The sequence below is a fragment of the Lepisosteus platostomus genome, chromosome 15 (assembly GCF_059453375.1).
Source record: "Lepisosteus platostomus isolate fLepPlt1 chromosome 15, fLepPlt1.hap1, whole genome shotgun sequence".
NCBI lineage: Eukaryota > Metazoa > Chordata > Actinopteri > Semionotiformes > Lepisosteidae > Lepisosteus > Lepisosteus platostomus.
The window spans coordinates 25,267,813-25,404,948 of NC_142625.1; the positions used below are offsets into that span (position 1 = coordinate 25,267,813).

At 47.1% G+C, this 137,136-nt stretch overlaps 6 protein-coding genes and 4 long non-coding RNA genes across 15 annotated transcripts in view; 3 read left to right on the top strand and 7 right to left on the bottom strand.

The window, feature by feature from the left end:
• Positions 1-2,762: 2,762 nt before the first annotated feature.
• Positions 2,763-14,192, bottom strand: rem1 (RAS (RAD and GEM)-like GTP-binding 1). Of its 3 annotated transcripts, XM_088607725.1 has the most exons (7): positions 13,879-14,192; positions 12,839-12,914; positions 12,384-12,740; positions 7,269-7,351; positions 5,154-5,361; positions 4,768-5,006; positions 2,763-4,141 (listed from the first exon to the last, which is right to left on the bottom strand). In XM_088607725.1, the coding sequence occupies exons 3-7, from the start codon at positions 12,712-12,714 to the stop codon at positions 4,025-4,027; spliced, it is 978 nt and encodes a 325-aa protein (XP_088463851.1). In that variant the 5' UTR covers positions 12,715-12,740; positions 12,839-12,914; positions 13,879-14,192; the 3' UTR covers positions 2,763-4,024. The 3 variants fall into 3 exon arrangements, with proteins under 3 accessions (XP_088463851.1, XP_088463853.1, XP_088463852.1); XM_088607727.1 differs by having other exon boundaries at positions 2,763-5,006; positions 13,879-14,184; XM_088607726.1 differs by lacking the exons at positions 12,839-12,914; positions 13,879-14,192 and adding an exon at positions 12,979-13,851.
• Positions 14,193-17,130: 2,938 nt separating this feature from the next.
• Positions 17,131-27,136, bottom strand: c15h20orf96 (chromosome 15 C20orf96 homolog). The gene is made up of 11 exons (XM_088607976.1): positions 26,930-27,136; positions 26,384-26,451; positions 25,014-25,209; positions 24,314-24,447; positions 23,718-23,876; positions 22,839-22,938; positions 22,233-22,390; positions 21,437-21,538; positions 19,898-19,984; positions 19,611-19,729; positions 17,131-17,409 (listed from the first exon to the last, which is right to left on the bottom strand). Exons 2-11 carry the CDS (start codon positions 26,438-26,440, stop codon positions 17,349-17,351), a joined length of 1,173 nt encoding a protein of 390 aa, XP_088464102.1. The 5' UTR covers positions 26,441-26,451; positions 26,930-27,136; the 3' UTR covers positions 17,131-17,348.
• Positions 27,137-27,574: 438 nt separating this feature from the next.
• LOC148648359 (uncharacterized) lies at positions 27,575-32,033 on the bottom strand. The gene is made up of 2 exons (XM_088608090.1): positions 31,637-32,033; positions 27,575-29,030 (listed from the first exon to the last, which is right to left on the bottom strand). The coding sequence occupies exon 2, from the start codon at positions 28,870-28,872 to the stop codon at positions 28,453-28,455; it is 420 nt and encodes a 139-aa protein (XP_088464216.1). The 5' UTR covers positions 28,873-29,030; positions 31,637-32,033; the 3' UTR covers positions 27,575-28,452.
• Positions 32,034-32,408: 375 nt separating this feature from the next.
• On the bottom strand, positions 32,409-34,715 carry LOC148648360 (uncharacterized). The gene is made up of 2 exons (XR_015926778.1): positions 34,472-34,715; positions 32,409-33,922 (listed from the first exon to the last, which is right to left on the bottom strand). It is a non-coding gene; the product is annotated as an uncharacterized LOC148648360 (long non-coding RNA).
• A 2,194-nt stretch (positions 34,716-36,909) lies between these two features.
• pnp4a (purine nucleoside phosphorylase 4a) lies at positions 36,910-43,967 on the bottom strand. The gene is made up of 6 exons (XM_088608061.1): positions 43,016-43,967; positions 41,862-42,025; positions 41,512-41,615; positions 39,948-40,123; positions 37,951-38,141; positions 36,910-37,611 (listed from the first exon to the last, which is right to left on the bottom strand). Exons 1-6 carry the CDS (start codon positions 43,306-43,308, stop codon positions 37,391-37,393), a joined length of 1,149 nt encoding a protein of 382 aa, XP_088464187.1. The 5' UTR covers positions 43,309-43,967; the 3' UTR covers positions 36,910-37,390.
• Positions 43,968-62,883: 18,916 nt separating this feature from the next.
• Positions 62,884-105,528, bottom strand: LOC148648362 (uncharacterized). Its single transcript, XR_015926638.1, has 5 exons — positions 104,991-105,528; positions 103,644-103,889; positions 68,386-73,285; positions 65,920-66,622; positions 62,884-63,902 (listed from the first exon to the last, which is right to left on the bottom strand). It is a non-coding gene; the product is annotated as an uncharacterized LOC148648362 (long non-coding RNA).
• LOC148648363 (uncharacterized) lies at positions 79,904-87,272 on the bottom strand. The gene is made up of 2 exons (XR_015926642.1): positions 85,932-87,272; positions 79,904-81,178 (listed from the first exon to the last, which is right to left on the bottom strand). It is a non-coding gene; the product is annotated as an uncharacterized LOC148648363 (long non-coding RNA).
• LOC148648364 (uncharacterized) lies at positions 81,907-88,363 on the top strand. Of its 3 annotated transcripts, XR_015926640.1 has the most exons (3): positions 81,926-82,002; positions 82,704-82,861; positions 83,094-88,363. It is a non-coding gene; the product is annotated as an uncharacterized LOC148648364 (long non-coding RNA). The 3 variants fall into 3 exon arrangements; XR_015926641.1 differs by lacking the exon at positions 82,704-82,861 and having other exon boundaries at positions 81,907-82,002; XR_015926639.1 differs by having other exon boundaries at positions 82,704-88,363.
• A 963-nt stretch (positions 105,529-106,491) lies between the features above and the next one.
• On the top strand, positions 106,492-111,244 carry sox12 (SRY-box transcription factor 12). The gene is made up of 2 exons (XM_088608027.1): positions 106,492-106,874; positions 107,181-111,244. Exon 2 carries the CDS (start codon positions 107,307-107,309, stop codon positions 108,402-108,404), a length of 1,098 nt encoding a protein of 365 aa, XP_088464153.1. The 5' UTR covers positions 106,492-106,874; positions 107,181-107,306; the 3' UTR covers positions 108,405-111,244.
• Positions 111,245-135,508: 24,264 nt separating this feature from the next.
• The window catches only part of LOC148648366 (neurensin-1-like), a 3,978-nt gene continuing 2,350 nt past the window's right edge, over positions 135,509-137,136 (top strand). The window contains exon 1 of one of the 2 annotated variants that reach the window (XM_088608075.1): positions 135,509-136,137. The gene's annotated coding sequence lies outside the window, so the exon portion shown is untranslated. The remainder of the gene's footprint in view (positions 136,138-137,136) is intronic. The other variant, XM_088608074.1, reaches the window with a different exon arrangement.

Consider the following 137,136-nt stretch of genomic DNA (forward strand, 5'->3'; position numbering starts at 1 on the left):
CAAAGGTGCGTTTCAGTTCATTTTGCCTGAAAGAGGTGTTGTCTGCAAGCCTAGAACACATCTTTTCAGCAAGAAAAGTGGTACAAAGCTCTTTGGGTAAAGAAGGGAACAGAATCCCTCTACATCTGAAGTGCTGTACAGCAGAAGAGGTGGAGAATTTAGAAAACGCTCCACCAATTGAATAAGGAGGAATGTCAGGGAGACCAGAGCTGTACTTAGTCAGGACTCCCAGGTTAAAACCTCTCCTGTTATGAACAGTATCCTGGGATCTCTGAGGTCCAAGCAGTCAGAACCTCAGTTTCATGTCTGAACAGCACCTCTTCCACCTCCATGGTGTGACACAAGCTCTTGCTTTTTGCTAATTTCTTTCCGTTCATAAACGGGCCCAAAAAGAAAGAGCTAATAACTGTTTGAAAACAGGAAAAAACACGGAAATCAGTATCGGATTACAACACTAAAAACACACTTCGGCTTCAACAGAGCTGCAGTGCGTACCAGGCGGCCACAGCGGTATGACACAATTACACAACAAAATTGTTCAACTAGGCCAGATAACCTTATAAGAAGCCAGTATTGCTGTAAAGCAGCAGGGTGTTACAAAATGAGACTTGGGTTAAGGCATGTTATCATCAGGGCCAGCACCTCGGTCCAGACAGAAAGCCTTCGCTGGGTTTTGTTCAGCACAGCCAGAGTGATGAGAACCGGCGAAGAGGCCCAGCTGGACACGCCTGTGTTCAGCTCAGGCTAGGAGGAGTGCTCTGCGTTCTGTAAAGCTAGTTCGCCTGTTTAGTCTGGCATCTGTGCGAAGGCTTTCTCTGCACAACCTCCAAGCCATTAGCACTACCCTGTAAATCACCACCCCCTTTTCAAACAGCGCATAAAACCGAGATTTAATTTGCCCAGCAACGCTGGATTTGTATATAGCCCTGTTGAAACCCAGCTGAGAACATGGAAGCACAGAGTACACTGAAGAGTTACAACCAAGAGCATTTAAGAACTCCACCTTGTCTCATATCAATTTACACCACATCACAGAACAGTCTCGGCTCAAGTCTGGCGAAGCTTCTGCGCAGACCGGGTCTTTTAAACCTGGGTTTAGATCTGGGTGTGCACTGCTCCTACACCCAGTAAAAGCTCTGCTGTAGAAAAGGGTCTCCACTTTGACTAGGAGAATCGTTCTTAATTCTTCTTAATCCGCTCTTAATTCTTCTTAATCCGCTCTTAATTGATCAAGTTAAAACAAAACAAACTAAAACGAAATATGCAGAGGCACTCCAAACAAAAAGATTCAGTAATGTTGAGATATATATATATTCTTGCTGTTCATTCATATTTTCACCACTTCTTAGAATTCCGCACTGCTGGAGAGCCGGAGCCTGCCCCAGCAAGCAGCAGGAGGAAGGCAGGTGGAAGGCTCACCTGGGTAAAGAAAACGGGAGATGCACTGGAACACAGAAACAAAGGGAGAACACACCTTGTTTCAGGAAGCTAAAGCTTGGCCAGAAAGGCAGCAGAACTGGCTGTTGTCGCAAACTCATTCACTATCGAGCTCCGAGGTCCCCCAGCCCCTCTGGGCTCGTCCGGATCTCTGCGGAGAGAAGACTTCATGAACAGACTGGCTATGCTCGCCCACCATCATAAGCACACCTTGCTCAACTGAGTCTTAGTAACCCTTTGATTCCTGGATTTTAAGCTCTTCTGTCAGAATTCATATATATCTCAGAAAGACCCCAGCTCCAGGAATATCAGCAGGCTGGTGTGTTCCGGATACCACTGTGGGCCGAATTGAAGTGGTGCCTCCTGGACTCTTGCATTCCTCTGGTCCATCGTTCAGGATAACCATCAGTTCCTTTCAGGACCTGTGTACCTGAATCTAACCCTTGCAGGTCCTGTCTGTGCCTGACAGCTGGAGTTCTTATGTCTGGGTGGAGTTACAGGGGCCATGTATCAGGCCATGTTACAGGGGCAGATCGTGCTCATCGTGTGCTTAAATTTGCAACAGGCTGTTTACACACGTGCTTGGTGCCCTATGCACGCTTAAGATAAGCCCATGGGTGGAGGGTGTGTCCATCGGAGCACGTGACCCCCTGACCTCCTTCCTAATACAGGAAGTGCAGGCTCCCAGCACAGCGCCGTTCCCCTGTGGAATCTGGGAACTTGCCTGGTCTTTTAATCGGCAGGGACCTCAAAGGCAGGACTGCTATTATTGTCGCTGGGCCTGTCTGTAACCCTGCAGCCTCTACCTGCTCTGGTCTGATGCCGGATTTTGTTTAAGGAAACCCTTTACTTCAAAAGGGTATTAACCATCTAGCTGCATAAAACCTCTTCAGGTTTAAATATTTAAAAAATATAAATCTGGACATTTTTCTCCTTTACAAGGGTGTCTGTTTTGTGCCCGCAGGGGAATGTAAAGGGGAAATTTACCCTTCACATATCTGGGCACAGGCCTTGAGCACCAAAGTGCATTTGAAACTGAAGCAGGTGGACATTGCTCGTTTGAAGAGCTTTTAGTGCTCATCATTGAGATAAAAGACACGCAAACCTGCCATTGGGAAAGCAAAGACCAGTGTTTGTGCTAAATGTATAAAGCCTGAATGTCTCCCGTTTTATTTAGCTGTGTCTGCTAGGAAGGGCCTGTTTCCTGCAGCTCTGTCATTTTACCTTGTCTGTTGCACTGGGCAGCCATCCTACTGTATACATCGAAGATGTTCATTCTGAGAAATCATATTACAATACAATTACCAGAAAAAGTGACACTGACATATATTTAATATATATTTTATTTTATAATAATAAAAAAACTAAACTTTATTTACAAAATTGCATGGAGCCACAGATTAACTTTCCATTTGTACAAAAATGTTACTGCTCCTATTCCACAAGCCCAGAGGCTAGGAGCACTTTTCAGGCGTACCTACCCCCAGTCTTTTCAAGCGTCTCCTCATACGCAATGTTCAGGGAGAGGCCTTGCTGCTGCGGTCATTTAAGACCAACAGAACTCACAACCTCTCCGCACAGGCTGAACACAGGATGGGGGGGGGGATGGGGTCTCTGGAAGAAGCAACAACAGCACTAAACAAACAGGAAAACTCGAAAGGAAAAGCGACCGTTTGTGGTGCTGCCAGTGAAGCCAGCGGGTGAAGGGCCAGGTGGATCCGCTGGAACAGAGAGGAAGACACGGGCGTCCACAGACGGGCCACGAGCAGGGCTCTTGAGCCAGCTGCTCTCTACCCATTGCCACTGCTGCAGAGGCCTGGCACTCACACTGCCTGCCATGAGCTCCCCCTCTAGACTACAGCCTGTTCTTCCTGGGTTGCAAATGCAACCAAGCCCAAGTGAGACATGTTTCTCTGTTGGGAACCAGACAGCGCAGCCACGTCACGCAAACCCCAGCGCGTTCGGAAGGGCCGAGCACATTGCAATCGCCTTGAACAAGCACCTCAGGAGAGACGGGTCTGAAACTGAAACTGAATCTGACTCGAGGTCAGGGAAGGCAGTTGAGTATTAGTGGACGAACACCCGGACCCTGGACTTGTAACCGGAAGGTTCTGGGTTTGAATCCCAGGTGAGGCAGTGCTGTTGTTCCCTTGAGCAAGGTACTTCACTCAGACTGTTGCAGTAAAATACCCAGCTGTAATAATAATCAGTCACTTTGGATGAAAACATTAGACACATAAATGTAACACTGGTAATCTATGTAAGTGATCACTCTTAATAAGAAGGGAAGTGGTTTTAAGAAGTGGTTACTTTGCACAGCAAATATACACACCATATAGTTTACTGGAATTTTGTTTTCCAAATCAATCCAAACTGAGATCCCTTCCATACATGTATTGTAATACACTTCCCTTTCAAAGGAGATTTTCCTTCACACTGGCTCTGAACAGCTCTTTGTATCAGTAAAGACTGCAGGACTACTGTCTCAGCACTGCACGCTTCAGTACCCAGTCTGACGAAAACACCTGAAGCACTTTCCCATTGATCAAGTGGCGCAGGGGTTCACCACTATCAGGAAAGACGAGGGCTAAGTGGAGCAGCAGAAAAAGTTTGATACAGGAACTTGCTTTCTGTTTCCAGCAGAAGAACACGAACGCCAGGGAGCAGTTTCTTCTCTCTGTAAGTCATCTGGAGAGCTGGAACTCTGATTACAGGATGGAGAACAAAGAAGCCTAAATGTCTCTCTATAGGAGAGGTGGCAAGCCTAACAATCTATTTTACACCTGCTTAGCAGCTCAATGTCTTTGCAGTCGTGATAATAACATATCTTTATTAATTTCAATTGGTCCCTTGTCTCGTCAAGATCTTAAAGCACGTAACGTCCGTTTAACACTGCAGGCCTCCAGACTGCTCCGCTCTGGCTCAAGAGAGCCTCGCTCCCCGCAGACCACAGGAAAAACAAGAGATCCAGCCTTTCAACAGAAAGCCGGCTGGCAGCGCCTGGCCGGCCGAGGTCTTGGAGAGAGGTAATGAAATCTTTTTCCACGTCCAAAAGAAAAGGAAAGGAAAGGAATGGCAGAAATGTTCCTACCAGGGAAATACATCAAACAAACGAAGGGATTTTATGAAAAAAAAAAACAACGCCAGGGGGGGGCGGTCTCCGGCTGCAAGGCTCTTCGCACACAGAAACCCAGAGAGGGTGGGAAACAGGGGGCGTGCCGGGGGGCCGGAGAGGGCGGGATGGCCTCTCGGGTCTCAGGTGGGCGGGACCAGCGCCCGCCCCCGTCGCCATTAAAGCACGGAGAGGTCGTGGCAGGACTTGGAGCGCACCTTCAGGGCCATCTTCTTGTTGTTCTTGGCCACCAGCCGGTCCAGGAAGCGGCGCGCCTTCCTGGTCACGCTCTCCTTGCGCCTGTAGACCGAGCGCCGCCGCTCGTTGGTCTCCTTGCTGTCGCGGCGCAGGCGGATCTGCCGCACGATCCCCTCGAAGAGCTCCTGCACGTTGTGGTGCAGCGAGGCCGAGGTCTCGATGAACTTGCAGTCGAAGACCACGGCGCAGGCCCGGCCCTCTGCAGGGGGGGGGGAGAGAGAGGCGTCAGACAGCCCGGGGACAGGGGGCCTGGGGGGGGCCGCATGCGGCTCCCAGCTTCTCGTTCGGGCAGACGCGCATGGCGGCAAGAGGCCCGGTGCCCTCTGACCCCGGCGCTGCCACTCACCCTCCACGGCCACCTCGCGGCAGCGCACCAGGTCGCTCTTGTTCCCCACCAGGATGATGGGGATGTCCTCGGCCTGCCGGAGGCGCCGCAGCTGGATGCGCAGCTCGGAGGCGCTCTCGAAGCTGGCGCGATCCGTGATGGAGTACACGATGACGTAGGCGTTGCCCACCTGCATGCAGTAGTCCTGCACCCACCTCTCGTCCTCCTCCTGGCGGGGGGGGGGGCAGACACAGGACAGGGGCGATGGGCGCGGTGTCTTCACACGGCTCAGGCCCACGCCAGCAGAGCAGTGCTCAAGCGCCCCAGCTCTGTTCAAATAAACTCAATATTTGCGTAGTGGATGAATATAGAGTTGCTTCTTCCTTGCATACAAGTAGATGTTTTTCTGTTAGTTATCATGATCATTAACTGCATTTCTTCAACACTTTTCAAAAAGCGCTCGACATGCAGGAGGGGACCCAATTCACACACCACTGAAGTGCAGCCCCCACCTGGGAGACACCCAGCAGCCTTTCTGCCCCAGCAGCCCCCACCTGGGAGACACCCAGCAGCCTTTCTGCCCCAGCAGCCCCCACCTGGGAGACACCCAGCAGCCTTTCTGCCCCAGCAGCCCCCACCTGGGAGACACCCAGCAGCCTTTCTGCCCCAGCAGCCCCTCGACACAGCAGGTGAGGCCAATGACTGAGAAAGTGCTTCACCGGGTGAATTAAGGGGGAATTTAAGTGCGCAAGCCCAGAGTGGAATTTAACACTCCTGCCCTGATGAACAGCGTTTTGCAATCATCAATGACCATGCGGTCAAGACTTCAGTTTCATATCTCATTGCAGGGATGGGACCCTGATCACCTTACTAGGCGAACCGTGTGGAAATTCTGGTGCAGAGGGGAGAGTGCCACCTACTGGTCGACCTGTGCCACACACAGCAAAAGCCTCTTTTTCCTCACAGGTCTCCCACCCCACTGCCCAGCGGGCCCAGCGGGCCCAGCCTCTCTGAACCTCTGAGGTCTGACAAGTTAGAAGCCGAAGGTAGTGCTGCTGCTGCTGTATGGCACAGCAGAAAACGGAACACATTCTTGCACTGGAGCAAGAAGCTTTTGAACCCCCCCCACCCCCACCCCAACTCCCAGTCCTCTTAATTACTAGGTACGCATTAGCCTGCTGATTGGCCCACTTGTCCCATCCTGGCCTTATATCGCAAATACAATCACAAGCAGGAACAACAAATGCCCTGGCAAGAGCAGTGTGGGAGAACGGGAACAAACCAATGAAAAATCACAAGCTAATTGAGCAGGGCTGGCACCCTACTGGCCTTCCCAGTGCTGATCCACACCAGTGGAATTAGCCCCCACAGCCATCGGTATCGAGGATCTGAGCAGCCCTGTCAGAGCGTCCGCGCTCCGATTCCGGCTCTATGGATTATTGCTGGAGGCTGTGGACATTTTTTCCACAGCGCGGTCAAAGAAGGGGTGTGGGGTCAGCTGCCAGACCTTTTGTTTTTCCCCAAGGCCGTTTCTGTGTTCTGTTTTCCTGCGCTCCGCTGCACATCTGGTTTAATTTCCAGCTGCAGCGGGAGGAGGCTTTGGCAGCAGCGCCCCTCGCTCGCTGTTTTACCAGCCGCTGAGGAGCGCGGCGGTAAAGCGCTGGAGAGGAGGAAAAGATTTCCCGCGCACCTGGTCATAAACTGCACAGGGCCCTCTACCACCTTCGCAAACAACAGATCCATGCCAAAGCAAGTTTCCACAAGTTGTTGTTTTTTTTATATATATATTCAGGACAAATATTTCCATGAGGAGAAACCAGATTCTAATAATAGGTGGAGGACTGTGCCAAGTTTAGCAGGTTAACTGCTCATGAGGACCTGTTTACCAGAACGCAAAGCTCAAACAAATGTTGCAGTGAGTTTGAATAATTAGAATAATTCTTTCCCCCGATAGTGCGCATTCCAAACCTACATTCCTCACCGGAAGTGATGCCACTAGCCTGGGAATAGGACGCCTGCAGCGTTCGGGAACAACAACACTGCTGTCCCTCAGGCACGGGGGGGGGAGGGGGAAGCCTGCAGAAACAGAAGGAAGGGAGTGGGAAGACACGCGCCCCCTGCTGGGCGGGGACGTACCTGCTTCTCGGCCTCCCACGTGTCCATCACGATCAGAGTGGTCTCCTCCCCGTCGACAGTCAGGGTCCGCTCGTAGGTGTCCTCTGAAAGACAGGGCAAAGCCAGCTAGGATCAAGGGCACAGCACGGGGGCGCGCACCACGCTCTCTATCGCCTCCCGAGGGTCGGGTGTTGTCATGAACGGTCACGACCCAGACTCGGCGGGCTGGGCGTCTCCTCCTTCTCCCGAAACGGTCTTCTCGGCCGTAACCCGGACGCGTCTCGTTCCGGCAGAGGAACGGGAGGGGCTGGGGGGCCGAAACGGAAGAGCCCCGGCGAGGCGGCTGGCCGAAACCTCGCGCACACGAACCGCGACGTCTCTCGGCGACTCGCCATGCCGCCGCGTTTCAGGGGAGGCCTCGCGGGCGGGAATCGAGACCGGCTTCTGTGCCCAGAAACAGCGGCGCCAGCCTGGAGACAGAGATCCCAGCTGAGGGCCTTGCTGCTCGCATCCCTCCCCTTCCCGGGAAAAATACACTGGGGGAAGTGGGAGTTTTCCCAGACAGAGGAATGGCGCCGCACCGCAGCTCAGGCCCAACCCTGCTGCTGTTGTGTGTCCGCAGTCTAGCTCTGGACACTGCTACAGTTTCATACTAACTCCCCCACGTTGTGTGGCACTTGTTGTGTGGCACGTCACATGTGCTGCACTGTTGCAACGCGGGAAAGAGGTCTAAGCTATTCGGGAGTGCACCAGGGACACGTGCACAGGTGTGTCCCTGTCTCTCCGCTGGTGGCGCCAAGCTGCTCGAGAGAGGCCAATCCTGATTTGCGGGGAGGGAGTGTTCAAAATCACTGACGGCTGTTTAGGAACGTCTCTGGTACTCAGTCCTGCCGAAAATGGCTCCGCAGGCCTCCTGTTCAAGTATTGACCAGGGCCCGTGCACCCGAGGTCTGACAAGACCAGGTACACAGTACTAGCACTGCGGCCATAACTGGGTGCCTGACCCTGGAGAAAGAAGAAGCCAAGCTCCTTCCATTCCTGGCGGTCCTAGACGTCACGCTCCTCAAGGAAACTCCAGGCCTTGTGGGCCTTTGTCAGGATTATGGGCTTTGGTCTGTGCCTTGTACTCATGGGAAAGGACAGCCAAGACTACAGAGATCCCAAAACACTCCATCACAAAAGAAAAACGGCCCAACGTTCTCGTTTCCATTCTCCTCGTCTCCTCCCTGGAAGTAACACCGTCGGATGGAGGGAAGACAGGTCACAGCGACAAGAGGAGACCTTGTGGCCTGTGAAGGAAACACACAGGGGTTTTTAAATGGCACAATGTGTCCATTTCAGGCCTTCCTACAGACGAGCCAGACTGATGCGTTTGTAAGGCTGTCATTAATCTAATTTCCTCCACTCAGCCCAGAAGCTGTTGTTAATTTGCCATGGAAACATCTAGTGTGTGACTCAGCCTCCTCAAACAGACAACTCACTAGTGGACCACTTTCCCATAGTGCACCTCTCATCACGCCAACGGGAGCCTCAGGCCTCTGCGTTCGCAGCTCTTTTATCGATATTTTTCCTTCCAGTCTACAAAGAGCTAGAGTTTGAGCTAAAAAATACACGCAGAAGATCTTCTTCTGAAAACATCCAGGAGTTGAAACACAGCCTCGATGGAACAAATACCAATCAGCCCAGACAATATATCTTATTTTGTTTTCCATCTTCTGACACAATGCAGGGTGGTGCAAAGGGAAGCAAAGAGATTTCAGTGAGTTTCTTTTTTAGAACCTTTTTATTTCTGCAAAACCTTATTACATATAATTATTTGCCCTTTTGCAATCAGCTGTGTTTTGCTTCAGTGCCAAAGGAAAGCTGTGCATTCGCTCACCCCTTTCTCTGATCACGTTCGAGGGAGGTGCTGTGGTCTTTTGTGGTCACGAACCCCAAGAAAGACCCAACTCCCTGCAGCGCGTGAAAACACAAGTGAAAAAACAATTTCACTGAAACAGAAATGTGATTGCTTGCACACTTCACGTCCACAACTTCGTAGGTGGTGTGAGAGATATAATCCCAACTGAATTAAACAAGTCACTAAACCACTGGAAAATCCGACTCGCGTGAATCTCTAAGGGCCACACATCTTCCAGGCTCTCATCTCGAAAGAGCTGCGTCACCGTGTTCCCCTTAAATCTCTCCCCCACCCACCCGGTCCTCCGCCGTGTCTCCCTGAGGCGCCAGAGGTCAGGGCCGGAGAGTGACCGCTGCCCACAGGACGCGTCTGTGAACGGGAGCCCCGGGTCTCTCTTTCCCACACAGAGCCCGTGACGATGTCCCAGGAGCCTGAGGGAGGTGTGACACCGACCTGTGCTCTGTCTCCCGGACCGCTGTCCCACTGCCAGGACGCTGTTCACTTTTTCAGAGATAAATCCAGCTTTAGCAAGACACAAACAACCGACTAAAACCAACTGAATTTCAAAGGAACAAGTAATAGGTTTATTCCATCCTGAAAAAAAGAAGAAAGCGACTGCCCTGTCTCTCTCACACCTGAAGAAGGCTCCACGGCCGAAACGTTGTGTTCTCTTTCTTCTTTTTTTCACCATGGAATAAACCTATTACTTGTTCCTTTGCAGCCTAGGCATGCTGACGCAGCTCCCCACCTGAACTACTAACTGAATTTCTATGCAAGTCTTCCACGGCCATTGCTGTGGTCTTGTGGAAACTGCAGCTCTGCAGCCGTACCTACTGAATAGGTGTTCTGAATAGGTCTTGTGCTGTAGATAAAGGTTAAAGTTTTACACTTCCCCGATGATGCTACTGTGTGCAAATATTGCATTAAAACATTGTTACGTCATTACAGAACCAGTACCTCTGTTCTAGCAAAGAGCATAACCAAGGTCACAGGTCAGAGGTGGCCAGGCTGCTTTGCCCTTCTAACATAACCTGGGAGGTAGCAGCTACTTGACTGGATGTTCGGACCCAGCTATAAGCTTTGGTGAAGCTGTCTCCGAAAAGCACAAAGTGTCCAGTAGCAGATCTCTCCCCGCATGCGTGTTTGCTAAGCCTAAAGCATTTCAAGAGACAGCAGCCCAGCTGGACACCGAGTCTGAAGACAAACCAGTCCAACGTGTCAATCTTGCCAGCACTCACTGCTGTACAGGAGACTGTGAGCCTCTGGGACACTGGGGAAGGTCGGGGAGGGGCGAGGCCTCATGGCCTTGACATGTCAGGCAAAGCCATGAGGTTTGATATAAAAGCAGAAAGGCGAAACAGGTCACCAACACTTCTCTTTAAGTGTCGGTCATTGTCCAAACATCTGGTCTTTTTTTAAACCATGTCACTGCACTGCAGTCAAATGTGTAAATGCCCGCTTAGGCCGATTCATTCTGCACCAGTCCAGAGCCTGTGGTCACCTGCTGGCCTCGCAGATGATGGCCGCTTCCCTCCCTCAGTGCGGAGTCAGCTGTGCTTGGGTTCGAGCCTCTGCCCCGCAGGCAGGGCTGCCTCGCTGAGCTGCCAGTCAGCCCCGCGCACAGCAATGTGGAGGGCCTGCTGTCTGGGCCAGAGAGCTCCCGGGTGAATAAACAGGCTGTCTGTCAATACTTCCCAAGCCCCAGACACACACAGCTCACAGCTCCGTCAGAGCATTCTGGCCAGCGGCTCCTCGCTACAGGAGAACCGGTCCCTGATTATTCAGAGTTCCACTTCTTGGTGTGAGCTGCTCTCACAGTGCCCGGGGACACTGGGGTGTTGCACCCAGAGTGCCCAGTACGTGCGTGAGCGTGCCTAGGCGCAGAGCACGCACGTACAATAGATCATGCGCGGGCTAAACTGGGTGCTCACGCCTGGTCAATATTGCAACAGCCTATCTGAGAATGCTGAGGTGTCAGCACCCCAGTCCCCACGCCCTCTCAGTGCCAAAAACAGACGTCCTTGTGGGGCCCCTGGCGCTGGGGGGCCTCGTCTGCAAACAACTGACAGGTGAGCTGGCATCGCTTCGAAAACCCAGCGTTTCTCTTTCGCCCTCTCTTTCTCTCCAGAAACCCACACATCCCGCTTAACTACAGAGTCCAGCGCTGCCCCCGCGCTCAGCCCAGCCCAGCCCAGCCCGACTCATGGGTCAGAACAGCGAGAGAAACGAGCGTCACATTCCGACTTATTTAAACTTAAGACGCCTAAAAAAAAAGGAAAAATAGCACCTCCCGACAGTGTGTACAGTGTTTTTCTGGCAGATAACCGCCTCCAAACAAACGCGAACACTAAACGGATGGCTCTAGCCCCGGAGCCGCGCGTCAACGCGGTCATCAATAGCGCCTGACAATCGATCGGGGGTCTGACGGCCGATAGCGCCACGTGACTGCGCCTCTGCTGCCCGAAGCGGCGCCACACGGGCACGTGACGGCTGCGCACCCTGAGTGACGCAGCCGGGGTGCCCCAATACCAGGGGCATCGACAGAGAGGCAGTACAGCCCAGCGGTATCTGCCCCCCGAATTACTGCGGGGAAATTCAATGATTCAGTGAGAGGGTAGAACTGAATCACTGGATAAAACTGTGGGCAAAACTTGCTTAAAGTCTTGAACACGAACTCTTCGGCGATTATAAAGGGGCATCGATCCAACAGAATAACCGGCAAGCCTCCTAGGGTACCTAGCTGAAAACAAAACAAAAAACTTCAATCGCAACTGGATTGCACGACTAGGCGTTTAAAAACCCCATACCGCCGAGCCAGTCTGAAATAACCGTGACATCCCCTCAGTGACTTAACTCCTCGTCCACTCTCATTCTGATTTCACCAGCTAAGGCAAAGGAAGAAAAAAAATGTTCTTCTATCAAGCAAAAGCTTTTACACAAGCGAAAACGTCTTGATCCAGGACCAGTTCGGGCAGCTACCAACAGTCCACATCACGGCGGTACCGGCCTACAGTACAGCGCCACAACAAACTTTGACCAAATCCAACTTTGAAATCGGGCGCATTATTTAAGGCAGAGGATTGATACGAAAGAAGCAAAAAATAAAATAAATAATAATGTTGCCTTCTCAACCGTGAACCGCGCACAGCCAAGGAAGAACAGCTCGTGCTTAATTGAATTCAAGGCTTAATGAAGACGAAGCGAGTGTGAAAACCGACACTCCCGAGCTGTCGCACCTCCCGGGTGGTCGCTCAGATCTTTCTCCTGGATCCCCGCGAAGATGGTGGCCAGGCTCGACTTGCCCACTCCGTGGTCCCCGAGCAGCACGACGCGGTACAGGCACTCCGCCCCGGAGCTGTCGGAGTCCTCCGAGTCGGTGGACCAGCTGGCCCGGGAGTGGAGGGTCTTGTCCCCGGGGTGGTAGGAGGCAGAGTGGCCGAGGGCGGGATGGTGGGGGTCCGCCGCGGGCTCCCCGTCTTTCGCACCCGACTGGTGCGCGGACGGGATCGGCGTGCTCGCCCTCCGCCTCAGGGTCTCCTTGCTGTCTCTCTGCGTGTTCAGCGTCATCCTCTCGGGTCAGCGACGAACGCGCCCTGAAAGAAAAGTTCTGCCGTCTTAAATATCTCACAGCTTAGCCCACATGAGATTTAAAAACAACAGCAACAAAAAAACGAAAACAAAAAAGGCGAACCATAAGCGCGCGGTTTGGTCTGCTTCTCAGTCTTGGGACACAGTCATTCCCCTGGGGCGGCGGTGGGAAAGGTGAACTTTGTTTTAGGAAGAAAAAAGAAAACAGAAGCATCGTTACAAGTTTTGTTTAGAGAACCGTACCTCAGATGAAGATACTTCTCCGCGGACTGAGAGAGAGAGGGAGAGGGGTTCGCTGTGCGCGCAGCTGCCCCGTGTGTCTCCGAACCGGAGCGACTGGAGGACCGGCTGCCCGCAGAGGACGGTTCAAGTGCGTCGGTCAGCCGTGAGCTAATGTGCCACACTCTCTATCCCATCATATTTGTTGCACACACACACACAAAAAAGGTATTGGGTGTTTGAATTTGCTTTTGTTGCTGTTGTATAGAATTGCCGTGGGATCTCTGAAACGATACCCTCTCGGAGCCACGGCAACAGCGCTCTGCATTCCACGACCTTGTTAAAAATTTAAAAGCTTAATCCAGGACAGTGCCATTAGGCTCTCCCACACACTATACCGCACAACACAACGGCTTTGTGTTTTTTTTTTCCTTCTTCCTCTTTGATAGACATTAGATGCAGCAGCGCAGACACACACGACTGCGAAACCTCCAGACCGCTGGTTCTATCTGCAGGGTTTTCAGCGACAGACCGCTCAACGGAATTACGCGACGGTAACTGTCACTATGAAACGCGGGAGAAAAGTACATTCTTGTCGTAAATTCGTTCGCATTGTTGTCCAGGCGTGCAACGTCGTTTTCCGAAGACAAACCATATTACGCTTCTTCGAAACCGCGCTCTCTCTCTCTTTAAAAATGAAAACTGAGCTTTTTTTTATTATTGAAGTTCACTTCACCACATCTACGCGTTGTTGTTTTTTTTCCTTTCGGGGAAGCTCTAGGGTTACTTGTGGATGCGCCGCAGAACGGCTCCGCAATCAGTTAGAAAACAAAAAAAAAACTCCGTTTCGGCCCGCAGACAGTATTCGAACCCTGCTCTTGAAAAAGCCGAAATCGGCGCAGTAGTTTCGCAGGTGACACCTACCGGAGCCGGCGAGCTAGCCGCTGTGCGCGTCCCCCAGCCCTTGGCCGTGCTGAGCTGCGGGTCTCCGTGTGCGCGCTCCGCCTCTCCGATCCCTCATCCTCTCGCTCCGCGCTCCGGGCTGGCTCTGGCTCTGGCTCCGGCAAGGCAACTTCATCTTTTTTTTTTTACACACACACAACCAGTCCGGCCCCTGACGTAAGGGCGCAAGTCATTTCCTTTTGGAAAGGGCCGAGCTGTTCGTGTAGGGAAAAGTTTTGGAGGTTATAGGGAAAGTACGGAGTGGTGGCCTGGCTGCACTTTGGGGTGTTTTTACTTGTACCGTGGGTCTGTTTTTTTTATATATATATACACACACTCCTTTGTCACCAAAAATGTGACATATACAGTGCCTTGCGAAAGTATTCGGCCCCCTTGAACTTTTCAACCTTTTGCCACATTTCAGGCTTCAAACATAAAGATATAAATTTTTTATTTTATGTGAAGAATCACCAACAAGTGGGACACAATTGTGAAGTGGAACGAAACCTATTGGATTTTTGAAACTTTTTTAACTAATAAAAAAATGAAAAGTGGGGCGTGCAAAATTATTCGGCCCCTTTACTTTCAGTGCAGCAAACTCACTCCAGAAGTTCAGCGAGGATCTCTGAATGATCCAATGTTGTCCTAAATGACTGATGGTGATAAATAGAATCCACCTGTGTGTAATCAAGTCTCTGTATAAATGCACCTGCTCTGTGATAGTCTCAAGGTTCTGTTGAAAGCGCAGAGAGCATCATGAAGACCAAGGAACACACCAGGCAGGTCCGTAATACTGTTGTGGAGAAGTTTAAAGCCGGATATGGATACAAAAAGATTTCCCAAGCTTCAAACATCCCAAGGAGCACTGTGCAAGCGATCATCTTGAAATGGAAGGAGTATCAGACCACTGCAAATCTACCAAGACCTGGCCGTCCCTCTAAACTTTCAGCTCAGACAAGGAGAAGACTGATCAGAGATGCAGCCAAGAGGCCCATGATCACTCTGGATGAACTGCAGAGAACTACAGCTGAGGTGGGAGAGTCTGTCCATAGGACAACAATCAGTCTTACACTGCACAAATCTGGCCTTTATGGAAGAGTGGCAAGAAGAAAGCCATTTCTCAAAGATATCCATAAAAAGTCTCGTCTAAAGTTTGCCACAAGCCACCTGGGAGACACCCCAAACATGTGGAAGAAGGTGCTCTGGTCAGATGAAACCAAAATCGAACTTTTTGGCCACAATGCAAAACGATATGTTTGGCGTAAAAGCAACACAGCTCATCACCCTCAACACACCATCCCCACTGTCAAACATGGTGGTGGCAGCATCATGGTTTGGGCCTGCTTTTCTTCAGCAGGGACAGGGAAGATGGTTAAAATTGAGGGGAAGATGGATGCAGCCAAATACAGGACCATTCTGGATGAAAACCTGTTGGAGTCTGCAAAAGACCTGAAACTGGGACGGAGATTTATCTTCCAACAAGACAATGATCCCAAACATACAGCAAAATCTACAAAGGAATGGTTCACAAATAAACGTATCCAGGTGTTTGAATGGCCAAGTCAAAGTCCAGACCTGAATCCAATCGAGAATCTGTGGAAAGAGCTGAAAACTGCTGTTCACAAAGGCTCTCCATCCAACCTCACTGAGCTCGAGCTGTTTTGCAAGGAAGAATGGGCAAGAATTTCAGTCTCTCGATGTGCAAAACTGATAGAGACATACCCCAAGCGACTTGCAGCTGTAATCGCAGCAAAAGGTGGCTCTACAAAGTATTAACGCAAGGGGGCCGAATAATTTTGCACGCCCCACTTTTCATTTTTTTATTAGTTAAAAAAGTTTCAAAAATCCAATAGATTTCGTTCCACTTCACAATTGTGTCCCACTTGTTGGTGATTCTTCACATAAAATAAAAAAATTATATCTTTATGTTTGAAGCCTGAAATGTGGCAAAAGGTTGAAAAGTTCAAGGGGGCCGAATACTTTCACAAGGCACTGTATATAAGGGAATCATAGTGCCATAATTTAATGAGCTCATGTATTTGGAGAAAAATAGTTTTTATTGTAAGAGGATGAGTGCTTAACACTGAGTTAAAAAAGAAAGCAAAAGACCCCAGACCTGATTCTCTTTTGAAATTGTAGTAAATTGAAGTACTACAAAAAAGTCTGCAGTGCAGTAAATGAAAAGCAGTAATCCAGCACCTGGAAATAAATGACAAATTCCTCTAAATCTGAGGCTCTCGGTCACTGCTGAGGTCTTAATTCTAAAGGTGCCGACTCCAAATGCAAACCTTAACCGGACAGGAACATTTCTAACTGGAATGGTGACATCGCAATTCCTGCAATAGATCGAATCGGTACGTCTGTGCGTTTGTTTCACAATGGTGAATCAGTGAAACAGAAGAAAAGTCATGTACCTAGGCATAAGGAAAGTGAAAACCTCTTGTCACTGAGCAATGCACAGTAGGTTTATTGAAGGCTCTCCCTGGTGTTATGTAAAAAAATACGCATTTCACTTCAATTAAAAAAGCAGAACAATTATTGTTCTGTAATAAAAGGCCTTCTGGAGTCCCATACCAAGCCATAACATTTGTATCCCAGGACTGAGCAAAAAGCGCAGACTTTTCTGCAAGAAATCAGATTTTTCTGACTTGGCTGAATCTTTTCCAACTGCACACACATTCAATCTGTTATCCATGGGACGGTGTGCCGAAGAGCCTACCAATTTATAAACGCAACTGCTTTCCCACACTTCGGCACATTGTGGAGTCTTCTTTCAAACTATATTTCCTAACACGCCTCCAGCGGATACACACAGGGACTAGATATAGATTTCTCTGCTGACTACTGAATTTAAACCATGCCAGTTATAACTCCCAGAACAAAAACGGAACACTTTCTGTCCTGGAAATCTGTGCACAATCACCACCATGAGAAAGGAGGTTCTGAATGAAAATATAACTCGCTTTTAAGTCTCAAAGGATATAAAAGAAGAACACAAGTGCACAAAGTGCTTCATTTTGGTTTCACATAGTAACTCAACAGACAAAGTTAGGTTAAAAAATATTTGCATTAAAAACATTCTGTTCCTTGTTTGCCCACAAAATCCAACAGCAACAACTCTAAGGCCTATGACTGCAACAGGGTATAAGCCAAATCTCCTGTGAGAGACACTGAAATGATTTGCTTTCAGAGCTGCATCTAAAGAGTAAAATGAGTTCCACAAGTTCCAGCCTGTTGCAACTTAGAAGAGTAATCTTTATCTGTAAGAGTGGTACAAATACAGCCTGCTCTCGATGTACAATAACTGGCTGTTGAATCTGAACAACCTAGCAATTAAACATAATGTTACAAACACTGTATATACATTTTCTGATCTGGATTAAATCAATTCAAACGCATGAGCGCAGATATAGAGCGTTTCTGATAAGTCCCTCCTGCCATGATCAGTGTAGCTAAATAGGGAGCCACTCCTCTCTGGGAATGTTTAATGTCACGTCCATATCCGGAGCACATCTGAAACACAGACAATAAACAAATTAGTCTTACTGCTTGGATTATAATATACTCAAGCTGTACTTAAATCATTACTGAGCCTGAGAGAATACAACTTCGCACTGTGAAAATGACCTGTAGGCCTTCCCTTGTGTGCTCTGGGATTTTACATGATTTAGCAAAATGTTGACTTGGCACTGGATGTCCCGAGGTGTATTCTTCACCGTTAATGTAAAAAACATATTTCGATTCAATGAGAAATAAATATTTTAACTTTGCGAGGCTGTTAAATCAGAAATGAATTGAATCATGGGTCCAATGCAAAATGTTGGAAGACAGGTCCCTGAAATGAGCTGTTTAACTTTGTTTTGTGTCATATTTAATGCTAAATTTCAACAGCACGTGGGCTGGCAACTGAGCACGGGCCTGTTTCTGAGAAAGTTCATGCCATTTATTTATTTGGATATTTTTTCTTGTAAAATAGGGCACAGAATCCGATGGTGCCAACTAAAATCTTCTGACTAAACATTTATTAAAGGCAGCACATTGATGACACTCTGAGAAAGGACATAATATAAATCATTTATTTCTATTCCACAGAAATAAGAGTGCTTCACCTTATGTATGACTGAACCCCTGTTAATGGGGGAAACTACTGTTATCCTCAGAGCAGCTTCACACTTGTCATTCAGGAAAAAGATCTTCTTCATTGGCTGAAACATTGCGCACACTGAAATCAATCTTATCTCCGCTGGCAGAGATCTCTGTTCCCATGGACTTATTTCAACGGAAACATCCTTTGTTCTTCCATTGAAATAACATATTAAATAACTGCACTTTGGTACTTAGTTGTAATAAAAGAAGATGTAAAATAAATAAGAAAAGGATCGTATTTCAAAACCAAATCTACATTTGTTTCTTGGTTTGGAACAACTTGCCGGAAATTTGAGTCCCTTATGAACTTTTAATGACAGATTTGGACTCTGCGATTTCAAAGCTTGCTGTGACTCTTCGTGTATCTTTAAGATGTCTCGGAGAGATTTTCTAAAACTCTGTACTGTTATGTTGAGAGGTACAGTGCAGTGCTCTTCCCTTCAGCCAGCTGTTCTGCCCATATTGTGTGTGCCTGTGGTTTAGCATTGGAGAGCTTCAAGTCACAAGAAGCTCAGAAGAAAACGATTAACTATCATGGGAAACCCTATATGGTAAACAGTATGGAAAGCAAACCTCTTACAACAATTACATATAGAAAAAGGCATTATTTACTCATATATTTTTCCATTATGTTATTCATCCTCTTTAGTAACCTTATTCTTTATTGTCGTCAGAATCTAATTAAGTGCTTTTTTACGATTTTAGTAAACAACAGAAGGGGAGTGGAGAAGCCTGTGTATCAGTGCTGAAACAGATGTCTTTTATTTGGTGTTTTTTTTAGTGACCGGAGCTCCGATTTCCCTCATGTTAGTAACATGCAGTTGTTTGGGTAGCCTTCAGCTAAACACAGAGGATGCTGCTGGTCCAGGTCAGAGAGCCCCGTCACACACACACAGGCAGTGTTTTGCCCTGGCACGGTTTCCTGTCTCATATGGGCAGAGGGCCAGGGACAAGCGGTTCAGTCTGAGCAGGTTACATGAGAGGCATGGAACAAAAGTTACAGGAGACGTGGCTGCCATGATCAGGACCTGATGAGCATCCCCGACAAATTAGTATCTACGGGTGCACAGAACTACAAGAAACTAAAGACTCAGAAGAAGCACTGAAAAACCAGAAGTTATACCATGATTCATCTGCTATGCAAGCATGAGAAAAGCATGCCAGGCCAATTAATGCCTGTGCTTTGACACGACAGCAGGTTATTTTTCGAGGTGCGGAAAAAACAAACAAACGCAACACTGCCGACACACTCCGCTGCTTGACAAAACAAAAGAGCAAAAGGCAAACTTGGCCAAGGTGCTATTCAGCATTTTTTAGAATACACATTTTTTTTTAATGTTGAAAAACTGCAAGCCTGAAGACGGAAATCTTGCTCAGAGAGAAACCAGTAGGGGGGTTTCAGTTCAGGCACATACACGTATAGTGATTCTTATCAGCTCTGAGCTGTGTTTTTAATCGTGTGAATTATGTGTAGTGATCAGTTGGTCTCATTGGTGAACACGAGATATCTTGTGGTGCAAGTCAGTGATGATTACACAGCACATTACTCTATAACCAGATAAACATACTTATCTCTTCTGGGGAAAACATCGCAGAATATCTCTTTCCTGATGTCCGCTCTAGATTGCTGGAGCTGTTGGACGGTTTTCTCCAACGCCTGGGTCTTCTCCTCGAGCTCGCTGATCATCTGCAGGGAGAAATGGAAAAGAAACTGAAGAAGACACGTAATGACATTTAAGAAGAAACGGACAATCCAGGCTTCTGATACCGGAAATTTTAGTCAGTTTCCTTTCACGGTGTTAGAAGTCTCATTGTTTATTTACAAACCTGAATACAGTTAAGGTTTTCAACTCACTTTTTGGTGAAGTTCAATTTCCTTCTTCATTACTGAATTATGGAACAGCATGTGCTCCACTCCAGGAGGAATATAGGTCATCTTTTCCTAGACAGTTTAAATAAACACCAGAATTATTATTTTTTTTACATCGTACAACCTGGAACCTGGAGACACGGACCAGAGGCAGGTTTGGAGTCTACGGATACTCTACGATGAGGAAAGAGTGGAGTTGGTGTCACGATCTCCCACTAGCAATAATGACATCTTCTAGGCCAGTGGTTTCTGTCCTGGTCCTGGTGAAACCCACACAGCTGCTGGTTTTCAATCCAGCCCAGCTTCATGACAGAACGAAGGCCTAACTCAATCGAAGACTTGGCTTCAACTGAATATTTGCATTTTGTTTCTTGTCACACGTCTGGGATTTTATTTCACTTACAATATATATGATGGTTAAAGCCCCAAAATGTGTAAGAGCTGGGAACACACAGGTCAGGTCAGTCTTATTATTAAGTCAATGAAGGGTTTGACTGTGTAATTGAGGGCCCGGCTGGAACACAAACCAGCAGGACCAGGACTGGGGACCACCAGGGGAAAGGACAGTCAGTGGAAAATGACAGGAGTCATGAGTCCCTGGCTGTCAAGAAAGGAAATATGGAATCTGGTTTTTTTTTTTTTTTTTTTTTTACATTGACAGGAAGGGGACAGCTCTCAATTTCCAATTTCTGTTTGGCCAGTTGACCTTGGGGGTTCTCATTTACTGCCCCGAAAAAGACTACAGAGCAAGTGTGGTCCTCCTGGACTGTGGTTTCCAGAACTCCCTCCCTCGAGGAGGGAGAAAACGCCCCCGACATGTCAACGACCCGGTACACGTACATAGCAATGATCAACACTGTACATTCAAGATGGGCGAAACTGAGCTTGAAGAAGGGGCTCTCCAAACAGGGCCTGTGTGTGTACGTGGACTCCGTGTCCAAGCAGAACATGTGGTGAAGCTATGAAAAAGGCCACATATTAGGAAAAAGTGTGAAAAGTGAAGAATCTGGGTCAATGGAATGGCATTGGTAAGGTCTAATTTATTTTACTCTTTCCTTAATACATTGGTTAGTCCATAGTTCGTTCTTGACATCATTGCTCAACAGTGCAACCTCAGGACCCGAGTGGAAATGAAGACGTGTGCTTAGTATTGAAATCAGAAATCGCTCCCATAAATTAAGGGTTGTGATCTGCCCAGTCATGCTGTTAATTCCCTGGAATCTTTCATGAAATGGCTGGATTAGATCATTCGATCAATAAGCTGCTAGAAACCAAATAAGCAAAATAACCGCATACTGTAGGTTACAAACAAAAGGAAATAAGGATTTTTTTTTGTTCTAATCGATTCGCTAAGACAGTTAGCTAATCATGGCTTATGAAGCAGTCAGGAACTACGAGAGAGTGTCAACAGTTACTTCTTAACTGGACAAATGGGCAATATGGGAGCTCATCCCAGCCTCTTGGCAGGAAGTGATGTCACTAGGCTGGCTTGAGCTGTGCAGGACACGAGCAGGTCTTCATTACCTCAGCGACTGCGGCCAGCATCTCATCCTCCGTCCTCCTGAAGGACTTCTCCAGCTTCCCCATCTCGGACTGGGCAAGCAGATGGATATCCTCTCGCTCATCCTGGCCGAAACAAAACGCAAGCCATCTTTGAAAAAAAAAAAGCTCAGCTCTGCTTTATAGCTATGCACTGCAGTTTTTAACAGCATTTCCCACTCTCTCGAGATAAGCTGGCTGGGTTTTAGACCGGCCTGTGGAGGGATGTTCATAGATGCTGTTATAGACAAAGCTGCTGTCTATGAAAAAGGTTTACGAGAATTGCGCTTGGCTGCATGCTTTTGCTGTAGCCTGGGCCTCTGTGGTGCTCAAAATATGTTCTCACATCCCCCGATCAAAAACACTGAAGCAGGCCAATTCTTTATATCTAAGACCTATCTAACTATGGAGTGAAAGAGAATGATTTATTTATTGTATTTTACTTTAGTAGTAAAATTAAGAATACATGAAAAATTACACACATCGTGATCTGAAGAATCAAAGTAATTGTCAATTATGTGCATGTGGTTAATTTATGGTTTTTTTTCATGATTTACCTTCTAAACAAATCAGGCAAATTTCGCACTCCCAGGTTAAGACCATTTCTCTAAAGGAAATTTAAGCAGCTAAGTCTTAATTATCTTGGTAAACATCTCCTGTTTTCAAGAGGGGATGTTTGTCTGCTCAGTGGTCTGCTCTGTCCATGTCTATGTGCACCGACAGCTTATCTTGCGAGTGTGGAACATGGGGTCAGGTGAGCCTGGCCAGTATGATTGGCTACCTGATGCGTCTCCTGCAGTTTTACGATCTCTCTCTGCATCTCTGCGATCCTCAGAGCTTTCACAGGGTACTGCTTGTCTTTGTATGTCTTCAGCGTGTGGAGCTCTGTTTGGGCTTCACAAACCTCTGTCTTCAGCTTATTTAGCTGTTCTTCCAGCCCTACGAGAGGCCCACAAACGCAGTGTGCATTAAGCTTTTTCTCTACTACGTTATGCCTGCTGCACAATTCATCACCAAGCCTGCCTAAATCCTTAAAAGAGCAGTGCAATGACCTGTGTGTAATAATGACTCAAAGAAAGAAATGGAAGGTACCTTGCGGTCAGTCGCAGATTGAAGACAAAACTTCAAACAACTGTGTTTAATAAAATCACAAATCAAGTACTTGATGGTGAAGTTCCGAGAGCCAGACACAAGAAAGGTAAGTCTTAAGAGAAAGCTGACATTATGAACTACGCATGAAGATACAATTGGATTCGGGCCACAGTGTAAAAACACAGGTTTTCTTTAAACTTGATGGCTATATCGTAGCCCAAGAAAGCAGGGAAAGTGTTTCTTTGTGTGATGCAAGCAGAAGGAAGCAGATATTGCCTGTTTTTTTTTCACTGACCCTGTAGGCCTTTCTTCAGAGTGCTTTCTGTCTCCTCAAGGTCAGCTTTGGCCTTTCCAATCTGGCTGTGACTCCAGCCATCAAAACCTCCAATTGAGTCCTTTGAAGACAACGAGACAGGGGAAAAAACATAATTCTCAAGAATTACCAGTGGAACAGTGCTCTGCCTTCACGCAGTTTCGTGTTGAAAACACAAAGGCAAGTTGGGACAACGGGGCACAAAAGTAACTTCTCAAGCCCAAATCCTTGCAGGTTCAGGATGCAATCTGCAGTTAGTCATTCATTAAAGTCTACAGCAGATGTGTGGCAAGTTACAGCATTTGAATCTGACACAATCGATCCGTTAAGCTGTAAAAAAACAGAGAAACAATATTCCTCAAATTAGGAAATGCTGCCAGCTGGGACTGGGGTCCCATCACTTAATTTTCAGCTAGAGTTTACAATCGCTTAAACAAAACACCCTAACCTCTTCAGTCCTAACACTAATGTTAAAGATGTGTGGATTACCATAAAGGAATTTCTTATGACAACACAAAATGAACGGAGCTTTGCACAACAGGAGTTCAGGGGGAAGGGTAGATCCCAATCTGCCACACTTGCTCTCGCCTATGTACAGTATATAAGTCTTGTGCCCAGGACTTCCCTACACGCATCTCTCTCTCTCGCAAACCTTTCACCCCCTTCCCCCCATCTACACTCCTGCAGAAGCTCCCTGGCTCATTCCTCGCAATAGTGAGGGGGGTGTTGGGCAGATCATTCTCTCAGCCAGGCGAGTCTCCTTTCACCCCTCTGTCACATTCACTGGGATCTAACAGGACTACTGAAATAAAACGCTGGGCCGTGTGGCGATGCGTGACCACATCCGACGCAGTCCCTCACCCCCAGTTTCTCATGCTGATTCAGGAATTCCCTGGCACGGACGGCAGAAATCCGGTCTTCTTCCCTGATCTCCTGGGCCAGGCGCAGGTTGGTCTCCTGAAGTGCTGCGTAGTGCTTCTCAAACTCCGCAATTGCCTGCTTCCTAGACCTTATCAGAAACTAAACACACGTGCATGCGAACTTATTGCCTTGCAATGGACAAACGCACGTCCCTCTTACCTGGGGGACAGAGATCCTTACACTCCTGTCTTGTTGCTGAGACAATTCTCTTTAACACAAAATCCAGTAAGTAGAAGCCATCTTAAATGTGATAATCATTTAAAAGCGCATTAAACTACATATAGATGGTTTCAAACCCACTGAGGCCTATTGATTTAGCTACTACTGTTCATAAAATGTTATTTCCTGGGGGAAAAAATGTTTTCTTTCGTCTAAGCTGCGCCAAAAACAGATATCACCCTGTCCCAGCATGAACTCTGATCTCATCCCCAACCACCCAAATTCACCCCTGTACTCAGCCCTAGACCCAATCACAGCTCCTGACTGCACTGAAATCAGAAGCGTCAGCCCCTCCTCATCTTGAAAAGAGTCAGTACCTTCAACACTCTGATGTTGTCCCTTTTCTGAAGGACCTTCGGGTCAGACTCTACAGCCTTCTTCCGCCACAGGTGCCTGCAGGCTGACGAGGCAGGCGATTCCAGGACACGAGCTGTGCTTGACTGAGATCCCACTAGGAAATAAAAACGGCCACAAAGTCCTCGCTTAAGTCATTTGTTGTTGTTTTTTTTTTATTAGTGGACTTCAGTTCTTTCACAACTAAATATATCCAAGGCTCGTCGTTTGTGACTCAATTCATCAGACGCGATTCTCAGTCACGCAAGTTATTGCCTGCACTAGCCCTCAGCCGGCTGAGGTTGATTTGATTGTCCTCATTCTGTTACTTGTTAACGAGAAGCTCATTTTCCATTAAAAAATAATCTTCTATAACCACCGATTCTTGCACTTAAAGTTGTTATCTTCATAAAGCAGATTAGAAAACAGTCATGCGCAATCAGAGTAAAAGCCTGTTTTGTCGTGTTGGTTTTTTTACTGCATAATAACTGATGATTTCTTCGATAATAGGGTTCAACTTCATTTAAATACCTGAACTTTCTCCATGAGTTGTCCTTAAGTGTAACGGTGATGCCTGAGTCAGCTATGCACGTATAATACAATACCCACTGACTTTATATGATCTAATGCTGAATGGGTTTTATTGAGAGGACTCCGGGGCTCTGCTCTGGAGTAAAATCTCACCGGATGTGTGGGTGTGCTGCTGGGGATCAGCAGGGGGCGACAGTGGGCGGTTCACTTCCTGGCGTGACATGGTGGTTCTGGGATGGCAGCCGGCCGGGCTGGGAATGGGTGGCAGGGAGGATCGCGGCGCAGGACGAGTCCCTTGACCTCCGGGTCGGCTTCTTCCCCTGTCCTGCCGCGCCCATCTGCTGTAGTCCTTGGCGGTTCAGCCCAACCCACATGCCCACACATGAGCTGGTACGACCTTCTCATACTCACCCCACTACCCCCACTACCCCCCAGAGGACATCCTTGCCAAGCTCTTAATTTCCACACTTGTTGACATGTCTCCTAGTGTACCTGTCTGTTTTGAACAATCTACAATGGGGACGAACAGCTTCAGACCAACGTATCAGCTTCAATCACATGGCCGGTTAGCTTGTTCCAAACCCCCACAACCTTTTCCTGAAATGCCCTTCCACTCAGTTTCCCCTCAGAAGCCCTCCGGCTTGTGCTTCACTGTTGTTCTGAATGATTCGGCAGGGCCCATGCCCCCAGCGCCCCTGCTGCAGGACGCGCTGGTTTATAACATAAGAAGAACAGACTGAGCCAAGAAGAGAGCTGCGTCTCTGAAGGGACTGCCCTGTTTGAACTCTCTCTCATTTCCAGTGTTCCCGGTTCCCGCCGTGCCTTCCTGGTGTTCTCCAGCTCTGGAGGACACAAGAAGAAACTGAGGGGAAGCACTTTTAAGATTAAGCACGGGAAGACCTTTTCTTTAAAAAAAAAAAAGACTTTGCCTGAAGTCTAGAGCAAGCTAACCTACCGTGTTGTTGAAACCGACACCCTGGCTTCTTTCAAGATATGTCTGGACAAGATCCTAAGATTAATTAGCTACTACTACCGACCAAACAAGCCAAATGGGTCATATGGCCTCCTCCTATTTCTAACCTTCCTTTCCTCATATTTCGTCTGTTTGCGAGCACATTGGACGATTGTTTCTAATTGGTCTTCAACAAAAAGATCAATAAAAAACTTTTCCAGTACTTAACTCCTGTTAATGGCTGCAGTAATGAAAAGCAGAGAAGCACCTTTCCTCCCTGGGTGATGTCAGGCCAGGGCAGGGGCATAATGGCTAATACAGTACATTTCTTTAAAAATGTGTTTGTTGTTTTTTTTTTAAAATGAGTATCATACATGAACTATTATTAATCCCTTTATTTTACCAGTTAATGGCAAATTTCCATGTACAATGACGACCTAGAACACCGTTTATACAGCGGTGTGTGAAGTGAGGAGCCGGTGAAATGAAGCACATCGATCAACAACACCACCCTAACCGGAAACGAAACCCCCAGCCTTCCGGTCCAGCGTCCTGCCTCATGAATACTCACCGCATTCCTGAACTCCTCCTGTAGGGACTTCACAAGACAGCTCGTTGGTGAAGCCATAACTTATCACCCTCCAAAGGCAAATAAAGAAACTTGTCATTACGTTAAAACTGTTGATTAAAAATCAGTGTATTGGCTACTAAAAACAAGAACACCTTCCTCCCGCTGTTCACCAAAACAATGTGGTAAAAAAGCCTAAATATACAGTACATGCTTTCAGAATAAACCCTGGGGAATCTTTGGGTTACTTTAAAGGCACGGTCGTCCAAAAATAAATTACATGGATGTGTAAAAGATTTTCTATCCAAAATTAAAACGACAGTCAAAAGACTGACGACAGGCTAAGACTGTTGCAACTCTGAAATCACGCCGGAGTCCTGTATGTTTTCCTGGACCAAGGCAGTGTCTTTGCAGAAATCAACAGTTCACCAAGAACAGCGGACAGCCAACAAAACCCCGTGAGAATGTATTAAGTGCAATTGTAAATTATGAATTACAATTATAAAGTGAAATGAATGGCAGTAAAACAACATGGAACACAGTACTCACTCTTGTAAGCCTACATTTGTTATCTGCAGTAGTTGATCTATAAAACCCGTTACGACACGCACAAAAAAAAAAAAACACGACTCTGGAAGTTTTTAAATCGTCCTTCTGATTCAAGTTTCAGCTCCTTCATGTCTCCGACCTCTGCTTGTTTACCATAGCAACCAGCCCTCGGCTCATCAGCCCGCGACTGCCGCCTGCTGGCCAGTTTGCAGAAAGCCCGAGGCGGCGCTCCGCTCCTGCAGCCCGTGGTCAAGAGTCCTGGGGAGACTAATTACTGTGCAGCCACAGTTTCCAAGAGGCAGCTGCGTTGCTACCGATAATTATTCAATTAATGACAGTATTTGTCACCTAAAAGTCCAGAACCGGAGGCGATGAGCGTCTCCTAGGGCGAACCTAAAGTGTTCATTAACACCATCAGATCGCGCACAAAAACCGAGCACTCCTGAACACTGATAAATTAGACATTAGATCACGGGGTGAAGCGTAACGATGTATTTCCGACCCAGGCCGGCTCAAATGAAACATTCCTGTTTTTGTTTTGTTTTGTTTTTTTTTTACACATGGAGTTTGGCGAAAACGCCCTATTCCTCGATTGAAAGGTATATGAATGCAGTGAACGCAGAGGAACCAGAGCAAAGTCTCCAACATAATCAAAAGGTGAAAGTCTTTATTGCATACAATGGTGGAATTTAATTCACAGTAATATTGACAATTGTAAATGAAGAAAAGAATGTGCTGTACTAAATAACAGTGAAATACATTTATTTAACACTCATAAACATTTGAATCTAAAATACAAGGTATGGACCAGTGTACAAAATAAGCAGTTTTTCCATAATACTCTGCCTTATTGTGTTAAAAGGCTCTGCAGGAACTCTTACAATGATGTACATATCCATGAGGATTCAACATAATATCCCAGATCTTAATCATATCAAAACCTTAAATTCCAAGTGAGAATAGGGCTTTTTAAGACCCCAATAGGATGAGTTGGTAAGATTTTTCTCAACTGAAAGAGTGAATGTACAAATGTTTAGCAAAGTACAGGATCAAAACATTAACAGTGCTTGATACATTTTCTAAAAATGTCCGGCAGTAAAGTTTTCATTTCAAAATCATTTCAGTTGTGCCTCAAACCCACAACAAAACAATCTCAATCTGTGATCCATGTCTGGAAAATAATCTATACTTTGCAACAGGTATGTATTTGGCCCACCACACCTTCAACAGCAAATAAAGTATAATTACATAGAAAACATTAATTAATTAGAAATTGGTATCTTGGTTTCTAGAAATCTAAAAAGAATTGCAAGCATTAGTCAAAACACACCTCCCCCCCCACTCCCCAAAACGATTCGCTAAAAAGCCTGACTACACTCCAGATACTTCTGGATTAAAACCTGGGGAATCTCTTATTTTACAGACATGATGTACAGACATTCCAGCAATGAGTAACATTTCTGCCACCCAAAATTAAACACACCTTCAAAGGCTGAAGAAAACAGCAAAGTAAAAAAAAAAACTTAGCGAAGTCCTACAGCAAATTTCAGGGCCATGGTCCTCCACTCCAGCACAGTCTGCTTAGGTCCTACTGGGTGGTCAGTCACCCCCACAGTCTCCCCCTCCACAGTCTCCCCCACCCCAGTCTCCCCCTCCACAGTCACCCCCACTCCAGCCTCCCCCTCCAAAGTCATCTCCCCCTCCACAGTGTCCTCCTCCATCATCTCCCCCTCCACAGTGTCCTCCTCCATCGTCTCCCCCCCAGTGTCCCCCTCCATCGTCTCCCCCACCACAGTGTCCTCCTCCATCGTCTCCCCCCCAGTGTCCCCCTCCATCGTCTCCCCCCCAGTGTCCCCCTCCATCGTCTCCCCCACCACAGTGTCCTCCTCCATCGTCTCCCCCCCAGTGTCCTCCTCCATCGTCTCCCCCACTCCAGTCTCCATCTCCACTGACTATGTCCTTCACCCCCCGGCTGGTGAAGAGGTCATGTCCATGGTAGGGTTTGTGCTGCCCCTTCTTCTTCCTCTCCTGCTGTCTCTTCTTCTTCGAGGACTGACCCCCCATCTCTCCCCTGGCACCAGTCAGGACTCGGCTGCACGAGCTGCAACAGCAACGACAACGAGGATAACAACACCGGAACGTCTCGGGATCTCCCCAACAAGAGCACGCTGAGCCAGGCAGGCTTGACCTCACCGCTCGTGAAGGGCTCTGTCTGATCTGCCGGGACCGTCGCGTCTGCTCGGCTCTGTGCACTCAGCTGTAGCTCACAAACTCAATCTGTTCACGTTGCCAGGGTTGCCAAACAAGTCTAACCTGGTCGTTTCCTTTCTTTCATTTCCTGGAGTTGGGGGGCAGGGGGTGAGTGCCCTGCCTGCATATTTACATTTTTCATTGTGTATCTGAGACACTCCCAGGTGACATCAGCGTGCATTCGAATTGGAGCTGTGGATCTATGCTTGTGGAGCAGGACAGCAGGATGCACAAAGGCAAAGAGTCTGCGGAACGGGGCGACGGGAGATTGTGATCCCCAGATAACAGAGAAACCAAAAGATGAGATCTCCCAGCTCTCAGCTGTGCTCTTATGAAAGCTATGGACAAGTTAATGGAGTAATTGATCAAATTTGAAAATGCACATTGATTTATATCCCAGCTGAAGGTGAGCATTAAATCAAGTGTCAATCCAGCCAAGAGATTGTGGGACAATTTGTTATGGACAATTATCAATATGAGACACAACTACAACACAGCGCTGCCACTTCTCAATCAGCCACCGTGACACAGTGCTTAACAGACCATTATTTAATGTATAGTTCACAACATCAACAGAGACAGTTTTATATGTATAACATCTAGTTTCGGGGATCCCTGTTGAAAGGGCCTGGAAATCTGGCCCCCCAGCCAGACGGGTCCTTACAAAAGAAGCTCACCATATCCTATGAGCATCTATGTATGGTCACTTGCTTTGTTAAGCACCTTGGGGCAACCTTGTTATGAAAGACACTATATAAAAATGAACTGACTTGAACTGAATTGAACATAGGCACAGCATCAGCCTAGCACTCTGTTGAAACACCATAAAGCCAAGCATATGGTCTGTATCCACGAAGATCTACAATTTAACTGCACCAATCTGGTGACATTTTTGTTCGGTTGGGGACAGGGCATTCCTGACATGTCTCTGCGTTTCTCAGCAGTGACGTGACAATGGTTCTCAGACCTGCGAGCAGGGAAAGCAGGTTGGCAGGTTTTGGCCTCGCTGTGCAAGAATTCAGGGCTCTCAGCTAAAGTGGCTGAAGGGACTCTGTGTCTCCTGGATCTCCAGCGGCTCCGGCACTTTCCCACTGGGCAGGATGCCAGTTCAACCAGAGAGTTTCTTTCTTTGCTCTGGGCTATTAATTTTTTCAGAGGCACGTTACCGTGTGAAGACAACATTAAAATCAAATGCTGCTGCCAAGCACTTTTATAGTTCCAACACCAACATTGGAGCTCTGGCTCCGATCACTGGGGTCCACAAATGTGCAGACTTTCATTGTCTGATGTTATAAACAGCTCCTCCCCTGGGTGACGCATGGGGTTAGACCAGTTTAGGGTTAAATGGAGCCTTTGATCCCTCCACAGCCCAAAGCTGTTGATGACTGAAGAGACAGAGAAAATCTGCTGGATTCTGGACACAGAGCTCCTGATGTGGGAGCCCAAGATCAGAGCCATTTTTACTCTGTGGGCCTCACAGTGCCTACAACACAATGAGCTTCAATTGAAAATGGAGATCAGAAGGCACATCTTTACACAAAGGGTTGCGGGAGTGTGGAACAACCCACCCAGTCTGTGAACATGTCATCAGTTGTTCTGGCTTCAGGGAAATAATGGATGAAATCCTTTTTTCAACCAGAGAATTTCATTCTGCTTCCTGTCACGTGGGGTTTAGTTTGATTAACGTTTCCTGTTTCAAACTCTTATGTTCGGGTTGGAACAATAAAAATGCTCTGAAAAAATTAATAGCCCAGCGCAAAGAAAGAAACTCTCTGGCTGAAAGGCCTCCTCTTATCTGTAACCTTTGGTGCGGCCCCATAATTCAATACATTAGTAACTCAATTGAATTGATAAAGGAGACCTCAGGCTCTCCCGGTGACAACACTGAAGGTGCAGATACACCGGAAAAGCCATAGGGAGCGCTGTTGCACTGCATTTCAATAGCAAATCTTCAATTTGCCTTGGAGATGTATAGAGGAATAAATGAGTTCTTCTCAGACTCAGTATTCATAATGATTTGTTTCCACTTAGATAAGTGCAGGAACTGCTTATTCTCACCATCGTGTAAGAATCATATGGACTTATAACATATATAAGACTTTTCACTGACCCCACCTCCCCCCAAAATTAGAAGTAAAATTTAAAGTAGAAGATGAAGTTGTTAGCTTGGTCTTAAGGGATAACCTTTAAATATTTAAGAATTATTTTCACTTTGTTTAATTTCACCGTGCAAACGACCACAGTCAGAAAATCATGAATACATTGTGTTGCTTCAAGAACCTCATTTAAAATATCAAAGTAAAACCGTAATTTCCGCTCTTCACATTCTCCATTTTTAAACACTGGAAAAACAAAGTTCTAAATAATCTATGCATCGTGCCGACTCTCTGTGGTGTAATCTCGTCACTAAAATTTAACCGGCTAGAGAACGATACTGATATTTCAACAATTACTGACCCGTTGAAGTAGAAGAACTAAGACGTACGTTGCAGCTGGCTATGGCGTCTGATTGTCCGTTTAACTCCGAGAAAAAACTTTACCACGACCGCAGTCATTGCCCTGTGAATCCAACTCCATCTTCCGACAGACTTCAGTATCGCAGTTTGCAGGTTCCTTCGAATACAAGGGTCGGTTTTTACTGCCTTCCATAACTGCGTGCGTCTGAAACAAACATGTTGTGGGAAAGTCTTCAGGTTTAGGTTAGTCTTTAGGAAAGTGTTAAGGTCTTACCCTAATGTGTTATAGTTTTCAAACGCCAGACTGCTGGTGGCTTTTAAGAACGTAAAAAGAGCTCATCTAGCTCGTTTGGCGTTTGACTGTTTGACTGTTTCCTGAAAGAAGTCAGGTTTTATTGCTTCATCAGCATGGCTGGGTAGCTCGGTCTACACCCCCACTAACCTTTGGACTGTGGGAGGAAAGTTGCATAAACATGGGGAGAACATACAAACTCCACACAGACAGCACCCCATGGAAACCAGCGCCCCAGAGCTGAAAGGCAGCAGTGCGAACCACTGCTCCACAAAGCCACCCTCTCTTGTTGGGTAAGATGCACAGCTGGACGACATTTTTCTAGTGTAAAAACACAACTAATAGTCGGGTGATTTTCTTGTTACACCTGTTTCATTTGCCACTTTGCTCCTTGCAGGTGCTGTTGAAGTTTGGAACACTAAAATGTGATCAAACAGCTACATATTGTGACATTACATGGTGATAAAAAAAACAATTGCAATTTTCATGCATAGTCAATCCAGTTTTATTTTTATTGGGTAAATCCTTACAGTAAACAGCACCAGAAGGCACTTTACAAGTCGGATTACAATAGATTACAGTAACTTTGCTTTCTGTTGTGCGTGCATTCATGAAACATAAAAGAGATAGGCACAAAATGAAGATAGTGGAGATACAGGATGTGATCCAGAGAGCCTTCCATTTCTAGTGTTTACCACACTTTTAAATACATAAGAAAGAGAACCATTCTAAGAAAATTCTTCATGTATCTCAAATCTAGTGCAGCACCAGAAATATTAAATAGATTTGGTCAAAGTTTACAGATTTTCTAAATGGTTTTGTTCTTATTTAGTGTAGGAGCATTTTGAATTCATCATGCTCTTAATTCTTTCATTTCCTTCATATACATAGGGGTGTAACACCAGTGTCCTGACCAAATTTCCTATTTCCCATTGGCCCTTACCAATCACGGCCTTCTAATTATCCCCATCTAGAACTTCATTTCTCTGCTCCCCTCCCCACTGAGAGCTGGTGTGTGGGGAGCGGACTGGCGCACTATGGCTGCTATCGCATCATCCAGGTGGGGCTGCACACTGGTGGGGGTGGAGGGGAGTCCCTATTATCTGTAAAAAGCTTTGAGTGGAGTGTTCAGAAAAGTGCTATATTAGTCTAAGCTATTATTATATATCAAACAAGAAAAGGTATAATATCTCCAGACCTATCGATCCTCTAATTATCCTGAGAAGAATAATATTTTTTGAAAATGAAAAACACACAGCATGCCCATTATCCAGAATTATTCAGTACAATGTCTGTCAACTGCACATTTATCTGACTTTCTTTAAAACCCGCCGAAATCAAGACATCCACCAAGATCTCCACCAAACCCACCAAGGTCTCCACCGAACCCACCCATATCTCCACCGAATCCACCAACACCTCCAAGAAACCCACCCATATCTCCACCGAACCCACCCATATCTCCACCGAACCCACCAACACCTCCATCAAACCCACCCATATCTCCACCGAACCCACCCATATCTCCACCGAACCCACCAACACCTCCATCAAACCCACCAAGATCTCCACCGAATCCACTAACGCCTCCGGCAACAGCACTGGCATCAGGCCCCCCCCCACCATGATTTCCATAATTCGTTGACCCTGTCATCTTGAGGCAGTTCTTGAGAACTTTAGTACAGACTTTGACACCTGTGTTTCCAGGGTTCTTCTTCTTGTAGGCAGGGAGTTTGTTGCCCTTCATCACTGGCTTCTGGGCACCTCGCATCATTTGGGGGTTATGAGCTGGCATGCACCATGGGTTATGAGCTGGCATGCACCATGGGTTATGAGCTGGCATGCACCATGGGTTATGAACTGCATTGTAAAGTGGGCTGTGGTAAAGGAAGGGCGAAGGATGGACTCCTGGCATTAACGCAAACATCTGGGCTTGTCTCTTCCTTTCCAGCATCTCCATCCTTTGTCTCCAGAACTGATACTGCGCCATCTTCTCTGGAGGAATAAAGAGCACAAGACATTACTGCTGGTTGAGTGTGGGAGAGCTGGTTCTCTTAAACTGTTTTTTTTTTTTTCTTTCTGGTTTTGTTTTACTTCCAGGTAAACTCCCAATTAAATTTCAGTACAATACTTTCAATAAATCCTATGGAAATTAGGAAACATATCTGCAGAAACAACCTGAATCAGCTCATTATTGTCTTAATTAGACCAGTTAGGTAGGTTCTCCCAGCTCTTCGGGAGCTGCTGCTTTAAAGAGACCTGGAGAATCTGCAGACACACCAGCCCTCCAGATCTGGAACAACGCCAGTGCCCAGAGCTGCCCCTGACATCAGCCAAAAAGGTGTTTTTCAAAGCTTTAATGCAGAACTTCTTCCCGGTTTCCTGTAGGCTAAAGTATGAATTGAAATGTGAGTACTTTACAAGATACCATTGAGGTAATATTAATTGGATAACTTGTCTAGCTGCATTAATACTTAAAGTAGAGGCTCTGGAAATCAATGATTTATGAAAGAGAATAACAACATCACATTTTCCACAACTTACAATTGTTTCAACAGCCCTGAGAGCAATGTCCGAGAAGGAGTAATTAAGGAAAGCTGAGAATGTACATGGATGAGCTGTAGATCCCAGGACAGACGATGTTCTGATCAGGTGCGGCGGGACGCTCAGAGAGGCTCTTCAGAACAGCAGCAAGCAAGCAGCTCAAAACAAACAGGTATGTCCTTTAAATAAAGTCTCAAACTAGCTAAACTGGATTTGTGGATCTTCCAGAAAGGTAGTAAGGATGGTAACAGAAAGGCAGCGGCAAACATATTTTTGTGCTGAGTTTTCAGTGCTCGGGGGGGTGGGGTGGTGGATGCCTGGATTGTGAGCATACCTTTTTGTGTTTAAGGCTTAAGGTTAACAGGAAGACAACACTTCAGTTCTGTGTAATGATGTCTGGAAGTGTCTGCAGCTATAATAGATCAATAACTAATAACTCACAACTATAAATAACAATAAAAACTAATCCAGCCCTTGGAACACTACAGTGCTAGATAGATCTCACATTATTGGTCTTCATTTCTTGTGTGCATGCAAATGGCAAAAGGTGGTATAATTTGTGTGGACTATTTGAAAAGAAGTTTGCTTCTGTTTTGGTTAAAGGATGAAAAGAATATAATGTTAAATCAAGTGGATGAAGGATATTTCAATTCCTGCAAGGTGTCGGAGGAGCTGTAACATAACTGATGTACACGATCCATGGTGCAATTTGTTGGAACAGTTTTGCAATTATGTGAAGTGTTCCGGTATTTGTGTTAGCCAAATACTTCAGAAAAAAATTTAAAAAATGTGCATCAGATCCATTTAAAATAATATCTGTTTCTGGGTGTGTTTGTCTGCTACCTGACATTATAGTCATCGCTTTTACAGCCTTCTGCAAGGACAGCCAGCTCATACTTATTAAATGTTAAATTCACTGTTTATTAAATTAAATGTTTATTGTTATATGTTATGTTATCAAAAATCATGAATTACAAAATGTCTAAAGGTAGATTAATTCTAAGATCAGATAAAATATAGAACTATAAGAACTATATTCCTTTATTTAATCTGGATTAATTGCTGACCCTTGTGTAGTCTAACTATTATTTCTGTGCAGCATTTCGGTATTTACTCCTGTTCAAAGTGTATTCTCAAAACAACAAAAGAGCCTTGATTGTACTGTGTTTTTAAAATTTTGCAAACAAAGAGCAAGGCTTTTATTTCCAATACTCATTTCCTAGTTGCCTTATCTTCATTGCAAGTGGCCCCCTGACCTATCTGTTGGCCATATTGAAGTGAAACTGGTCTTCCTGGAAGTACAGGAAGGCCTGGGTGAGAACACCCAGCTTGTTCCTGTAAGCTTCACCCAGATGCCCTGCCGTGGGAGTGGGTGATGAGGCTCAAGTCCCGTCCGCACCTCTTGGCTGGCTTCTCTCGGCCTCCCAGCTGTGCCCCGGAGAGCAAAGGAGAAAACAATCTCGGACCGCGGTGAGAAGACATCTTTGTGACTGTGACCTTGACCACGTCAGCCAACAAAGAGTTTCATACGGTCTTCGAAAGAGTGTCTGCACCAGGACAGGAGTAGCACTGGTCTAACCTGTTCCTAGTTTTATTGGACACCAATGGCTTCAGTGAACTTGTAGAATAGATTTGCACATTCCCTTCTGAGCACCATTAGTGTAACAGTCTTGAAAAGACAAAGAACATTTGAACTATTCCCATAAGAACATGAATGCGGTAATGACTGTTTTCAAACTCAAAAGGGAAAGACAAGCAGAGCTGTGAGATTATTATTAAGATGGGTCGAACGGCCTTCTCTTGTTTGAAATCTTTTTCTTTTTTATTAAAAACACAGCAGTGCCTAAGATCATTTTCCATGACCTCATGCACAAGCTGTGCTGATCCACCAGAAGGTATTTTACAGTGAATATATTTTACTCTGGTAGCTTTTAGTCATAAATGGATTTTAAAACAAAAGTTCGGGAGGAGGTCGAGTCCTAACCTCACCCACTGCCGCCTGCTGTCATAGAAAAATCCTGCTTCTCGCTCACTCGTTTTTATTTTATGATTTCAACACTTTCACCCTTAACTCATTAAAGGTGTGTGCATCTTATCTGTACTTAGACATGCTTGTCCAGGGTAGAAATCATCGGTGTCTATGGTGGTAGATAAGATACGGGCAAAACAGACAATATTTTATGAGACAGCCAGTTGCTGGTAGAAATGACATTTAAAGAATCTGGTTATCTCCCTGCATTTTGTTTACCTGAAAGAAAAGAATCTTCCCTGAAGGTAAAACCATTCACAGGTGGGATGCTTTGTCTTTGGCAGGACCTGTTTTTTTCCCCAAAAAAATGTCTCCTGAGCCTCAGTCTAAAGAGTGACATTTGTCTTCATGCTGGTACTTTAGAAACAAATTTGATCTGCTCCAACTGCATGGCATTGTCAGACAAAGACATTTTCACATACTTTATTATTTTCCAAAAAAAGTAACACCACTGGCATCACACCACTTAAAAAACACTGCCTCGTTGGCGGTCAGCTGTAGGCAACAGTGTTCAACAGCAATTTCGTTTGTGGAGTGCTCAAATGTACATTAGTGTTCTAGTACAATAAATAATACACATGTGGGCGTTCGGATGCAATTCACAACCAAGCAACAAACTGCTGGAAGCGTACAGGAATGACAGCGGTGGATTGCAGAAAATATAGACAAGCGACACAAGGGCTGATTGTGGACTGTGTGTAAACAGTGTATCCAAGCTAACTCTGAATACTCAGCGTGCTTCCCCAGATTTTACTGTCAAATGAAAACTGAGGGCACTGGAATTAAAAACTGAAAAGAGTAAAAGAAACAGGAAGATCTGCACTACGAGGATCTGACAGCAAGCGCTCCTCCGCCCTTCAGCCTGTGCTGTGTTGCCCTCCTCTTCCTCGTCACTCCGCGGTGGTGCCGTTGATGTCCAGTCGGGCGACCAGCTCCGACACCAGGCCCTGCAGGGTCTCCGACCTCATTCTGCTCACTCCCAGCACTTTGCCATGGTCCACACTCTCCGTGTCCTCGTAGTCCTTCGTCACCCTGTTGGTGATCAGGGAGAGCCCGAGCACCTTCAGTCCGCAGTGGCTGGCGCTCACCACTTCCGGCGCTGTGCTCATGCCTGCTCGGGGGAGACAGGGCCCTGGTTACACGTCTGTCATCTGTACCTGCAGACCCCTGCCTGCTCCCAGAGAGAGACAGCCAGGCAATTGTTACTCAGAGTAAGCCGTGCGTCTTCCTGGAGACAACCTTGTGTACAGAAAGCTCGGGCGGTGAGTCTCGTAGTCTACCCTTCTACTCAACAGCGGGTTCCTGAATCGCCACAGGCATCCTCTCGACTTTCGGGAGATCTCTCTTGACGCTATGGCAGTCGGGGCCAAACATATAATCAGCACCCTCTCGTAACCACTGTAACTATACCGGGAGCGGCGCCGGTCCCCAGGAAGAGCCCGCCTCTTACCCACGGCGTCTGCCCCCAGCTTGTGCAGTAGGCGCGCCTCGGCTATGGTCTCGAAGTTGGGGCCCCCCACCATGCAGTACACCCCTTCCTGCACGAACTGCGAGTAGCCCCGGCTCTTGCAGATGTCCAGAGCCATCCTGCGCAGGGCCTTGTCGTAGGCCCCCGACATGGGGGGAAACCTTGGGCCAAACCTGGACACGGGGGGGAATTTGGAAATGGCAGAGTTTCAGAGACTGAGATAGTCAAGGTGAAACACCACGAGGAAATGGAAAGGAACAGAGGGGGCCTAGCTCATTAGCTCACGACATGCAAAATAAAAGCATTCCTGGTGTTTTCCGACTGGGTCTAAAAATTGAGGGGGCCGCTTTTGACAGACATTGACATCTTCGCCTTTGATCTGCTTGTATCTTTATGCCACTGCCACTCTTTGTCCTGTTCTGCAATAAATGCATCAGTTAGGTTTTGTCTGCAGTTCACACTCCAGTGCAATACAGAAAGGGTTTTCACTCTGAAGAGTCACATCTCTAAACCCCACAGGACTGCACAGCTTTCCTTGGTTAGACACCTCCCTGCGTAACTGCCTGTGCACACAGAGGTTCTGACGTAAATGACTGAAGATAACGTAATTGATGTTCATTGTATTTTCCAAAATAAAAACAAAGTAATTTCCTGTTCATTTGCTTTAATGGAAATTAAAGCTAATGTGTATTGTCACATACAACAATATTGTAAGATGTAGGCGTGCTCACACTCAGTAGTGTAAGCTCCTCACTAGCTGAAAAATGCTTATGAAACCTCTGATGTAAATTCTTCTTATTTAAAAATCAATAACCTCACTGCCAGGCTCGAAAAACAAAACCATTTTTCCGTCTTTATTAATCTTATGGAATATTTAATTCCATAATATTAAATATGGAATTGCAGGTTCCCCTCCGTTTTCACAGCTCCATATGGAATCGGCTCGCGTTTTACCAGCGGACAGGAGAAAACGAGAATCTGCAGACATGCTCCTCTGCCAGAGCCAGTCTTCCAACAGACTGGAGAAGACCCCCAGCCCCCGCGGGGAACGTTGGCACCAGCTGGAGGAGTGATGCTGGACTTGGCGCAAGCCGGCAGCGCACTGCAGCGCCAACATAAAAGTGAAGGCAGTGAGCCCCCGGCACCCTGAAGATGCCCACCCTGTCCTAACTGCTTTCTGCCATTTATCCAACAGTGTAATTAACAGAGGTTCGAGGGGGGGGGGGAGGCCAGATTCTCGTCCCACACCTCCTCTCCCCTTCAGGTAAATACTCCCTGCCTGCCCACAGCTCCATTCACATCTTGTCTAACTCTCCAGCTGCACCCTGGCTGCTGACTCCCTGGCTCATTCCTTGTAATTTGTCATCTACAGCAAGCCCTGTGATTTGTCAACTAAAACCTTTAAAAACCAGATTTTTCAGCCACCGATATTTGAAAGTTTCCTCATATTAACTGGGAAACTGCAGCCCATCGGGATCGTCCTAATTTGCACTGAAACTGCCGATCAACCACTGACAGTGAGGAGCTGCTCTCTGTCTGATCGTCGGCAGGAGCCGAGAGACAACGGATCTGTGCTGATGTGACTGAAACAGTGAAGGTAATATTAGTAATTAACAAAACTTAAAATTGAATATGACAAATAGCAACCATGTTTGTTCCTAATGACTGTTTTGAAGGCAGATGCCTTGGTGAGGGTAAGAAAAGCAGTTTTACTAAACTTTTTATTTCCAGGATGTCTGATTTTCCTGGAGCCTGCTAGCCACATGTCTTAACATTTGATGCTGTTTTCCTGGGCAAACACATGTATCCAGCACAGCTTTCGTTTAGACCGCAAGGTCTTTTCCTGGAGCGACCCGGGTGACGTACAACAGCTATGGCTCACCTGGGATCTGAATCCACAACCTCTCAGTTATGACTCCAAAACCCTGAACTGCTGCCCGGGTCTTACATCACAAACCAAGGAGCGAAAGAGTACTGACTTCTCATCGTTGGGTCCGATGAGCGGGTTCAGCCCGGCGAGGCCAGGCACGTTGATGTGGTCTTTGATGATCATGATGTCGCCCGTCTTGTAGCTGTTAGCCAGGGAGCCCGCGGCGTTGGTGACGATCAGGGTCTCCACGCCCAACAGCTTGAACACGCGGACTGGGAAGGTCACCTGGCACACACAAGGGGTCGATCAACGAGCACTGGAGCTGCAGCTTCCTGTAGACTTGCCTGCTCTTAACACTGGTTATGTAAAGACATCACAATGAGCGCACTGACACCGTGTTTCCCTCTGGCACTTGGCAAGCTAGGGTCCAGTCAGTGCGATCAAGCGGATTTGCTTTATTTCTTATTCAACATTTGGAAAAGGAGTCATCCACAATCGGCCCACATTGTATTAGAAATAGGCCGTTGTGGCTGAGGCACACTTGGCTGGACCAAGGACTTCACTCAGCATCAGTGGCACTCAGCACGATCCCCTTGTGTCAGATCCAAGCATGCCACATCACGTCTGGATAGAGATTGTGAGCAAGTACAATCTGAGTCCGACTCCTTTCGGTTCAGGCAGTTACAGGTACACGTGTCCTGTCCTCTTCCAGCCTCTGCTAAAGCACCACCATAAACCAGATTGCCAGCTGGGGCTCCACAAAACTAGTCCTGCTCCAAGGGGCTGCAGGTTTTCAGAGACGATTTGCTGGACTTTGCTGCCCAGAGGCACCATCAAAAACACGTCATTCCATCCATCCAGTTTCCAAATGCTTTATCCAATACAGGATTGCTGGGGAGCCGGAGTCTATCCCAGCAACCAACAGATGCAAGGAGGGATACATCTTGGATGGGACGCCAGTCCCTCATGTGGCAAGCACGGACACAGATGCACCCACACCAGGGCCAGTCTTCCCAGAAACCAATTAACCAACCCGTATGTTTTTGAACTGGGGGAGGAAAACAGCACTCAGAGGAAACCCATGGGAAACAGGGAGAACATGCAAACCCCACACAGACAGCACACCAGGAACTGAACTCCCCAGTGCCTGTAGGCAGGTGATGCCAAACCTCTGAGCCACTCTACCGCTGCTAAAACATCTCTCCCTCTGGACGCAGGCTCAGTCAGATACACCTTCCACATTCTGATGTAACTCCGTAGCAGTCAGAATGCAGAAGATGTTATTATTATAATTAGACTTTATTTTATATAGCGCCTTTAAAAGTGGCTTCTCAAAGCGCTTTACAGAATGACAACAACAAAAAAATACACAACACACGCACAACAGGAATACACAATGAGAGGAAACAGTAGAGGGGGGTACTGAATAGGGGGGATATCACAGAACCAGTTAAGAAAAGGCTCTTCTATCTTTGGGGATAGAGTTCCAGAGCTTTGGGGCGCAGCAGGAGAAGGCCCTGTCACCCACAGAGGGTAGACGGGCTTGGGGGTCAGACAGGAGAATAGGGTTCGAGGAGCGGAGGTTGCGAGGTGGGGAGCAGGGCGATAGTAGCTCAGACAGGTGCTGAGGTGCCAAGCCATGCAGAAGTCTGAGAAGACAGACGACCGGTCACCTTGCCGAGCGAATGTCCTTCGTACATGTGGAAGCGTCCTTGCATGCACACACAGGCCTTCCCTCCCAGCTCGCCGAAAACCAGCCTCCCGGCGTGTCCCTGCACTGCCCAACGACACGCACACAGTCACAGCGCAGTCATTCACAGTGAAGTGAGCAGCCCCTCCGAAGCTCCCTCCTCCCGGTGAGAGTCCCCACCTCGGCGGACCGTAACAAGATCCACGCGCAGGAGAGAAAAAAGCAACGTGTGGACAGACTCGCCGTGGTACAGGTACGCACGAAATGCCTCTGGGACGCACAGTACGAATCTCCCCCGTGGGGAACTCTGCCGAGGTCCCGGCCCGGCCTTACCTGTGCTCTGGGGGAAATGTGGAATGTCGGCGTAGCTGAAGGAGTCCTGGCTCTTGAGCGCGTCGGCCAGCGCCCCCAGCCCCGAGCCACAGATGACGCCCACCTTGGGCCTGTGCGCCGTGTGGGACAGGAGCCACTCTGCAGTCTGCAGGTATTCATCGTGACTGGAAAGACAGAGCGCCCGGGGAAGGGGAGTGCGCATCAGTAGCCTGGTTCCCCTGAGCTCTATTCGTTTCTTTTGATATTTAACCTTATATTTTCTGAGCAAACCTATCACTTATATATGCAAGACATTCACCAAGTTATCAGGAAAGCGACACCTATTACAATATGTGTCATACTTCTCCCTGGTCCTTAACTCTAGCACAGGTGTTGTTGTTTTTTCAGTTTCCTAAACTCTATGTCTCTCAGTAGCTAAAGATCACCTTTGTCATAACCTTAAAAGCAATAACGCCACCTGAATATGAGCCATTCAGGAACAGAGGCTTCTGCATGTGCTCATCATTTACAACTGAGAGCACTGGAGGGACTTCATGACACAGAGGGTTGTGGGAGGGTGGAACAAGCTCCCCAGCCATGTGGTGGAAGTCAACATCATAGAATCAATTAACTACTAACGAACGAGCGAGATGGACTTAATGATCTCCCCTCGTTTGTCCCCGTACTCATGCTCTCTCTACAATACTTCACTGCTCCCCCACACTGTCTCATGTCCATTCTTTCGAGGAGAAACGCACTCATTTGCTTTGTTGAATACTGTATCCCCCAGGTAAATATTATAAAAGTAAAATTATAAAAGGTGACATTGCTGTCTTATTGATAATCGAGATGAGTTTCGGCTTCAGCCCTGGAAAATGAAAGTTTAACTGTGACACAATGCAAGCAGTAAAAAAAGTGTATTTATAAGCCTTATATAACTCTGACAAGCCATGGCAAATTCATTTTAACAGCTCGGCTGTACTGTATCTGTTCGCTACTTACCAAACAATAATAAAAAGTTTAGATTACGGATGTTAATCTCTCATTTTGCCCTATGCCTCTTTCTTCATAAACACAAAACAAAGTTATTAACATGAAGGAGCACAATCGCTCCTGTCACTGATGGTTAGATTTCATGATAGCCAAGAATCCTGCTGAAAAAAGGCATGAATTACCTGATTTGTTCCTTAGTGTGCATTTCAAAGAGTGAATAGCTGCCCCTTTTCCTGATCCTGGCTTCTGAAGACGATGCTATGCTTTCTTCAATTGTTTTGAATGCTTCTGTGGACCACAAGGAGGAGAGAGGTTGGGTTCCCACAGGGGGGGTCGTTGTGTGAGGAGTGAGAGAGCAGGGATCGGATCGGTATAAATAGAGCCCCTTCCTGTCCTCTGACTCACACCCCCCCCTGTGATTGGCCACTGCCTCTGACATGTTCCACAGCTCAAAAAGCCAGCTCATACCAGCCATGCTCACTCATTTCATTAATTCAATTTGAGATTTTATTATTTTTTTTAAATGACTAGTTGTAGTAGAGTCTTTCCCTCCTCCTTCTTTCTTTTTACAAGCCGCAGTTCGGATGCTGCATGAACTGTGGCATTAACTTTAACTAAGTTTCCCAGAATGTTGTCAAGGTCCCGGAAATGGTCAGGGTGTGACCCCTCATCAGGTCAGGCTCATTATGAGCATCAGTCTGCATCACAGAAAACCCTTTGCAGAGCCCTCGTGTCCCTGGAATCCCTTCTCCAGCATCCAGTGCTAAAGACCAAACCCCAGCTGTCCTCGTATGTGGTTTACAGGGTACCAGAGGGTGCTGGGTTCCCAGCATGTTCAGCCAGTACCAGCAATGGAGGCTGAGTGCTCCGGCCCAGGTGTTGGACTATAAACGAGAGGCCATTCAGCCCATGTGGTAGCTGACTGATCGGAGGATCTTGTCCAGTCATTTCCTGAAAGACACCAGGGTATGGCCTTTAATAACATGAATGTAACGGACAAATGGAGTTTACAACAGAAACGCAGGAGGAAGGTTAGGTCCCAGTCTCTCGCACTTCTACTTGCCTACATATATTAGTCCCACAATGCACTTCTCTCGTACACTTCCTGCCACCCCATCTACACCCCTGCAGCAGCTCCCTGGCTCATTCCTCGCAGCAGCCTCACTCCTCTGGCTGGGCTGCCAGTTGCCTCAGCCAGGCGAGCTACGCCAAGCCCACTCTGCCCATCTCGCCTCTCACTCTCGCGTGTATCAGGATCTAACCAAACTACTGACAAAACAATTTTAAACAAAGAAGATACAGAAACAATCTGCCAGCATTTGATTACTCCTGTTCGATGTCATAGTTGCAAACTAGAAATTCCGTAACTGCAGAGCAGTCAGCTTTGAACTCTGTACATCCTCTCAGTGGCCCCTGTTTCTGCCCAGTGGTGTCACCAGACTGTTGGCATGTGAGATACGTTACCCCTGCAGTCCTGCTGAAATCAGAAGCATGAGACCAGAGAAATTGGATTTGATACCTCTCAAGTAAAAACTAGGTTCCCTTTCAGATGCACAAAGAAGGCCTTGATGGGCTTATTAAATTAATTACTGATGCACATGAGCTAGGAATTTCATTTTCTCTTGAAGTCCTTTCCTCGTTCCGGAGTTAATAATAATATTATTTGCAAGATTTGTAATATGATGCGTGCAAATTGAGATTTCTTATTAATTGCCAAGACGATGAAAATGTTTGCCATTCCACATCTTTGCTTTTGAGACTTGCAAGCTGTGTTTGCGCTCCTGACCACAATTGCACTTGAGATATCACGCTTCTTGAAAGCATGTTTAATGTTTAATGTTGTGTTTTCAGACTTTCATAAATGCTGCTGTACGATGCTTTGCATTTGTTTGCCTTAAATGTCATTTCATCAGTGTCTGTCAAGTCCATGAAATGGGCTAGCCCACACGTGTTTGTGTCACCCAGAAGATAGACTATAGGATTGAGATTAACTCCATTCACAACAGAAATAATTAATTGATATATTCAACACATCTTAAAGACGCCCCAGAGAACCTGATGTTTTGTGAATATGATCATAGGAAAGGTACTCCGGTGGATAATGTCTTACTGACAATAAGCAAAAAAAACAGACTCTGTCCAGATAGCTACAAATTATATATAAATATGTAGAACATGAAGGAAAAGTACAAAAATGGTCAAGCTCTAAAATGTACTAGATGTTCATTTTATAATACTAGAGGAAACTCTTTCAAACAGGTCTGTAAATCTTTCACAGGACCATCTGGTGTTTTTCATAGACTGCAGAAGAACCGTTTACTCAGTATGTTTTGTCTTTCTGGCTGACAGGACAGTAAAGCAGTCTTTCTGCAAATGGAAAAAAATATTTACGGAACTAAACCTTGAACTGGACCTGTAGATATAAATGTTTGGTCGTTCCTGCAGAGGAAGGTAGCTGTTGAGAGGTGGGAGTGCAGACGTTTGGCACAGCTGTGTTTTCCTGGGTGAAGGTGAAGACAGAGAAGAGTACTGGCCGATACCCTGTGATATTCCAGGAATCTCCAGGGCTCCTGTGAAGTCTGGAGGAAGGGACAGTGAGTGCAACACGATGGCCTGAATTAGTCTCCTTGTGAAAATATTTTTTTTTGTTGGAATCTGCAACAGATGAGATTCATGTGACAGCTGTTCTCCTGCAGGTTTGACATGCTTGCTTTCAGGCAGCAGTGCACCATGAATATTACATGATTAAATCAGTGGTTTTATTTTTTCCTTGTAAGTCACTGGGCAGCCTTGAACCTTCCTCCTAGGCGGGGGAAGTTACCCGAGAAGCCATGAAATGTGTGATAAAAACTGAGGTCTTGAGTCCATCAAGATTACAGTCTGAGTTGCTCATTTAACCTTCCACTCCTGAACCACCACATCGACTGACTGCAAGCCTGAAAGACTTCCTCGACAACAGGGCTTTGTAAATGTCCAGCCTGTAGGGTTGCTACGTTCACTTTTACTCCCATAACAGGTTGTGAGCTACAGTTTTCTGAGAAGCAGGATCTGTCGTGCAAACTGCTTCTGCTCTGAAGCTGTTTGGCCACTTCAGCTCCAAACTCTACAGCCTAGTACTGAGACAACACCTCACGCCTGAAGAAGGCTCCCCAGCCGAAACGCTGTTTCTTCTCCTTTCAGCATGAAATCAATCTTGACCTGTCCCTTCTCAGACTGCGCACGGCAACACAGCTCCCTACTCGAATGTCTACAGTATCCGTGGTGTGTGATGAGGACCCTGTGCCTGCAACCACCTGTCTCTGGTACCAGAACTCCACCCCTGTCGGTCAGTGAAACCCAAGTCAATGAGAACTTCATCCTTTGTACTGTGCTGCAAAGTGGAAATGCCTTGAGCGATTTAATATTAATATTGAATTGAAAAATGACTTAACTTTTTCCATGAATTCAAATATTTCTGAGAACAGTTTTTTTATACGCAGTTTCTACATAGTATACATCTCAGCTCGGGAGGTGTCATGCAGGCCTGAGAGCACTGTGGATGGATGATATCAAATCGGCTTTAGAGAAATCTTCTTCCTGCAAGAGCTGTGTGCGCCATCTAGGGAACATGTATAGAAATGGCGTCGCCATGACCAGGACCAGGACTGAGGAATCCTCTTCGCCATGAAACCTCTTTTTTGTAACCACCCCCCCAAGTCAAACGTAAACCCACCCCGAAAGATGTCATTATCAGACGCAATAGAGCCACTCAAAGCAGAAGCGCAGGTGAACAGGTCCACCACAGACTGTTCCAGAAAACAAATCCACTAGCTGAGCAATACTTACTTACCACTGAGCGAAAGAGCAGACTGTGCACACCTCTGCTCTTCAGAACCCCCCCCCCCCCCCCAGGGGCTCCCCAGATTCCGGTGTTGGAGCCACTGGCCCAACAGGAATGGTGCTGTTCTGGTGCTGCTGCCTCACCCCCTCCGTTGTCCTGGGTTCCATTTCAGCCCTGCTCTTCTGTCTGTGAGGAGTCTGCACGTTCCCGTGTTTTGTTTCCACGTCCTCCGGTTTCCTCCCACCTCCCCCAGACTCGGGTTTGATCGGCTGCTTTAGTGTTAGTACCGACCCTCTTGGGGGAGGTGGCTGGTGTCCCTAACTTTGCCCCCAAGTGGGGTGGCTTCTGGGCAGCTCTCTCCCCGGGGGCCAGCTCTGATTAGGGAGGGCGACACAGGCAGGACGGACCTTCGGAGCAGAGTGAGAGCTGGCCTGTGAAAGAGGCTGCACAAGCCTTTCGCCATTAACACCATTACTGCCTTTTAAAACCTTTCCCTCTCTCTCTAGTGCGACTCATTGGGAGAAATTTTGCCTGCGAAGCAATTAACTCGAAGATTAAACGTCCCCCGATTTCATTAGGCTCAGGCGCATCTTAAATACTATCCTTAACGAAAGATTTATGAGACGTTATTACAAATATTACAAATTAAGCTACATCTATCTTCTTCATTTATTAAAAGTTCTTCTTTTTCTGCTAATGAATAAGTCGGCCTCAGGGCCATATGGATAAGGCCTAGATGAGATATGACTTGGATTCTATAACCGGCTCAAGCAAGCAGAGGGGTCAACAGTGTCTACACCACAGCTTTTTTTACTCTGGAGCGCAAAAATCTTTTTACTCATCTGGTGAGTTTCACAGACACACATGCAGGGTTAAACAGGAGTACTGTATAAGGAGCACTGTGAGCCTAATTGCATATTTGCACAACAGTGGACAAATACATGAGTTAACACGTAACGTAGCACTGCATGGTACAGTGCAATGATGGTGCATGTGACCCAGGACAATCTGCTATAGGAACGATTCCAGTACAATTAAGCCAAAAGGAAAACCTCTAATGAAGCAACAGGAAGAAATTACAAGCAGAAGAGACCTGAGGGTCTCTGCTCTGCTGATGCCCCCCTCACCCAGGTTATTTTTAGCAGCTTAAAGGGTGACATTGCTGGTGCAACAGGGCCTGATGGGTATTGTGCTTGCACTCCAGGTGACATCATCACCCCGCAGTGAGAAATCCAGCTGAACGATTCCTGGGGGGTGGGGCAGGGGACCGATAACTCGTCTGAAATATTGCAGGTCTTAAAATGCAGTCACTGGTGAAGCAGAAGGAGCTGTATAGATCAGCATGTATATACAGGAAGTACAACACGACTCCTTGCTTTTCACAGCATGGAGATACAGGCACAACAAATCTAAATAAAAAAAAAAACAATTTAATCATTTAAATTTAAACAGAAAGAAACAAAAGAAATCAGGCAATAAGCAAAAAAAATCAGCTTTAAGCACAGCAATATTTAAATCAGTCTGCAGAATGGGGCTGTACACTACTCCTCTTCAGAGCTGCCTCAGCAGTATAAAGGTGTTTGTGTGTCTGTCCTCTCTCCTCCCTGCGGGGCGTACGAAGGCACAGACAGCTCCCAGCCACACTCGACCCTGCCAGTGTAGGGGGAATCGTGCCCCTCGAGAGGCAGCCAGCTTCACAGGTGAACCAGCTGCAGGTCCAGGGCACCGACTGGGCCGAGCCGGACGGGAGACAGCCCAGGGAGCAGGAAGCCTGACACGGTACCCTGAATGTGATCTGATCTGTGACCACCTCCACCGCTGTCCTGAGACTGGTAGATTCCTGCTCTGACTGAGCAGGCGGGATGACAAAGGTACCAAACGCAGTGAAGCTGTGACTGTGCCTCAAGCGTACAAACAGATTTAAACATTGGGCTAATCTGAAGAAGAGCCTGTGGCCAACTTTACAATTAAACAGGCCTGTGGTCTGTAAAATATGTGTCAGTGGGACATACCTCCATTTCTAGCATTCTAGTTTGGTTGCCATTAATCTTTTCATCCCAGGCAACAGAGAATTTAATGTGTGATATGCGCAGTGTCCCTTAGTCTGCAGATTATGCCAGTTTAGCGTGCTACAGTTGTGGCCATCTGTACCCCACGTATGACGACAATACCAGCAGAGGGCTGTAGATGGCTCAGGTGAGCTTTCCTGTTTCCCCTCCTGCTCCCTACTATCACCATGTGCAGGTGCCCAGGCCTCCAGATTCCCGCTCTGATGCTGGATGCTGACCGTGGAGCAGGGAGCTGCCTCTGCAGGACCAGGGATTGATCCCGAGCTCAGGCATGAGGCTGTGCCCAGGCGCCCCCTCCCCAGGGATATCTCCATCTGGCACATCCAAAGATCAAACCCAGCTTTGATCTCGGCAAACGCAGCCAAGTTACACTGGGGGCATTTATCGCCAGGAAGGCGTCTCCGGCACTTCCAAGCGGATGCTGAATATTAAAAAAAAAACCCTGAGCATTATTCTCTCCCTCTTGCCTTTCCCCCTTTCCTTTCACGCACCCCCTGCCTGCACCCCATCTGCACCCTTGGAGCAGCTCCCTGGCTCATTCCTCGTGAGGAGAGGGTGGGGTCCGCGCAGGCAGGCTGCTGTTCCTTTGGCCTGGTGCGTTTACTTCAACACGTCGCATAAAAAGGATGGGAAAAGCAGAGCTCATACAAAGAATGAGGGCTTGTGTGCTATTAAAGTGAAAGTAGTCTACTTAACTTCTTACAACAGGAAAAAATCATCTGCCTAAAAAATCACCTTTTTTGCACAAGCAAACTGTAACAGAGCTGTACTTAATTTGAGGAATTCTGGAAATACAACCAAGTTACATCTTAGGAGATCTTACCCCCTGCTAATTAGTTTGTAAATAATATAGGTGGGGAGCTGCGTCAGCATGCGTAGGCTGCAAAGGAACAAGTAATAGGTTTATTCCATGCTGAAAAAAAAGAAGAAAGAGACCACAACGTTTCGGCTGTGGAGCCTTCTTCAGGTGTGGGCTGTGGAGCCTTCTTCATGCACACCTGAAGAAGACTCCACAGCCGAAACGTTGTGTTCTCTTTCTACTTTTTTTTTCAGCATGGAATAAACCTATTACTTGTACCTTTGTAAATAATATATATATATACAGTATATGCGATATAAAAATACACACAGATGAGGCTCTACATTTCATCAGTCATAAGTAAAGCCCAGTGTTCTCGTGTGCATGAAAATGATTGGTAAAAAGCATGTTGTAACTGTTTGTTGAGGACGTCCCTAAGCCTGGGGCTATAGTATGTTGCAGCATTAAGAAAGAGAGTAGTGTGCCTTTGCACCTTAATAGCAGTTATATTTATTTATGTCTAACTTTCTTGAGGAAATCTAGTGCAACTGTGAGTCCGTCTGTGCAGTTTTTTTGTTGAGAATACTCATTGTCTAGCCCATTGATAAAAAAAAATCTCCTTCTGCACTTACAGAAGTTTATTCTGCCCAACGAGACACCATCGCGCTGAGACAGGAGCCACTGTTTTGGCACGGTCTTCACAGCAGAGTTTTGGGAATGACCAGGCAATACCAGCCTGCGACATTCCTTGCAGCTGTAACTTCATGAGCCCTCTTTAAACTCTCAGACCCCCAGCGGGTCGCTGGCCTATCGGTTTAGCGGAATATCCGGTGACAAGAGGTGTTGAGTACAGACACTGCAGTGGTCCGGATTAAGGAGAGGGCTCTGAGCCTGTCTGCAGGCTCAGTGTGGAATGTGTACGCTAATCGTGCTGCGATTTTCCTGCACAATCTGTGCAGTTTCTGATCAGTTTAACTCATTCCTGTCTGCAGATGTTTGATCAAAATCCTCACTGGGCTAGGCATGGTCTGTGCTCCGCGTTATAATTTCAACCCAACCTAAAAGGAGGTAAATAACGCCCCTCCTGTCTCCTGGACAAACTGAGCGGTCGCCATTTGCCCCCCGAAGGAGTTAACTCTACTGCATTGCACATGTAAACTGTTATGATAGAATGAGGTTTCTGAGACGTGCCTTTTTAAAGATTGATTTGGTGTGTTGTGTAACAACTGTCTCTAAAAATGTCAGCGTGGATTATAGTGGTTTTGTTGAGATTCTGTGCCTGGGCTGGGTAATGGAACTCCCACTGGGACGCGGGCTCGGGCTGGAGGTCATGCTCGGATAATCACGCAGCGGGGGGCCGCACGCTGTCAGTCTGAGATATGGAGACATTTCTGTATTTATTCATGTGAATCTGTGGCCAGAGGGAGTAAATGCTCGTGTGGAAACAGGAGCTCTAATACGATGCAACGGGAAACGCACGCTTAACCCTTTGTAGGTCTCACAGCACGCAGGGGTGTGGTGTACGGGGTGGGGCAGCATTAGTGATTCTCCAGAAGCAGCAGTGAGAGACCTCTTGTGCTCTGTGCTGTAATAAAGGAGAGAGAGAGAGAGCAGCAGATGAGACTGGCAGCGCTGTTTCGCCCATTCTTGCTATGGAGAATAGGCCGCGGTCCAGCCTTCTTTGGGAAAGATCCATCCCCCAGAAAAGCTTGCCTGATCCTGTTAATCCCGTCTTTACTATTCAAGACACACGGGCTCCGTGATTCCGTTGTCCCTTTGTCAGCAAGGCTGGATTGCTCAGCCTCGGGAAGAGAGGGCGACGGGGATGCGCCTGCGCCTGGCCGAGGGTGGATTTTCAGCACCCCGCTGTCTCTCTTGGCGGGCGACGGTGTTGTCAAACCTCAGGAAGTGCTTTTCCATTTGCTTCGTCTTTTATACGCACCAAGCCTCCCAGACTCTTGCCCCCCTGGTGGCTGTGTGCAGTACTGCAGCAATACTAGGCACTGTTCTCTCCTTTGATACTGCAGCGCCTACAAAATCAGGTGCTCACCGGGAACACCCTTCCTCCAAAAATGGGACTCAAAGCCATTTGTGTCCCCCTTCTATCCTCCACCTCCACCAACGACGCCGTGGGGCTGCCTCTAACACCTCCTCCCCTCCCACCCACAGATGAGACCCCACAATTGGGAAGTGCTTCAAAAAATATTTAAAACTTTCCTGAAATATTTCTCATCCCTGGCCTAATTCCTTCTGGTGTTCAGTTTATTTGGAAGTTGCACGTGGTTTTGGAATCTGTGCCTGGTCATGGGAGCCTGTCATACAAAGATGTGTCTTCATCCGCACAGACGTTTCCCTACCCAAGCTGCTTCACAGGACTGTGATGAAATCAGCTCTCCCTTTCAGCCATGCAAACTGCTCTCGTGCCGTTGGCTGGACCAGAAGCTGTGGGTTCACAGGCAGGTTAGTCTGGAGGGTCCGCAGAGAGCCGTCCTACGCAGCCGGCAGGTCCTGAATGCTTAAGTCGGCGAGACGTACTTATAGGCAGCATTTATCGAGTTGGCTTCCGGAGATCAGAGGAAAGCGAGTAGGAGTGTGTTCCACCCATCTTCCGCGAGCTGTCTCGGAGCCCTGTCTGATCTGCGGGAGAGAGGGAGGCAGGAGGAGCTGTCAGACTGTCAGCTGTGGGTCCTGCCCACGGACCAGCTCTGCCACCAGGCGAGGAAATTCTCCGCAGGCTGCACGGTCTCTGTAGCCCCTTCAACTCTCTCTCTCTCTCTCTCCGTTCCCCTCTCTCTTTCCCTCGCTCCCTCTCCATCCTTTTTTCATGACACCCTGTAAGCGCAGCCCTGAACCTTTCTCGGTCGGTCTCTCTCGCTCTCCATTTCTCTCGCGCTGTGGCGTCCTTTGTGTGTTTCTGGAGTGAAGAAGATCAGGTGTGTATCACTGTGTAGATCACAGAGCTGTGCACCATGAGCGGCTCTGCCATGCGACTCTGGTAAAACCTATATCAGGGGTTTTTTTGTGCTGAGACAGCAAGGGGAAAAAATAAAGTATTTTTTCCATTAATGGAAATATCATACCTGGTCTCCATGCTGCTGTTGCCCTCCGGAACACAACTGCTACAGCTGTTCAGGCACATCAGGGTAGGCTCCTCCGTGCTGTTCCAGGAAGCAAGCAGTAGATGTCAGCAGATATTTATCTGTCAGCCATTAACCCCACAGCGGGCACCAGGAGCACTGACGGGCTGCCTCTCTACAACAGCGAAGACAAACGCCGTGCGATCACGTCAGACAGCACCGCGACAGGCCAGACCCTCTCCCAGCCCCTAATTCTGAGGCGACGAGCTGTACTGAAGCCCCCCCAGAATCCCAGCCCTCGAGAGCCACAGCCCAGCAGGTGTCCTGTGTCCCTCTGAATCATCAACAGCTCTGGACCTGTACAGAATTTCTGTTCCATCTAACGAGGCCTTGACGAACTCTAATCATGTGTAAATGTCTCCCCTGCTGGGCTGGGCCCCACGGACCAGGGAGTGAGGGTGCTCTGCTGTTATGGTTGCCTTGGCAAACCACCTCTGAAACTTGTCACTTTCCGGGCCTCCAACGCCCAGCTCTTCGCCATGGACTCCTTTCTATTTAAAAACCAAACAGAAGGAGAACAGTGCTTGTCTGCCGGGAATTCGAATCTATGTAATATCTTTAAAATCTACACGTGAATGAACGAATCTACGCAAGTTCGAATATTACCGAACCATCTTGCAGGCTCTATTAAAACGGGCACAGCAAAACTGAATATTACAACAGAAACACAAACTGTTCACAAACTTCCCAGTAGATCTAACACGCTGATGTCATTGCTTAAAAAAATACATAGAACCCTGATATTACCTTGGCTTTAATACAACAGGGGGACTTTTTACAATCTGTCTGTTAAGGCGATGGTCTTCATCTAACGAGGGTTCGCCTCTCCGGTAACAGATGTTTGACACTGTGATGAGCACTGTCCCCTGGACCAGAAAGACGCCCCGATACAGGGAGCCATCGGTTTGAAAACGGGGAAAATGCATCAGACTCAAACCCCTCCCCCAACGAACACTTATAGTTTTATTCCGTTTCTGCACCCTTACTCTCCATGCACACTGCGTATTTGACTGAAATATGAAATCGCAATTGATCCTGTGTAAGTGAATATGCACGGATTAATAATTTACGAGAGAAATGGGCGCATTATTCGGGGCTTTAATAATTAATTCATTTGAAGAGGCAGAGAATTTCACCAACAATGAGGAGAAAGATATCAGAATACGGGGCTTCTTCAAACAAACTGTAAAGGGTGTCTGAGATTTTGAATTTGCTCTGGAGACTGCAGCATTTCACGCTATTGCATGGCACTGCAATAATCAGTGTTATTGATCCAGGCCTTGGATAACCCTACAATATTCAATTCTTAACCTTAGGACGAGTAATATTGGATTGCACTGTTTTAAACATGCCTATATTTTTTTTAATCCAGGCTTACGGGTTTATGAATTTGAAAGTTCCGTTGTTTTTAATTTCTAGGCTAGAAAGAGAAAATAAAAAGCGCTGACATCCATGTTCTCTGCTGTGTAGCAGCACCTCCTGCTTGCTTTGTAAAAGCAAATCCTTTAAGGCCGTAGTCATGAAACTTTTAACATCCCTGCACATTAACACCTGGGGCAATTATTTTCTTATACTCACTTTAATCCGAATTGCCAACTGTGTGCGTGTTTTCGCGCCTCAGCTCACTGATGCTGACACACACCCCTCCAGCTCCTCCCCCTCCGAGATTCTTCACTCCTCTTTAAGCGTGAAACACAGCTCCGCACCGGAATGTGGAGGAACGTGTGACCAGCAGGGGTCACTGTGTCCCCGAGAGCAGACAGAGTTCTGACTGACTCATCGCTTGGGGGATCCTGGGTCCAGTCGGCTACTGACCCAACCCAGCTCGGACCTGCGATCACGGAGCCCAGCCTGTCCCGGGGTTAAAAGGCAGCACCTGCGCTTGCCACAAGAGAAAGCGGTACAGAAAAGTGGCACTGATCTTTCTGAACACTCACTGAAGAGTTAATAAAAGGCACTTAAACGTGAATAAAATGTGGAGCTCTCGTGTTTTAGTTTGACGAAACAAGGGGTAAAACACAAGGGGTTATGACTACAGCTCTTCCCATCAGCCTCTTCCCAGGAAAAGGCCAGTGAACAGCGATCCGGGAGGAGTATGCCCAGCACTTTGACCTTTGCCAGATGTGCATCTCCTCACTTTCCTGATGTAAACAGTCTTACAGCACAGCATGACTGTTACATTATCTGAACCGGCCTGCTCGGAGACAGGGGAGTCTACTGGAGTGGAAGACGAGAAGCTGGTGTGAGGGGGTCCCTCTCGTGCACAGCACCTCTGGAGCCCCACAGGCACGCCAGCTCCTGTCCACTGAAGCAGCCATGGACTCGACGCTCGTCTCTCTGTGGACACTGGTCTGCAGCCGGCTCCTTTTCACCCCGGAGACGAGACCTGTCCCGCACCCAGCAGGGCAGAGGCGCAGCTCAGGGCCAGCGAGCGCGACTCCCACATCCGCCACCAAGCTCCTGGCTCTCCTGCACGTCATGCAGGGACGTGAGCAATTGTTTTTACGCCCTTTCCGAGAGCCTTTGGTGAGCAAGGCATGGGAACTGTGCATCTGGCTTTTGGTTAGTATCCAGAGAAAAAAAAAATATTTCTGTGATAATCTTAATGTGTTGTGTGAGGACGAAGACATTGTTCTCAATTAATTTATCCAGGCCAGAATCTGATGTGCCAGAAGGGGGAAAAAACGTTAAGGTGTCTGTAGGCGGCAGAGCTGGGGGCTGGAGAGTGATTAGGGGTTCTTTCAACAGAAAACAAAATCCCACAAAGGGGATCTGGGCCACTGTTATCTGATAAAAGGCTAAGCCTGCATACTCATGCTGTGCAGGCCTTGCTGTCTGAAGCAAACTCACTCTTGTAGAAATAATGGAACAGGGGGGATGTCCTTCATTATTGAAATGAACCAGAGGGTTGACATTTCAGCGTTTTGTTGTCCAAATCCTCCCTTTAATACAGACCACGGACAGCAGAGCTGGCGGACAAATACTAGAGGATCAGCCCAGGCTAAGAGCGATGTAATGACTCCGAACAAGATGAAAGAAGGAACATGTTTTACAAACTGCCAGGTGTACGAAACGCCAAGCAGTCCTGTTCTTTTTCAGGCTTGGAAAATTAAATAGGCATCTGATCCGATCGGAGCAGACAAAACACCACACCGGAGCAAAAACCGAAACGGAGCCTGAAATTGCTCATTCCGAGTGCAAGACCAAGTCCAGGAACCAACTTTATGTCCTGTAAAAGCTCACAGTCAAAGTCATGGAAAGAGCTCTTGTTCTGCCAAAAGCTGCTGGCTGAAATCCCTTACAAGAACCAGCCTAGCTGATTATCAGCCCGAACTCACACAAGGCCCATCTGCCTGCTTACGTCTCTATAATTTCCATTCCAGAGCCAGTGCAGCTTATCCTGGTGTCCATGGCGTTGAGTAGATAAGAGACCATGTGATTCCCCTCCTGGATGGGATGCTGGTTACCCCCCAGCAATGCTGGTCCCCACTGATACAGCTGGGTGGACTGGAACAACGGGGGTAAAGAATCTCACTCAAGGCAGGACAGCAGTGCCTGGAGTGGGACTCGAACCCACAGCCCACCAGTTTTGAGATGTCATTGTCATTTATGCTGTGCACACGTGCTGCATCTTATCACGACGTCTGAAGGAACAGGAGCACTTTCAGTCAATCATGTAACGGTTTCTGCGTGGCTGTTGGCCGGAGCTACAGAAACGACGACAAAAAGACTTGATGGTGGGTAGTGATCTAATTCTAGTCATCGTTTCTCATTTCGTTTTGTAGCCTCACTCCCTGGCTCAACAGCAATAATAATTCCTGTTCGCTGTAACTCCAAAGTTCTCTTTCCATAAGGGGTAAAGAAAGATGGGGAATGGTACCAGGACGCCTAACTGCTGAGGTACTGAGGGTATCTCCAGCTGCCTGGTCCTCAGTCTTAGTCTGTCTGCCCCAGTTCCCAACTAAATCCCTTTGTAGGCCGAGGGGGAGGGTCTGGAGACGAGGAGATTCTGGGCTGGAGCCCAGCCATCTTGTTTCTGTCTCTTCTCCTATTTTCTGGCTGACTGACTCTCAGGGCTGCATCCTTCGGTTGCCAGCGCTTCCAAGACGCTCGCGAAATTCAAAATAGGCAACCGCGGCGCCATGGCAACAGCACCAGGGGAGGATGTGACAGTGGGAGAACTCCCAGTCCCCACATCTGTTTCATAACAGTGATTCATCCCACTGTATTTATAAACACACACACACATGTAAATCAGCCTCGTGCTCACAGTGATGACAAAACCACAAGAGTCTTTCAGGTAATGTTTCTGGTAAAGGGGGCCATTAGCTGATATTGTACACCTCACTTGCAGTTGTGCCAACGAAGCCACAAGAGGTGTGACCAGTGAGGCCTTCTTCATCACAGAAGCGCTGTGGTAGCTTGAACGCGTACACATGAAAGAAAAGAAAAAAGCTCAACTGCCTTTAAAAATAAAGACACCCTTTTGATGTAGAAGTGCCCCAGAGTCTCATAGTGTTCCATGAATATTTCATGTGAAGACGGCACTGTAATAGATTTAACTAACAATCATGTTTTTTTCCCCTTTCTTGAGGTTTCATGCTTGGTGTCCACACTCCGCCACACAATTACAAGAAGTTTCTTACAAGAAACACCTAAGAAAAGGTGTCTTTTGGACACAGGACCAGAGGTACTATTCTACATGAACCGTGTTTAAAGCAATAATTATTGCATTTATACCACAGATAAGATTAGAAACCTGCAGTTCCAGTGCACAGTGTTGTACAGTATTATTGGTAACAGTAGTGGCACTATACGATGTTTATACTAGTGTTTATTTTAAGGGGTGTCTCAAAAATGAGATACTCTTTCTGCATACCACTAAACATCTGTAAACTTTAAATAACCCTAAGAAAAATAACCGATGTGCAGCGGTGCTCTTTGTGTACAACATGACAGTTGCTGTTACATTACTGTTTTGGCTTTATAAGAGGGTTTCAAAGCCTTGGTGTCAGGGACTGGTCTTTTATGCATAACTCTGTGGTTGAAACCCCCTGACGCAGCATATCGATCACATGGCCTGTGTCTTTCACTGCCACTGGAATGGACATGCTCCTCCTTCAGGGAAGGTTACATTAGCCCTCCAGCCCCTCCAGCCCATTGGGTGGTTAGGAGCTAACGGATCTGGGGATCTCATCCCACTGTTTCCTGAAAGAAGCCAGGGTTCCGGGTGCAACAACACGGCAGACTAGCCTGTTCCATATGAACCCTTTGCATAAAGACGTGCTTCCTGTCTTCAGATGTAACTGCGCCTCCCTGCTGGCTGCCTTTCCAGTCCCTTTCTTCCTATTTTCAGAAACTCTACTGTTCGATGTACATTAACTTCACATTTCCACTCACGCATTTGTTTAGTTGGCCCCCTAAATCGCCTCCAAAATGTCTTTCAGAAAAGAGGAAGCAGACTTTTGCACAGGTACACAAACAGATGAGTCCCCTGCATGTCCGATTTGTATCCCAGACTCCTGGGCACTTGCTCGGTGTTTGTGGATCTTAGAAGGGGTGCGTTGTGAGTTTCAGTACTGCACCTTTTTTTATTTGTCCCCTACGAAGAAAAATACATGGAGTGCATGAGCAGAAACACCCATCTGAGAAAAACATGTTCTTCACAGATACCATGGAGTCCTGCTGTAATTACAGCAAGCTCAGAGTTTGCAATCCCCTCCTGGGCACTGCAGAGCAGGCAGGAAAAGAAAGTTTGCATGCCCTCCGAATGCCCTGTTAATGCCTTTTGCTAAAGTGCTTGAACTGCTGATAGGTACAGAAGAATGATTTAGGTGCGTCATCCATCCGCTGTCAGCTTGATTTGATTCAAATAAGTCACTGGGCTCTGGGATGCATTGGAAGTGGTAATTGAACGAGCAACTTCTGCAGAATGGGGAGTGTGCTCTTCAGGTCTTGAGGACATGAGGGCTTCTTACTGGTTTTCATGGCAGCTGGGGAGAAGCAGCGAGCAGTAGGGTGCCTGATCATGCTGAGATGCCTGAACCAGCCCCTGCCAAACACTCCTTTCTCTTTGTACATCATTCATAAGAGCCTGAATGTATTTTTTATTTCCCCTGATTCAGTATTACTACTGCCTTTGAGGACATGTTGTGCCCTACATAAAAATTACAACACAGGTTTATGTTTTCTGGTCAAATAACTGCACTCGGGGAAAGAATGAAAAAGTGCTGCATTTCTTTTATCACGTGTTCTAAGAAAGAAGCCACTTAGATCAGTGTACAATTTTCTTGTTTCTTTCTTCAGAGCATATACAGTATGCTGAGTTATAGAGTTCATTCTGGGATAATTAATCTGTGTTCCTCTCTCTGTATTTCTCCATTCTTCCTCTTACCTCCTCATCTTAGGTACTCAGGGCTATGATTACCATAGGAGTCATTTGGTCAAACCTTCACACTCATTACGTAAAAATGTTTTTTTTTTTGCTAAGTCACGTCTGAGCCGTGCCATTAGCTGACTGCCGCTATGATTGCCTTCAGTTTTCTGGGGACATGTGGGCTTGTCAGGGTGACCCCTGTGATAGTCTGCTTCATCTGTCCGCAGGTCGATGCTACCTGCGCTACAGAGACAGAGCAGCACGATGACGTACAACGCGGACCCTATCACCTCTTGTGCTGCATGAGAGTCACAGTGGTGATAAACAAGGGGGTAGAAAAACCTCCAGGTCCAAGCTTATAAATGCCAAGAGCGTACTGGGACAGAGCTTGTCCTGATCTCTACTGCATTAACCAAACCAAGAGCACATCTGATTGGGATGTGAGTCCATTTGAAGGGTTACCCCAGTAATACCGGTGCTTGTTTATACAGCTGCTTGCACTGGAACCCATTTCAAGCCTCAGGGTAAGGTATGATGTTAAAGAGTCCCTCAATCTTCCTATCCGAAGTCCAGAATTTTAGCTTTGGATAGGAGGATAGCTCCATGTGTCCACCAAGTGGTGACTATTGTGAGAGGGACCAGGGCATTGTTGAATGCTAAAACTGACAGAAATGGAAAAGAAGTTCTGTGATTTCCCAGTCAGGCTTGCTGGGCACAGTCCCCTGACTTTCCTTGCTGAACACAATCTACAGATAACATATAGTTTTCCATAGATCTGCCTGCCCCAATTCCGTAAACCTCTGCAGAGACTCGGGATACATCTATAGAAACCTTAAGGTAACCCCCAGGTGGTAGTTTGCCCTGTGCATGCTCTCCCTGACTTGAAAAGAGTCCAGGTCCAGCCTGAGGTCAAATGCCGCTGTGGAGGTCAGGGAATCATTCCTCTATCCCTCTACACTGAGAAACAAATACTGCGCCCGGAATTCCTTGAGGGAAAACTGGTGGGTAACTTACCCGTCCACCCAACCTACTATGGAGAAGACCACTGGCCCACATTTTCTCTACAGAGGCAAAGAATGGTCCCTGTATTTCTCATCATACCGCACAGTATCCCCACAGCCATGCTTCTGGTGAGATGCATTGTGCAAGAAAAAAGTATTTATACAGATCCGGCCATTCAAAATGCGAGGAGTACGCTGTGTCAAAACGCGGTGGGCTCGGTGCATCATACCGCATCATTCTGCAGCATACCGCATGCAAATTGAAATCTGATAATAGTATCCCGAAGCACCTTGTAAAACCGCCAGGTGGAGCTAATAAAGCTTAACATCTCATGTACAGCATTTGAGCTGTCGCCAGAAAATGCCCGGTTTTGAATCACTGTTGAGGGATAATCTTTTTGCAATTTAAAATTTAAGTTGTATACTCTTTAGATTTTTAATAATTTTAAACTGTGTATTACAGCATGTGAATCATTAAACAAGATTGCTCCGTTGGACAAAAGTACAAAACCTTCCACCTTCATCGTAAATATTTTATGCATCAAAGTCTGGTAACTTACATGGGTTCTGGTTTTAACATGCTTTTTCTAACATTATTAAGCTTATACTGTGTACTTCATAAAGAGTTATAATGTTTTATCCTTTTCTAGGAGAACATACTGTTCGTGGCTTCACAGGGCCGCCCATAGCTTCGCTCATTCATTTACACCCGGCTTGATAAAGGAAATCAAAACATCTGTTTACAATTTGCCCGGAGTCTTGCTGCGTTGTGCATTTCTAGATCGACTTAGATTTCCCCATTTTGTCCAATTTATATCTGCAACCTCAAGAGGTTTTACTGTGCACGAAAATACAAAACAGGCCTAAACTGGGCTGTAGGTCAACTTCCAAACCTGTTTGATTATTCCAGAGATGACATGGAAAGTCTTTGACATGTGGAACTTTGTCTGTAGCTCAGCCACGGGCTCCGTTTTAATTTGCTGCCATGATATCTGATACAGAATAAGGGGTTGCGCCGAGTCTTTAACAGGGCACACGGTGCTGCAAAGCTTCAATACTACAGAGGTCTAGTTTCCTAGATACCTCATAAATTATTCAGGCCACTTGAGCAGGCAGTCTGGAGCACTGTGCTCCAGCGCTGTGGGGTGTAAAATTTAGGAAGACTTTAGAGGATAAAGTGACTGAAGGAAGCAAACTCACATTTCCTTTCCTTGCTCATTAGAGGTAAGATGTCAATGTTGTTTTTTCTGGGGTGAATTATTAAAAGCATTATTTTCTTTTAAATTCTCAAGACTAAGTTTTTTTGCACCAGGTTTTCCAGCCTTGTACACAACGGCCGCTCCCCCCGATGAGGTACTGATGAGGATCTCATTAACGTTTCTCCTTCTTGATTAAATCATATGAACGCAAGCTATGTAAACATTTTGGTAGTTCCTTCATTAAATGATAATAAGATGTTTATAATCCCTTTCGAAAGTGTTGCCTGGAACTCATGCTGTGCTAAATAAACAACTCTGCTGCTTGGTCTGTGCGTTTTCACAAGCTGCCTTGTCCTCTGTCGTTGCCGAACCAGAACTGTGCATCTTGAAGACACGTGGACCATATTTTCACATCACAGGCAGGAGCGCCGCTGACCGGCTGAAAATCATCGATTGCTGTAGGAAGACTATCGTGGCATAGAACTAGTGTTGCAATGAATATGGCTTCATTTTAAATTCTCCTGATGCTCAATGACAGGAAAAGGAACTATGGGAAGATATGCAATGTGGTTTGCTTTTTTTCCAGAAATTTGGAATAAGTAATCATTTAGTCGGAATCAGCTGGAATCACCAGTTGTTTTACTAGTGTAACTTCCTCCATGGCACTGCGAGGACTGACTACGCTTTCCTCCCACGTTTGTGCATGGAAAAGCCGTCCAGCATTGCACACACTGTGAATTCCACCGTGCCTGTAAGAGACCGAACATCAGCTCAAGCCCAGGAAGTCCCTGGGGGTCATCGTTTGATGACATGACAAGGATATCCTCTGCTTACGGCTGTGGGAGGCAGAAACAAACCCACAAAGCCTGAAACTCTGTCTTTTTCAAGACGTTTTGGTTTTTGCAAATTAGTGCTGTCCCAAGCCCCAGCTGTTTCTCATTCTCTTAGCTAAGCTTGGAGTTAGGTACCTCATGCACCAAAAACTACTCGTTTTTTTTACAAAATGCCCTTTAACACAAAACCTCTTTTCTCCCATCCTGAAACATCCTCACCATCTCCCATTAGCACAGGCTAAGCTTTGGTATAAGGCAGCAAAGACCTATGTAGTCTAACAGTAGATTTCTGAACGGAAAGGTCAAAAAGACACAAAAAAGACTGCTTGATTAATTGTGGTGGCACAGGAGCAGAAACAGAGGACAGGTTCTGATAATAATGCCCTGAGGATTTAACACAGAGCTCTAAGTGTTGTCAGGGGATAAGGCTGGTCACCTGGGTCTTATCTTGAGCGGAGGCCCCAAGCAGCACAGTTAGGAAGCTGACCTGTCGCGGCAGTCCATTAATCCAATTAGGGGAGAGTTTTCAGGGTTTGTGCCTGGCAATAGCTGTTAGGAAGAAATGCAGACAGGGCTTTTACTGATGCACCTGTGCATGACCCAGCGAGGGAGGGAAGGAGACTGACCGATCACAGCATGTTCACCAACTCCAATTACGCATTCTGATGAAACAGTGAATTTCTGCACAAGCCGAAGCAGATCTGTGTTCAAAGATCGCATTTCCAAGACAGGAATAGATTTGCATGGGGGGGGGGAGGGGGGGAATCTCTTTTGAAAGAAAATAAAATGTTTCTGAAGAAATCTGAAAACACTGCATAGGGTCTCATCACTGATTGGTTTATTAACACTTATTTACTATAAGGCTCGCCTTACTGAGTTTACCGAGTTTATCAACGTGATCACTATTTCTTTGAGAAATTGATTATTCCTTTCCCAGGAGGGAAGAATGTAAAACTGCAGTGAACAAACTGTAACTTTCTACAGTAGACCAGTATCGTCGCCTGGTCCTCCTTGGAGCCAGGGAATTCAACAGGGTTCTGATGAAGACGCTGCCTCCGGGAGAGACGTGCCATTCTCTTTCTTCGGGTGTGCTCTGCTCTCAGGCCTTGTCTCACACATGCTTGCTCCTTGCCTCCACACGCCTTCCTGGAGGTTCCAGATATTCAGTTACACAGAACACAGCCAGCACCAGGTCAAAGAGCAAGGCAAAGCACCAACGATTGGCCAGTCTCTACGCACAGCGCCCCGAAATCTCCGATTCCTAGATTAGCAGAAATGACTGAACGCTTGCATCTTCAGCGGTAGGAGAGTCTTTGTTTCCAAGATCTGGGGTGCTGGGTTAGCAGAGGTTTGCCATCTTAGGCTAGGGGGAAAAAAGGAGATCGCTATTTTTCATTTTTTTTTAAACGTTATGAAAAATGACATGACTATGCAGGTAATGTCAGATCGAGACTGGACGCTTGGAGCTGGGTGCTCCGACTCATAGTGCCCAGCTTCCAGGAGGGCAGTGTGGTCAAGCGAGCTCTGGGGGCCTGATACTGGCGGTCACTATCTCTGCCATCTCCAAGAGGAAGCATCACAGAACCTACTGCCCCTTATCTTCTGCAAGCCGCCTGTCCTCTGAAACTGATTATCTGTTTTCTGTGCGCCAGGCCAGGAGAGCAATCCCCTGACTCCTGAAGGTGACAGGCACGATCGTAAGATTGATTAGGAACCTTAACCTCTTCCATCCAGTCTGGATGACACACCCATCCGGCACATCGCCATTCAGCTCAGACCTCTCCGCTGGCTGGCTCCGGTTCAAACCCTTCCGTCTATCTACTCCTTTTCCTCCACTGGAACAAAAAAAAACAGGAATAAGTCATCAAAGGTGTTTTTGAGCAGGAGTATTGTTAGGCTCCATCAGAGTTTAGTTTTTTTCCGTGGTGTTTTTTCAAGTGGTGTTGTGTTCTTTCTGTGATAGACATAAGCTCACTGCTGGACATTCTGCTGCATTAGAAGCCAGTGAGAGAGGCTTCCCCAGACATTAGGTACTGTAGTATAATTCTACACGAGCAAATGAAAGAAAATCCCTTCTGGGCCGCGAAGAGAGCCGTGTCGGAACGGCTGCTCTCGTTGTCAGAAGAGCTCCTGCTACCTGGATCGAGAAAGCCGCGCCTGCCGTCGGAGACAAAAATAAATAACCGGAAAAAAAAACAAGAACCCAAAACAAAATTAATGAGACAGAATGCCAAGGTGCAGGCAACGAACGCCGCGCGTTCAAGTACAGCGTTCCGGAGCCGGAAGGATTGTGGGAAAGTTAACTTTTCCTTATTGGCCCTTGCTTCCCCTGTCAGTAAGATGCCTTTTAAATTTTTAAAATCACGGCCCGGGTGCTTGTGTCTGGCATCTCCGCACTGAATCTGTGCCGTAGCGAAAGCTCTGATCTCACGCTAATGAAGGGAGTTGCCTGTCGTAGGCTGACAAGCGCGTTTGGAAGAAATGACAAGCCACGCTACTGGAAATTTCTGTTTACTTTATGTTAAAAATATACTTATATAAAATTCACCCGATCGCCTACTGCTTCAGCTCTCATAAAACACGATAACCAAATGAGGCGCTCCGGCTCTGGGACGGGTTTAAGATTTCCAATTAAAATCTTGCATTTTAAATGTTGTTTTTTTTCATTTCTTAGACAAAATCTCTGCTGAACATTGTTGCGGATGGTTAATAAACTAATACAGGACATGTTTGATAAGGAATTAAGCACATAATTACATATGAGTGAGTCCAGGGTAAAATTTACATTCTCTAGCTGACTTGTGGATTTGGTTTCACTTATCATTTCTGGAGAAGATTATGAAAAGACTATTTTTAGATGAAGTTAGTAGCAGACTAAAAGCAATAGCTAACGACTAGTTGTCCTTATACAGTGGTTTGGTTTCTGCACACACAGAATTTATCCTGCCATTAAGACATGTTATTGTGTTATACACTACTGAAACAAAAAACACTTCTGGTCAGGAAGGGCAATTTTGTGCGTGTTATAGAAATGTAATTACCTTGATGATTCCTTGACTAAGGTGGAGATAATAACTGCTGGGGAAAAATATTGCGTTTTTTTTTCCTGCTGCACAAGTTTACATGATTTTCTGTGGTTCAGAGACATTAAGAAATAGAAACATCAGGAAACATCTGTCCTGTGTTAGTGAAACACTCTCGAGGACAGATGTGAGACATGACAAGTCTTTCTCTCCCTCACACGCACACTCACGAGCAAACAAGCACGCACATGATATGTTACGACACAGGTGATCGTCCTCAAGAAAACTACTGAGGTTTTCAACCCTGCAAGCCACTAAAAGATAAGACTGTCCAATTGTGAAGAACACTGGTCTCAGTACTTTCTACAGGTACAGGTTGAAAGGACATCCACTTTTTAAATACCACCAACTGGACACCCCAGCCCAGTTGATCTTGATACCTAACATTACAGTGGAGTGCAATCTCCTGTCCATTAAGAAAATTCCCTACTCCTCTCCTGTCACAGCAAAGGTCTGTGTTTGACTTCCTATTACATACAGAGGGTCATGCTCTCATTATAAAAAAATGAATATATATCTTATATCACAGAAAGGGGCATTAAGTGTAAGAAAAAAAAAATAAGAGAAAATATTCACCCCGTATAAAAGTCACTGTAGGAGAAAAGCAAACGACAGGGGAAGACAGGAGAACAAAAGGCTGGCGCCTCAATTTATTTCCACCCCTCTCGAGTTTGTTAACAAGCTCTGTGAATGTCACTTTGTTATGGAAATCGCATCGCGCTGTTTGCAGGCTGCTCGACTCCAGAACAAAGCCCCCCACTTTCCTCACCCCCTCCGCGACAGCCCTCCTCCTCCTCCTCCTCCTCCGATCGGCTCGCTCAGCTGCTTCTGCCTCGGCCAGTCGGGACCCTGCAGGACGTCCGCCGGCCCCGGGTCTGTCCACGCCGCCCGGCCACGCCCCCCCGGCTCCCCGCTCGAGGAAGAGAGCAGCGTTCCCCATCCGGGAAGGCATTCCACAGCCACGTGTCCCGTGAGGGAAGAAAACAAACAATGACCCCAGTGCAAAGTTTTTGTCAGCGTGTGCGTGTGATTTTCGTGTTTGTGTTTTATCCGCGGTGATTACATAAATCAAGGAGACAGAAGAAGAACAGTAAGAGACAGAGGACTGCGCACCTGATGAATGTGGTTGATGTTTAAAGGGGTCAATTTCAGGCACATTCCTGGACCCAAACAGAACGGGATTTTTGTTTTATGGGGGGGAAGGGTGTGGGAGGGCACGATAAATAAAAGACTGGTTGAAATTCAAACAAGAGCCTGGCAGTGGGGGACACTACCTGCAACCCAGTCCTGGGGGCTCATGTAGCACGCAGATCTATTGCAGCTCCTGTGCCAATTATCAGAACATGATGCAGACAGACAACTAATAAGGCACCTGAAGCAGATTGATGGGGAGACCTTTCCCTGCTGTTGCAGCTCTGCAGTGTTACACCCCTGTGGCGACAGGAAGCAACTGATCCAGGAACGCAGATTTACTGAGGGAGCAATAACAAGTCTGAGACACTGCAATTGCACCGCTCCTAGTCAATAAGAAGTTAAAGGGAAGCTGGCAAATTAGATGTAATATTTACTCGACGAACATGATCGATTAGGGTGCAGTACCTTCTAATTAGCCAAGCATGCAGTGGGCTGGTAACTTTACTGACACCGAAACACTTGCATAGCAACACAGGAAGTAGGTCATAGCTCTCTTTGTTCTCCTCTAGGTAAAGTGTGACTCTGCATCAAGAGGACATGTGCATCGCTGTTCCCGACTTGAGGACAGGAAAACTGACCAGTTCCTGACTTGGCATCACGGAGACTGGTGTGAGATGTGGTGGCCTGCTCAATGCTTTCAGAATGGAGGAATGAGCAGTGGGATCTGCCTACAATGAGTGTGCTTTTTACAAGGGGCTCAACTGTGCTCTGGGTGGAGGTGCTTCCATCTGCTTCCAAAAAGTGCTCTCCAAACTGCCTTTCACTAGTGTGGACAAGTCCTGATTGAGACGAAACCAGCAGATGAATGTAGAGCAAAAGTGTACGTAATACTCTAGCGTTAACTCAGCCTTCAGTCAGCATTGTCTCAACTCCTCTGACTTACGAGGAATGAAATGGTGAGGCAGCTACCTGGGTGAAGTTGGGGTGGAGGGAGGGAAGCTAGAGAAAGTGTGCACAGAGCTGTGGGCAGCTGGCAGGAATCTATACTCAGGACAGCAGAAGTGTAAGAAATTCAGACTTCGATTAAATAACACCTTTAGTTTTCATTGTGAAGGAACAAAAAGAGAATTTGTGGGCAATTCACCTAATGAGACCAGGCTAGACTATGCACATGTACCAGACTTGACTCTTAAGGGGCTGTCATATACTGACAGACTGGAGGAATAGAACTTTTTTAGTCTTGAATGGAGAAGACTAAGGGAATCCGATATGCATTCAAATTCTCAAAGACACTGACGCCGTCAACCCAGTGGACAGTGAAACACAAACAAGTGGACACAAGTGGAAACTGCATGCAAATGCACATAAAACCAAGGACAAGAGACCGTTGTTTACCCAGAGGGTGGTGGGAGTTTAGGACAAGGTGGTCAGCCACGGTGTGGGAGCTGGTCCCCTGGCATCTTTCAAGAAACAGCTGGATGTGATCCTGGGATCAATTAACTGCTAATTACCAAACGGGACAAATGGGCCTTGAACCTCCTCTTGTTTGTAACCTTTCTAATTTCCTGCAGCTGCACACAGAGGTGTTTGTTGTAAAATGGGCACGTTCATCCAAGGATCTGGGGACCTCTTGGGTTCCCTGAAAACCGAAGTGCAATTTTGGTGGTGAAGACATTGTTTCAGCGCGTGTCTAGCAATGTGTAGCAAGTCTAGTACTGCTCTGAGACCATTTAAAGCAGTTCAGTTAGCCCGTGTTCCTGCTTTTAATATTTTGTGAGTTAACACTAGCTTTATTTATAATACTTAGAGAATATGACTTTTGCGTTGAATCAGGGGCCCTTATTTCAAGGGATCTAGAAAAAATGGATCAAAGAGGCCAAAAAAATGTTGAAGCCAGTGTTCTAAGTGCTGTTTGACAACCTAGAAAAAATGTCAGGGTCAAAAACTCACAGGGAACAGAACAGACTTGAGCACTTGGCAACATGGGACAGTCTACCTGTATGTTGAAGTGTGTCCTGGTGACCAGGTTTGTTAACATTTGCTCTGCACACTTGCCAATCACCCGACACTCTTTCATGCATCAGCACAGACCGTTACTGACCTTGTCTTGGATGGGGAAACTCCCATAATCCCCTTGCCCTGCCAGAGCCTCACTGCCCTCAGGGCCAGACTGCTGAGCTGAGCCTGTTGTCACGGGGACAGGACAGGGGAGCAGGTGAGGGCAGGAGGTGAGGAGGGAATTGTGCTATTCTGGGGAAGGGGGAAGGGGGAAGGGGGGGTTGTACCGACACCTGGACCCTTTTGGACAGTGTTGCAAAGAGGGGAAGGAGTACTAGTGAGCCTATTGACACATGAGGCCATATTAGCCTTTTTCCACTTAGGCTAAATTGACCACATTTATCTGAACAAACACTGTGCATGTATATACATGTGCATGAGTTAATTTGTGCTGGATCCCAGTGGATTCCAGATCTAGGCCCCATTTTGTGGAACAGAATTCATCAGTTTACAGATCGATAACGTGGGGAATTAAAAGAGCATGCTGTTGGGTGAGATTCAGACTTTCGCCCGTGGCAAACCATGAGACCAGAATGAGTGATCCACAACACCAACTACACAACAACACAACCTGCTAACATTGCCAAGATGAACACTTGGAGCCTGACTCTGCTGACGCTAGCATGGGAATTTCCATACAGGGATAGTAAAGTGTTAAGCGTGTTGTTCATTCAGGGGAAGAGAGTAAAATGTTTCACATTCCTTTAACTCACATTGAAGGTCCCAAGTCTTCAGAGCTCTCCCTAACTCTTCCACTCTCAAACCTGCATCTGTCCCGCCAGTTCATTTCACCAGTGCATCTTCAAATAACACTTAGAGCGTTGAGACCTTGAGCAAGTCTGGAGATTACTTGCTCGACAATATTCACCATGGACCCTTTTCATTGAAAATAAGAAGGAGAGAATTTTGTTGGAAAAGGGGAGGCATTGTAGAGTATCTGAGCCCTCCATCCTGCGAATGCCTCACTGTTCCATCTTTCCGATATCGATCACCCAGGCCAGCATGTGTGGGCAGAAAAAACTTGCACTGAAATGCGCTCGGAGCCGGGCCCTGAAGCGGTATTCAAAATCACTTCTTTATTGTATTTTAACTGCTTCTCTGCAAACCCAGCAAACATTTAAGTTCCCAATTTTGCTCTGCAGATGCAATATAAGATAAAAAATTACCATGCATTAGCGCAATTACAGATCTGAATATCGATATTAGGTCTTTGCATTTCTCTTGTAATGCAATTAAACCTGTGAAAAGCCACAGGAGGCAAGACGTATTGGTTGAAAAATGCAGGCTCCCATTTCTGCCTGCTGGGAAGGCAATATTATAAAGGTTAATAAATGGATTAATTGTAGAGTCCTGTGCCTTAAGGTGATGGGACTCCTCTCTCTGGATGGTTAAATTGCCCTGGATCAGTTGGTCTTTTGTGGAAGAGCCCACTTCCGACACTATAATGTGACATTTATTCTTCTGATTAGCTTCACCTTTCCCGGTATACAGACACACATGGCTAGGTCCCAGTGCAGCAGGCATCACATTTTTACATTGAAACGCATTGTAATTAGTCTGCTGCATGGCTCTGATATTTGCTCAGGGATAAAGCAAATGGCATGGGATTTCAAGCTGGGGGCTCTCGGAGTTGCTAAGGCAAAGAAAAAGGAAGGAAAAAAACCTCCAGGAAAATAAAGGAAAGGAAGTCATGGGAGAGAACCTGACAGAAAAACTCAGAGAGCCTGAGAACAGGCTTCCTATCCTACTGAGGCAGCTGTTCTCACAACTGGCCTCTATCATTACAATCATAAAATTCTATCGATTACATGCAGTATAAATGAAGTACTTAGTGCCCTTGTGGAATGCAGAATCCATACTAATGACCCCAGGTTTATTTCCTACCTATTTCCTTGTGTTTCACTATCTAGATCTGTCTGGCAGCTTCCAGGGCTTGTAGCATTAAAAAGCCTCAGTTACTGCCTTTATTCCAGATGGTTTCGCTAAGTGTAAAACAGTCCGGAGAACCGAACTGATTTATTTCATCCGGGGCTGTAAACACCTGCCTTCTTTATACAGGGCTCTTGTAAGAATGTGACATTGTGGTGCTGGTACAGTATGAGCAGGCACAGACGAATCTCAGACTGACCGTTCGAAAAAATGAATTCTGCCGAGTGCATGCGCTGACTGCTAAAGCACGCCTGACTCTTTGGCATTTGCATTCATGAGCTTGTGTGCAGGGGATGCCGTTCGGAAGATGAACCCTGTTTTTATTTGTGTTCGTTCACTGGAAATCCCTCTTAAAAGAGTCGGCTCCCGGTCTCGCACCTCAGCCTGCGTGCACGACTGGGAAGCCCGCCGTCCTGACGGGGGGGGGAGAGCCGAATGTCACGGACGCGAAGCAGAATTCGCTTTAATCCCATCTCTCTCTTCATTAAGCACCAGCATCTGTGGCCCCGGCTGCGAAAGAGCCCTGATCGTTCTGTCTGGGAGGCAAATGGGGTCAGGATGAGGGGAGGACCTCAGCAGGGGAGGTTCAGTGTTCAATTTCCCAAAGGGCTTCCTGCTTTCTGGCCCAGAGGCCTGCTTGAACAACGCACGCACACACAAAACGGCCAGCCAGGGCCCGATCGGCTGCACTCTTCTGCAAGAGCCGCCCGTGGTGCCTCGTTATTTGCTCCCATTTCTTTGCTTCCCACAGACAGCTCTTCTTACCACTTGACCGTGAATGACAACAGCACAAGCGCACTCCCCTCTTCCCCACCTGCACCTTTCCGAGACGAATCCCGACGTTCACAGCTCTCGCCCCCATTTCCCTGATCCCAGGAAGTGAGCGGCGTGGCACGGCACGGCGCGTTACGCTAAGCAGGCTGCTCTGCGCGTGTTGTTATGGTCTCGCTCGGAAACCCCTGGATGAGCCTGAAGACTGGCGGCAGAGAGGGACTGTGGTCGTGCCTCCCTGATTCCCAGGCCAGGAGACAGGAGATCTTCCTCGGCTCATCAGATGTGCCTGGCACACCTCTAGACAAGCTGCCAGACAGCAGGACCCAGTCCCCGGGGAACAGGCATCCCCTGGCATGACTCTTTCTTTTTCTTAATAAAGGCACTTCTGGAAATCATGAAAGATTGATTGGGATGGCGTCTCATGTGAATGGCAGGCATTGAATTCTAACCAGTGCATTTAATTACAGCAGCAAATTAACAGCATGTCTCCTTGTGCCTCTGACTTCAAACGAACCTTTTCAAGTTATAATTGCACCTTATTGAGAATTGCACCCTGTTCTCCGAGGCCAAACGGTGATAGATTTCTTTTGCTGCTTCTTTTTTTCGCTTGAATGTGGATTGATTGCCATCTTGAAAATTAAAAAAAAAACGACTCCTGCGTGCCCTACACACGCTGGAGCAGAGTGATTTTTTTAATTGCTCTTATTGTTTGCCTGATGTCTTCCTCCCCCCAGTGCAGTTTACGTTTGTAACCATTGATACAGCAAGCACTTGGGTCCAGCAATCCGAGTGAAGAGTGTACTTGCTCAAGGGCACAGCAGCACTGCCTCACCTGGGACCGACCCATCAATTTGACCCTCCTAGTGATGGGTCCAGACCCCTAACCACTACTGACCTCTCCAGTCTTGAAGAGCAATGCATGTCCGGGGCATTTCAAGACAGATAGGCGAGCAACTCCCAGTCCAGTCTAGCAGAGAGCACACAGCCGATAATGAGATGCTGGTTTCAGCGTGGAACCATGCACATTGCATATGAGCTAAACTTCTGCTGGGCCATCGCTCCCCCTTCTCTGTCAGGGCCTGGGGCTCCCCCTCCTCCCGCGCATCAGAGAGCTGGGGGTGGGGTGGGGGTGGCAGGTGGCAGTCAGAGGTAAGGGGAAAGTGAACGTTGAAGGAGGACACTAGGAGATAAGTGCCAGATGCTTTTAAGAGGCTTGGGGACTGGTTCGCTAGAAATAGAAAAAGAAAATGAAAAAAATCAAATCAAAACAAAGCAGTCGGAGATCAACTGCCATAAAGCTGTCTGCGACTTATCTGGGCCACTTGCAGAAGGCGACGATGGCCGAGCTTCTGACTCTACATTGTGTATTATTGAGTGCAATAAATAGTCCCGCTCCAACAGCTATTAGCAAGTGCAAACGACGCTTTTCTCAGGCATTAGTCCTGGTTCCACAGTTCTTCCATTATCACTGATAGTGGAGTAATCCTTAATAATACAATAAATCTAAAGGACCTCAATTTTAGCCCGTCAGGTTGAGAAATTTATTTTCTAAATGGAAAAAAATCTAAAGGTAATCAATAGATTTATGGAGGATTTTTTTAATGTTAACTACTGCATTGATCTATCTTATTTTCAATGGAAGCCTGTCAGGGCACACATTGCCAGTGTCTGTAGAAAAGGTAAAGCCTTTTGTACGAGCTGATGGAAGTTTTTTTTTAACAATAGTTCAACAAGAAATTATCTTCCGGGTCTGCGCAGCAGAAGCCTGGGTTTTTATGGATACCCAAGCTGCTGCTGTGAGGGGATCCGATGGAACTGTAGATTCCACTCATTCCCTCTGGACCAGAATTCGAAACCGATGCCCCAGTATGGTGACTGGGGACACTGTGCTGCAGGGAGATGAGGGGTGAAACTGAGGTCCTGGCTTCGTGGCCATTAAAGATCCCAGGATACTTTTGAAAGAACAGGAGTGCACAGAGCGCTCTCTCTTGATTCCATCGGTAGGGCACTTTTCCTGTTCTGAGATTCAGAATTGCCATGAGGGTAGTGCTGAATCAAGGTAGGTAGACTGAATCAAGTAAGGGGCAAGTGTACCTAGTAGAAAGGTCTAGTACGTACATACAGTCACGCACGTTCACGGGGTGATGCACCAGCAGAAGGCTCAACCGTTGAAACGTTGCCCGCATTTTCCTGGTCTTCCTGCTTATCAGTGTGGAACCCGTCGGCGTTCCATGGAAGCCCTGCAGAGACGCTCATGAGCAAGGGTGGGCATCAGGCGGTGCCAGAGGTCGGGGGGGGCGCAGTTAGTGTACTTCCTCCCCAAGACTGCGAAGACGTGGCAGATGAACAGCTCTGTGTATTGACATTGACACGACTCTCCTTGTTCCCCCAGGGTTTTGTCATGATTAATGCAGTTATACAGACGTTCAGGAGGAAGACTGGATCTTGATCTTCCACTCTTCCGCTCGCCCATGTGTCGAACTCTCGCACCCAGGACGTCCCCTCTCGTATATCTCTCGTATCACCTCCCCACCCCACCCCCACCACCGCCTCCCCATCTGCACCCCTGTGCAGCTCCCTGGCTCATTCCTCACCATAGCAGGGCTGCTGGGACGAGTCACGTCAAATCTCGCCCCTCTGTCACGCTCATTAGGATCTAACCCAGCTGCTCAACGACTGATCAGGCTCCTTCCATCCACGGCTCAGAGACGGAAGACCTTGTTGAAAGCATGGCCAAACCCCCGTTAACAAACAGCAACAGGCCCCTTCCTGCCCACGCGGGCAGTGAGGCATCATGGGCCATCAGTGCAGGGCCGCCTGGGGGATGTGACAGATTTATCCATCTAGCATCGCGCTGCGTTTATGTGCGGGCGCGCTTCTGGCACGAATGCACCTGGGACTGGTGCCGGCAGAGGAAGGGGTCGTAATTCGGGAGATAAAATTTATCTCCGGAAGGTTAATGAGCTCCTTGTGATTTTTTCCTAATTAACACATTAATCATCGGAATAAATGCGAAGCGGAGTCCCAGAACCGGCGGGCGCGGGGGTGGGGGCGGCACGCGGGACATCGATCACGGCCGCTGCAGGGCATTGTGGGAGCCCGCCCCCGCGTGGCTGGTCGGACCCGAGAGCGGTGCCGCGGGCGGATCTGCTCCGGGCTCAGCCTACAGCTTCCCGGACAGAGCTCTGTCGCGCTGTCGGCCGTGAACACACTGCCTGTCTGGCGTCGCCCTGGGACACTTACAGCGAGGCAGACTGACTTTCACACCCCCCAGCTCCACCAGACGAATGTCAGAATTCAGACAGGACACGCTATTTTATTGCTACGCGTTCCTGATCTTCGGTTCAGAGTATTTTCAGCTCAGACAGTATTTTCTGCCTGACAGGCTGACTCACACTTATTCAAATTACCTCAGCTGAACTGCTCCGGGTCTGTAAGTGGAATGAAAATATGCCAATTAAATAGCTAATTAATTTTGGTCCATTTATTTCAAAGTCTCACTAAAATATTGCTTTCTTTTGACAGCATCAACCAGTGAATGGCAGTTTCTTTTATTAAACATATAAATTATAGTGGTTACAAGGAGACAGTAAAGGATACTGTATCTATTCAGAGATACTAAAAGGAGCGCACTCACTCTGCAGTCCCCACAGGGCAGTGGTTAGGTGCCGTGTATCTGCAACACTTCAATAGTCATTTTTGTACTTCAGACGGTTTCAGGACAAATGCAGCTCTGGATCTGAAAAGTCTGGTTCGTTCATCACAAATCCTATTACAACCTTCCCCTCCTTTCTCTGGTTTTGTGCGGGTTTTCCCGTTCCTGCGCTTGTTTTGTGTTAGATTTTTAAACACACTTTAAAAAAAAAGACAAATTTCGGATCTTTCGAAAGAACCCCAACGTGTTTTTTTTTGAAGTGCAGTGAACGATCACGGCCCGCAGACACGGGAGTCCCGGCGCCAGTGTCGCTGACAAAATTAAGCTCATGAACAGCGTGTCCTTGGGGTGCTCGGCCGAGGCGTCACCTGCGACATCGTGGTGCGGCGAGCCCTGCGGTTTGTTAAACTGCGCCCTTTCATTTTTCTCACACGTTCACCCTTCACCCCTCTCTTCATGCCAGTATTGACCCCCAACAGTTGCACCTCGGGGAACCCTTTGCCTTGATCGCTGCGCACCGCATCACACAAATGACCGTTTTTACGTTTGCCTACATTCATCGCGCACCGCTAGAACTCTTTACAAATGCCAGACGAGTATCTGCAGTGTGTGACATGGGCATCAGGGTGAAACATTACGCTGGGAATATTAAAAGCGCAGAGAGAATTAAAATCGAACCTCTATTTTGATGTAAATCCCGCATAACAGATTGATCCCACATTTTAATATCTAATGAGACAGAATTTTATATTCATGAAACTTCTATTTTTTCCCCCATGTGAGCCATATGTTCCCCATATAACGCGCTGTGGCAACTTTCACATTTCATTAAAATCACTCCGGGTGCTTGAGAAGCGAGGACGAAGCAAGAAAGCCAGCCCTGACAGGGTGGGAGACTTTGACTTCAGACGGCATCAGACATCTTTTGTGTCAGACGTGGGAATATCAATTTTGTCGGCTCGCCGTTTGCCTGTGTAGAAGCTTCTTTGGTACTTACAGAAATGTGCGAGACGCTTCTCAACAGACAACGCAGTTTAAATAACAGTAAATAGGGTTGTGATTTAGAGTATTTGTTTACAACTGGATATCTGTTTCCTGTAGATTCGTGTTAAAGGAGCTCAACAGGAAAAAGTGCTAGGTCTTCTTAACTGCATGGAAACGGCTTTATATCAGACATTAATTTTCTAACTTTCAGATACTTGGGGCCGGTTAGTGGGATATTTACTCCCCTCACCACCTCCCAAAAAAGAAACATCAATTTAACTGAAAAGGTTTAAATGGAGAAGATTAGGAGGGAATGTGATTCAAGTATTCAAAATCCTCAAAGATTAGTGGATGTCTCCAGAGTCAACAGGGAAACAGGAACCACAGGGCACCAGTGGAAACTACTGGGAAGTGCATTGAGATCAGGAAACAGGAGGAACTTCTTGACATGCAGGGCTGACCAGACAGACCGGACTGTTAGCCTCTGCGATAGCACATTCTGTGTGGCATTCGGTTCAACACGACTGATTGTTTGTTCCGAATCAACGCACGTATTTCCCTAATCCCTCTGATGGATGAGGACTTTTTAGTCCTCCAAAAAAGCTAGTCCGTTTTGGTGTCCAATCAACACTGATTTTGGAGTGGGTTGGGGGGATCTGACCCCCCCCCCCCCCCCAAAAATTAAAAAGCTCCCACAGAATCCTCCATATGCCCCCCAGCCTGAGTGCAATTTCATCATAAATGCTGGATTTAGGCTGGCAGATTAAGGTCTGACAGATGACCATATTGCTGTTTCAGAACAGACTCAGGAGAGATGGGCTGACTTGAAAGCACCATCATTTTATTTTTTTCAAGTATTGCACTAAGTAGTGCTTCTGCAAAATATCCTGAAACACACAAGGACACAGAATCCACAGAAAAACGCGTGTTTCGCTTCAGCAGACACAGTTGTTTCCCATCCGCTTCATCCACGTGCTCTGTACACTCATGCTCACTCGTTCGTCCGTTCATTCAGGCCCAACGCAGGCGGTGAACTGGCTTGCCCTGTGTTCAAGAGTCTTCATTTAAAGGGATGGGGTCTTTGTTCTGTGATCTCGGAGGACGCCAGCCTTTCTGGTATCCCAGGATACACAGTGAATCCCACGGGAGTTAGGAGAGGGGGTGGAGGATCGAGGGCAGGTGGACACTAGTGGAAGTTCGGGATGCACATGGACACATTTACGATATTACTTCTGTTCCTACATCTGTCTTTTTTTTGGTATCTCTGTTATTTCGAGTTCACCACGAACTAAATTCCTCACAACCCGAAGGGTTGGTGTGGCCGTAAAGCTGACTTTGACTCAACCTGACTCCGTGACGAACCCCCAGGCAGGTGCTCTGGGCCCGTCCCCCCTCCCTGGCAGGGGTGTGCTTTAGGCTGCAGGCACCACACAGCGGCGCATCCCAGGAACGGCTTCCCCAGCAGCTCCCATGGACCACAGCAGACGTAAAGGGGCAGCTGTGGGAATGCATAGCTGTTCCGCCTGCAAGATCTTCACAGCGGTCTGCAGTGCCGTAGCCCGGCACACCTGCACCCCACCTCTCCCCCCCAGTGAAGGAGCAGGCACGTGGTGGAGCCAGGGGGATAAATGCCCTCTTCTTGCGCTGTGCGCCGTGAGGCAGGGCTGCAGAGAACTGCCAATTACTCCAATTCCCCCTCCCTGCCCTTTGACATGCAAAGGTGCTTCTGCAGGGCTGCCTTGAGCTCCCCCCGGAAAATCAAAGCCAGCACCTAATTCCCTGGCAAGATAAAGGGATGTTTCCAGGGATGTCAGGCTTATTTGCAGCCTCATTAACTTTGGAATCAGGCCTCTGCTGTGGTTAATCTGAGCTCCCTTCCAGCCAAGCCCATAAAAATCAATTCTATTAATGTTAACAAAATATTTATACAGCAGACACGACTTCAGTGCCTGTTTTCATATAAACTGTACAAGCTTAGCATATTGATGTTGTGTTTTTTTAATTCAGAGAAGTTTAAATAGACAACCTAGCTTACAGCATCTGCATTTCATCTGCTTCCTGGCAGACAGATACTGTTAATGGCTAGAGCACTACGCTGGGGTACGATAAGGATGGGGGCAAGCACTATATTTTGGAATATTGCTACTTAATGATGTCGTGCATGCTGTTATTTTCTAGCTGCTTCATAGGAATATTCAAAAGTGAGCAGCTCATGTCTGCAAACATAGTTTTGCAAGAGGCTTTTCTGAGTTAAAAACCCTGCACACGCTGATTTATATATGCACACTCACAAACACACATATGCAAATATGTGCATAAAACTGTCATGTTCCACTTGAGCAAAACTACAGTAAAATCTGAGATTTACCAGCAGTATAAAATTTGGTAGTCTATAACTAGACTACTGCATACAGTAATAAAACCTTTCCAATTAAAGTTTTCCTGCACTCACATACATTTCTGCCTCTTAATGTACAGGCTTCCTGGGGTTTATAACAAGGTGACAGCACATTATTACTGTGTGTGGGGAGGCATACCGGTGACCCCCACAGCAAGAGAGACACACTACCTCTTCACAGTCAGCAGAGCACAGCTGGCTGTCGGTCAGGACCGAAATGCACGTCACAATGATCCTTGGCACACTGCCTTCAGGGATGAACGTGGGGCCCACACCCAAATCCCATGTCCTGACACCAGCCCTGCATGGGTCAGCACAACCACAGCAGGCACGTCCAGCAATTAAACAGCTCTGACTGCGGGCTTCAGAGAACTCTATTCCAAGAGCATGATGTTAGTCATTCGTTTTAGTACCCATTAACAAACTATTTGCATTTATATGGCGATGTAACAGAGGATGCCGTAAAACAATGCACTTAATCTTGTGCAGTGCTCTTCAATCGGAGCGTCCCACTGCTGTTTAACATACAGAAAAATCACAGCAGCAACTCTGCATCCATCAGTATAATCCGTTACAGATAAGCTATCTCCAGTGAGTATGTTTACAAATGAGATTTAAAAGAGGCATTGCTGGTGTTTGCTAGAATTGGCCAGGGAAGAAGAAAAATGAAAGCTCTCTGGTACCCCTCCCTACTGAAATTGTAAGTAAAAGTTCAGAGCATGCTCAAAAGGTCATCTGTTGGAGACCTCAGACGCCTGGCTGTCAGGGAGCCTGGAACACACGGCTGTACAGAGTAGAAATTACAATGGTCGAGATGGAGGTCAGTCCAGGTTTAAAACTGCAGCACCCACCCTACACGCTGTCCACTGCCATATACCCCCTCTGTGTTCTGCCATGCTTTCTGTGTAGAGCTGAACATAAGCAGGACGAAACTGAACGCTTTAAAGGTGTCTGAGTTTTGAGAGAGCTGGCTGCGCGCTTGGACTGGACTGTTCTCTCCCAGCTTCTCCGGCAGCTCCCGCGCAGACGAGCTGAAGGAGAGGGTCCGGTGCGCGCCGGAGGAAATCGGAAAAGGGCTGATATCTCTCAGAAGCCGGCGGGAGACGCGATCTCTAACTTGACAGTACTGGGCCGGGAAAATTGACTGCGAGCCTCATGCTGGGCCAGACTGCCTCTCTGTGCACGCGGAAGGCTGTGAGGCTGCTCTCCAAAGCCAGGGATGGGAATGTGTTTGTGTACTGATTAGGAGACTATAAAACGAAACAGCTGGAGCAGGGGTCTGGGGAGGAGGGAGGGGGGCGGGGGGCGAGCCAGACAAAAAAACAACCCTGGCAGAATTTCAAACCAGGGAATAAATAATCCGCTAAAGGATTTTGATGACTGAAGTGAGGGGAGGAGAGGGAGGGGGCTGGGTGAGGGCTCTGTGTTTTGCTATGTGTCTTTTTGATAAACTTTCCGCTCAGTGTATAACCTCTCCTGCCTCCGAGATCAAAAACTGGAGTCTGCGCCGCTCAGATCAGACACAGGTTACTCCGGATGAGCAAAAAACAATCTCCTTCATGTGCTGCCTGGATTCCTCTTAGCAGTGATGGACGTGTATTTTGCGGCCTCTTGGTACATGTTTTCACACTGGGAGCGATCTTCAGACGCAAGATGAAAGGAGTGTCTGCGATGGGCTGAAAAGGGCCGATAGACTTTTCCATTTATTTCTCTTTCACTCTCCGTCTTTGTTAGGGCTGACCTTAGGTCATCCACGAACACCGAGACCTGCAGTTATTTCTTGGCAATGCCTTACTTTAAGAACAACAGTACTTCAGAAAATATATTGCATTTTTTTTTTTTTTTTACAAGTAGACCAGGAAGCTGGTCCTTCTGTTGCAGATAACACTGACTCCTTTAAGGGGAAATGGAAAGACAGAATAACCACTGCCAAGTGTCACGATATTAGTTCCCCCTCCTTAAGGGTGCTCCAGCCCTATCACTCAAGACTTTATTCCATGCACCTGCTCCCTATTCCCTGCCCACCTTAAAAGCCAGGCGCTGACGCTCTTCCGGGCTCTGCATCTGATTTCCATATCGTGCGAGTCCGGGACCAGGAAGCGCCTGGTCCCGTTAAGGTTTTAACCCCTGTTCCTTGTCCCTGTCCGCCGGTTCCGACCCGGTCTTCGTGGTTTTTATCTTGTTCTGATGGATCTTCTGGTTTTGGACTTACTCGTGTGTTTTTGGATATTCCCTAAGGATTACTCTTGGATTGTTCGCCTCGGCCACACCTCCCCCGTGCACCAGCGCACCTTGGACACGCCCCCCTGTCTTCAGCCCCGTTTTCCTGCATGACGTTTCCCCAGTGTTCCCCCACTTCGTCGGATTGTGTCGTCCGCATAGGGTCCGGAAAGAACTGTTCGTTACACCAAGTACCCAACTGGCTTTGAAAAGCCTTCTGAGGTTTTGTCTTAAAAGCTTGATGTGGCGTCAGGCAAACGAGTCGGAGGTGCAGCGTGGCGTCCTCTCCCCCATATTGTCTCCTGTGCTCCCCAGGCCCAGGGCCCACAGCACCAGCGGCCTGCAGGAGAACCCAGGGGCTGACGCAGCCCTCTGCGTTACCCCCCTCCCTTTAAAGATCCAAACAACAACCCCCTGACTTCAATAACGGCTAAGTCAACCTACGTGTTTGCCTGCAACGATACTTGCCACATGCATGCTCTCGTCTAGTCACCTAACAGCAGCTTCCTGCCTGCTTACTGGTGGTGCCCAGCTGGATGGTGCTCATTTTCCCATGGGCAAGAAACAATACAGATAAAACGAACGCTTAAAAATGGCACTTCTCCCTTTCTCGGCCTTCGGCTGGAGTGTTCGTCTCTCTTTAAGGTTGTAAAAGGTGAAGGTTGTTCATGACCAACGCACTGCACTGTATGTCCACTCCGCTGACCTGCGTGCTCTCCTGCTGGAGGTGGCTTCCCCTGAAAGTGCTGCGTCGTCGCGTCCGGTCCCGGTCCGATTGGACCGGGTCTGGAGACGGAGCATCCCCTGGCCTGCCTGCAAGCCCCGCTGGGCTGCGGAGCTCGCGGCGCGAAGCCCAGAGCACTTTCATGAAGAAGACTGGGAAGAATAAGAAGAACATCTTGTAAGAGGAATTTCCGAAAATCTGTTTTCATTTATTCATGCTCTCTATTTGTACTCTTCACTTGCTAAAATATTTCATTTGAATAAATGCAGTTTTAATGTTGCAATAAGTAGTGTGCATGTGCGTTTTAAAGAAGACCGGGCTGGTGTGAAGATAATTAAACCTGATGCCAGAACAGCACAATGGGTTCCCTGGAGAACAAACAGATGTTTACAATAAGCGCCATCAAAGAGGCATCACAACACATATTGCTGGGCCAGCGCAAGACAAGCTTGCCAGTTGTCAGAAATGTCTTCACAGGTTTGCTACTTGATGGCACCGGATTCTTTAATGAGACAGAAAGGAGACAGAATAAGACAGAAGAGAAAAACGGCTCTAATGGAAAAGCACAGCGTTTTTTTTTACTTATCCTGATCACAGCCAGCAGACACGATGCTCATCGCATGGCCTTGGCAGAGATCACCTGTCTGGCTCCATCTCCTGATCTTCTCAGCACGAACAATGCACAGTGTAATTGCTGCTAAGACAGCTGACTGTGGCATTGTTGTGGATCTAGTTCCTAATTGTTTAAAGTCACACTGGGGACTGACAAAGGGTGTAGGTCAGATGTAAAGGGCATGCTTTGAATGTATTCAATCTCTGGTACCTGCAGGTACTCTGCCACACAGGCCAGCTCAGCTGAATGGCTTCCTCTCGTTTGCCACTCGTCCGGGGGTGTGGTGTAAGCAGGCACGCACTATCGATAATGTTTGATACGAAAGAGCAGTGGGGACCGCGCGCCTCGCGTTTCAACTGTGAGGTAAGCTGAACACCTCGCTGCCTGTAGCGCGAGGAATAAACATGATGAAACGTTGTGAAATGTTGTAGCAGAGCGTTTCGTTTTGAGTCAGCTTTGTTGATGTCCCCAAACTTCTCTGTGGTTGGAAACACCTGCAGGCTCTTCCTTTTTCTGTTTCGTCTCGGTTATATGGGCCCTCCATGCGAAATTTGCACTTTCTGACAAGATAAAGCCTATCTCACTGTGGGGACCGCAAAACTGTGCGTCTGTAGCGTTATCTCGCCAAGAGCAGAACAGTCAGCCTGCGCGCTTTACAACCTTAAACTGCTCTCCACAACCATTTCCTCTGCTCTGCGCGGATGGGACTGCAGGGCTCAGGCTGTTCTGCTGCAGTCTGCTCCGAAGCTTTACAGAGCTTCCTGCTCGTCTCCATGTCTGTTTGCGTGTTTCTTTTTTTGTTAAAAATAGCTCGTTTTAAAACGGGGACATTGTCAAGGCCTGTTTGCTTCTGCCTTCTCCCTGCTTCACCTCGCTGGCAGGTGAAGTTCCTCTGTGCCTGAGAAAGAGAAATGTACAGCAGCCTGTGTCCACGGCACACGTAAAGGCCCATGCTGTGGAATCTCTGCACATTTCAGCGAGTGTAATACATACAGAATGTTTACTTAAAACAATTAGAATCACATACTGTATTTTCCTTTCTCTGTGTCCCGCCAACTCGTTAGTGCCAGGCCTTAATCAGCTCTTAATCAGTGGCCCTTTTCAGCCACTGGCGAGATGAGGAATGCACTGGCGTGGTCTGGCATCTCAGAGCACCAGCCCAGTGCCCGTCAGGCTCCTAACTCTGCCAGCCAAAAGCAGAGGTTCGGCTGGGAAGTCTGAGGTAGGCCTGTCTTTTTGGACCGGGTGCGGGGTGCTGGTCACCACAGGTGAACCATGGGGCCCGGGTTGCGCTCCGATCGGACTGGGAGCCAGTGGGGCACTGGGGGAGATCCGGAGACCCAGAAACTCAGGCCTCACCACGAGGTGATGGTTTCTATTGGGGTTGGGTAGGGGGACTGAAGAAACTGTAAGAAATGAAAACCACATCTTTGCTGAAGATTTTCGTGTTCCAGGAACCCCTCGGGCTACCATCGCAGAGTCGGTTGTGGATGGAAAGCAGAACTAAAAGCATTTGCAGACCACGGGACGGGTCCACTTGTTTACAGATCAGAAGAGTACGGTGATGTTATTGTTTCTCACCCTTCCACTGCGTTTTCAGGTCAGTCCCACCCACGGCAGACACCACCGAGGCACTGGAAGCTCAAGGGTTCAATGTTCTTCAATGCTATGTAGAATATTTTTAAAGAAAGCCATTTCCAGCAACGTGTATCACTAGCCTCGGTGCTTTAGCACACAGAAATAGGACTGAACACGCTTAAATCCCAGAAAAGGAATCCCCAGCTCATACTCAAATGTTTGCTTTATAATCTGATTTCTCGTTTTGCTGGGAACAAGAACAGAAGATGTAGAAGATTGTTTTTCTGTAACAGGTGTGCCCCGTTCATAGACACAGTACCTCCAGGCCTAAAATGGGGGAAAGGTGTTAAACCAAGGCAAAGAAATGGGTCCGTCGAGACGTTCAGAACATGAGTATAATGAGAACCAGCCACTGCCAGATGAAATTGTAAGACAACAAGAGAGAACTTTAGACCTTGTAATGTAATCATGGTTAATTAAGGCACACCTATTGTTTGCTCATACTGTGGCATGCACACAGCGAGATTTTGACAGGAAGATGATCTCTGCTTTCTGATAAGCATTTTGCATGACCAAACCATACACGATGAATGGCTTTGTCTAGAGATCAATGCAATCGGCCGACCACATGTACCCTTTAGGAAATGATGCAGGAACTGTATACAGGAACTGCTGCCATGACCTTAACCTCTAAGCAGTTTTGAGAAGTGAGCGCTGTGGAGTGGATATTTTGGGATGGGGGAGGGGTATTAGGAAAGCAGAGGGTCCACTAGTAGAAGATACGTCACCATGTTCACTGGTGAAGCAGGAATGGCCAGGTGAAGAGTCTACAAGTGCATGCAGTAGCACCACCGATATTGTCTCACGTCACACTGAGCTGTAAACCTTCCTAGCTACTTTCCTGGTCCAGTCCAGCCGACACCGGGCTGCAGCCTGGAGTAGGGGGTAGGAACTCCATGGGCAGAGAGGACAGGGCAAGAGGTGAGGACTGGGGCCACAGCAGTCCCTTCAGGCCCCTCAGCAATGGGCCCTCCTGGGCTGCTTTGAATGCTTTGGGAAGGAGAGCAGGGAGGTGGGACCCTCTAGGAAAATGGCCGCATCTTCACCCTTCAGCATGAGGCACTGATGGATGAAAGGACATGGCTCCGTCTGGATTCGTCTCTTCATTCATGGTGCAAAACAATTTATGGAAATTGTTGCAACATGGGCATGGAGTGTTAATTAGCGCGAGTGTTCCCATGGCAACAACGAGTTAAGAAGAAGAAGAAGTTTGGGGAACCTTGAAACCCACATTGTGGAGATTTCTTTTCTTAAATTCAAATCAGCATTATAGCCATGAAATTAAATTGCAGTCCCTCGGAGATACGCACGCAGATTTTGGTATGCTGTCATGTTGCAGGTATTTGGAAATTACCGAAGTCACGCTGAAGGGAGTTAAAACCCGTGGTAAACTAAGACTTGGCAGGATTCCACGCTTGCCTGTCTAGTGTAGGCTTGGGTGTCCGTTAATTACACACTCCACAGTGGAGAGGTAGTACATCAGGGCTCGATGGACACTTCCCCTTACAAAAAGTTATCTCCTGCACATCAAGAAACGCCACCAAAATGATACATTTGCCATCGCTCTCAAACTGAAGGAGCTTCCAAAAAAGAGGGGTCACAGCACCCCTTGCCCCCATTCCCTTGGAGAACAACAGGTAAGTTTCTTCTGGGCTCTGCTTCATGCAGGTAGAGACCCAAAACGTGACACCTGCAGAGTCAGACTATGCGGAGAGCTCAGGCTGCCCTGCGCAGGTCTCGTAGCGTGCAGCGGTCAGAAAAGGGAAGCGTACCTCCACCCACCTCCTTTCCCATAGCTGGGTTCTGAGATGCTGCTGAAACCCACCAAACGAATACCCAACCCGTCTAATCTATCCTGTTATTCAAACGTCAGTTCTTTAGTAATTTAACTGGTAGTGCACTTGCCGACAAAAGACCAAAGGTGGCGCTGTGGAGCACATCGAGCCCATGTAAGAAACACAGTCCTGGTATTTTAGCATTTTCAGCATGACCTTCGCACTTTGGTGTTTCTTCGTGTGAGGCGACAGAGGGGCCAATTCTTTTTTTCATTTCTGCAAAAACGGTCTGCACTTCCGCTTGATGGAATTGGGTTGTAAAAGTCCCTGTGACTGCTGGAGGCTCAGCCAGCCTGAACTGGGACTACTGGGGAGTGAGACGCAAAAAAGACGCACCTGTCCAGAAAGGCGCACGCCACGCGTTCAGCTGAATCTCGTGATCACACTTGCGATTTCGATGTTTCCCCGCCATTCTCCCCATGAAAGAGCCACGCTTTTACACATCACTGTACTGTACTGGACTTTACAGTCGCGCCGGAACTGCATTTGGTGGGCTCGGCGTCAAGCCTCTGCCTGGTCCGCTCCGCGCGATATCGAAGTTGTGCAGTAACAAAGCAGCCCTCCCAGAAGACAGAAAGAATTTCTTTTCTAATTCAAACACATCCACTGCTCATTCTATGGATTAGAGTTTTATTTCCCTGATGTATAGCTCTGCAGCTGTGCACAGGCAGCAGAAAAGACTTGCTTTTCCCTTAATAACTTTTGCCATGCATACATTAGCCCGAGCAGACACAAGTTTCAATTCTAATAAGGGCAACTTTATTATAGCCTTCATCGCCGGGTCCCATTTCCTGCACGAGGAACATATTCTCTTTTTACCTTCCATGGCTTCTCTGCTCGGAGCCAGCGAGTCCAATTAAGCTGGAGCCGGTGTGAAGTCTGCTGATCCCTCCGACTGTCCGTCTCGGAGCTCAGGATCTGAAGAGCGAGCGTCCAGCCCGCGGGAGTCCCCAGAGGTCCGCTGACCTGCATGATGGCAATCTGTTATTGCCTCAGGTTTAATAATCCGCCTGCCTGTGTACAACTGTGTACACAGAGAGGGGGAGAGAGGGGTGAGAGTGTAATAATATCAGTGCTGAGGTGTTGCAGTGCCTGCCTATAAGAGTATTATCAGACATGCTCTTTTTCCAGCTGAAGAGTCGAGAACCACATTATGTATCTTATAAACACCACATGCACACGCATACTGTACATGCGTCTTATGCATTCGCACGTACAGACAGCGCCGACGTCGGAAAGCTGTGTCTGCTGGCTCTACGGCAAAGTGCAAACGAGGTTGTCTTGCCTGTTCATCAATTTCACTCGCAGGTCACCCTCTCTGTATGGGGCTCCGATGCCAACGGGCCTCGCTAGGAGGGGTTGTCTACGGAAATCAATGGCCCTGCTCAATCAGTCTGCGGCGCGGCTCAAGAGCGCCGAGAAAGACCCCGTCTCGCATTTAAATAGCAGTAAATCGCTGCTCATTTCCTGGTGCCTGTCATTTTCTCATGTAATGGTGTCTGATGGGGCGTGAGCTGAGTGCGATTTCGCCATCGAGCTGTCAAGGCTGGTCACTTGGGCTGATTGCTGATGTGTGGTAATGTTGGTAACCCTTTCAACTCAAGTCGGAGACTGAGATCTCTCACTGGCAGAGGCCCGGTCCAGACCTCGGAGCGGGGAGAGGGCAGCAGCAGCACGGAGGCCCCCCTAAGGCTGGAGAAGCCGTTGATAAAAAACCCCGAGACCCCCATCAAGTCCTTTCCTGTCTGCAGCTCTGGAGGCTCCCGGCCATGTCAGCTCGCACGCGGCTCCCAGGAAGCCACAGTGATCTTTCAAGGCAAGATCTTCGCTCCCGACAGGCAGAGGCCGGGTCGGGTTAGGGCGAGCTGCTCCGTTTCTACGAGGGGCTTCCCAAGTGACACGGGATGGCCCTGAAAACCTGGGCCCAAAGCGTGGCGAAGGAACGCCAGCGGCGGCACGTGTCTGCCACACACACGCGCGCAGGCTGCAGCATGTCCACAGCCATGCTCATCAGTCGGCACTGCTCTTAATGACTGCTTCTCAGTTAGATTCAGAGAAATGGCCTCCCACCCTGGACCTCAAGGTTTAATGGGGATCTCCAATCAATGGCTAAACATCCCATTAATCTCGACTAATTAAGCCAATAACTGATTCAATCAGGTGAGAACAATTAGCACGGGGAGCAGAAGACCCTCCGGATAGTCCCATAGGTCTAGACCTGGAGGCATCGGATTCAGCGATTAGCTTCTCACCTAAAAGCACGGTCTTCGTGAGGAAGATTTTAAGGTTTTGCTCTATCCAGTCCCGAGATGTTCAGGACAGACAAGTATTTTCCCACTTTTCAGCCATCACTCGCTGCAAGAAAGCTAAACCCCGCAGGGGGAGGGTGAAGGGAAATTATCGGTCTGTTGAGGTTAAAGAACTCCTTCATCTGCATCTCATATTCAGTTGCATCTGCTAATATATTTGCCATTTAAGGTGTTAGGAGATTCCCATTAAACACTCATTGAAATAAAGCACGAGCGAGCGGTGCAAAACCCAGTTCTCGTCAGTAATGAAGCTCTGGTGTGACAATTTGTTGTTGTTGTTTTAACTGCAGAAAGTTGCTAGAGCTGACAGTTTAACAGCAAACCACAGTGGACATGAAATCAGCTTGGTTTATTCCCAGGACCCTGCAACAGGTCGGGACAGCAGCCTCGACAGTGTTCTGCTCCTTTCACACATCCCAGCCACCAGCCTGACTTCATAACTCATCTCAGAAAACAGGAATAAAAGCTGGGCTGCTCTGCGGGCCCCGATGAGATCTGTCTTGCGGATTGTACTGCAGCCCTCAAGAAACGCAGATGAACAGGTGTTTGTTTTTTCATGAAGTCACTGTGCTGGCTTACAAACAATTTCCATTTGAACTTCAAAGCCAGCTGAACAGAAACAAGTACATGCTAAAAATACAAGATCTAAGTGTTGTGCATTAATAATTTGCGTGTTACAGATAGACATTTGCAGGGTTACATTTACTGTTTGCCTTTACTATTTAAACTACTAGCTAAATTGTTTTTTTATTAAATTACTGCCATTCAAAACATTGCTTTTCAATTTCTTTTTTTAAACAATGCTATTGTGTTCAGAAAATAAGGGCACCTACTGTTCCATAAACTGCAGACATTTAGCTGCGATCCTGAAGCAAAAATTCACTTCTGAAAAGGATTGTAAAGCCAGAGTAAACAGAGATTAAATGGTTTATTAATAAGATGCATCACTTTCTAATTTAACCAAATCAAGCTCTTTGTAATGATGGATAATTGAACCTCATGATATTCCGAGTTTAAATCTTTAATCTCTTCTATCACATCACAAGACAGAGGAGAAATATGGAGCCATTGGCGATCCAAAAACATCAGAAAGCATGGAATCACATTATTCAGAGAAACAGACTCCTGGTTTTTAGTCTGTGATATAACTTTTTTTTCTTGAGCAACTCAGCTTTGTAACTTGAGTGGCCATGTGACAGGCAGCTTGTTTTCCTGTCTGCTGTGTGCCACACCACACAAAGAGAAAACCATTTAAAAGAATTCAAGCTTTGCAGCATTATGGCGAGGACTTTATTTTCAAAAAAGAAGCGAAAATGTAACACTCCCGTGAAAAATGTGACTTTGGCAACTGAAATACTGCAGAATGTCAAAGTGGTTTAAACTGTGATCCTATTTAAGAACCCAATGGTAACAAACAAGAGCAGCCCATCATGTGACCCCTGTCCAGTTCAACAGTTAGTAGTTATTTGACCTCCTACAGCTTTCCCTTGATTGAAGCCAAAATATCAGCTTTAACAGCATATCTGGGTAGCTTGTTCCCTACTCCCACAGCTCTTAGGGTAAAGAAGTGGCTCCTGTTCTTTGTTTTAAATGCAGCAGATGGGTTCAGCAAATCCCTCTAGTCCTGTGCATGGCTAAGGCCTTCGGCGACTATAAGCTGCAGGCGAGCTCTGCCTCCAGGACATCTGGTCCATATCAGTTTATAACATCTCTGCCTGGCCAAGGGGGCAGGGCACACGGCCCGTGACGAAGAGCATGGTGTACGAAGACCGAAACTGAGCGTGCGAGGAGCTCTGTTCAGAGGCAGACGGACAGAGGCCAGAGAGGCGCTGGGCGAAGGTGGGAGGTGGCATCAGCGTGAATCGCTTTCCTCTGCCGTGCTGTGGCCGCCAGTCCCGGTCCCGCTGACCCACACGCCCGCTGGCCGCGCCCTCGGCGACGCCACCACACCCTTCATTAACAGCAATAACAGTAGTGAGACCTCATGCGGCCCATCTGGGCCCGGCTCTTACGACAGGCTGGGGCTGTAACCCGCTTCGCGTCGTGCAAGTGAAGCCAAATCCCAGACACGTGCCTCGAAACAAAACGCAAACATCCCACTGAAGCGGCTCCCGGGGTCAGTCCAGGCGTCCGTTAGCCCACGAAGGTGGGGCATCGATGAAAACCGGCAGGGGTGCGGGTCACCGGCTCCAGGATTGGGAACCCCTGGTGTCTCTCCCACTGTAGCCTCGAGAGCAACGAGCCGAGTTGCGGGGTACCCCCCCCCCCCCGGCGGCTAGGGTAGACAGCACACAGGCGGCGGGCCAGGGGAGGTCCCGGCTCCGCCCACCTCCGCGCCCTTCGATGAAACGTTAAAAGAAACTCCCAGCAGCCCTTAATCACAGTCAACAGACTCGCGGGCGAGATGGGAGTCAGTCCTGCGGCTCACAGGGACACGAGCTGGGTGGCAGGAGGGAGGGAGGGAGGGAGGGAGGGGGGACAGAAGGCCTGCGAGAAAAACAGCCAACCCCCCTCCCTCTTGTCTTTGACAGTAACAGTGACAATTATATTCCCAGTAATGGATCATTACAGGAAGACAGGAGAATGATTTATTTCTTTAAATTAACTGGAAGCCTGGGGCAATTCTGTATTATAATGGAACTGCTCCATCCCCCCTCCTAATTTGCATCAGACGATTCGCTGATGCATTATTATTAATTACGTATTATATGTACATATTTTGTTGTATTTTTGTCATTCACAAGAAACAGCCTTTCCTGCCGCATGCACAGGATACAGCTGCATGTGTGTCCCAGACAGGGGGTTACTGCAGGTCCTCTGTGGACTTCACCTTCGCTGGGATCATTATCGGCATCAAAGCCGGATCACAGACACAGACACAGACTCTGCTACGTAATGTGCAGCCATTCATTTCTTCTTACACAAGCATGTGGCTCCAAACGCATTCATTTATGAAATTAACTCTTCCAAATTTTTATAATACTGCCGATTTTTGGTTACCATCAAAAAGTGATAAAGCTCAAATTCCTACAATACCTTAGGTATGTACCATTTCTAACATGTAAGTGTATATATATATAGACTACTTATTTTACAGTTAATATGTGCATTACTTAATAATGCACATATGATACGGAAAGGTTCAATAAAAGTGAAGAAAACACAATCATTGTGTATTTATTGCAAAAATATCATATCCATCTGCAAAAACAGACAGATAGTGACATCATTCTCTCTCCCAGAGATGCCGTGTGACTGGCTGTCTGGAATAAGCCAGTTCTGAGTAAGAACACAAGACGTACTGCAGACCATATCCCCACACTTCATTTCCTGAGAAGCAGGATTTCCTTATAAGCTTTCAGTGCATCAGCAGCAAGTACTGACAAACCCAAGCACAATTACGAATAAAGATTGAATGAAGTGCAAAATACACTCTCGCTTTCAGTAAATACTATACTGACGTATTGCCATAACCTTGCTGTAGCCCAAGCTCACATTTATAGGGAGGTTAAAAAATTCTCACCTCATCATCAGATCTCAGATCTACTCTACTTTCGACCTCCATCAGTACCTTCTTGTACCAACAGCCTTCCAGTTACACACCCAGAGAGCTGACCACCAGTCAACCCAAGCACCTGCCGCGCCGCGTGTGTTACAAACAGTGACAGAAATCCAGGCTACAGTTACAAGTGACAAATGGTAAACTGGGTAAAGTACCTTACTAACATGCACATCACCTACCTGGGATTAAAACTCACAATCTGTGTTCAGGGGTCCAGAGACCAAACTGCTATAGCACACTGCTGGAGAAGAGAGCTCCTCTCAACTAAGGAACACAGCTGCAGAAACCCCCATCAGAAAAAGAACTGGTGCTTTTGTTTTAGGGACCCCCAATAATGCACTCGCAAGAGTGAAGGCAGCTGTGCTCTGCCGATGTTACCCATAGCCAGGATCCAGATGATCCCAGACTGTGCAGGCCAAAGCATTTCAAAACCGATCCTAAAGCGACAAAGATGAGGACAAACAGAGACAATGCTGACAAAGGTGGCGCCTGGAAGGATGAATCTCTTACTGGTTTCTCAATAGCGCTGTCTGGAACAGTTCTACTGGTGCGGGTGAGGGGACCCCTCTTCAGGAGACCAGGAGCAGAATAGGGGTCCAGGCTACAGAGGTGAAGCGATCGTCAGGCCTTTATTTCAGCCAAAGTCAAGGTACAATCACATGAGAGGAAGAAGACATTTTCTCCTCTCCTTTATCTTTCTCTGTCTGTTTCCCCCGGCTGAGTTCAGATAACAGAAGTTACAATTCTCGCAGCCCCCTCATCTAGCAACTGGATGATGGAACGTAAGTGTTCTTACCTTTCTAAAAACTTGTTTTCTTTACTAATTTGTAGCGGTTTGCAGTCTAGGCGTTGTCAGAATTACAAGGACATACTGTTAACAAAAGAAGCATTTTAAACACAAACAGCCTTTTACAGATGCGAGGTCATCGGTGCTTCGAGTAACCACTGGATTACACAGGAACTGCAGGCATAAGATTACAGGTGTTAGGATTTCACCAATTTTGAGATTATCATGGTGTTGTATAAAAGATAAAAACAATCCTTCACATGAAAACAACGGCAAAACGCTATAAATGATTTGCAGTTTTTTTTTCCAATGCTCACACCAGGAATACAGAAGCGTTGACAAAGATAACTAGAAAAAAAGGAAAAAAACATAAGTGCTAAACCTCCTATCTGTCTCTGCAATTAGTTAACAGTCTCAACACACACAAACGGGCGCACACCATCACACACACTCACAAACAAGCCCACACCTTCACACAGCAGCACAGGTATCTGCAGCTCAGCTTCAAAGCAAGGACAGGAGGGTTGGTTTAGCCTTTCAGAGCAGCAGATTTCAGCCTGAAGATGTCCCGGAGGCAAAATTTAATTTGGCAGTAATTTGACTTGAGTTGATTGAAGCTTTGCAGCTCTGCTCTGTTTTCAGACGTCAGACGTACGGGGGCCACAAGAGACAAGAGCCCTGGACCGGCCGTTAAGAAACTGGAACTGGGTGGAAAAAAAGGAATGGCACTTGTTATTTGTGTGTATTCCACACCAAGGTACTTTAAATCCTTTATTAACAGCCAATATAGAGGTTGGCTGCATGGCATCAATCAATTTAAGTTTCCTGTTCATTCTTCGATAGAAAAACTGTTTTTTTTTATTCTTATCACGGGGCGTTGACTAGCCTTGACTGATATCCTGGCACACTCAATGCAAACCTGATTTCTATTTTGATCAGGGATTAATTGGAAGAAACTAATTTTTTAATGCAATATATTGGATTTCATGCACAGCCTAATCAATTATCATGGCATAATAATCCTTAATTACTTCTACTGAGGGGAATGAAAAAACACCTTCAGACTCAATTTCTCCTTATCTGCAATGTATCATCCTGTGTAAATTTTAATACAGTGGGTGACTTACTAATATATTGAATTAGTGTAGAATAACCATGTTGTCCTTAACATTTACAATTTTACCAATGCAGGACACTTTCTGAATCTAATTATTATACTAAATACTAATTAAAGACATGATACTGTGATATTAATTTGACAGACATATAAATATATGTGAGACATCATGAGACCAGATAAAAATGGAAATATGACAGATCTCAAAGCAGCAAGTAATTCTTCCTGATACACGTCAATACAGACATTCTCCACACAGCAGGAGCTGGCAAACTGGCACAGAACAGCAGAAGACAAGACTGTTTGCAGAAACAGCTATAACCATTGAGGTCTCATACAAATCTGTCATAGGTGGTTCACAAATTACCTATAACTGCTACTGTTACTCCTCCTGTGGCTCCTCCTCCCACTAGTGATACTGCTCCCATTACTGGTGCTGTTGCTCCTCCCGTTAGTGATACTGCTCCCATTACTGCTGCTGCTCCTCCCACTAGTGATACTGCTCCTCCCACTAGTGATACTGCTCCCCTTACTGCTGCTGCTGTTGCTCCTCCCACTAGTGATACTGCTCCCATTACTGCTTCTCCTGCTCCTCCCACTAGTGATACTGCTCCTCCCACTAGTGATACTGCTCCTCCCACTAGTGATACTGCTCCCATTACTGCTGCTGCTCCTCCCACTAGTGATACTGCTCCCATTACTGCTTCTCCTGCTCCTCCCACTAGTGATACTGCTCCCATTACTGCTTCTCCTGCTCCTCCCACTAGTGATACTGCTCCCATTACTGCTGCTGCTGCTCCTCCCACTAGTGATACTGCTCCCATTACTGCTGCTGCTGCTCCTCTCGTTAGTGATATTGCTCCCATTACTGCTGCTGCTGATGCTCCTCCCACTAGTGATACTGCTCCCATTACTGGTGCTGTTGCTCCTCCCACTAGTGATACTGCTCCCATTACTGCTGCTGCTGCTCCTCCCACTAGTGATACTGCTCCCATTACTGCTGCTGCTCCTCCCACTAGTGATACTGCTCCCATTACTGCTGCTGCTGCTCCTCCCACTAGTGATACTGCTCCCATTACTGCTGCTGCTGCTCCTCCCACTAGTGATACTGCTCCCATTACTGCTGCTGCTCCTCCCACTAGTGATACTGCTCCCATTACTGCTAAACACACTGGTGAGTTTGTTTTTAAATTGCGAAATAGTTTTGAAATTTGCTGTTTTCACATCTTTGCACTCTTAAGGCGGCTGCAAGGGCTGCTCCTGAAGACCAGACAAGAGCTGATTTCTCTCCTACTGCAGCCCCCACCTATTAACACTGCAGCAATGCCATGCCGGTGAGAGCTGTGGGTTCGAACAGGGTGTGTAGAGGCTGTTAGCAAGTTCTGTCATGAGATATAAACAGGTCTAGTTTAAAAGTATCGGCAGAGAACCTGTTTAGAAGGAATAAGGTATGCACACCCTGCAGAGGGCTAAAGCACACCTGTCCTGTTTTGGAGCCAGTGAGCAAATCTGGCCCAGGTGAAGTTCTGCAAGGGTGAAAACTTCAGCATAGCATGGAAGACGTCTCCCATGAGGCACCACAAACAGCCAAGGTCTTCTGCCAAGATCAAAATAAAGTTGAATGAGTATCACACCATGCCACAGAATTCAGAGCTGCCTCCTGGGTAGAGGCTAATTGATACAGGATAGTAACCTCTGGCATTCTCTGCATTTGCTCTTGCACTAGGTTGCTAGTTAGCAAACTGTAGCGAGGGAGCAGGGAGTACAGCAGGACGCAGAAGTGTGTGATGTCTTGACAGCCTTCGCTATTGAAGCCTCCCTCCAGCAGATCGGCAGTACGAACCTGCATGAGAGGTACAGGCCCCCGTCATTACCTGGTCAGAAAAAAAAAACGTCCGCCTGTCCCCTCCAGCTGCTTTCTGGCTAAAAAGGCAACAAAGGAAAATAAAAAGAAAACAAAAAAAAAACTTGAAGGATCTCCATTCCCTCTGATTTGCTTCTGCAGGATCTTCAGCCCATGTTTCCAAACAGGTTCCCATTTCCATGGGGGTGCCAAGAACTCAGGACCCAGCAGGTCCCTGCCTGATCTGGGTCTGTGACAAGACTGCAGCTTGGGTCATGGCGAGTTCTGATTCTGTAAATAGAAGACTCTGACCTTCCACAATATGCACCAATAAAGGGCAATAGGACTGAATATCGAGATACAAGCTCAGTGTTGGGCCACCAGCCTTTAATTGATTGATTGGTTCATTGACTGATTGATTGAGCAGTATGATACAGAATCATCACTGCACTGGCTATCTGCTACAATTATCACAAGTTCCTGTCTGCCTCATCTCTAGCGTTACCCTCACACAACTCCTTGACTTCAAACCAATCACAGTTTAACAGCACTGGGAGCAAACTTCTTTACTTACCTGGAACAAAATACATACAGCAGGTAGACTCAAAGGTAGACTGAAGAATTTAGAAATGAAGCAGGGAGCTAAGACTTAATTCCTTCTTTTACAAGAGCATGAAAGAAGAGGTGCAGATTAAGGAGTCCTCCTCTGGACTTCCATGAATAAAAAATGGTTAAAGGTTTCATTTAGGGCTCTTTCATAATGTAGGAGACCCTTGAGCACATTGCTGCAGAAAGAGGACCTTTCCTCTAAGCACATACAGTATGAGAAATGAAAGAGCAAAACCAAGCCGCACACGTGTAGCTATTTGTCTGGGCAGTTCATCATGAGTGAAGATCACCAGGCACGTTTCCACCACTCCCCACAGGCACAAGGGAAGGCTGCACAACACCACCCACTCAGAGTCTACCCTGTTCAGGATATCCCTTTATGCTCACTTCCTTGAAAGAATGTACCTGGTCGTTCTTCTCCAGACTGATTCCTGAGCTGCAGTATTTTGTGTAACGTGGTGAACAAAATTGCATGCAATATTCTCACTGAGGTTGTACTAGTACATTTTACACTTTTGATATAACACACTTTATTTTAATTTCTCCACCTTTGACTTAGCATCTTATCATTTTATCTTTTTCTTGCTTCCCCACACTGTCTAGATGATGTACATGATATGTCATATACAGTAGCACGTTGCCCGTCGGATTTTTATGTTTTCACTACCTGTACGTAACACTCTTCACATCTACATTAAATATTATTTGCCAGGTGTTTGCCCAGACCTGATTTCCACCAAACTGACCTTGCAATGTCTTCAGTGTATATTTCAGCCCTTAAGGATCAGAGTTCTCTTAATAGCTTAATCGCTTGATTTATCTTGCCAATCTTCTGAACCAGAATAATAAATACAAGAATAACTGGACCGAGGCTCCCCAAAACCTGGATTGGAATCCCCCGAGCAGAGGTTTCCTTTTATTACATCCGAGACATTTTACACCACCTTTTACTGTTCTTCAGCTGTCATATTAAAAGTAAATTATTATACAATCCATTGCAACACTTCTACCTCTGTCCTGGCTTTCACAGATTGTTCTTGCGATTCATTGTTCTCCTTTTCTTATGGATCTTGGATCATGTTCTTTTCTAGCCTCCCATAAAGTGCTTTCCATCTCCTTATGCTGTATTTGTGTTGATTTATAAAACCACGTAGGCTCCAGCTGTCTCATCTTTGAGTTACTTACTCTTTGGACATACCGGCACATTTACGCCCAACTACAACCCATAATTTAAAGAGGAAGAGACACAGAGAAAGTTCTGCAAGACTAGGAAAAATACCCAGTGTGGTATTTTACTCTATTTAATGATTATTGTATTGGATTCTACTTGTTCTTTTTAACCCAATGCAGATTGCTAACTTCAGCAAAGGTGCTGCTTGGGTAAGACTTAAGGTGAACATTAGGAATTCTCTGCATTAGCAAATGCTCTTGTGCCAGAATTAAATTATTGAGTCATTAGCTTTGTGAAACTGGGACATCTTAATTCCTTCACGGCAAAGCTAGGTTTTTCACAGGAATCTGATTTACAGCAGATGACAAATTAATTTGCACCCCCAGTGTGATATTAGTTAATATGCCCAGAATTTTTACTTCTGCTCACTCGTATGAATCAGTGTTCTATCAAAACTGTACAGTTTCTCAAGAATTTAGTGTAGTTTAACACACAGTAGTTGTTGGAATGAAAAGATTTACTTAACTCCACTTAAAAAAGTGTCCATGCACTGCTGTAATAATAGGTCTTTTAAAGCTCAAAGTAATGAGTTTTGTTAGTTTCGTTAACGCAAAATATCACGTTGAAAGTTTAGGGTTTCTATCATACCTTTATAAAAATGCCTAAATGAGTTTGGAATCACCATTCTTAACTGAGCCACACATTGTTCGCAGTAGGAGGAGGAAAAGAAGTGTTTTCAAGTGTCGGAGGAAATGCCCAAATCCGAATCTGAGAGTGAGGTGTGTGCTAGGCTGTGAGATATCAGTACGCACTGTCCTTCCCTTCACTCCTACCTTTACAACTAAGAGCTAATTAAATAATCCGCGCTCCTCCGACGCCGTCACAGCCCTGGGAGAGGATGGAAAATACAACCTACATATTTATATTCCTATTACCCCTTCATCGACCTACATTGCACATCGCTTAAATTTCTCAAATGGCCAAGGTGAAACGAACTGGAAAAAAAAAAGCAGAAGAAGAGAGGAGTACTGGAAAAATAAAAAATTACAAGTAACTGCAGATATTTCTCCAATGTCACCACTGGTACGTGCCGTGAATCAGGGGCATCTTCAGGGGAAAGTTAAACAGCACAGGCCAGCAAGGATCTACTGCAGCGCTGGGAACACTGGGAAGAGCTCATCTCCGTGTTTCTTAGAAAGAAGCCAGAGAATCAGCTGGGAACCCTGTTCCAGACTCCCACAACCCTTTCTGTCTATAAAAAGAGGCCTCCCATTGTTTAAATGCACCTCCACAGACATGGACTCTTCTCATTTGGCACAAAAATAAAACCAGGTGCTGGAGGAAAGCTGTGCACTGTCCCATTCAATCCTTTAATAACATCAAGTCGCCTTATTTCTCTCTCACGTGAGGCATATTTTTTATAAAGGAGGACATGGTGTAGAAGTAATCGCTGTCCTCATTATTGCACAACACAATTGCAAATTCTACAATTAGAGAAAGAAAGCAAACAGACCAAATTGAAGATAAAAAAAGATTCAGCGAGGTGATCTTGAGGAGCTCGGTGCGACGGGTTTAATCACTGCTGCATTCTCGTTAGTAAGCAAACAGCGCCGGAGATGCGCTGAACCATGGCAGGCCTGCCTTCAGCTGTCAGGCACAGCAAGGGTTAAAGGAAAAGTGCTCAGACAAACCCTTTTAAGTCTGGGTCACCACCGCTAGCACAACTGTCCGAGCTCAATTTTTATTTCATTTTATCGTTTCACTTAGTCTCTGACCCCTAAGAAAACAGAGCCATCAGCCTGGAAGAGAGAACTCTTTTCATGCTTGACCCCGAAAACCCCCATCATCGGAGTGGCTTGCGAGTGCTGCCGCGCCCCAGCGCTGGGGAAGAAACGAAATGTCGAGATGACCTTGCGCGGAGTCCGGGTGAGCCGCTGCCCAATCGCCGGGGTGTCGAACGGGAGGGGAGTGTCCCCATCGCTGTTACATTACCCTGCAGGCCCACACTCCCCATAGCTATGGAAACACCCAGAAGTATCGGAGCAGGCAGCAATGAAGGGATCGCATCTGGCTAAAATCATAGGGTGGAAAACACGGAAAACCTGCCCTTTCCTTTGCATTGGAGCAGAGCACTTTCCCAACTAGAGGTTTATTCCATGCGGAAAAGAAAAGAAAAGAAACGCAACATCACAGCCGAAGAAGGCTCCACAGCAGAAAACGTTGTGTCACAGCCGAAGAAGGCTCCACAGCAGAAACACTGCGTCTCTTGTCTTTTCAGGATGAAATAAACCTTTGCTTATTCCCCTGCAGGCTATGCTGACACAGCAACCCACCTGAACTACTTTCCCAGCTCGCTGGCGGCTTGCTTGGTGCACGGCTCCGGCATCTGTCCTGCTTTCGCCACGCGTCCCGTAACCCGGCGGCGCCGCCCACTTCTGCTCCACTCCCAGAGAGGCAGTCGGTTCCGGCCCCCCCGGGTGCAGGAGGGCCAACCTGTCGCCCCCCACTCACCTGGCACGCCACCTGCTGGCAAAGTGAGGAAGTGAGCCATAAGCTAGCTAAGGTGGGGCCCCTCTCATCACACGGGATGACTTCATCCCTTCGTTATTAATTGGATTCCTTGTTTGTGGCCTGGGGTCCTTGCGGTGTGAAAAAACAGCGCGGTGACTAACAGGTGATGAATTTGAAACATCCCTGGTCTTCCGACTTGAGACAGACGCGTCTGAAGCCTCCCCCCGAGCCACGGGGATGAAAGAAAAGAACCCAGACAGAGGCCACAGAGCCTGGAAACTCTCTCTGCCGAATCCCAGAGCTAAAAATACAGCGTGCGCTGCACCACCAAAGCAAACCTGAGGTCAGGTTATTTCTTCTCTGCCCATTGCCGTAGACTCACAAATGATAAATGAGCTTTCATCAAGGAAATTTTGTATCGTACTGTATTCGTGGCACGCCAGTTGAGCCTCAAATCAATGGGATAGAGATTAGGGTAAAAGCTAAAACTCTGTTAATGCCTTGATAATTTACCATGCACTCAAGAGATGTGTAAATCTTGCTTTGCCAACACCTGATTTAAGCCTTAGATTATTTCCCTTTCTCCTCTCTCTTTCCTGCTCTGAGGGCTGCCGCTGAGTCTCTATTCTGGGGAGTGAACATGTGGTGCTAGCGGGCCTGCGGGGGGGAGGGCGTGTGATGGAGGTCACAGGTCGGGGGCCGCGAGGCGGAGAGTTCAGGTTCATTTTTTTTCAGGCTGCCGTCTGGGCTCCCGGAATGGTGTCAGAGGTCAGGCCTTCGCGAGGAACGTGATCTTGGACTTCTCCGCTCTCTGTTGCAGAAGCACGCCCCGAGATAATCCCACTTCTCCAGCGCCAGAGAAGCTTACCGCCTTTGAACAACAGGGATACACAAAACAACCCGTCCCTACATCAGGCACAATATGTGCTTAACACAAGCAATACACAATGCTACAGCAGGACCAACGCACCTGTAGTTTGAGGTACTGTACATTACATAAAACGATCCTTTGCAGAAACTCAGAAGAACTACTGAAAATATATATACTCTCTCCCATGAGAAAGCCATGTCTGTTAGGACTTGAACGGATTACACTCAGTTAAGATTTAGTGTGAAGTAATGCAAAACAGAATTGGTTAGGTTCTCATTTTCAGTGTGGAACTTTGTGAGCGGATGCATAAATGAATGGAGGGGACAGAAATACAGAAATACTGGCACGGTGCTCACATGGGTTCTCAACTCAAAATCGCTTATTGTGCAATTCATACAGAATTTCGACAACTGGAAGCACCAGGTCCACAACAAATAGCAACGCTTGCCATGTGTAATTGTCAGTTGTAGCGCCTGAATCTTTCCTGCTGCAGGGAAGAAAACAGAAGGGGGAGAAGGGGGAACAGTGTGACCTTCTCCCAGGAGGTGAAAGCAAGCACCGCAAAGATAGGGAACACAAAGCAGAGAGCGAAGCCCAGCTCCAGCGCTCGGGAAGAGGGGATTTTGGGGGATTTCAGAGTGGAGAGATAAGGCCCTGCCTGCGGTTTCAGACAGTGTATAATCCTGTGAAGATGATCGCTCTCCGCGATGGAGCAAGCAAGACCTTATCTGCCAGACAGAGCCACAGCACTGCTGCTCAGTGTGATGGAAGGGGTCCAATTCCCCCCAACGAGAGCAGTAATTAGAAGCCGTGTCTGCTGTGGGATTTCGGTTGGGCTGAAGTAGGTCGCAGGGTTATTGTGTTGTGCTCATGTTTGCTGTGCCCGCCTAATGTCAGTATATTTGTCAAACTGAATATTTCTGACGTGCACTCAGTGACCTGTTTTTTTAAGCAATGTGCTGGAGGAGGCAGCCTATTAAGAGACTATAACAGGAAACTGCACAGGCCGACATGCTAGAAATAGCACAATTCTTGTCAAGCTGCGTTGTTTTAAAGGTTTTCCTCTTTATTTTTTTTTCTTTCTATATAAATATCTGCCTGCAATCCGAGCTAAGCTAGTTTGACATTTACATGGTACGTGTAAGTACCCAATCCAGTTTCACTTGCTATGTTTTAATTTCTTTTTTTCATTTAAAGAAATGAAGTCTGCAGTAAAGCTATGCCATTTCCTGCATGCCTTTTGTATTGAAATACACCAACAGCAGCACTTCATATTAAAGAGCTCATGTGTGTGTTTGTTAATGCTTGGTTATGTAAAGAATACGTGAATAACATCTGTATGTATCTCACATTGGCCACTTCGAATCTCGTTTATTTTCCAGTAAGTATGCATTCAGCCAGAACTGTGCATATCAGATGAACTTCAGAAGGCAGTCCTGTGAAAATTAGAACACTTCTCAGAGAAGCATTAGAAAGTCTGTCGGATGTTAAACTGCATATTTACTGTGGTTTGGACATTTTGTTTAGCCAGGCAATGCTGCTCTTAGCAACATTATTTTGTTTTACAGATGCGAATTCCTCAGCAGCTACAGATGTTCACTTCAACTCTTGCATGCCTTACATCTTTGTGAGCTCCTGAACTCTTTCAGGAACCATTAAAGCAGACATGTACTGTAACTGATGCTTATTTTGCGTACTTATTAATGTCACCCAGACACTTTGAAGAGAAACTGAATCGAAAAACAACTTACTTCTTCTCCCTCTTTTGGAAGCCTTAAAGATGCAGGCAATTCAAGATTTGACTAACTTTCCTGCATGAGCGGCTTATTTCACCTTTGGTCCGAAGTCTGACAGTTCTCTACTCTACTCTTCCTCATTCTTTCCTCAGGTGTCTGCTCTGCTTGGTCCTCTCCGGACTCAGCATCGTCAGCCTTAGCGTTTTAGAGCCGAAGACTTTGGGCATGTTACTCTCAACCGCTGTGCAAGGGCACAAGGGCAAGTTTTTAAAAAAGCACAACAGAAATGACAAATTAACTAACCTTGGGCCCTTATTGCTATATGGCGCTACCTGCTCAGGTTGGAACACAGAGACCAACAGGAAGCTTAGAATGACCACTGACACTCACTGCCAGCGAAGTACCCCAAATCCCCCTCAATAACCCACTGCTAACACTGGTCTTATACTCTTATTTTCATTTCTGGTCCCATCTCCCTTACAGATTACAAATGCTTCAATGTGGGGAACTGTAAAACCGGAGGCTCGTCACTCCTTTAAACACAGTCTAAGGTGCTTTTAATGCCCTTCCTACAGTACGTCACTGATCTAGGAAAGCAAGGGAACAGGGTGACGGACAGCAGTTTCCTCATTAGAAAGGGGTTTTCTTGTGAATCACAGCGGGCCAAGAACAGTCCAGCCCCTACACCCCACTCATCAACATCTACTTATCTATCGCTCTGTCTGCTGGTCTGATCAATGTATGAAAAATAATTTGTATTCCATTAGAAGCCAAGCAATCGGCCGATTGCATTCCCAGGCCAGTGGCAAGCTGCGTTTCGTGTGCCTAACAGACTCTAGTTCACCCGGTTACTGCTCTACAGTCCAGCCAGCCACAGCTGGACAGCCACAGCTGGACACCCTCTCGCACAAGGGCTCTTGGAAGGAGCACCAAAGCTTTTAAAAAGACAAATTTTCAACAAAACCCAGAACGCGAGATGCGCAAGAAACAACAAGCCCTCGTCTGCCAACAAAATTGCAGAAACCCATGAATTACAAATGCAGAATCCTCTTCAACACAGAGCGCAGTGAAGGCAGCCGAGTCCGATAAGAAGCAAGTAAAGGTTCATTCCCTGCTGAAAAGAGAAGAAAAGAAACACAGCGTTTCGGCTGTGGAGCCTTCTCCTTCAACCCTTCTTTCTTGCCTTTCCAGCAGGGAATAAACCTTTACTTGTTCCTTTCAGCCCACACATGCTGACGCAGCTGCCTACTCGAACTAATACAAGTCTGCTAAGAAACTCTTCTCGAGGGCTGAAGCACGACACCCTTATTAGCAGCCAGAAAAGGCCTCTTTCACGGAGGTGTACTGAGCAGTTGCTGGTCTTCCAAGCGAGAGACAAATCTCTGTAGGGTTAGGGACCTGGTGACGACAGCCCGGACATGAAACCACAGCACATGGAGGGAGAGTCTCTGCTCGAGCCTCTCATCTGCATTCCTGAAATAACCCAGCTCGATAGGAAGTGAGTGAATCTCGGGCCTGTGCCTGACGGAACCTTCACTTCCTCTTAGGGATGTTAATAACTGACTTGTCCCCATGGTTACTAATCTAGCAGCTACCATCAAATTAAAAAAAAACCCGCAACATAATCCATCTCAACCATACAGCCTCTCACAAACTCGCGTAGCAAATCCAGAAAAAGGGAACAATCTGTAAATCTAATGAAAAGTGATTGCATTGATTTTCGTAAAGGCACAGGAGCAATTATGCATTCTAATAGACTTCAGCTGAAGCCTTAGTGTAACAGTAAACAGTTCAGAAAAGCCTCAGTGCAGAGGCAGCTGTTCAAGGTTTAGTAACAGCGAATGGCCACGCCAATCAGCCGGTTTATTAGAATAACACTGACTTGCGTGGCAAAATACAGATGTGCGAGGGAATAACTGAACCCCTGGCGGTAACAGCGAAAACAAAATCAGCTCTCTTAACACGGCCCTAATAGAGTGAAGCGTCTCTTTCCTTGTGATCGCTGCCTCTCGTACCTGTCAGCGTCCCAACAGGGCAGGAGTCAGGAAGCCCAGGTCTGAAGCCGGTCTCACTCCTGCTCACGGCGCCTGTGAGCTCTTCAGCGGTGTGCGGCTCTCAGAGCACGGGCAGCTGCCTCCTCCTCTGGCGGGCAGCTCTCGGGACGCCCGAGCGAAGGGCCCGCGCTCCTGGAGCGCCGCCATCGCCGAGAGCTGGGGCGCAGGTCCAGAGGCACAGGCTGCAGAGGAGTCAGAGTCGCACAGCTATGCAGGCAGAGGGAGAGAGAGAGAGAGAGTGAGAGACCGAGGGAGGGAGGGAGAGAGAGAGGGATTGGAGGCGAAAGCGCGGAGGTTTGGAACAGGATGCCAAGGAGCAGCAACACGTGGGTTTAGGGTTGACCAGAGCCGAGCCGTGTGAGAGCGCTGGCCGCGCCCCCATTCCCATTCCTTCCTCCCTTCATCTACTTTGCCAGGCTGGCGAGCTGGCAAACCCACCACAACCGCCCCCCGCGCCAACATGTGTGCCCGCCAGAGAGATGTCTCGAGCTCAGCCTGAGATCCTGGCACCTACTAAAAGATCCTATGTAGTACCGCACATCCTTTCATGGGATTTCTGTGCACTGCAAATCCCCGGGATGGACTGCACATACAGTAGACATCGTGGACCGATTTCACACCTATTCCATTAAAGGGACGATTGACTTGTGTAGCCCTGCAGGAATGGTGTAAAAGAATAAGCTACAGGCATGCAAGCAATTTCCACTAATCAGCGAGCCAGTGATGCAAAATGGGAGACTGACCAGGCTGGGATCCGTTCCTCGAGGATCGCGTCCATTTTTAATGTCGCTCCCAGACAAGCGTGTTGTGGCGTAATTGCACAGCCTCCGTCAGCAAACGACTGCCGCCGTCTAGCCTGCCCGACAGCAGGGCGACCATTGCCTCGGGCTGCCAGTCTGCTTTGGCTCAGACGACGTGCTTAAACGTAAACATTTGCGGGGCTGATTAAATGAAAAGCCCAGCCCAGCGGCCCAAGGTGCGTTTCCTGTAGCTTTTCGCCGGGGGTGTAAAAATGCCGCACACGCAGCAGAACCACCCCCGACCTGATTGCACACGCAGATCTTAAAACCGTCCGGACTTCTGCTCATTTCCAACGGCTGGCGTTTGCTGTTGTTGATATATTTTGTGCGAATACATCATTCTTTCTGCGGTGTCTGTGGCTCAATGGTGGGAGACAGAGGAACCTTTTAGAACACAGCTTTTGGGAAGGCGGCACATATGTCAGGAAACATCAATTCGGAGCAAAAAAGGAAAGAAAATACAACCATCCCGAGGCCTATAAACAACTGTGACGAAGCGTTTTCATACCTGTTTTTCGTGCTTAGGATGGGATTTCCATTACAACGAAAGGTGTCTCCTTCGAACCTGAACGGAAAACGTCATTCTCGAAGCGTGACGTCTCCCATCAGGGTCCTGAGCGCCCCTGCGTCCGACAGATTTTAACGCGCCTATCTAACTTCTGAGCTAGGCGTGAACAGGGTCAATATTAAAAACATTCTACTTGGACGATTCAAGTCTCTGTCAGAGACTGGGCGAATCTCTGAATCGCTGGGCGACTCTCTGAACCCCGACTTCCGAGAGCGAATTACGACCGGCAAGTGAGGCACGGGTGTAAATGATTGGAAAGAACACAAGAGTCCCATTCCATAGTACATCACTTTCTACTTTATTTTTTTCCCCAAATATCAGTAAACCGGCGTGACCCGCGTTGACTGTAGTTGGAAGAGCATGGAGCAAAAAAGAAAATCAAGGAAGTAAAAATGAAACCTTCCCTCGATAGTGACTAAATAAAGACAAATATTCGCTTTGATCTCAGATGATTTTATACGGTACGTTTAAAGACCTCTCACGTTGCTTTCTCTCGTTGAATGCAGAGTCAGATCGCAGGAGTTAAGACTTGATCAGCTGGTGCCATTTCGGGACACAGCACATTCTTAGCTAAGACATTCAGCCCTGTGCTCTGCTTAGCTAAGAGATCCTTCATAATAATTGTCCATTTTCTGGAAGGTTTAATGACAGAACCAATGTCATGCTAGGACATCAAGCTCCATTTTTCATTCGATCTCACATTTGGCATTCAAATGTTAATAGTGACTTGGCACAATTTCTTATTCATGTAGCCCCAAGATTACTTCTTAATTGAAATTCTTCATTTGAAAACTTTAATCAAATTAATGGCAACAGCTGCAGGCGAAGAATATTTCACCTGCGTCAGAGTGTCTTTGTCAGATAAAGAGATCACCTCAGTGTAAGAGACAGACAGGGCATTATTTATGCTTTCTGTCTGGGCTAGCAGGCTATGTATGGTATGCATGTGGACTTCATGCACATACACCTAGATAGATGGAATATATCCATAAAATGCGGCTTATTAGGGACATTTGGACCATAAACCTGTGGTGAACCCATGTATTATTCAGCATAAAAATTGCAAAAAAATCTAAAGATAATTTTATCAGATTTCTGCCTCCTTAAGGCTGTGATTCTGTCATTGCCACAGCGTACAGTCCTCAAAATACGGGTTTAGTAATGACTCCCTCTCCCTTGGCTCATGTGGGATATAAGTCACAAAAAAGGCAGTAAGAAGAAACTCACATGGACAGGGCAGCTGGTAGCAGTGTTTATGCATTCAACGTACACAGCGTCTATTCCTGCATTTGCAATGCAGGTGCATTTCGCTAGATCCTCTCTCTCTCTGTGTCTGTCTTCCCCATGTCTCCGTGTCTCTGTTGCAGAAACTTTCTCCCCCACATGCAGTCGCTGAGGCTGGGTGGAGGTGGAGGCGGTGGGGGGATGGGGGAGGAGTCTGTCAGGGAAGGTTGAGCTGTTTACAGTGAGGGTTTATAGAGCAGCAGACAGAGAGGCTGGCTCTGCGAGGAGGGACTGGGCTGGAGAGACAGCAGGCAGTGTGTGTGTGCGCGCGCGAGTGAGTGAGACAGAGAGGGAGAGAGAGGCATGAGGCAGAACGAGTGCCAGGAGAGGGCTACATGCACACAGCGCAGGACAGCTGAGCTGATTCAGACACAGACGCCGGAGCAGTAGACTACACTCCCCCTCCCCAACACCCGACCTCCCTCACAGTTAGCGAGTGGACATCCTGAGAGCTCATGCAAAGCCACTGGGAAGGACACTTGTTTCCAGCACCGTGCTTACTACCCAGGAGGAGTGCTCTCTAACCCTACTGAATCACCGGTAAGATCTGGATGTTATTCATCTCTGCACATTTCTAACATGTGGTGTCTAAGTCTCTTTATTTATTTATGAAGGGGGTGGTGGGTGGGGAGTGGTGGGAGGGAGGGTGGGTTAAGAGGGCTCCCGTGCATGTGCTGCTTTACATTGTGCAGGGATATGAGCTCCCAAAATGTTTGTGTGAATGTGGCACAGTGAAAGGGGGGGTGAGACTGAACTGTCAACAGCTGTCTGCAGGCGGGGGGCTGGCGGGGCTGCTGTGTGCTTAAATACCCTGTAATGGCACTAAGCCCTTTCTCTGGTTGTCAGGGGGCAAGGCGGCTGAGGCGAGGGCTGTCCCCGCGGGAGAGGGACCGAGACCGAGAGGGAGAGAAGGGGCGCCGAGCATGGCCCGCTCCTGCGGCACCTTGAAGGGCTAGAGCTCGCTCGTGCATCATGGTTCAGCAAAGAGGACACAAACACTCCATGACCATGGGAAGCGGTTCGACCCAAGACGCTTTCGCGGGACTGGGACCCGAGGAAGGGGATGAGGTTTTCGGGTGCGTCCCCTCCAGCAAGGACCCCAACTGGTGCAAGACTCCAACCGGGCACATCAAAAGGCCCATGAACGCCTTCATGGTCTGGTCACAGATCGAGAGGCGGAAAATCATGGAACAGTGGCCGGACATGCACAACGCGGAGATCTCCAAGCGCCTGGGCAAAAGGTGGAAGCTCCTGCCGGACTACGAGAAGATCCCTTTCATCAAGGAGGCGGAGCGGCTGAGACTGAAGCACATGGCCGACTACCCCGACTACAAGTACCGACCCAGGAAGAAGAGCAAGTCTTCAGGGTCCATCAAAGCTGGAGAAAAGGCCTCCCCCAAGAACAAGTCTTACCCCAGCCGCACAACCACCAGCAAGGTGCTCAAAATCAAAACCTCTGCTTCCAAACACAAAGTGAACCTTACTGGCAATAAACACAACAGCTATGACAGGGGCGAAAGTGAAGACGATGCCATGGATGTAAAGCTCTTGAGCCCAGCAGGTCAGAAGGATGATCAAGAGGCACCAAAGCCTGTCCTCAGCTCCTATCACCAGCAGGAACCTCAGGGGCATGCAGCGGACAGGCCAGTGGCTGCTCAGATCAAAAGCGAGGCTCCCGTTTCTCAGCCTTCCTGCCTCATCGCCCTGCCAGACGTCACGGCGACAGAGGACGTCTGTCGGGCCCCCCGCGAGCCCAAGTTGGCTGATCACAGAGCACCTGTGGGCGGCAGGTCCTCTACACCCACCTCCACCAGTTCCTCGTCCCTCGTGTCCTCCTCGTCCTCCTCCTCCGACGAGGAGCTAGACGAGGAGATACTGCACATCATCTCCAACGCCAGCTTCGACAGCCTGCCCATGGACTGCTCTTCCCTGGACAAGGACTTCGACGCCTTCCATGCAAACTCAGGATCACACTTTGACTTCCCAGACTACTGCACGCCGGAGGTGAACGAGATGATTTCCGGGGACTTGCTCGTGCCCAGCATTTCTGACCTGGTATTTACTTACTGAGGCTCAGCATCTCAGCATCTCCGTCTTGCCAACCCGACCATCTCACAGGAAATTAAGCAGCTGTTCAACCCTGATACAGTGCCCCCTCCCTCTCTCTTGTCCCTTCAGAGCCCAGTGAGAGCAGGTGCTTCTCTTATACCAGTGTGACATTTCGGCGAGCTTAGTGAAAAGGTTCTGCAAATCCTTTGCTCTTCACAAAAAAGGGTGTGGAGAGAACATTTAACAAGCAGAGGCGGAGGGGAGTGGGGGGGTGGGGGGTGCTTTGATAATGAATCCTCCGTTTCCAAAATCAGCTTCTGAGAGAACTTCGGCATCAAGGTGATTAAAATGTTTTTGCAATTATCTGTGAGGTCCGCAAGAATCAGTGTTAAGAGCATTTACATGGTAGCAATGTAAATACAAGCACTGTTTCTGAGTTTTAGTTAACCCCTGCAGAGGGAATAAAGGAGAGCAGACAATATGTTGTAACCCTTTTCTTTCTAAAGCACTGGATATATTCATCTTATTAGTCTTAAACTGATTGCTCAATCTGGCTTGTTTAGAACAGGTTTTACATTGGATTTGTAGCTGTGAGAATTTTAAAAAGAGCTTCAGGTTTCAGAGTTCTGCATGTTGCAAACCAACAAAATTAGGTGATGCTCACATTTCTAATGGATGTCCAAATGGATGTGATATTACCAGTTTAAAAAATACAAAAGGCAAGAAAGTCACTGACATTTCAAGACACAAGCAGCAGGAGTCCTACACTAATGCTGTTATTATTCGTTGCATATGAGACCTTAATCTTACCTATAGTGATAAAAAGATGTTTTAACACATATTTTATCAAAGGAGCAGGAAACACCCTGAAACATTGTGATTGGGGAGGCTTTTTGCCGTTTATTTGACTCAATAATATTTAGCATGTGCAGAGCAGTGATTATTCAGGCAAGAGATACTGGAATGATGTCTGCAGCCCCAGTTCTGAGTCATGTTATAATGCCTCCTGATTTGGAATTAGCAGTTTCATCATCTTGCTACTGGATGACCTTTGTATTATCTCTAACGGTGTTCCTTGCACGAATTCATATGTGGGTCTGTTTGCACTCGTTTTCTGCTGCGTTCATTTAATTCTTTTTTTCTCGGAATTGAGGATGCATATCGCCGTTGAGGCAGAGGTCTTTTGTACAGGGTCTGAGCGCTGTGCTCACTGAGCGTCTGCTTAGAGATAATGCAGTCTGGTTGGCAAAATGCATGTCATGTCTGCAGTCGGGCTCCAGCTGCCTCATCAGGCGATCTGTGAATGGAGAGAAATCTGTGTCTACCAGCTGTCCCCATTGACTCTCTCAGGGATCACTTGTCTGGGTCTTAGTGCCTCCCAGAGGTAATCTGCGCTCTCTGGAAACACGGACGTGGATCAGGAATGCAGTGACGAGGCACGCGGATGGCTAACTTCCATGGGAGGGGGGAGACAAAATAAATGCAAGACTTTCTTCTCTCTCCTCCGACTCAGAAAAAGGACTGCCTTTATTTATATCTCAGCAGCTGTCAGCATGAATATCTGCATCTAGTATTTTACAGTAACCTTAAGCCCTCTCAGTTCAAGACTCGAGCAGCTTTTTCTGCACCAGGATGGGATGGGTAGCAGCTCACCCTCCACTTAAAAAAGGGATCGTTTATTTTTTGAACTCTTACAACGAATGAACCTTGCAGTTTCTGTTTGATAACTGCTGCCGTCACGACGAACATTACCCTTGGCTTCAGTTTTGAATTAGTCCCCATCAAGCGGGTTGATATCCTTGCTTTAGCTCTGTGACATGGGTACTAATCCGTGACCAAAACTATCTTTTTTATTTTTTTACATCTGTGAAGATAAATGAGAAACTTAACAGTTCCCCTTGGATACTATGTTCTCCCATTCCTCTCTCATATTCAGGGCTGGACCTGTCTGGATACGTGTCCTTTTAAAAGGACGAGTACAAGCAAGAGGGAATAGGTCATATACCTGAAACACTGGTCAAAAACAATGAGGCCTTGTATCAGGAAAGAAAGTCCAGATACTCCAGAAATGTGTGCCCAAGAATGGCTTTAAGCTGACTTTGTTTAAAGCAATATGCCTTTTCTTCTTTGAGGTTTTAGTAGTGCTCTGAAATTATCGAGATATGGCTGGCATTCATTCACCTGGTAAAAACGAAATGCAGTGTTATCTTTTAGGCCCAATTTCAGTTGTCTTGGCTAAATGTGAGGCAAGCCAGTTCCACATTGAGTGCCAACATATTCAAAAGACTCTAAAATGTGTGGAGGCATTTTCGTTTTCACATTCTTTCCAGATGAACACCTTCCAGAAGTTTGGGTTTTACTCAGAGACATATCTTTGCCAAATGTAGAAAAGAAAGTACAACTAGAATTTCTGCCAGAACTTAGGAACAGTGTTATTCAAGTTTTATAGTCAGTGACATTGTATGGGAAAGAAAGCTAGAAACATTTTTAAAGTATTGCAGAATATTGCAAAGATCAATATTGTAGCGCAATAATTGAAGAAGGTATTTTCTCCTCTGGTTCCCACACACAGGATGGGTAGTTGTAGTGTTCTGCTGTAGACGGATGCCCCCGTGAAACGGGGTCTCAGTGATGATGGATGACAGTATTCCGAACTCTTATCCAACCAAACACCAGCAGTCTTCTCCTCTAACTGGACTCAGGTCAAAGCATTCAACTCACTGTGCAACTGCTTTTATTTGTAATGTTTGTACTTTGTAAAAGATGTGCTGTGTATGGCTATATATTAGGGAAAAAATGATGTAGCATCTGACATACTGTTGCTGGGCGAAACTTTTTAAAAGATTAAATATTTAAAACTATTTTACAGTCTTTTTTATTTGGATTTGTTTGGAAGTGTAAATAAAAGTATTTATTTAATGATACTAATGACGTAAATCGGACAACAGCATGATGTTTCGCACCAACATCCACACAGAATATTGAATATTGAATAGCGAAACCCAACCGGCATTTTTTAAAGGATTTTAAAAAATTGTTTATTTTTTAGTTGCTGTGGGTTTTTTTTCTCCTTTCACACCTTCCTATCGCTGGGCAGTTTGAAGGTTTTTAGCTCTGGCTTGAATATCCATGCTGAAGAACGGGGTAGACAATTCACAGATGGGCTCAGGAGAATCAGTGTCAGGGCGAGAAATGCACAAAGCCCATGCATAAATGAAACTGAGTTAAAAACACCCATCTGCTTCGCACCTCCTACTCCGAAGGCTGTTTTGATTAATAGAGTTCCCGCAGATGGAACTACAATGCTGATTTCACGCAGAATATTTTCAAAGGGGGAGCACAAGAGAGACAGCCATACCCAGCACGTCTGACAGCTCAGGAGTGCCGAGCTCCTCTCTCTCAATGACTCCAGGACTGAGACTGTGATCCAGGGGCAGTCAGGCCTAGAGACAATAGGAAGGCTGCTCTTAGCCCGGGCTGTAGTTTCAGGCTTTGCACCCCGCAGATCAATAAGATCTGAATCTTTGTACTGCACCACAGCCTGCTGAAATAGCCAAACTCCAGCCACGAAGCCTCACCCTCACCATTTACAGATGATCCTAGTGCACTGAGTTCAAAGCAGGGCGTCGCTGCCTTCACAACCCAAACCTGGGGATTTTCCTATTTGTTTTTTACACTTCTCTTGTATGTGTTTTTGTCCTAAAAGAGCTTAGAAATCTGTGAAGGGCGCTCCCCTCCGCGGTGAGATCTTGCTCTCCTCAGGTGAGACGCCACTAGCGGTGAGTTAAGATGGCCGTGAGGCTGCTCAGCATGAGAGACACCGCAGCTCCCGACACGCGGTGTCTGAGCTCAGCCAAGGAGCCAGTGGTGCGAAGCTGCCATCTGTGGGATTATGGCCCAACGCCTGTAAATCAGAAGCCCCCCTCAAAGATCAGAGCCCCCCCCCGCCTCCCTATGTGTCAAAGTCTGCATTCTGTAGCCCATCTGGGGCATCGGGGAGTGGGGCAAATATCTGAGGGTTGAGTCTGGTTTCTTGAGATTTTCACCACTGAGGGAGCCTCACAAGACCCAGTGGTGGTATTAGCACAGACAATAGGGAGGGGAATCCCGGGGTGACAGGTCTCTAATCTAAAGCCGCAACAGCGAGTTCTGACGCAGTGTGGCCCCCAGGGTGTAGGGGGAAACGGCACGGTGCCCCCTGCCGACAATTAGCTTCTTATCTTGACACATCCTGCTCCCTGGACCACTAGTGATGAACACGACACAGACGCAGGACACGTTAACTCTGAGCTCAGTGTGAAATGTTGTTTTTTTTTTATCAGTGTTCACCTGAGCCCACCAAACTCTAATTCTGTGGACAAAAGTGACGATTTTATTTTATTCTGGATATTTTTTCTAGTTCTATTATTATTATTATTATTATTATTATTATTATTATTATTATTATTATTATTATTATTATTATTATTGCGGTTCCCTGTCAGTATTCCCTCTGAGTAGTAAATTCTGCTGTTTGACAGTAGGCATGTAGATAGAAATAAATGCACCTTTTTGTAAATAAGCAGAGCAGAGAGGTGGCCTGTTGTTCCCTATTTTGGACATACAGTAGTCGTGGGTCGAGTGAGACTCCATCGCTGAATAAATGGTTATGGTCCAAAGCAAACCTCTGGGTGGTTTATGTCTTCTCTGCAGCAGAGGCACATATGAAGCACAAACAGATGTTCCCGCCACAAACGTGATGCGCTAAAGACCACAGAGAAGGGAAGACTGCGCTGGGACCACAGGGAAAACTCTGAGCATGCAGCAGATCGAGGGCCTGCAAGGATCACAAACCCAGCAGAGCTATGCTCTGAGGCCATTTAGAGCAAATTGCTTTACAGGGCAAAATGCTCAGTTTTTCCCTGCATGGTAAATTCTCCTTGTTACCAGACATGTTAACTCACAGGAGCTGATGAAGAGAGAACAGAAACATTGCAGAGGTGTAGGAGGAAGGAAACAGCTGTGCTGCTCCTAGAGAGATAAAATGACCTTTATGAAATGCCATATTGATTGATTAAACAGAGAAATAAGCAGTTTCGGAGCTGGCAGTGTTTCATAAGAAAAAGGGAATTTATCATGCATCAGAGCCACAACTTAGCAAATCTATCCTCCTTCCTGCTCTGCAGACCGAGTCTTCATTTCATTGCAACATTCACATACACATTATTCTATAACATTCACTCTTCATCTATGAAAATAAAGATGAGGTGATATGAATGCCTTCCTGACTCAACCTTTAGAAACTCAGCCCAGCTCCCATATAATTGTTTGCTCAGCACTGTTTAAGCAGGGCAGCCCAGTCCCAGCGCACGCTGACTTCAAACTTTAATTAACTACAGCCCTCATGCCTCCTCTCCACAGAGCTCTGCACTGTGAGCTACACAATCACTGTCGAGGGCTGTGGCCCACTGCTTCCCAGCTATAATAGCCCTGCCTGGACAGCAGTCATTTAGAGAGATTACATAAGAAGAACGAGTCAAAGTCAATTATTTCCCTTCCAGTCCTGTTAATGTGCACTGACACTGACAGCCTTCCCACCAGTATCATTACTAGCTGTAGCAGCACAGAAGAGAGAAATTCCAGCCCTTTATTGGAAGCAGTGAAACCTGCGTTGATTATTTACAGCAATGCTGGAATTTTACGACTGTCTAGGGAATTCTTTCAGATGTGTTTTCCCATTTTTCCCACTGCCATTCCTGCATTGCTAAATCTGTGTAATCTTATGAATTTATGTGCGATGTTGTGCGCACAATGAAATGCCAAAGACTTGTGCAATGCAGTCAGAGAGCTGGAATATTCTTAGATCGTTGCTGCTGCTTAGTTTGAGCGAGCAATGGCTGTTTACACATTCAGGGTCCTCGCATTCTCTATTTACCAACAGTCATACACAGCCTGGCAGCCCGTACACCTGCAGGGACTGCCATCGCTTGACAGAGCGTGCACCCTCTGCACAACAGAGGGACCCACCAGTTCAACGTATCGGAGCAAAGGGTCTCCATCACACGACACGCACAAGGACTTCCCTTTTCATTTCCTGGTATGTGCACGATCACCTTTAATGGGCTTTCGTGCAGCATCACATCCATCTCCATGAGTGTGCAGAGGCCTAATTACATGTGAGAGGTGAAGAAACATCAGTATTAACCACTGCAATCGATAGCACTAAAGCACCAGCCTACACGTATTGATGTACTGTCCTGTATTGGGAGTGAAGCACAGAACAGCATTCTCAGCACAGCTCTTTTCTCTTCCTTGGTCTTACACAGCCTCTGAAAAAGTACTGATTGCTACCTATTTATATTTCTATACATCTTTATTGTGACACCCTAGGTTTGGCGTGCCAAAACATCAAGGCTTCTTTCAGTCCCTAATGTTTATACCAGGCTGTTAAGTTGCTTAAAAATCTCTCTCTCTCTAGGTCTCTTCACAAACTTCCTCCGCATCTCCTATTGGGAGGCTCTACACAAAATTAGCAGTTCTACAGATTCTCACTCCTCACTCCTCACTCCTCACTCCTCACTCCTCACTCCTCACTCCTCACTCCTCACTCCTCACTCCTCCCTCTGCCAAATCTGCACCCAGAGGATCCACTCTCTGCCCCTCAGACAGCAGATCAAACCAACTGAGAAAGCCCCCCCACTTCCTTTTTAAACTGTCACCTGACCAATCATCTTCTCACAGCTGGTCAGGTGACTGAGGGCTACGTCTCATCCCCTGCAGCCTTTTGGGAAATGTGGTTCAGACAAGCATCTCCATTTTGCCTGATTATCTCTGTCTCTGCCATGATTTGAAATTGTTCAGAATTCAAATCAAGCAATGCTGCATTAAAATCAAATGACAACATTAGTAAAGTCTCATGTAAGATACTGTGCACTATGCTGGTCGCCAAGATACCTCTGTCCTGGAATCAGTTCAGAGAAGTGCAACCAGGTGAGTTCAAGGAATTTTTTACAACGACAGCCTAGAAAAACTACATTAATTTAGACTGGAACAGAGGTCTTCAAAATCCTCAAACACGCTGAAAAAATTCAACCTGAAGGACTTCTACAACATGTTCCTCATGCAGAGATTTGTAGAAATATGGAGCAAGCTGCTCAGCCATATTGTGGAAGCTGATACCCTGGCCTGTTTTTTACAAAATGGTTGGATCCTCAGATCAATTAACTACTAAAAAACAAAAGACCTAAATGGGCTGAATGGCCTTCTCTCTGACCCTGCCACTGATCTTCAGAAGTTATGATAGCTCTGCAGGAACACTGGCTTCGTTTGCAAATTGAGACGCTGAATAAAGGCCCAACTAAGAAGGATGAGAACTCATGGAGCAACAGCTGGCAGTAGCAATAACAAAAGAAAAGATAAATGATGTTGTTTTGTGCCTCCACATATGTTGACGTTTTTACACATGCCTAGAGTGTCTTAGGCACACAAAGACATTCTCACAAACTGCACTGCATTCATTAAATGAATTCAGGACACATTACGTTATTTATTATTCATTGAACTCCTGACGTGTAATGATTTCTTACAGTGTATTCTGCAAATACGCGGTGTATAGGATTGTTAATACACATTATATTAGTAGGTTTTAAAAAAAGAAGACTTCTAACTACTGTAGGTGTTCGTATTGGCAGCAGCACTGTCCTGTAGGACATACTGTACAGGTACATACATGTAGATGATCTTTGCTGGATTCACCAGCAGGTCTTTTTGACCTGATACTTAGAAAGCCCCCACCAATTGTCTTTATTAGCTCAGTGCAGCCTGGCACGGTCTGGGCCCTGACTCTGTCCTGGGACCTGACATGACCCTGGTTTGCCCGTCAAGGTCCTGTCCTCCCGGTGGCACACACCATGCCCTCAGACCCGCGTTCCCAAACGTTCACTCCTTCCCCATGGAACATCCTACTGCACACGGCCTGTTCCCTCATTGGTCCGTTCTGATGCACAGTTCTCAGCGCTGCGCATGCCTGTTTGGATTTCTACACCCATTGCTGCATTGTGAAGTGACGGATCTTCGTCTGTACCATCCACCCCCTTCCTGTGAGTCAGATGCCACCGCGTGCTCAGGCCGAGCTGCCATGCTGGTCTGAGATGACGATTCAGTGTCAGAGGCGCGCAATTAGCTTTGAAATCACATGTGCGTGGCGGGAGGATTGCAGTCGCATGTGGCCGCCTTTGGATGAGTGGCAGGTCTGCCCTCTCCTTTGAGTTCTGTGTCAGAGCTTTCAAAGTCCAAGTCTGTTTCAAGGGTGCAGCTCATGTGCGATGGGGAGCCCTCCGCGAAGATATTATCTCTCCCAGTCTCTGTGTCTCGTCCTCTCCCTCCCTCTCTGCACCCCAGACTGTTTGGCCAAGCGCGGCGATGTTACCGGGCTTTTCAGTCTCTAACCACCAGAGACCCGCCTGATTGTAATTCAAGCACTTTATTTCAAGCGTCACTAAGCAGGCCTTTCACTGTGACCTGTTTGGGCAGGGACATCTGTGGTTCCTATGCATGATGTATGTTTGAAGAGCTTTAACCTTCTCGCATACAAAGGCGTGATTCGGGCTAAATGTGAGATTCTTAAAATAGGGTGTAAAAACCGGCACCGAGTATGGGTTATTGCTACCATCACGGGGCCTGATCTCACAGTCCCGCCCACTGACCTGAGCAGCCTGAGCTGCAGGCTGAGTGTGTGCCTGTGAGAGAGTTCAGTATGTGCGTGCGCACACATGTGTTTTGCCATCCGGGCCTGCAGTGCAAAGAGACAGAAAACACATGCTTGGCAGTAGGGAGGTTCAGGGCAAATCAAAGAGCCATTTTTCCCCCCACCAGGCTATCAATAACCCACATCCTGGGGTGGGTTAGCAGGCACAGGTGGGAAGCCTTATTGCAAGGCAGCCCAACCCCCAGGAAACAAGAAACAAGCTCCACTGCCTTCTGTTGCCAGGCACCGGTCTTATTTTTTTTTTTTTGCACTCTGTTCTTTCATGACTTTCTTTCCAGCCTCCACCACCACCACCATGATCACAGCAGCCAGTGGTACCACCCCTGCGTCAGAGAGCTGCGACCAGAGGGGCAGCAGTCTAGACAGGCCATCGGCAGCCCCGCAGCACAGATCACCGAGAGCCACCTCATATCCCCACACCGCTGACAGCCTCCTCCTTGCACAGCGAGAAGCACACAGCGCAAGCAATCCCACTTACTGTATACTTGCTGTATGTGCTTAGAACACGCAGGTTTCTATCAGCTGCATGGCCTGGTCTCAACACAACAGAGGAATACTGTGCCAGGAAAGCATGTCTGAGATGAAGTGAAGACAGCTCGGTTAATTACAGAGGCATGAATAACACTGAAACACCATTACAATAAACGGGCAAAGATTGCAAATTGCGAAGATTTAGCTGTTGTTATTTTCCTTGCTTGTTTTGCATGTTTTATTAGATGCTGATGCTGTTTGTGCTGTAGGGCTGATGGTGCAGGTTCAGCTTAATTACGGTTATTGACTCCGTGCCCAGGCGCATGGGGCGGAGAGCCTGCGAGAGCTCTCGGCTTCGGGGCTGACGAGCCGTTACTGTCGGCTCCTTGGCTCTTTAATAAGCTGAAGCTGATAGTGGGCTTAGAGAGCTACACCTGAGCAGATTACGCACAGGACTGGGTCATGAATGACAGCTCGTTCATTCATCTCCACGCGCTCGCTCTCCTGCGGCAGAAGAGCAGCATCCTACCCGGCAGCACAGCTCGAGTCAGAGACAGCGCTGCCCGTCGGCTGATCTGTGTGCAGCTCCTAACTACCCCCCTGCAAAAACCTCGCTTCATTAGGTCCTATTGGCAACCTATTGGCTGGCACCCCCTTTAAAACTCTCTTTTCAGGACAAGTGTCCTTGTCCTTGTCAGTATGATGAAAACAGATATGGTACACCGATCTCAAACAGCCTGGTTTTTGGAGAGTGGAGCTATTGCTGTAGGTCAGAATTACCTCAAACACATGCTCCCCGTTCCAGCCAACCAATATATTTTAGGGGAGACCCAGTCCTTAGGGATTTCCTTCTACTGCAGTGGAGTGTATTATGTTAGGAATATGGATTAGCGTCATCTGAGCCTTGTAGGATTTGGTGTTATCATACTATATTCTGCTGTCGCGATCAACAGACTACTCTTCTGCCAATGACTCAAACCCCATAGGCACCTTGCAGTCACTGTGTTTATACAGGCCCACATGCCAAGGGTCTATATCTCCAAGGGGGCAGGGCTGGAGAGCACCATACACGTCTTGAGCAGGAAATGACAGGAGAGGTGAGTGCAAGAACTAGGTAAGAAGAGCAAAAAGTCAGAAAGATTACAGATTTCTAAAGCAAAGGTCCCTCTGCCTTTGAGATGGGATTAAGAACAGTCTCTCCCAGGAGCTTCGTGCAAATAGCCGAACCTGCACAAATCTCGTCACTCCCAGTGTTGTTTTAACAGACATTCAGGAGATCCTAACCTTGCACATTTGCACTCTCCTACAAATGCAAGTCTCGCACCCAGAGACCTGGCCAGCAGCAACTCACACCTGGTAGCCCACTGAAGCTTGGTCAGTACCTGGATGGGAGACCTCCAGGGAAAAGCTAAGGTTGCTGCTGGAAGAGATATTAAAAATCCCAGGGCGTTTCTCGAAAAGAGTAGGGGTGTTACCTCGGCTTCCTGGTCAAATTTGCCCCTGGCCTTTACCGAACACGGCCTCCTAATAATCCCCATCTATGAACTGGTTTCATCACTCTGTTCTTCTCCCACTGAGAGCTGGTGTGTGTTGAGCGCACTGGCGCACTCTGGCTGCCGTCGCATCATCCAGGTGGATGCTGCACACTGGTGGTGGTAGTGGGATTCCCCATGACCTGTTAAGCGCTTTGAGTGGAGTGTCCAGAAAAGAGCTACTTAGGTGTAAGGAATTATTACCCTTCCTTCCCTTCCTCCCATCGCCTGCCCCATCTACACCTGCTCAGATAGGCTGCCATTCCCTCAACTAGGCTAGTCAGGCCAATACCTTATACACAACTTGTCCCTCTATCCCATTCATTAGGATCTGACCAAACTACTGAAAAAGAGCTTAGCATCTTCCGGCACACTGCTTTGGAAAGTAAATGAAACAGCCTCTGAGTTTCTGGCAGGACCAGTTGTCCAAGGGCCTTACTTACCACAGAGTGTATTAAAAACAGAGAAAGAACTGCCTTGTAAAGACCAGACTTACCCATGGGAAGCTTATGTCTTTATTGAATTTCATGTCACTGGGAAGCTTGGTAAGCAGATAACTGTTTTACAGTGTGAATACATGAGGGGTTGTATTTTATAAGGACTGTCTCGACCAATGGCCTTTCCAAAGCTACAAGTTGAAAGGGCTTTTTTATCACTTTGATCTAGGCCAGGGAGAGAATTGCTCAGCTTTGCACTTGCTGACTTTACCTATAAATTCCTCTCCCACCACCCCCCAGACACACATTTTTTTTTAAGACTGCAGCTGGAGAGAGGATAAGCGTTAGTAAACTACCACATCAGTGTCTTCGTAAAACACTGATCAGGCTGTAACTGGGAGAATCTGACAGTCGCTCTGTGGATCTGCTGAAGGAACCCCTCTCCTCCGGGTCTCCTCCAGGTGGCATGCTGCATGCTCCCACTGCCTGAAGTCTTTTGGGTGGGTGGTAAGAAGCCCATTTCCCTCGCGGTGGTTTTAGTCTGTGTATGAGACTCAGTCGCGGCCTCCTTCATTTCCGCGGCACATGCAGTGACCAGCCCATGAGCCCATTCTCGCACGTGGTATTAACAAGCTCTTGCTCCCCACTTCTCCAAAGGCTTCCATGCATGATAGCACGACACGGCCCTTATAGCCAAGCAGGAGAAGACAGTGAGAGAAGAGCACAGGGAAGAGCCTTAGACAGGTGGGTCCAGAGGCAGTCAGGCCAGTCGAGGGTCAGAGAAGTGGGAGGCTGGATGGGCCTGGCGCACTCCCACATCACACAGAGAGCAGGAGAGTCCTGCTCTGCCCGAGCTGCAGCCAGGGCTCTGCTGGAAGGCGGCAGGTTTGAGTTTGTCAGGAGACGTTGCTCTAGCCCAGAGCCTGTCTCCCGTTCTGGCTGGGCTGCACTGGCTGGGGTCCAGACAGCTGCCTGCGTCTTGCCAGGCCTTTGATGGCTTGTGGGCGGACGCTCAGTGCTGCTCCTGCTCCTGTGATTTTCACGCTTTGCCAGCTTTGCTTCGGCTACAAAGGCACGTTTTTCCTCCTTTTCCTCCTCATTTTGAAGGGGTGAGGGAGTGGGGCTGTGTCCCTGTGTCCCATTCGCAGAGATGTTTGTGGGGTTTTTTTGGAAGTCTTCAGATCTGGGAATTTTGAGGTGGTGTCCTCTGTGTCCTTTCGCTGTCTTTTATGACGCCGTTTATTTGTAGTTTTACCACGCCGAAACCCTAGTAAATTATATTTAGTGGTGATTTAGAAGCCTGCAGCCTGAGAGGGCTGGGAGACAAGCTCTGGTTTTATGTTTTCATGGTGAGCTGCTCCAGTCCTCATTTCCTGGAAAAGCCATTCCGGCGACCACACTCTCATCCCCCAGTCAGCCTGCGGACTTGCGCACGCGTGCATGGCTACGTTCGAAATGCATCACCTGTGACACCCCAATAAATTCCCAGAAATGAAGGCGTTGGATTCATATTCATGGAAGACCCGAGCCCAGTTCTATTGCAGTAAATCCTGAAGCGCCCCAGTTTTACACACAGCGTTTTCCCCTTAACTGAACTGCAGTGTGCCGTCTGCGCCCGCACTTTCATGAGTCATGGGTCTTTATGACCCAGCTGTATATATAACAGCAGCCATGATATATGTACCGAGCCGAGAACCTCGTCTTGCAATTCAGGGCTGATATATTAGGGATATTACATTTTTCTACATCAATACACTCACCGCACAGAAAGAAAATAATGTATAAAGTTATGGAAGATTTCATGCATTTGTATTTATCATATGCATATTGATGACTAGATAGAAGGACAGGTATAATAGATACTAGATACTAGAAGCAGTTAAGTTGCATTTAGGAGCAGCAGTTGTGATGAATTATGAGAATTAATATTAATTAGTCCTTCATCCCATCACAACACTACAGGAGACAGAGCGTCTCATTCTGGTTTTTATGCATAAAAAATCAAATCAAATGTTATCATTATACCCATGATACAAAGATGGTTTTCACGTTTGAAAACTGCTTTCTTCTGGCGTCACATTTGACCTCATATTGTCTGGTCCTGCGCTGCACATTACTCATGAGGCCAGACAGAGGCCAGTGTTTCACAGTCTGCACTTCCCCTTGAAGTCATGCTCTGGGCTGGTATCTTGAAACCTACCAACAACAAAAAAAAAAGAAAGAAAAAATCCCCACCACACTGCTCTGTCTTTCAGAATAACCTAGAGTGATTTGCACATTTGTCAGTTCTTTCAAAACGCATAAGCTCTTGCAGAGTCTCATTTGCACATCTCTGATTTTCTGCTGGTCACAGCTTCTTTCTAAAGTTTGCCACAGGGTAACACGTAAATCCTGCTTACTGCAGGTGAATGTATTCATGGTACATCTTGGAAATCTGTCCTCATATGAACTGACATCAGCATTGACTGGTTTATTTAGGGTTCGGGTTCACATTGCTTTGTCATGGGCGCAGTCTTCGGCTGGGGACCGAGACAGAGCTGTCTTCTGATTCTCAGCATCCCTTTGATACACCAGAGGAAGTAACATATCTGAGACGTCTCTTCATGTCTACAGGGGACAAAAGGAATTTTAAGACCCTAATAAAACCCACCGTATTCAGAAGACTTCTCACTACTTTATTAGATAGTTTCTTTTGTAAAGTCAGCATTTCACATAACTTAAGGTTTTAAAATCTATGTATATATTAGAGTAATGGCCTTTCAATACTCACTCTGTCTCTTGACTGGTTTAAATTCTGCATAACTTTGCAGAGCAGGAATTTTCTTGGGAGCTTTCAAGGGTGGCCTGATAGGTATGGCCTACAGGGGACCTTAAACACAGCTTTAACCTGGGTTTACGGCGTTAGGACACACAACTAACCCAAAACCGGAATGGATGAGTGGATGAGACATTGAAGAGCTGGGGGGTCTGCAGTTATAAAAAGTAAAGATACAGCAGTACATTCTGATAATGTTGTCAAATCAAAACGTTTTTAAAAAGATGAAAGGATTCCCTGTGCCTTATCTTTGCCCTTGCAGCAGACAAAAGTTTTTGCTCATTGACAAAACTGAAGAGTAAGAGAAAAACACAGAATACCCCCCAGCTAGACATACACCTTCCAAAGGAAAAGGGTGAAGCACCCATTAGAATAGCTCTGGAACACTCGAACAGCTCCAGCATGTTAGTTTAGGTCTAAAACGCCAGGTTAGTTCTAGCATGTTAGTTTAGCTTTAGAAAACTAGATTAGCTCTGGCACATTAGATTATCTTTATAACCCTAGAGATAACCTATAGCATGTTAGTTTATCTTTAGAACACTAGATTAGCCCTGGCACACTTGATCTGTGCTGCCGGGGAGTGGTGATTCTTGCGCTCGAAGCTCTCGTGCTGCACAACATGCAGGCCTGTGGGTTCAGGGTCGTTTTTTCGGGATCGCTAAGGTTTCTGCTGTTCCAAAGTTCTCTAGTTCTGGCCCCGCGTTTGAATCCAGTAGCACAGATTTCCCCACCACAAGACCTGCGTGTGCGGGATTTTTGATTTCACAGTTTCACAGTGTGACACTCGTTGCTTAGGGAGCCACCTGACCAGGTTTTTAAGCATTTGATGTGTCTTCCAATTTTAGCTGGAGCTTCTTCCCTGGCAGCTTCTCATATGATCCCCCACCCTCCTGCCCCTCCCTGTCTCACAACCCACTGGCTGTATCCGCGGAGGCTCTCCGATAATCCCATGTACTCCCAAGGATTTGCCTTCCCTTTGAATGGGTTTAATGCGAGACGTGGGGATGGGATCTGTTTAAGCTGAATTTAATTCTTTTAAAATTGATGCTGTGGTTTCTGATTCAGCTAAAACGCCTCCACCCTCCCAGCCTGAGCAAAAAAAAAAGTTTCTTTTAATATCAGAGTTGTTTGCTCTGTGCAGTCACTGCAGGAAATAGGATTTACTTTTATGTAGAGCAGTGGCAAAGCATCAATTTGGTTACATAAACTTCTGTGCTAAATACATTTCATTACCTATCATTGCTCCTTATCTCACATGTACATTTTAGTTCCTCTCGGATGGGCTACACTGGTTTTTCAGAAAAGACAGATTAACCTACATTCTTGATCAATGTATCAAATCCCAAACACACAGATGTACTGTATATGATCATGCCAGTGATCTCTGCTCTGATAACTCTTTACAGCTCCATGCTGCATTTATATAAACTTCAAAATCCCCCACATTTTCCATTTTTGTGTATCAGGAGCTTGATCAAACCCTAATTCAGCTGGAGAAGAGGCGGGTGTCTGATAGGGGGCTTTAGTGGGTAAACTCACATGGCTGAGGAGAAAGACAACCAGCCCGTAATGAGAAAGGTGTTGGGCAAGTCTTTCCCCCAGTAACGAGGGGTGAGCCAGGGAGCTGAAGATCGGGAGGGGGGAGGGGGGACGGAGAAACGAAACACACAAGAGAGTGAGCGAGAAGCGGGGCGTTTATACTGTATGTGGACAGGCAGCAGTGGGTGAGATTAGGGCTTGACCTCCTCCTGAACTTTGGCATGCCCACTATGTACACAACTTCAGGGCTCTGCTGTCATCCTCTGTCTGAGACTAGAGGACACTTTCAACACGTTTCCCAAACCTGACCTTGGTTCAGTGTTCTGTGGCATCCGAAAAAATAAGGTTGATGTCACTGTACTTTCAATAAACTCCTCCGCTTGGTACTTCCTCCGTGTTAACGCTTAAAAGCTTCTCTTGTTTCATTATGTCATGCCTGCACTCTGGGGAACGTACCTGGTCGATTCCAGAAGAGCAGTATTTGTTTTGTAACATCATTGCAAACACAAAGCATTACTAAATAAATGGATTTCCACAGATTTAAAATCGCTGGAATATTACTCACCAAAAACATACATGTGGGTATTTATTCCACGCAGCCAAGTGTGAATAAATAAGAACATAAACCTCTTAAATATGAATCCAGGTCAGAGTTTACAATGTGCATTTTGCACGAGGGATTATTGTGATTTAGTACAAATAAATTTCCAAAAGGTTTTGGTCGATAATAATTCCCCCAGAATCCCAGACAATGCGACGGACGATGTCAGTGCTGAGTGCTGCTCTGGCCAGGTTGGTAACAGATGACACAGCGTGGCTTAAAAAGGCTGCCGTGACATTGACACCCAATAACTCACAAGTACAGAGTCCCTTCCCCCACGTTTTTTGTTCCAAGACTTTCTTTGGCATGCTGCATTTGTCCACCATAACCACAGCCTATTCTGATCTGTCTTGTCTCAGCCATTAAACATGTATTTATCCTCCTGGCCTTGATACGCCACCTGTGATGGATGTGGGCTCAGAAGACACACGAGACAGTGGAGCGTTATTGACATCAGGGAATATTAACACGTTCACGGGCGAGGTCCGCACCGCGGACAGAAGGAGCAGCAGGGAGCCTCACTGATTTATGTGAGAGTAAATTACTCCGAGTCTGACACCCTGAACTCTCTGGAGGTACAACAATCGTGCACCTTTAAGAAAAGCCACTGACAGTGACTCATCTTTTCGGAAAGACTTGTTAACAGCACTCTAGCAGCTCCAGTCTGGTTATATGGCATGTGCAGAGCGGGAGATGTAATTGTAAGAACATGGGAGAGGTGACAAGCCAGAGGAGGCCGTTTGACCCATCTGGTCTGTGCGATCGTTAGTGCTCATTAATCTCAGGATCTCGGCCAGTCATTTCTTGAAAGAAGCCAGTGTTTCAACTTTTTCTAAACGTGTGTGGGCTACTTTTTCTGCCCTCCCACACCCCTTCAAGTACAGATGTGCCTCTTGGTCTCAGTCTGATTTGCACTTCTGCGTACTTTCCACTTGTGTCATGTGTGTCCTCAGCTTTCTCAAACAGAAATCAATCTGGGTGCTGGAGAGCCACAGTCCAGACCATTTCAAAGGTCACTCTTAAGTGGGCAGTTAGTGAAGACGTGGAGCACATGTGCGTCGTGAGCCAGTCCCTGAATTAATTGATTCAGTTTGGACAGGAATAGGCAAATGCGGTCATTGAGAAGTACAGGATGTTGGTGTGTTCATGTCAAACGCTCTTTGAACTAAGTAATGGAACTCATCCCCCCCTTAAGTGGCAGGAATGCAATTGTTCCAAATGTTTATAAAAGTGGTTATTTAAGAGATGAGCTTATTGACTGCTGGATTGTGACTGTCCAAGACTGTCCCCCTGAAATACACATATACTGTAGAAATACACATAAAACACTCTTGGTAGAATGTTGCACCGCTAGCATGAGGATGGGGTTAATTATCTGTATACAAAATATATCATCAGCAATTAGTCAATGACTCAATTAGATAGGGTCATCGTTCCCTTCCCAGACAAGGAGGTGCCACTCTCTCCCCTGTGGTCGTGTGTCAAAATCCAAAGCGTTTCCGTGGCTTTATGTGGGAAAAGTTTGGAATTGCCAGTATTTTTATTTAACGTCCTTGCGCACAGAAGAGGTCTCTGTCTGGCAGGAGGAGAATGAGGAAGAGAAGACGTGCTCATCGGAGCCGCTTGTCCGTCGCGGCTGCGCAGAATTCGACGTGCTCTGCGGCGCTGGCAGCAGTGACGGCCACCTTACATCACCTGGGGGTCTGTAGAGTGAGTAGACAGGGCAGGGAATCTCTCGCAGTTCACCAGAAGAGGTTAGACATTACAATGCAGTTCCACCCAATTCATCTGTCTGTTGTCACACAGGAAAAACCGCTGCTTGGCTTTAAATGCTGAAATGGTTTGCGCTTTGGAATCCCAGTTCAGCTTCCTTGCCTCTGAATTGCATCAGTTAAAACAAAACTGCTGAGCAGGAAACATACTGTGCAGATCTGCTGCAGGTTCAGAGTTCTTGTCCTCAGTCTTGGCAGTGGAGGCTTGGTGAGCTGCTGCACCACAGGAATTTATTCCAATTTATACTACACTGCAGGACAGCTCAGCAGGGCTTTCTCTGTGGTTCGTGCTGTAACATACAACACAGAGCTCGGTAATTGTCCTGACATCTTCTTATGCTAACGTAAAAAAAAATAGGAAAAACCCAGGGATTGAGTCTAGAGCAAACGGCCTAAAAATAATAGTAAAGTGGTCTGTTTGGAAAAAAATAAAGCATAAATAGAAAATTCTACAGTTTCCCACTGCTCTAACCCTAGTTTTCCAAACGGAAATTATAGTGCATGTAACATACTGTGTATACTGCAGACTTCCTCATACACAGCAAAACGACAGCAGTTCCCCCTTTGGTTGGATTTCAAGAGCAATTCTGTAATAAGCTATGATAATATTTGTTTTCCTCAAGAGATTTTCCACTGGCCTCCTCAAATTCTGCAATGCATTAAAGAGCTGAACGTGACAGGACTCCTGGGGTCTGTGGGGTTTGTGACTGATAGCGGGGAGGGGGGAGGGGGGGGGCGGTTGTTTACTGAGCAGAACGCACCCTGGAGTCCCGCGCCAAGGATCGTCCCGTTCGCCGCTGGTGCTCAGCTGCCCGCCGCGGCGCCCGGCACACAAAGGAAAGAGGCCAGGCTCTCGGGCCGGCAGATGAAGGGAGAGCTCGGTCGGGCCTGTCGCAGCAGCAGCTGCACACGAGCAGCAGGGGGGCTGAGGCAATCTGCTGCCCGCGCTGCCCCCCCCCCCGCGGGGCGCCGGGGCCCGGAGAGCGGCCCCGCTTCCTCCACGGAGACGTGTGCATGCTGCCGCGCTGTGACCCGAGCGGGGGCCGTCACCGGACCCCTCACGAGTTCACACCTGGACCCCTGCAGGAGGAGGGAAGCAAGGCTCTGGGCAGAGAGCGCCTCACGCTGGCCGTCCTTCGGTTGGACGACAGAGCACCAGCCGTTCGTCCAGAAAACACACAATTAAGACCAAAGGGTGGTCCTCTGGTCCCTGAAGCCAGCCTCATTCAAATTTCAGGCCTGCTGAATTCTCACCCTCTTCTCAGAGACATTGTGTTGAGGAACACACCTACCTGAAGAAGCAGCAGGATAGGGAATCCTGGTTTGCCAGCTGCAGACATTCATGATTTTTGGCGCCACATCGACAGCTACTGTATGTTTGGGGTGTGTTTGAGACAGTAGATTGCTCTGACTGGGGTGTAGTTGGGGCAGTAGGTTGCTCTGATTGGGGTGTGTATGGGGCAGTAGATTGCTCTGACTGGGGTGTAGTTGGGGCAGTAGATTGCTCTGACTGGGGTGTGGGTCTGACCAAACCACATCCTGCTTAGCTTCTGAGAGCTGACAAGATCAGACAAGGTGGTCATTCTATTGATATATCTTTGAGTGTATACTATACACAAACATTTCTAAAAATGTGCTGAATTGCACATTGTTGATTAGATCTCATAAGCTATTTTAAATATCTACTGTATTTGCTGGATTTATTTAGGTGTTTACACATATTGTAGTCAGACCCCTTCATCAGTCTTCTCTGTAGTTTCACTGAGCATTCTGCCTTACTTGTTTGTAAGACTGAGTGGAAAGTCCAGGTAATGAAACCCAGCAGTCTGTCCTCTGTGATTATGGGCTCAGAAAAAAAAAAAGTTACACTCACTTGAGCTCTCTGCTGATTGAAATGTGTTATTGGAGCAGGCTATGAGCCAGGACTGCCCCTCCCTCAGCTGAGACTGTCCTCCTCCCCAAGAGGTTGCTGTGAAGGTGAGGCCAGTGTGCTCACAGGAGCCCGGACGCCTGCTTCAAAGACACTGGCGGGCGGCGCTGCGAGGGCTGAGTGGCATTGAGGCTGCAGGGAGAGTCTGCAATCAAGCCAGGCAGGAGCAGTGCCAAGCAACTTCCCCTTGAAATCTCCCTTTAATCCATCAGACTGGGTCAGGGCTCCTGCACTGGCAGGTAATGAATTTCACTGCCTTGTGTGGCAGGATTGAGGAAAGAGATTCTTAACCTTGCTGAGCGCCAGCGGACAGCCCGACTCCAGGCAGTCCCGTCTCAAGGCAGGCTTGTCGGGGCGCGCACGGGACACAGGAGAGCCCTTTCCTGGGGAGTCAGTGTAAGAGCAGGTGAGAGGTGCACAAGCACATGTCATGTGCAGGGCAATGCAAAACCATTAGGGTAAAGGAGAATACTGTAAGTACGTGAGCTGCAAACACAAGAAGCAGTCAGTTCAGTGCAGTGAGTTTATGTGTGTCCAGTGGATGCGCTCCTGTTAAATTGTTGGCTGATGTTATATAACACGACCAGTTTAACAGGACACCTCCTAGCTTCCAGCAGCTGCAGTCTGAAAAGCAATCCATTTTCACAGTCTCCAGTGTCTTTGCAGGTGCTCTTCCGAGCTGTATAAATGCGCGGTTTTCTTTTGCCTGGGACAGCCACTGATGGAGCTGGTCGGTGCACTTTTTAACTGCGCTCAAGATCATGTCCTTAATAAAAAGGAGGTACAGTATTTTGTTTCTACTTGTGACAATGGCACCTCCTGAAGGCCAAAATGGGTATTTCAGCCTGCAGTACGAACGAGCCCTTTCTTGCACCCTGCAGGGATACAACAGAAACACTGCCTCGTCAAGACTGTAGGTGCCAAATCTTAAAACCTAACCCTGAAAAACAAAATAAACCACATATCAATGTATTCAAGTGTCATCTTAAACCTCACCAACTCAAAACTAACCTTAAGATGAAAACATGATCACTAGCCCGTCTCGATGGCCTCTTGACTCAGCTCATCTACACCTCTGTCTGACCCGAACCGAAAAGAGACCTAATCCCTATCCCTGTTCCAATCGGAACCTCTTCCGTTTTACCTGAACCCATCCAGGTACGATGATGTACCTCTCACTCTATCCCCAGCCCCAACATGTCTGGCCTGTAAAACAGGTGGCTCATGAACTCAGCAGCATGACTAGCTTTCACAAACCCAGCAAAAGAGCAAAACATCGAGATAAAGGCGCGTGTGTCAGGATTCACTGACAATGACAGTTGTGGCACCCCTTCTGAGTGGCTGAAATTGCCTCTTAGAAAAACTCCCACACTTTCCAACAGATGCCTTAACCTGTGAAGTAATCTGGACAGTTTGTTATTAAACAATCTGCATGTTTTCTCTATGAAAAAAATGGTCATCTGAGCTGATAGACAGTAACCATTAGGCTATGAAGCCTTAAGTTCCTGTCTTGGAATCAGAACATTGAATGGAGTTGTAGAGGAGGCATGTTGCTATGTAGTCCATCTGTTGTTGTCCAAACATACAGCAGGCAGAGAATTCTATGGGAAGGGGTGTGCGATTTCATATATCTGTCACCATTTTGTTTTGAAACCTTAACACTTTTCACTAACAGTAGATAATGTTGGCATTTCGCACACTGAAATAAGCCGTAGCTAAATGCACACAGTCATACTGGGCGTGTGTTTCAGCTGTAATGCTCATCTCTGTAAGTTCCGTCTGGCCTCTGGAGCAGCACGTCGTTTTGAAGCACTCTTGAACAGCAAAATCATGACTCACGCTCTGCGGCTGACGCACGCGTCCCTGATGCACTGCAATGGGACAAAGTGCTCTGCAATTAAATAATACATTTCCATGTGTTTCATCTCCCGGGCCCACAAGGGCAGCAGCCTGTTGCTTTCACAGCGCGTGCTTGGATTCCTGAGATCTCCGGGCAGCTGCTGGAGGAGCTGTATCATCCCGCCTTGCACCTGAGGACCTGCCCTTCCAGACCTCCGGGTGAGGGTGAGGACCCACAAACGCAACAGCCCATTCAAAAGAGCAGCAACTCCCTGTCAGGGAGGCTCAGTACTATGGACCCCTTTCAATTAGAACGAAATGCAAACCCAAAGTAAAAAAATTGTGCTGAGAAAACAAGACATTATAAGAAATAAATTCAGCAACACCAGGGAGCCGATTAAATCTTGCCACAGGTTAAGTAGCCCTGCTCTTCACCATTGTGACTGACTTCACCCTCTGATGCAGGCAGGACAGACAGATTTAGAACCGCACTGGACAGGTGTTCTCCTGCCCCCTGCTGGAGGTGTCTTATGCTCTGTGTTCTTCAAGAACTGTCACAGACTCTTGTGTCAGAAGAGCAGGCAGTCATGTGCTGCCAGGTAAGTCACTATCATGCGCAGCCGCACCAGCAGAAATCATCCCTAACCTCTGCACAGAAAGCAGGAGAAGAATTTCACCAGGTCATGGGTGCCCCAGGAATTAAGCTTGTGGTTCTTTCAAATTAAGCATCTGTATCCAGCGTTGTGTCAGGGGCCTCTTATCTATAGCTGATGCAACAGTTGAGGGACATTGCTGTTGCAGTTAAGCACAAATTTTAACGCAGTCCCGTTTGATTTGTTTGTCTGAAGCAGTGACTGCCGTTTGCAACAGAAATACAGAACAGAAGAACGAAATGTAGTCAATGCACAGGTACACATTGCACTGATGAAGCTCTGCCTCCTTTGTTATTCATGAGGTAACTGACCGTCTTTCCAAAACCCGCTGGGAGGTTCCACCATCCCCTGCTCTAAACCCCCACCCCTGATTGCGGCAGCAGATTGTCAGTTCATCCTGCAAGAGAGTGTGAGGAGCACGTGTTGCATCGCAGGGTTGCGTCTGCCGCCGGAGCGGGCAGTTCGACTGCATTGAACATGAACAAGCGCTGGAGGGCAACAGGCGGGGAGAAGGTGGCCTGGATTGAGTCTCTGAGGCTGATTTAATGAGGGGTCGACATGACGAGGCTAAATGAGAAACTGGGAAGTTCACCACATCCATGCATCCTGCATTACAAGTCGTTGTAATTTATGTTTCCCTGTGTAAAGCCCCTGCTTAATGCTTGGGCCACCTATTTGATGCCCACTCAAATTAGGCAACTATTTAACTAATTAGCTACACGCGTCTGACCCACACTGGTGCACTGCCTGTCACACAGGATGCTATTTCTTGTGCTAGCGGTATCGCTCAAGCCCCTAAGCTGGCACTTCTCCGAGGCCTGTTTTCATGCACACAGCTCGGGCACAGGAAGGTCACAGGGACGGATGAGAGGCGCCAGCAGCATAGCAGCATGGCAGAATGGCAGTGTCTTATCTTCATCGATCCCTTCAGGGCTCCTTGCACTAGACTCTGACCTCACTCCCTGCTCCCCCTCAGAGGGGGGGGGGAGGGGGACACCTCGTCTGCCCAGACACTGCTCACAACACTGCAGGAAAAAAAACAAACCAGAGTCTCCATCCCTGCTATCAAACAAAAAAACAAAAAAAGATGCTATTGATTTTATTTGGCTGTTTTTGTTGTGGTGTTTTAAATGGCGGCCTTTATTCTTCTTGAAAGGAGCCGGATTAGAAGGAAAAGAGGCCTTTGGTGTTTGCTTTAAATTCCATGAGCATTGCGTTTGAAGATGGCAACAGATTCGAGATTTTTACCGAAAACCCATAAAAGTCATGTAGGAAGAAACAAGTATGATGCATCACTTCTCCTTCTGCAACATTCTGCAAAGATGTAGTCCTAATGCTGCCTGAGGCTCACTTCTTCATTGCCTAAGCAACAGCATTTTGATTGCACAGAGTACAATGCCTTTACTAATGATAGAAGTCCGTGATGAGGCTCTGAATGAGTCAGTTTACCACAGATGATACAGGAACGGACAAGAATGTATGACTGTTTCTCTTGCTATGCTTTGATCTGGAGTTCCAGATTAAAATCTTAAGGCATGTCGCTTTGTTTTTCGGAAATCTGTGAAAGTCAAGAGATGCGAGTTTAGACGTTGCTGGACTGAAGTTCATGATCCGCTTTTTTTCACAAGCTTTTGCAAAGTAGATTTAGTGTAGTATAGGGAATTTATGTTGTGTTTGTGGGCGGAGTAACAGTCAAAACAACATTCCATGAGAAAGAAAAATGCGAACTGCTTGATAACTGTACTAAATTCCACGTTGACGTTGTAATATATGTGTAGATGCCTATCACATTCTCATGATGGAATTGCTGTATTTGCAATATCTCTTTTATTTTTTCTTGGGCATTCAAAATGACAGATAAAGACTTCCACAAAGTCCAGGCAGACTCCCCTCCTTGTTTTTATTTCCATCACAGCCAATTAAAATAAATGAACTCCACTGTCAGATGATTCCAGATCATAAAAAATGGACTTGTTTGATACTTCATTTGAAAGATGTTCACACAGTTAATCACATCGTAAAGATCTGTTATAAAACTTATAATTGACTCAGAATTAATAGAACTTGAGTTGGAAGGGTTCCAGCATGCATAGAAAAAAAATGCTAGAGGAATAATTTAAATGAAGCACCTTTTAGACATCTATGAACTGCATAGTTGATCTTGTGTTGTTACGATTTTTTCATAAAGTTTTATTGTACAGAAATTGAGCTGCTCTTAAATGTGAACTAAGAGCAGATTGACTGTGGAGCTAGTTCGAGTTGAATACATAATCACAGTGCCATTTTCGAGTTTAGATCTATGACCTCCCTTGAACAGTCAGTCTGAGCTAGGTGTACATTAGGTTGCAGTGTTTTCGAAATTAATGCTTGTGTATGATACCTATGCAACTATGCCCAATTGCATTTCCATACACAATTGAACAGTAATTAAATCTTAGGCAATTGTCAACTACAGTATGTGCAACTATGACAGCTATTAGGTAATACTAAACTGGAAAGTGTCACATTGATGCCATTCAAGGTGAAGACCTCTCGAACTCTTGAAGAAGATTCAGATTCCGTTTGTAGTTTGTGTTGGACATTTGCTTTGGCCTCAGCTCAAAGACTTCTGCTTGCAGGGTTAGTCAGTGATGAAGTGGGGGAGAGCTTCTCCTGTAAGGAGAAGAAGCTTAAGAGATTAAAAATCTGGTGGGCAGCCAGGGTATCAGAGCCAGCTGGGGAGTATTGCATGCATGCCACATAGAACTGACTGCAATCCTGGTCCCTGCATCTAGCTCTGACTGTCTGTCTGGCAAACAGAACCAAGCATGACAATGAGATCCAGGCATGACGGAGAGCCCTGCCACCTGCGAGAGAGAGATAGGAACAGAATTCAAATAAGGGGGAGAAAGCACAGGAAATTAAAGAAAAATTCATTAGAAAAAATAACAATAATAAAACATTCTCCTGCGCACTGATATTTAATCAGTTTTGTTTAAAATGTCTCCACACTATGGGGGCAAGACCTCTCATCAGTGTTTGTGCTAAAGGTTAATGAGAAATTGCTTAACTAATTAACTTGCAGGGTGGTTTGTCTGACCTCTCTTTTGTTCAGCTATAATAGTCTCACTCCTTCCCTGCAGCAGACAGGACTTCCATGGAAGAGCTGCCATTGAATGTTTAAATGGCTTTCTGTTATGTGGAACGGATTGGCGAGTTCTGGCTCCACTTACGCTTAGTCAACCTGATAACATTATTTTATTTTTTTTTCTCTGTTTTATGGAGTAGCATGTTAATCACCGAAAAATACAGGGGGACTCACAGATACTTAAAAGAACCTTGACATCAGTTTCCAAGGTCGTGGTGATAAGGAAGTCCATCAGCAGCTACATGTTGTCTTGCTTTTGGTTTCTGTGGCGGAAACCAATTGAATGTTCCAGCGCTTATCTTTTTTCCTCTGGATTTATATTGTGCAACAGTGCGTCTGTTGTTTGTTTCGCCACAAGCATTCACAGGTTAATGAGCATGATGTTGAAAATTACCCTTCTAATTAGACATTGTTACTGTAATAAATGTCTGTCATTATCCTGATTAATCCCCTCATTCACTTACAATTATGCACACAGTACAGTCTGTACATAAATGTGATGATTTGTGGTGCATATTCACAATCTAATGTACGCCTGCTGACTGATTAATAACAGCCTTCTTAAAATAAGCTAAAAGGAAATAAGAAATAACTTTCAAAGAATGTATTCAAAAACAGGAAGAAGGAAAAAAGCTAATTACAGAACTTCTAAGCACACATGCACGGAGCTCTTGAAGAACAGTGTGTAGGTGTGCACATCTTTCAGACAGATTCTGCATCTCTGAGTTGCCACGACAACCCTTCGGGTAGAGGAGACTGAGCAGGAAAGTGCAGCCATAAAAGGGGACCGCAGGGACTTCTGGGAAATGTCGTTTGTGGTCATTCTGCTCTTTTTAATTTTGTCAGCAATCTTAAAAAAAAAAGTTTAAAGGAGCGATAACTAATGTGTTCTGCAGACATGACCTTCAGAAATCAGGTTGTCTGCCAGGTTACATTTCCAGGAAACAGTACAGTGCACTGGGCCATCAGCTCCAAGGAGCCTGGTTCTGACAGACAACAGGCACCATGGCTTGTGCAACATCAGAACTGGGCCGAGGCCTGTTCTCTCGCCCAGCCGGAGGTGTTCACTCTTCGGCCCAGACAGCGCCACTCTGGACCCGTGTCGCCTCGCTGGATGCCAGTGGGGTAGATGAGCTCTTCTGCTGGGCAGCTGCAGGGTTGTCAACAGGAGGCATGGGCTCTGTCAGCACTCCCATGAGGCTCAAGCGATGAATAGCTCAGTGGGCAGGCGAGTGTGCCTGTGAGAACAGAACTGTGCGTCTCATTCTCTCCGGAGACAGTCCAGGCATCCGTGTCGAGGCTTCGAAACAGCTGGCGATCCTGCACAGGGCTGGTCCAGTGCCAATCAAATGAGGGGCAGGTAAAGGTTTGTTCCATGCTGAAACCCAGGCAGGCTTCTGTACAGCAGACAGTCACAGGTTCTCTGAGATGTGCTGCAATGCGCAGCCAGCTCTGCTGGGCGGCCGCCTATGGTGAATCAATCCGACTTGAGCAACCATGGGGATCAAGTGAACCTGGACTTTGATTTGTCTCTAGTCTGGGGCACATATACACATGCTGTAATAAGTGAATGATTGTCTGCCATTTTCTTTTTAACTAAATCTTTTCTTGGAGCCCCATTCTGTGCTTAAGACAGCTAACATCGATAGCAATTACTTCATCTCTGGACTCTCGCGGTCTTGGCCCGCTCAGCTGCACCTGGTGTGCGTCCCCACTCCGACAGGGGTGTGCGTTAGGAGCTTCCACGGACACCCACTGTGGACAGGAAGTGACATCAGTTGGAACACCTGCTCCCAGACAACAGGTGCCACTCATGCAGACCCTGCCTCTGTCCATTTTCTTGCTGGATTTAATGGCTGGACTGGGTGCTGTCTCGGACAGGGTCTACCTGAGCCTGAAATGCTGACTCCTTTGAGTGCAGACTCCAGTTCTCTTTCAAACCCAGGCTGTGTGCTGGAGCTCTCAGCGCGACACACCAGCTGCAGACGCAGGGGAGTGATTTTCTACACAGGCAGAGTGCTAGCGAGCGGGTAAGAATGGAGGCACCCCTCCCCTCCTCCTCCTCTCTCCACCAGGCTCGTCTCTGCTCCCCCTCCAGCCTGATGTCATTAGCAGTGCAGGCTGGCTACCGAGCTGCCCGGCGCTCTCTCGGGGGCTCTGTGACCCTGCGGACCGGCTCTCGCACGAAGCGCGCTCCTTCTCAGACTGCCGCGATTCCAGCCAGCCTGCTCAGCGGGCGCAGCCAAGCGGAGACGGAGCCCAGCCCCAGCCAGCCCCCGCCAGCCCGCCCAGGTGAGCGCAGCTCAGCGCCTCTGCCGCCCTGCAGCGTGTGCTAGTGTGCTAGTGTGCAAGTGTGCAAGTGTGCTAGTGTGCTAGTGCTTGTGCCTGCCGTGTCTTTCCGTGCGTCTCAGCCCCCGTTCCCAGTCCTGTGTCTTTTCCACCCACCGGGGACGGGGGGGGGCCAGGGAGAGGGTCCTCCAAGTTCAGTGTGGAAACCTCGAGTCAGGAAGGAGGCAAGTGAGGGGAGAGATGTTGAAGTGGATCAGACTAGAAGCTGCATCTGTTAGTAATTTAATTAACAGGGCTGTACTTCACAGTCACTTCATGTGTGATCAGGCTTGTTAGCCAGAGAGACATGCCATCGCTCTCCCGCGTCCTGCAGCTGACGGAGGAGTTTAAAGACTTGATGATGAAGTGCTGCCGCCTCCATTCTGAACTCCACTCACAGCCAATTAATTGCGCTCACGGCGAAGTCTCGGGCACCCTGGCTTCTTTCTAAATGTGCTGTCAGATTGGAGCTAGGTCCAGTTTTGTAACTTCAACAAGGCAAAAAAGAACCTATTCCTGGTGCATTTGTGGTGTGTTTGTTTGAAAAAAAACATGCATTTTTGTTAAAAGATTTGGCCGAAGAATTAATCAGAAACAGGTCAAATACAGCCCTTGGAAAAATGCATAGCTGTGGTACCTGGTCAGGTAACATATAATACAGTAGATTAACCTAAGAGATTAGTTCATTTTTCCGAGTTTCCAAGAGGATGCAGGGAATTTAATTTAGAAAATGGCTACCTTCCAATATATGTTCTTGCAGTTTCCCTGTAATGATGTGACAAGGAAGAAAACACAAAACCTTCTGAGCAATGAGATGGCACAGGCTCTTAACTGTGATGCTGTTTAAGTTCAGGTTCTGCTGGCAACCTGAAACCTTAAACAGATACATTTTAAATCCTGTCAAGCGTGATGAAGGCTTCAGCGCTGTTTGGGCTGAGCTGTTTCTGCCCACGGCTGCTGTTT

What these genes read in the sequence shown, in the direction of transcription:
- rem1 (XM_088607725.1), bottom strand. Translation starts at nt 12,714, where the DNA reads ATGACGCTGAACACGCAGAGAGACAGCAAGGAGACCCTGAGGCGGAGG. An exon ending in CCGCGAGGTGGCCGTGGAGG is followed by an intron (nt 5,007 to 5,153) that starts GTGAGTGGCAGC and finishes CCCCCCCTGCAG; the next exon opens with AGGGCCGGGCCTGCGCCGTG. An exon ending in ACAAGAAGATGGCCCTGAAG is followed by an intron (nt 4,142 to 4,767) that starts GTGCGCTCCAAG and finishes TCCTGTAATCAG; the next exon opens with AGTTCCAGCTCTCCAGATGA.
- c15h20orf96 (XM_088607976.1), bottom strand. Translation starts at nt 26,440, where the DNA reads ATGGCTTCACCAACGAGCTGTCTTGTGAAGTCCCTACAGGAGGAGTTC. An exon ending in GCAGCACACCCACACATCCG is followed by an intron (nt 24,448 to 25,013) that starts GTGAGATTTTAC and finishes TTTATTTCCTAG; the next exon opens with TGGGATCTCAGTCAAGCACA. An exon ending in TCTGAAGAAAGGCCTACAGG is followed by an intron (nt 22,391 to 22,838) that starts GTCAGTGAAAAA and finishes GGCCTCTCGTAG; the next exon opens with GGCTGGAAGAACAGCTAAAT.
- LOC148648359 (XM_088608090.1), bottom strand. Translation starts at nt 28,872, where the DNA reads ATGGAGACTGGAGTGGGGGAGACGATGGAGGAGGACACTGGGGGGGAG.
- pnp4a (XM_088608061.1), bottom strand. Translation starts at nt 43,308, where the DNA reads ATGGCTGGTATGAGCTGGCTTTTTGAGCTGTGGAACATGTCAGAGGCA. An exon ending in CACACTAAGGAACAAATCAG is followed by an intron (nt 42,026 to 43,015) that starts GTAATTCATGCC and finishes CTGTCTTTCCAG; the next exon opens with TCACGATGAATACCTGCAGA. An exon ending in ACATTTCCCCCAGAGCACAG is followed by an intron (nt 41,616 to 41,861) that starts GTAAGGCCGGGC and finishes GTCGTTGGGCAG; the next exon opens with TGCAGGGACACGCCGGGAGG.
- sox12 (XM_088608027.1), top strand. Translation starts at nt 107,307, where the DNA reads ATGGTTCAGCAAAGAGGACACAAACACTCCATGACCATGGGAAGCGGT.